The 144179-nt window shown below is 38.7% G+C and overlaps 1 protein-coding gene across 2 annotated transcripts; it reads left to right on the plus strand.

The window, feature by feature from the left end:
• The first annotated feature begins 21248 nt into the window (after positions 1 to 21248).
• shcbp1 (SHC SH2-domain binding protein 1) lies at positions 21249 to 81440 on the plus strand. 2 transcript variants are annotated; one of them, XM_028809660.2, is made up of 13 exons: positions 21249 to 21936; positions 24502 to 24681; positions 24999 to 25114; positions 25206 to 25414; positions 33396 to 33491; positions 39005 to 39238; positions 39372 to 39549; positions 41721 to 41841; positions 55814 to 55945; positions 64017 to 64135; positions 79186 to 79272; positions 79767 to 79908; positions 80208 to 81440. In XM_028809660.2, the coding sequence occupies exons 1-13, from the start codon at positions 21774 to 21776 to the stop codon at positions 80522 to 80524; spliced, it is 2094 nt and encodes a 697-aa protein (XP_028665493.1). In that variant the 5' UTR covers positions 21249 to 21773; the 3' UTR covers positions 80525 to 81440. The 2 variants fall into 2 exon arrangements, with proteins under 2 accessions (XP_028665493.1, XP_051787542.1); XM_051931582.1 differs by having other exon boundaries at positions 21788 to 21936; positions 24502 to 24676.
• Positions 81441 to 144179: the final 62739 nt, after the last annotated feature.

A 144179-nucleotide genomic window follows, 5' to 3' on the forward strand; every position in this document is an offset into this window, starting at 1 on the left:
TATATTCTTGAATAAAAGTGCACTTGTTTTGTTATACTTGTACCTTTTGTGAAAGTGTTTATTTGATATTTGGACTTTAGGCTTCACACATTATACACTTCATGTCTACATTTTGTCAATTATTACTAAAACATGAAAAATGTTTCAGTTTTAACAATGTGTTTACATAGATTGTTGTAGACACAGAATGCACATGAAATGTATGTATTCCAAATGACGATATATTATTTACCTTCTACAACTCCAAGCACTTCACTCCAAGATAAACACTGAGCACTGAGAACCTTCTTTACGAATTGAACTGTGGCGGTAGGTGGGGGGATGGAATAGCAGGCTGCTTGCTGCTTGTATTGATTGACACATTTTCAACACAAAAGACCCTGACGGAGAGGTGCAAAGGGATTTAAAGTGGGTCAGGATTACGAGTTTTTTCATAGGCTTTGGTAATTCTAGTGTTAAGGGAACTGGCATTGTTAAATTGACCCTAGTATGTGTGTGCGTTGTAACAGATAGAGGGCGCTATCACTCCCTTGAACCCTTGTTCCAGACACCAGATAAAAGTCTAATTATTATTTATTTTATAATAATAATGTGCACCAAGCACCTTCCACTCCACTATACTCATAAATAACACACAAATCACTAATCAAGAACAATCCTCCACTCCCAGACACGTTGCTACCCTTCCTCCCAGCTCAGCTCGCCGTCTGGGATTTCCCATGGTCCTTTTATAGTCCCTGACCCAGAAGTGTTTCCAACCCCCCAGTCCATGTGACTTTCCATCACTTCCGGGTCAGATAAAAAGTTCTCTTCTTCATCCCGGAATCATGTCATTCCTCTTGTCGCTGTGACTAAGACGTACTTCCAGCGCGTAGGGCATGTAATAATCCTTGGGCCCCCCTGCAGTGTCCTCTAGCGGCCCCCATGGTATCCAGCAGGGCTGTGTCCAGGATTCCCTGCTGGCCTTCGGGGCACCTCCATGCTGCAGGGAGAGCTCCACCTGGCGGCTTGGGGGTATTGGCCGGGATGAACGGCCGGCCATATTCCACAGCGTGTATGTGAGTGTGTGTTCACCATGCAATGGACAGATGCATGTATGGATGGATGGATGAAAAACTACTAAATAACAATGTTGTCAAAGCTCCAGTGGTTTAAATAAGGTGCTAAATTAACCATTTTTAAAAACTTCACATTTTTGTCTTTGAAGAGCAGTTAATAGTGGGCTTATGTACACACACAGTCAAATGCACTCTAACTTTTTCAGGTTCTAGATGGGAAAAACTTTTGTTAAAGCCCATTTTTTAAAATTATTTTTCAAATTATGGTCATGCAATTATAAAAATCTTAAACTTTTTACAATGCAGGTGATATGTTGCATGTGTCTCTGTAGTGCAATGCAACAGCTCTGTCTATTGCTTACTTACAATAGTCTCATCAAGATCTTGCAGCAGAAAATCTCAACTACTGAAGAATTACAGATTAATTTAACTTCACACGTAAGTATTTTTGGTATGTCTAATGCCCATGTAATGTTTTGTTCAAAGACCATTCTTTGATTAGCCCATTCTTTTCCAGAGGTGCTTGTACTTTAGGTATCAGAGAGTGTGAATACTAATAAGACACAAAGTACCATTCTTTTAAACTCCTTCTTCTCATTATTACTTGAAGGGAGATCATTTGAAAACATTGTTGTAGCTTTGAGAGATTTATCTCTTTCTTCTTCTTGTTTAATCAGATTTGATTTTTTTTACTTTTCCATGTCATCTAATTTTCATCTGTTTATATCAAATATGCTGAAAAAATACTCAGCTGGTGTCCATTATAACCATTAGAATACTCTCATGTCTTTTATATTTAGGGAACTGTCATCCATTTCTGTTTCAGTGCTTCAGTAAAATCTGTGATATTATCAGGCTGACAGTAGTATCCCTTTGCCTCTGCTGTTCATTACAATTGGCAGTTTAGTAGAATAGACCTAGTGTTTAAAGCCTTTTAGCAAACTCCTTAAGATTGTGTAAAAGTAGAAACAAATTACATTTTATGAAACTGTACTGAAATAGTTTACTTTTACCACAGTGCAATGCTTTATTTTACATCATTCTGATTCAGCAGTAGTATGTATCTTGTATATGTAACAACAAAGTTGATAGGGCAGTTCTGGTTTCAATAACAATGTGGGTGTCTTAATTGTGGGCATAGAAGGAAAATAAAAAATTAGGCTAATTAAATGTGAATCCTTTTTGATTTTAAGTCAAACCATGACAAAAATAATTGTAACTGATTTGTAGATGTTGTTTACAACTAATTAATTGAATCAAATAGCAACTGGCCCTGTAAAATTTCTGTGTGGCTGATTGAAGCTACGTACTGAGAAACAGTGGATTCAAAAAGTATTCAGACCCTTTCACCTTTTTCCACATTTTGTTATGCTGCAGCCCTGTGTTAAAATCATTTTGATTCTTTTTTCCCTACATCAAGCAACACTCAATACCACGGAATGACAAAGCAAAAACAGGATTTTAGAAATGTATGCAAATTTATTAAAAATACAAAACTATGATATCACATTGACACAAGTATTCAGACCATTTACACAGCACTTAGTTGAAGCACCTTTGTCAGTGTTACGACCTACTCTAGACTTTTTTTTTAAACTCTAATTTGGTGTTTAACTTAATTGAGACCTGCCCTAATTACCCACTTAAGTTGCTTATTACTGAGTCACCTGGGTTGTGGGTGGGGTGTAGGTTTATAAATGAAGGTGCTTTGGGTTTTAGGTGCATGTGTGTGTGCCAGCCAGCGGGGCTGGGCTGGGCTGGGCTGGGCTGGGCTGCCTTTGGGTTTTTGGTTGTTGTTTATTAAAGAAATGTAATTGTAAGCTAGCCATCTAAGTACTGAGAAAAGCACTATATAAATGTAATGAATTATTATCTAAGTGATAAATGTGGATAGTATGTATCTAGCTGTAAAGTTAGACAGCTATGTTAGTGTGGTCCTCCTGCCTTGTTTGTTTTGTGTAATTTTCTCCGTATTTTGTGAGGTTTTTTTTTTTTTTGTCAATAAATGGAGCCTGTTTTTATTCGGCTGGTTTAGGTTTTTTTGTGTTCTGTCTCTCTCTCACTTGAGTGCGGCCTATTTATATATCCCTAGACTTTTTAGTAGGCTGTAGCAGGCAGCAATTTGGGTCAGTAGCAAAATGTCAAAGTGAAGGGGTCTGAAAACTTTCTGAAGCCACTGTAACCCCATCATGATTCTGCGGTGAAATGTTTTGTTAGGAGGGGGCATTGTTTAGTTGGCCCCTTTCAACAGGAAGTAATTGCCTGCCAGCAAGTTTGTCAGCTCACTCCAAGTTTTCTATTTAGAATTAGATGTTTTGGTAATTCAAACGTATCCTTAGTATATACAGGTATATACTGCTCAAAAAATGAAGGGAACACTTATTCATCACAATCTGACACTAAGTCAGTTAAACTTCAGGTATATCAATCTGTCCAGTTAGGAAGCATAAACGATTGTGAATCAACATCACCTGTTTTGTTGCAAATGAAAGTGACTATGGGTGCACTGGAGAGGCAACAGCAAGACACAACAATTACTCTCTCCCTATCCTTCCTGACTGATTCTTCTCTAGTTTTGTATTTTGTTAGTGTCCTTGTCACTACTGCTACCATGAAATGGTAGCTGCAGATGATTCAGGTTGTACAGGTAAACCAGCTTCTCCAGAATGTACTGACACTAAGGTTTGCTGTGTCTCCCATGATGGGCCATTACAAGAGGAGATTTGGACAGGGACATAGAAGGGCATCAACCCAGAAGCAGGACTAGTACCTGCTCCTATATGCAAGGTGGAACAGGAGAAGCACTGCCAGAGCCCTACAAAAATGAGCTCCAGCTGGCTCCTGGTGTGTTTGTTTCTGACCAGATTGTCAGAAATAGGCACCATGAGGGTGGCATGAGGGCCTGATGTCCTCTATTGGGATATGTGGTCACAGCCTATCACTGTAAAGCTCAGTTTACGTTTGCCAGAGAATACACAATTGGCATCTCTGCCTTTGGTGACCTTTTCTCTTCACAGATGTGAACAGGTTCTCAGTTAGCACATATGACTGATGTGAAAGAGTCTAGAGATGCCTTGGTGAACGTTATGCAGCCTGCAACATCATCCAGCATGGGTGGTTTTGGAGATGGGTCAGTAGATGTCTGGGAGGCGTACCTTGGAGGATCACATTGACCTCTATGTGCCAAGCTAGTACCCTGACTGCTGTTAGGAACCAGGATGCAATACTCAGAGCTATTTTCTTACCTTATACTGGTGCTCTGGGCCCTGGGTTCCTCCTGGTGCAGGACAATGCCCAGCCTCATGTGGCCGAAGTGTGGGCAGTTTCTGGGTGACAAAGACATTGATGCCATTGACTGGCTGCACATTCCCCAGACCTGAATCCCATTGAGAACCTCTTGGATGTTATGTATTCATGCATCCAACACCCCAAGTAGAGCTAGAGATTGACCAGGAGCTCATTGATGCCCTGATGTTATTATAAATAACACACAGAGAGTGATATCACGTATACCACTAGCAGAATTTTATCATTGGTTTGATTCTTGAATGCTACGTAATCACATCAGATACATAATATGGATATAAATAACATTCTGTTCTGACTTTCAACCAAAAAGTCTAACATGAGGTAATATTATCAAACCTTAAATGAACCCATTATTCTATCACATGAAACAACATTGTGAAATTCAGTAAACAAAATCAAAAATGCAATCTCTTACAGATCATGGTGTGCAAGTCTTTCAAAGGACAAGCCAAATGAATTCACATTAAGCATCTGTGATGAGAATGCTCCAAGGTAAGCACTTTGATCTTGGTCAAAACAAAAAAGAATTATCCGGATGTTCAGTTCATTTAATTGATGAGACACTGAGTCATTTGTGATTAATATTCCACACACTGTTGGCTCACTTTACTGCAAAATGACCCTGCTGTGCCGTAGGAGTACATTCTCTGGTGCATGAAATGGATGGAACAAAACCAGTTCAGGCCTGTATAACATGTAAATATTAAATAACATCCCCACAAGCTAATGCCACGTTCTTTGCGCTTTAAATTCATCCATCAATTTTTCTGACTAAGTTGAAGTCAGTGATATGATGAGAAACCTAAGGGTGGGCTCTCCTCATAATTTTGGTACATCATACAGTCTGACTTTATACTGTAAAGGAAAGGACAACCATAAGATAAAAAAGTCTTATGTAAATTAAAAGAATGAGTCACAGATCATAGTTACAAATTATGTATTTACTGAGTTGTTTAGAGTTTGATGCTGCATCACATTGCTTAAATAGAGATATTACATACAGCAGTGTTAATACTCCCTTTAGGTGGGCTGGATACATATTTGAAAATAAGATCTCACACAGTGACCATACTGTCAGCCCTTAGCGACAACGATGACTAACCATATCATTTATGTATCCATGGCTCCCTTGACAACCAGATGCAATTTCACTTTTCCCTTGTTCTAACATTTGGTGAGATATGGAGCTGTTTAAAGGAAAAGGTGCTCTGTGATTACTCTGAATATTTAACACATCAACAAAACACACCCTCATCTTACACTTAATTTGTCTTTGTTTTTGAACTGTGAAAGAAGTTTCTTGTATAAATGCTAGAATTTACTGTGCAGGTTGATCTGCTGAGTGGTTTCTATAGCAACAAGAAAGCAGTTAACCATTGTTACAACCCAAGCACCAAGCTCCTTTCTATGGAACCAAACATTAATATCTCTAAATGCCCACATGCAGTGTTTTGTTTTAAATATATAGATGATTTTTTTAATGAAAAAACTCAAAAATGTAATTAAACAGTACTTAGTGTGTAGTACTTGGTGTTTTAGATTACTAGAGTACATTCAACATACTGTATTTTAAATATTCAGCCTGTATTTTTTAGTGCACAATATCTTGTCTGACACTATCCCTTACAATGTATTTTTCATTGCACTTATCAGATTACAATAACAGATTAGTACCACTCAAAGATATATATATATTTTGCCCAGTTTAGCGTCAAACCATTTCAAGTTTATCTCTTTTCTCTTGAAACTCCAGTTTTACCATCTGTTTCTTAAGTGAACTTGTCATTCTTGAGTGCTTTACATCATTTTTATGAAAATTTGTAGCAATATAAATACATATTGTAAGTGCTACATTCTTAGCATATTGCACTGTATTATTTTTTCTGGATATGAACTACTTTAATAATGTAGGGATCTTCAACAAGCTTCTTTCAACAAGCTTCCTACCATGAGACACTGTCTTTAATAAAAAGCAAAATTCCATTCATTCTGCTAAAGTGCTTATACCCCAGCAGCCAACCCACCAGTCGATCACAAGACCTAACTGCAATCTCTGATAGATGTACATTGTAAATTGGCCAATTAACTTGAACATCTGTCAGAAATGGAAGAAAGCTACAGGAGAAACTACAGTAGAGGAATTTCATGCTGATAGGGAGAGAATATGCAAGCTCCATGAAGACAATAAATGAGTCAGAATTTGAATCCAGGTCATTACAACTTCAGGCAGCAGTGCTAAGTACCACATCATCATGCCTTTCCTTATCTTATTGATCCTTTTGTTAAATTTTTGATAAAGAGACTTGATGCTTCTAATGTGTTAATTTAATTATCTAGTGCAGGAGTGGCCAACCCGCGACTCCCGAGCCGCATGCGGCTCTTTGCCTGGTTTCATGCGGCTCTTACGTTCATATCGAAGTTTGTGTTTGTGTTTTTTTTTTAATGTTTGTGTTCGCTTCGCTTGAGTTCAATACGGTATTTTCGTCAAATGTGCATGTGCGTGAGATGAAAATACCGCAATGTTTCCTAGTAGGGGCAAGATAATTTAAGTAAACAATTTGTGTCAAGTTCGCTCTCAAAATGGCAGGGAAAAAATGCACAGCAAAACGAAAATATGAAGATGAACACAGGACGTTTTTAACAGAGTGGGAGAGTGTATATTTTTTTGTTGAACGTAATGGCAAGCCATTCTGCCTTATATGTCAGGCGTCATTAGTGCATTCCAAAGCTTCAAATCTTCAGCGCCACTTCAGCTCACTCCATGCTAACATCGACCAGGAATTTCCAAAAGGGACTGAACTTCGCAAGCACGAGTTGGTCACTTTGAAAACTCAGGCAGAAAAGCAGATACAGTTTTTCCGAAAATTTACGAAGTGCTCAGAGACTGTAATGCTCACATCGTAACAACTGGCTTGGAACATTGCACGGGCTAAAAAGCCATACAATGAAGGGGAGTTCATTAAAAAATGCGTCAGTGACGTTGTTGAAATCTTGTCTCCTGAAAACGACAAACTAAAACGCATGGTATCAGACGTCCAACTGTCCCGCCACACAGTTGAACACAGAATATCGGACATTAACACGGCTATTGAATCACAGTTGCACTCTGACCTTCAAGCATGTGAGTATTTTAGTGTCGCATTGGATGAGAGTTGTGACATACAAGACAAGCCTCAGTTGGCAATATTTGCATGGTCTGTGTCAAACGAGTGTGTGATCAAAGAGGAACTCCTTGATATTGTGCCATTAAAAGACAGAACCCGTGGCATAGATGTGAAAGAAACAATGATGGCTGTATTTGCGAAAGCAAATCTGCCCATACCGAAACTAACTGCAGTAGCCACGGATGGAGCGCCAGCCATGATCGGATCTGTGAACGGGCTTGTGGGGCTGTGCAAAGCTGACCAAACATTTCCTGAGTTTTGGAATTTCCACTGCATCATCCACAGGGAGCAACTTTTGTCTAAATCATTGAATTTAGACAACGTCATGAAGCCTGTGATGGAAATCGTCAACTACATCCGCACACATGCGCTTAACCACAGGCATTTCAAGAATCTCATCGCTGAGCTGGACCAAGGGCTTCCAGGTGACCTGCCGCTGCACTGCACTGTGAGGTGGCTGTCAATTGGCCAAGTACTCTCTCGCTTCTTTGAGCTTTTGAATGCTGTGAAACTGTTAATGGAAGAGAAGGACAAGGACTATCCCGAGCTCTCTGACCTCAAGTGGATTATGGATCTGGCCCTTTTGGTCGACATGCTGTATCACTTGGACAGACTGAACCTGACCCTGCAGGGTAAGTTAAAAATGCTGCCTGACCTGGTGCAAAGTGTGTTTGCGTTTGTCAACAAACTGAAGCTGTTCAAGGCGCATATTCAAAAGGGAGATTTAACGCATTTTCCCACTCTTCTAAAAGCCAGTGGGCAAGTCACCAGCGCCGCCCTGAATAAGCAAAGAGCCAGATATGCAACACTGGTTGAAAACCTGCACGAAAGCTTTGTGACCAGGTTCCGTGATCTACAACTGAAAAGGCCACAGATTACGTTCCTCATCGACCCATTTAATGCGGAGACTGACTGTTTGAAAGCCCCGCTAGTCACAGATGAGGCTGCGGCTGAGTTGGAGATGATCGATCTTTGTGAGGAAGACCAACTGAAACCTGCTTTAAGGGAAGGGACCATTGAGTTCTGGAAAAGTGTGCCAATGGAAAAATACCCCAATGTCAAACGGGCTGCGCTTAAGATACTGTCAATGTTTGGGTCAACATACGTCTGCGAGTCTGTGTTTTCTACCCTGAAACACGTGAAATCAAAGCATCGATCTGTTCTGACTGACACCCATGTGAAAGAATTGCTTCGAGTAGCAACAACGGAATACAAGCCAGATTTGAAGAGGATTGTTCAAGTCAAGGAATGCCAGAAGTCCCACTAAGTAACATGCATAGTAAAAGAAAAACACTATTGTAAATTATTATATTTTTGTATGTGGACTTGGTTGAACTGAGAGTTTGTGTGTGTGAGACAGTGCACAAAATGTTCATTGTTGAAAATGACTGGCCTGTGGTTTTAGTAAATTTCTGTCATTATCATGTTGGTGTGTGACATTTACAATAAATCTGGCTGAGCAGAGGTGTGTGTGTGTGTGAGGAAGGGATGGGTGATGTTCATGTGAGCCGATGTGTATGATGTGGCTCTTTGCGGTAACACAGTAAAAAATGTGGCTCTTGGTCTCTGACTGGTTGGCCACCCCTGATCTAGTGTTTAATTCAAGACATTTAACAAAAACATATTCTAAGGTTAACATTGTAGCACAGCTGATATTCACAGCTTAATACACATGGGGCACAATTTTTCACTTGATACATTTTTACAGAAGCCATACAATAATTATTTATCCCTATTTCTCTTTTTCTTGCTTTATATTAATGTTTTACAATTGAAATAAAAAAATATCAATGTGTATAAATTATGTATAGTGTCAAAAATAAGAGCCTAGTGAGTACCTTACATGGGACACTGGGGGTTAAAAAAAAGGTCTGCATAGCCTATCCGCTAGCATGTCCAGTCCTGCTCCCCAGCAAGAAGAAGTTCTGCCTGAAGAACCATGGTGTCACATCTGTTCTTTCCAGTCTCTTTCCCTTTTCTGTCTATGGAACATAAATCTGACACAAACAGGAAGTCAGTCATCATTCTACCATAGAATACTGAAGAAAGCACAGCTCTGTTGAGTTAAGGTGCTCTTTTTCCATGAGAAAGTATCACACCTTACATTATTCAAAGATCTTTTATATTTTTCCAGCTTGTACCCCAACTCTTTTTCTTATTTTTATATGCTTCATTTTACAAAAGGAAAATTAAAGGATAGGCTAAATATATTGTGTAAAATAACTAGATGACTAATCTTTATATATAAAATCCAATATGATCAACAGCTTATGGCCTGATGAATTCTGGAAATTCAAAAATTTCAAGTAGTGTTGTTAAAATTTCAAACAGCTTCAACAAAGTGACTTGTCATCATGGATTTATAAAGGAAAAATGATCACAAAACCAAGTGACATGATGGAAAAAAAAGGAAGAATGGCAACGTCTGCTGAGTGTAAAGCAAATTTCAAAGGGCAATTACATGATGAACAAAACCATAAAAGGAAAACAAAGAACCAGAGCAGCACCATTTGCTGAGTGTCAAATTTTAGACCTATTTCTAACCTGCCTTTCTTAAGTAAAATTCTAGAGAAGGCAGTCATTATGCAGCTTAATGATCACCTCAATAAACATGCCATTAGTTTCAGAACAGGTTTCAGAACAAACCACAGTACAGAAACTGCACTTGTTAAAGTAGTAAATGACTTGCAACTGGAAGCATTAGGATTAAAAGTCAAAACGGAGGTAAAAAACAGGGGTAACTGTTGACTGTAATCTAAATTTTAAATTGCATATTAATCAGATCACTAGGACAGCATTTTTTCACTTAAGAAACATAGCAAAAGTTAGACCTCTTATATCATTGAAAGATGCTGAGAAATTAGTTCATGCGTTTGTTTTCAGTCGTCTAGATCAGGGGTCCCCAACCCCCAGTCTGCGGCCCACTACCGGTCCGCAGCCGTCTGACAGCCGGGCCGCGAGAGAACTGCCGGCAACGGCGACTCACTCAGACTTTTCAGAACACTTGGCGGGCGGGGCTTTGCAGCGGTGCAGAGAGAGGAGAGAGACCGAGGTGAGAGACTATTACAACAAAGTATTTTAATGGTCCCGACAGTTTCCCCATATGACATGAGTCTATAGAAATCACGTTACTACGAAGTACATTCAACAGATGCTTTCATTACAACGAAGTGACCTTGAAATGCTTGAACGAATCATCCACAGAGCAGTTAGATAGATAGATAGATAGATAGATAGATAGATAGATAGATAGATAGATAGATAGATAGATAGATAGATAGATAGATAGATAGATAGATAGATAGATAGATACTTTATTAATCCCAGGGGGAAATTCACAAATTCACAGTTAGATCTGTAGTCGCAGCTCAGTTGTGCATGTTTGCACAACAATCCCCAAACAGAAACATTGTAAAAAAATCTCTTTCTTCGAACTTTCCTCGTTCTGTTTTTTTTTTTTGGTTTTTTTTTTTTTGCTGTTTTTGTTTTCTGTGGTTTTCAGTGATTCCTTTTGCTTATTGCTTGTCAACATTTGAAAAACATCCATTGGAATTTAACTCATTGTCACCCTCCTATAGAAACGGCAGACACAAAAAAAAGATTGCAGTGTTAATGTTTGTGATGTGCAATCTGTTGGATTGGCAAATGTAAAGCATATGTCTTTGTTATATGCAAAAAAAAGAAGAAAAATCGCAGATTGCAAACGTATGCGAACTGCTTAATAACTTTAATAATAATAGAAATGTTATGTAAATTGTGTATAAAACTGCCCCCCCCCCAACCAACCCCTCCCCCCCCCGACCGGTCCGTGGAAAAATTTGCATCTAATAAAGTGGTCCTTGCTGTCAAAAAGGTTGGGGACCACTGGTCTAGATTACTGTAACGCACTCCACTCAGGACTACCCAAAAAAGACATAAATCGTTTGCAACTAGTGCAGAATGCAGCTGCTAGAATCCTTACCAGGAAAAGAAAATCCGAGCACATCTCTCCAGTTTTGATGTCACTACACTGGTTACCTGTGTCATTCAGGATTGACTTTAAAATTTTGCTTATGGTTTATAAAGCCTTAAATAATCTCGCCCCATCCTATATATCGGAATGTCTGACGTCTTATATTCCAAATCGTAACCTCAGATCCTCAACTGAGTGTCTCCTTAGAATTCCAAGAGCAAAACTTAAAAGAAGTGGTGAGGCGGCCTTCTGCTGTTATGCACCTAAAATCTGGAATAGCCTGCCAGTAGGAATTCGCCAGGCTAATACAGTGGAGCACTTTAAAAAACTGCTAAAAACACTCATGCAATAGCATGATAGCATTAGGTTGTTACATTTCCAAGGAGTTGGGGGTAATTCCCTTCTTGACCACTGCTTGTGTGGAGTGTGCATGTTCTGTCCTTGTTTGCATTTGCTATCTGTACATAATGCTGTTTTGTCCAACATCATCAAAGATTGTAATAAGGGGTGTAATAATGTCCTTCCTAGTTTACTCAAACAAAGTATTTTTAAGGGATGCGATACAAGGAGAAAAGTTTAGGACTCCATTCTGTATACTTTTGATATTTCCTGTCAAGCTATTTGTGAAGATGTACAAGATACTGTAGTTAACTTACAGTAGGAGAAACACAAGCTGTAAACAAGTAATGGCCAAAAAATGGGGACTTGCAGGAGAATTCAAGGAAAAAAAAGCTCCATATTGAAATTACACTTGGTGCTTTTAAAATTGGTTATTTGAATAAATAATTGGTAATCAATCGCTTACTTATTTAACCAGTTAACCTTTCAGCATGTTCAGGGTTCTTTATAAATGATACACACATTGTTGCAGTGTCTATAAATAAAGCAAGCACAACCAAATGATAAGCCTTCTGTGACTACCAACACACCTGCTTGTTAGTACATGTTTGACAAACATGTCAGTAACAAATGTATCTTATTTTCTTGACATTTCATGAAAAAAGTGTCTACTGTAAAGTTATGTCAGAATGGAAATACATATGAATGCAAATGCCATCTTTGGTCAAAGAGCACATAATTACGGCACAACGTGTCCATGTATTCATTTGATAAACAAGGTAAAAGGAAGAGCAGCTCTTAATCAAATGACAACAAGTTTCATCCTATAGAATGAACAAGCAGTTGCATCAAGAACAGGCCGTTGATAACACTGTAAATTAATATATTACTGACAGGATGTGATGCACACACAACTTAGTGCATCTGGCAATATGTATTTGAAATTACAAGGGTGCAGGTGCAAGGGGCATGGACAGTGTATTGCTGATTACTAGTAATACACAGTGCAGTTGGATGAAACATCTCCAAATGTTTTCCACAACTGTACATTTGATCACAAACACAAAAAAAGCCTACATGCCTGAGTGAGTGCATGAAGAGCTCTGGTTGTTCTGTAATTATGGGGGATGCATTTTCCTGACAGAAGTTATCTTACATTTTAATGTCAATGCCAGAAGATCTGCACAATCAAATTAATCCCATGTTCAGCATTCCTTTTCTTTGTCTTTAAGTGTGATATCTGCATGTGCAGTTTACCCAAAATTGCGATGAGCATGACAACAAAGTAATCCACATATACCATGGGCTGCTAAATCACTCTATATGGAACCAACTAATCACTTATGATTCTGTGATAATGCATTTTCTTTTTCCATGAACAGGTACCAGTTATGTGAGTTTCTTATTAAAGTAACAATTTACTTTAGTAACAAAAAACATCTGGAGAATTCCAGATCCTAATAGTTTTCATGCCATAGAACATCCACCTAGCTCTGGTTGGACATGGTGAACCAAAGCCCTGTTATGGGGCCTCATTAGAGAGGCCTCTTTAATGATGAAGTAAGACTGAGACAGCTTTGTTTTGCAGAGGTTTTAATTTGCACATTTACCACAAATCAAAGGCATTAGTTTATATTTGCTAAAAAGTGGCTAATGGAGTTCTTATTTTCTTCAGTCATTTAAACTATTATATTATCAAACTTGACAAAATAATGACTTTTAAAACTTACCAGGCTTTAGCTTTCTGAGATGTTTTTTCTTAATATTAAGCTTTTAAAATGTAATAAAGAAATAAAAACAACAGAACGTGAATGATATGGCTGCTGGGAGTGTAAGCAGATGTTCATTATGACCTTACTGTCTAAACATTTTTGTCACATTGTTTTTTTCCATCACAGATTGGTTGGTTTCTAAACCTGACATGGTTTATCAAATGTCCACAGAGACCAGATAATCACTGCAGCCTCCAGTATTGAGTCAGACGGGCATTGTTAAATATCTAATTTTACTGTTTCAGTAAAGACTGTGATTACAAATGCCTGAAGATTTCTTATTAAATTAACAATATATGTTACATGGTCTGCCAAGGTTTGCATATCAGAATATGAACAGGTTCAAATGAATACATTTCTTACTTGTTTACTTTCTATTTTGATTCATTCCAAGTCTTTCTTATTTATGTCTAACCAGATTATGTGCTCGTAATTAATGTAAACTGTTAATTACTGTAGTACTAAATATAGTGTTGACTGGATTTGTGCCACTTCCTGGATAGATCTATTCACTGAATACCTGATTGGGATGAAGTTTATTGATGGTATTGTGCTGAACAGCTGCACATGATTCACTCAGTCATATGACTTCCCTGGGAGGCTTTAGCTCAATTACAGTCATATAACAATGACATTTTTTTGGATGTAAACAAACACAAATGATTTCCGAATACTCACTTTCTGGTAAACAACTTTACACAGTTAATCACAGAATATATTATATATTATTAATAATGCCTTTAACAGACGCCATATCAAATGTGCATACACAATATATATTTCAATTCTGTGCCATAGTTTTATTTTTTTGTAAAAATATTTTTTTTCAAGTTGACAAAGTAAGAATAATATTTGTGCTCTGTCATTGAATATCTGCTACCATGCAATATAAAAATGGAATTGGTTTTTTTTTAAACACCCATTGTAAAAATTCTGTTTCAAAATGATGTGTTGCTGAAGCTTTGTGTTTGTGTCATTTGAATGCAATATGTCTAGAAGGATCAGCAATAGGGTGGCACAGTGTACAGTGGGTAGCGCTGCTGCCTCGCAGTTGGGAGACCTGGGGACCTGGGTTCGCTTCCCGGGTCCTCCCTGCGTGGAAATTGCATGTTCTCCCCGTGTCTGCGTGGGTTTCCTCCGGGCGTTCCGGTTTCCTCCCACAGTCCAAAGACATGCTGGTTAGGTGGATTGGCGATTCTAAATTGGCCTTAGTGTGTGCTTGGTGTATGGGTGTGTTTGTGTGTGTCCTGCGGTGGGTTGGCACCCTGCCCGGGATTGGTTCCTGCCTTGTGCCCTGTGTTGGCTGGGATTGGCTCCAGCAGACCACCGTGACCCTGTGTTCAGATTCAGCGGGTTGGAAAATGGATGGATGGATCAGCAATAAGTGTTTCAATATACATTTTTATTCAACTATTTTATAATTGATAAAAATGCTAATATATTCTTGAAATGTGGTGGTACTTACACAAACAAAAAATGAAAAGAACACAATGTATAGTTCAAGAAATATTAATGGCTGAAGTTTGTATCTTTATGAATGCTTTATATTTAATGTGTGAAATGTCATTTATGGTACTTGAGGGACAACAGAGTTGGCAGACTCTCACTACCCAATATCTTAAATGTTCTGTATATGATCTGCTCTTTTTGTCTTTATTACTTTGTTGCTTTGCCACAAAATTCTAACCCATTGTGGGAAGCAGCCCTGACACAGACAGGCGGACATCATTTTGTGTCCCAACACATGTTTATTTACAAACTATTTACAAATAGATAGATAGATAGATAGATAGATAGATAGATAGATAGATAGATAGATAGATAGATAGATAGATAGATAGATAGATACTTTATTAATCCCAAGGGGAAATTCACAAATATTAAACACGCACACCCCAGTGCCGCAGCACCAATCACCCCAAAGTCCAGGCATCTTTCCTCAGTGCCTCTCTTCGCCGCCTCCACTCCTCTGCTCCAAGACTCTTGTCCACTTCCACCCGACTCCAGCTCTGAATGAAGGGAGGCGGCCCCTTTTATAGCCACCCGGATGTGCTCCAGGTGCTTCCTGGCAATCTTCTACCGGCACTCCCCAGTGTGGCGGAAGTGCCGGCTGTATCCCTGGAAGCACTCCAGGTGTTCCTGCTTCTCTTCCCCCCAGCACTTCCAGGTGTGGCGGAAGTGCTGAGGTCCAGGGCTGCCAAGGCATCTGGGCACCCCCTGGTGGTGACCACGGGCCCCTACAGGGTTGAGCTTCAAAGCTCTGTACCTGTGGCCCCCAAAGCAACCGGGGCGGTCGCCCCCTCATGGTCTGGAGGAGGCACAAGCCCTCCTCTGGTCCTCCTGGGTGTCCCGGCTGGGTACCACCCCCAGCCATGTTCCACACCATGTATGTTTTACTCTTCTGGGAAAATCAACAGATGTTTCCTGGAGAGGCAAAGATTAGCACCCATCAGTTTCCAAACTCTGAGAAACTGCTGCTGAACACACGCAGGTGAAAGTGATGTCAAGTTAGCTTGACATGGTAGTAAGGAAATATAATGAGTAAGCTTGAAATGAGTTTCAAAGATAAGACCTTATGTTACTTTTGTATAAATGGAACTATGTAAATGTCACAGGCTTCAGGCCTATCGCTTTGGTCCATTTTGGTCCAGTACTTATACCCATGTCCTTTAAATAATGTTTTGACCTATGTCCAATGATATGTGCCATAAAAATTTCTTCCTACATCTGCTCTGTTTTGTTATTGGACGTGGCCTACTGATTTGAAAAAATTTTGCATGAATAGTTTTTGAGATACATAACTTATTTAAATATACATATACACACATAGGAGCATGCATACAAACTTGGGCGTACATGAACACACATACTGTACAAACACACACACACACACACACTCATACAATCATCCTAGGAGAGAATATTTACATTATGAATATTTTCAGACAGACTGCATGGTGTTTCTGTGTCTATGATTGCAGATTATGTTTTATATTTATATTGCATTTCTTTTATTACTACTATAATTATAATTAATGTATACAATGCTGGGCTCTTAAAAGGATATGAATTTAATAAACATAATAATATCCCCCACTAAAACACATTTTGTTTTTCCTAAATTTAACAAGTAATTATTATACACTTTTTTAGCTTATTAAAGCATTATAAATTACATACTTGAAGACGTATCACTTAACAGTTGACATGGTTGGCTGTCATTTGCAAGAAATGCTAATACTGTATATCACAGCTTTCTGAAACCACATTACAGTAGTTCAATTCAGGATTGAAGGGAACTGGAGTCTATCCTTAACAGTTCTCTCTACAAAGCAGGTACCAACTCTGATAGAGGTGTCAATCTGTTGCAGGGTCCACTCACACATATACTGTATTATGTTTCAAAATGACATCTTCTAATGTCACAATATATAAAAAAAATAGAACTGTTCCCAGCAATGCCCCACGAGGGATACCTATCTACTGTAACTACAGTTAAAAGCTAGGAAGTGCTGTCATTTTCCCAACAGTTTAATGAAAGTCTCAATCCTTTGTAATAGAATGCTATCAATAGTACCAAAAGTTGTGTTCAGGTAAAAAATAATAACTACAGATCAGAGGTGGGCAATTCTGGTCTTGGAGTGCTGCAATTGCTAGTCTTTTGTTCCAATCAATTTCTTAATTTAATGTCAACCCCATTGTTGAAGTCTTGTTTAAACAGATAGTTCACTTTTGATCCACATCCGTCTGATGTCTCAGAAATTAATAATAATGTGACTTTTATTTCTCTTTGAAACTCAGAAGGGTGCTTACTGCTGCCATGCCTTATAGTTCACAGAAGTCTTTTTATCTTCTACCAATTTTGCTTCATTTTAATTGACTTACTACCCGATGATTTTAAAGTTTTAACCTAGTATCATAAATAACAAGAAACAATTTCTGCAAAAATAGTGTCAATTTCAACTCAGTGTGTGTTCCTCATTAAATAGCCACTTCACCCACCCCTAGAAAAGAATTTTCTGAAGGTATTAGAATATCATTTTCCCGGTGACAAATCTGTTTCTTTATCTGTTACTTGTGTAAAAGCCTGACTGAAATCTTTCAGAAAAGATGTTTCTTCAAATAACATTTGACTACTGTCCAAAACTTTTAAATGAAGTGTAAATCAATATATACTTCTTTAGAATATTTGGATCTAAACAAATTTAAAGGTGTAACAATGATTTATGGACTGTGCCTCCCATACAGCTATCCATTTTTAACCTCACTTCATCTAATTTAGTACAGCAAAATTACAGATCCTGCCCTGGTGGGACTGGGTACAAGCCAGGAAGGTGCACCATTCCATCACAGGGCACACTCACCCATGCATTCCTAACTAACACCCTATGAGTGAAGAATTTAACTGGACAAAAATGTCTTGGAAACTGGAATGCTTTGAGAAGAATATACACAGACACAAGGAGAATGTGCAAATGCCACACAGCAAGTGACCAGGCCTGGGATATGAACCCAGGACTCTGGAGCTGGGAGGCTGTATACTGTTAACCACCAGAGAAATGTTCTATCATTCCAGTGTATTAATTTTTTCATAGAATATAAAATACAGAAATCTGCCTTTCTATAAAAGAAAATCAATTACATTTAAATCTGTATTCTTTGATATCCTAATGTTTTGATATAAATGAAATGTATTAAAAAGTGCAATATACTGATTTCCTAAATACAATCTCTGAGTTTCATCAAAGCAGAAAACTACACAAAGGCATGCTTCCTTATTTTTTGTTCATGGTTTGCTTGCTATGCTCACAGACTATAAGGGGAGTTTAATTACTTTGTTAATGTTATATTAAAGCTGTGAACTACCAATGACAAAAATAACCTTTAAGTCAGATATTTATCAAACACCAAAACATAAAATGTAGCAATACTGCCACCCTTCCTTAGAAAATGTTTTTTGTCTTACATATTATGTGTAACATATAAAGATACTAATTATAATGAAAATTTGCATTTACTGGTGAACTAAGTGGATATACTGTAGATACTGAAATATATTATTAAGCTCAACTTGAAACACAAACATAAACTTTCTTTACAAACAATAAACAATAAGATAAACATTTGTCATCAAGTGACAGCAGCCACACTACTTTGAAGCTGATCACTTGGAAGTGTTAGCACATTTCAGGTACAAATGATCAAGTACTGTAATAAGCAGCAATACATGTAAAGCATACGCTCATTTTAGATATTAGAGACATGCAAACCTAATTTTTATCAATGGGGTTTGCATCTCTTTAATGCAAAAATGTAAACTAAATTTCTTGTAACATGGATATAAACATTTTTTGCTAAGCCTCAGATGTATGCTCAGTAGTACTGAAAACTATTAATAGGATTAATTATAATTTTTATATTTATTTTTGAAAATGAATTACCACAGCTAGGAAGCATCCTTTTGATTTTCAAATTATCAATAATATTCTGGTTTACTTTCTTAAAATAACTGGATGAGCCTTTAATGCAAGAATCTGGAGTGTCTTCCTCATTTGTTTTTTTTTTTCTACTTGAAGCCCTGTATCAGCAGTACTTTTAAATATGAGATTTTTATATTCTGTATTTTCAGCACCTTAGCAAACCAAATTAATATTTAGAGGTACTGCAAAATACAATTAAGGTACTGTATCCAAAAGTGCATTTAAGGTATGTCAAAAAGAATTAAATGAAAATATATATTTATTTCAAAATATATGAAATGTATTTTAAGATATCTCAAACAGATTTCCTGATATATTGAAATGATATGTTGTATTTTTTGAGATAACTAAAAAGCATATCTGGATATATCAAATGAAATTTAAGATATTTTGAAATAAGTTACTGTGTATATCTCAAACATATTTCCAGATATCTTAAACTAAATTCTTGTACATTTCAATGTATCTCAAATACATTTCAAGATATCTTGAAATTACCTCCTGTAAAATGTATTATTATGTCAATGGAACTTGCAGTCTATTTTAAGATATCTCAAAATGAATTTCAGATATCTTGACATGCACGGGACATTATTTTGAGATATCTGGAATGTATGTTAGATATGTATATGAAAAAGACTGAAAAATATTTTAAGATATCTAGAAATGCATTTCAAATATATTGTAATGCACAGGAAGTTATTTTAAGACACCTGGAAATGTACTGTATTTGAAACAGATTAAAATGAGCTGGAAATTATTTGAAGATGTGAAATTCATTGTTGATTGGGATATCTAAAATATATTTTTAGATATATCATATCCATTTCATGACATCTTAAAATGCATTTCAAAATATTTCAAATTTCATTTCAAGTTATTTCAAATACATTTTAAGATATCTTTAAAAAAGACAAGAAATAGCATTTTCAGATATCTACAATACAATTTTAAATATCACAAATACATTTCATGATATCTCAAAATAATTTTGTGCTCATATTGAAATCTTTCAAACACATTTAGAAGGAATAGGGAATTGTATAGAAAGTGATTTTGAGATATTTCAAAATGCATTTCAGGTATCTTAAAATACATGAGAGATCAATTTGAGAATTTTAAAATGTATTTGAGACACCCTGAAATGTGTAGACAGTTATTTTGACATATCTGGAAATCAAATGCAAAGATACATATCAAATTCAACGTGCATTGCTGATATCTTAGAATGTAACGGAGCATATTTTAAGATATCTGGAGGCAAATTTCAGATATTTTCACAAGTAATCTGCATTTTAAGAAATCTTAAATTTATTTTGAGAAGTCTCTAAATGCTAATTCATTTTACCATAATAATAATAAAATGCATTCATGATACTGTGGCGTCTGCGCTACAATACCTTAAAATAGATATCTGTAATTAATTTTAAGATAATGTACCGTCGCCATAGAACTTATCTTTAAAGACTTAAACATGAATCTACAGTATATAATAAGGAATCTTCTTTTTCTGTTACTTGTTTATTTGTGTTACGTAATTGCGTATTGATTTATTCTTATCCATCCATTTATTCTTATCTATTACTTTAATTTTTCTTATTATTACTATAATTTTTTTGTATTTTTTTCTTTGCCATCATTGTAAAGCACTTTGAGCTACATACTATGTATGAAGGCGTGCTGTAGACGTAAGTGCCAATTCACCCTGCCAGTGCCACCAACAGAATGGAACTGCAGTTCGCACTCAGTGCCACACAGCTCCTGTCATCGCGCCAGTGTCACGGGTGAAGTAGATATTACAGAGCGCTGCAATGACGTCAGTTGTTTTCAGGCACAGGATACCCTAACAGAGTGTAGACCCTTCTTGAATATCCAGCGCCTGCGAGATGTCGGAGGCAATGGGAGGGGCCTGTGTAGTGGGCGCAGCGCTAAATGCTCTACACCGCTCTGTCATAAGAAAAAATAAAGGAAAAACGTTAAATTGTTCCTCTAAATGACAACACTGGTGAATATACCACTATGTGTATGTTCAAAACAGGGAACACGGTTATAATTGTGAATTAAGGTGTTTTTTACTGATAGACATTTACAAAAAAAGAACACATTGCGTACAGTATTGTCTTTAAAACATAAAAGTTAAAACAATGAATAAAGACCACACTGCACATTTTTTTTTTCGATTACTGGGCATTTGCATCTGTTTTCTGCTGCTTGCCTGTGACGTTATTATTGGTTTATTAAAATACTGTATAACTAACTGCGTCAATATTAAAGCTTTCGCATGGTGGTAGCATCTGAGTTTATATAAATGCATATTTTATCTAAACACGTTCCGTAGTTATTTTCCGTACCTGACTAGGCACTTTGACAGTCTAATATGCACTGCGCTTTATGTCGTTATTATTTTACGTAGTAATATTTTAGCAGGATTATGAATAAATAGTTTCAAATTAATCAATTTAATCCAACACTTCAGGATCTTAGAGCCAAAATGGCGACCGGATTGTGTCCGACGAATAGCGGAAGTGACGTTTTCGTCGAGTTTACCATTGGACAGAGATCGTCTAACCGGGCAATATTTGAAATCATAGTCAGCTCAAAGAGGAGGGGCGCCTATCGAGAAAAGTGCTGTAATCCTGCTTTCTTGTTTTGACACTTATTTTATTGGAGAAATACTGATATTTTTGTCGAAGCGTCTGATGGCTGAGGGTGTATTTTGTGAAGTTCTGGAGAAACCTCATGAAGAAGACACTGTCAACCCAGTCCGTGATAAGGAAACTGCATCTCCTAACTTTCAAGCAGACGCCGATGTTGAGTTGAAAGAGGAGTGGGCAGAGGAGGAATGTGATACTGTAAAACAAGGTATTTTTTACCCACATAAAGATTGTTTTTAAGATATCGTTTTCGATTGTGCCTCTTTAAAAAATTCCTTTTCAGAACTATAAGCAATACCCACGTAAAGGTAGCTTTACCTACTCCTAAAACCAAACAAACTGGATTAATTTTTAACAGTGGCTTACCTAAATCAGTCCTTCTGTGTCTGTACAGTAAGTATAGTGCAAAACGTTTGTCCTGTTTTGAAAGTTTAATTCTGATGTTTAAAATTGTGCGTGTCTATGTAATGTGGGTTCGCTTCACGGGTTGTCCCTGCACGGAGAGCAATTTGAGTAGAAATATTATTAATATAATTTCTTAGTTACCCGCAATTAAAATAGTTTCAGAGTGTTTGGCTTGAAGACTTTGCTGGATAAAATCATGATTTAACCAACATTAGTGGCTTGAAGCTTCGAGTGAATTTGTGTTATTAAGTAATAATACTGTAGTTGCTTTAAGTGTGGCATGACCAGTTAATGCGTAGCTTAGACTTGGATCACGTAGCGCATGCCTTTGGAATCATTTATTTTCTTCTTCTTCTTCTGTCAATGAATTTCTGTTACGTTAACAGGCAATAACTGGTATGGAATGTTGCAACCGTGACTTGGTCTACACCAGGTGAAATAACCAGAAGAATATTTTCCCAATATTTCTATCACCTACATTATATTTCATTTATGTGCAGGGGACTGAGCATTCAAATCTGGTAACTCATAGCAAGTGCTGAAAAAATAATCCGAGAGAAGTAAAAGACGCTTTCAAAGCTAAAATAAAAAAAAAATTCCCTCAGAGTAACATGAAAGTTGTCTGTAATGGACTGGGCATAATTACTGATTTCAAGCAATCCTGGGCTCAGGTGCTAGAAGGGGATGTGGACAAAGCTAATACCCTGAACCTTTTTTTAATAGATTTCCAATCACCAGACCCCAAACCCCCCCCCCCCCCCCCCCCCCCCATCCATATTACATCAACAAGTCCACCTTCAAGTATTAGTTTGGGCTGTCCATAACTGTAGACCAAGTGAGGAGACAACTGAGGTAACACACAGAGACATAAAAAGCCTCGGGATCAGATTGAGTCAGTCCTCGATTTCTTCAGTCCAGTGCTGACCAAATTTGTTATATATTTGTTATATTTTGTTGGGTCAGAACCTAGGGCTCCTGAAATTGCAGCTTCTGTGAAAAACATTCTGCACTGTTCTTGTTCCAATCAAGGCAGGCACCTCTTCACCTAGTGGATGCAGACAAGTGGCACTTATGTCTTGCCATCTCTTCAAGAGCGGCCCACTGAATCAACAAACTAATTGAAAGGGCAGGCTTAGTTTTGGGATGCGTTCTGGACCCCCTGGAGGTTGTAGCAAAGGTGAAAATGAAAAGTAAACTGAGTTTGGCAATGAATAATGCTGCACATCCTCTCTCTGACACAATCACTGAGTACTTTCAAACGATGAATTGTTCTGTAGAAGTGTGTCAAGATACGCTACTAGGGCTCCTTTATACCAACAGGAATAGGTTGCATAATGTCTCACTCTGCCTGTAACTGCAAAGTCAGAATTTTTTGTGTCTTTCTAATTTTCTCCATTTTTAGGCATTATGGGTGTGTGTGTCTGTCTATCTGTCTGTCTATATATATATTTAGCACGCTTCTTTAAAAAGCCATATTTACTTCCAAGGACAAATAAAGTTATCTCTATCTACCTATTGATCTTGTCAAGCTTCCTTGGTTGAAGGTTTTAGCAAAATGTGAAAATATTTTGCTTCATAGCTTTACTTTAAATTTCTCAATGTATTTTATGCTTATGTTGGTGTACATTAGTCATTATTTTTTGCAAATCACTTAATAAAAATAACAGCACTTTAAAAGTGTTAAGCACTGTTTGGGAGTTTCCTGTTATATACTGATACATTTGTGCTCAGGGTTTACAGTATTTCAGTTGAGTTAAATGTAATAAAGATTATTCGGCAAAACCCTTCTTTTACTAACTAATGTGCAGTCACATTGCCGGCTTTATTTAAGTGTAAAGTTCCCACTTGGTACCTTTTTGTCTCATTTATTTTGTGTTCCTGATAATTGTCACCACCCTGATTAGGTCTTACATTGACAAATTATATCAGTCGGATAGTTTGTTCAGTTTTTTAAAATTAATGGACTAATGACCTTGCTATATTGCCATTTTCTGATGGGATAGCTGAAGTTTCTAACAAGAAAGAATTTTTAAAAGTAGTAATTAATTGTGTAACCATTTATTGATTCATACATACTTTATATATACAGTGGTTGTAATTCTAATTCCTGCTTCATTTTCTAAAATTCTTTTCAATTTGTTCGACCATACTTTTGTTGGGTGTATTCAGGTTTTCTAACAAAAGAAATTGGCTTTGGAAAGCCCACAATATCTGTAAACTTAGGCAAGTTTTCTTCCATAATTTTTTTATTTTTGTAATTTAAAATAAAATTACGCAAATAAGGTTTAGAAAGGGCAAACACATGTTCAGGGAGGGAAACAATCCTTAATTTTTCATCTTTGATTACTTATTGGCCTTTGTTTCTTAGTTTTGTTTCAGAATGAACATGATGAAGATGATGCAAGCAGTGATTATGGCAGTCATGAAAGGCTTGGCACTGCATTGCAGAGACTTGTACCTGATGGAAATATACCCTTTCCTGACATTTTCCAGACTAACCAGCTTCTGTTTTATGAGAGATTTAAGGCGTATCAAGATTATATGTTAGGTAACTTTGTATGTACATATTAATGTGATCTACTGTGTACTTTTATAAGGCTTTGTTTGGTGAAGTGCACACTTTCTATCAGTTCATTTGTAGAACAAAATTCAGTTCCTAAATAGCATGTAAGTACTGCATTTATGATAAACAATGCCTGATTTTATATGTGTATATGTGTGCGTTTTCCTGGAAGATTTAATAACTCAGTTTTAAAAAATGTGCAGGTACTATTTCTGTTAAGCTTTTGCTACTCTATACTGTGGACCTGGCCTGAGAGTAGTTGTGGTTAAGTTTTTTTTTTTTTTTTTGTCTTTTAAAATTAGGTGATTGTAAAGCTTCAGAGGTTAAAGATTTTACTGCTGAGTATCTTGAGAAAGTTCTGGAGCCATCTGGATGGCGAGCAATATGGCGCACTGAGATTTTTAATGTATTGGTTGAGGTAAATTAATTTCTGGCAATTTCATGTTTCCTCAGTTTAATGTACAAGTTCTTATACAATAATTAAAAGTGCTTCATATATTTTTTTTCAGGTTGTAGACATGGACTGTACCATTCTGAAGGCAGTTATAAGGCTAGTGATACCTTTTCTATGCGAAATGAAATCCTGTGAACTTAATGAAGAATCGATGAATGATTTATTGGAGGCAAAGGAGCATAAAGTTCCTTTGCAAGAACTTTATGTTGTTTTTGATGAATCAGGGGAGTTTGACCAAACTGCTTTGGCAATCGAGCATTTAAGGTAAGTAATTCTTTAGTGTTTAGAACTTGGTGCATTTAAGAACCATAAAGCTACATATTTTCATATCATACTGCCTTATTTAAGTGGGCCTAATCCACAACTAAGACTGTTTAATTTTGGGATTTCTTTGTATGGGCGGCATGGTGGCGCCCCTGAGCAGCCTTGAGTCGAGGTAATTCTTGGAAGCGAGAACCAATCAGATCGCTTTCTGCTACCAAGATTCTACCAAGAATTGAAAGCTCGGGCCAATCACAGCCAGTATCGGCTACCAAGAATTGACCATTCACAACCCGTTTTTGGCTATCAAGAATTGGCCAATGATGGCTCGGTCGGCTACAAAGAATTGTTGAATCACGGCTCGTGTTGGCTACCAAAAACTCGGAAAGGGCAGACCAGCCTCTTGTCATTTAATGTATTCTGCAAAAGCTTGTTCAAGTCGGCACACAGACGCTTTGCAATTTTGCATTTCATTTTGAACTTTCTAAAAATGTTACTCACAAGTGTCGGTTTGTGCAGATATATTTACATTCACGTACACATTTTTGAATGATTTTTTTTAAACATTCTTGATGAAGTATATTTCATTTATTAAATGTGTGCAAAATGTGTAAAGACAGATATAATAATGCATAAATATAATAAACATTGAATTGTATAATTGTAGTTTCATTTTTTATACTTAACACTAATTTCACAAATCGTTCATATCAATGCTAATACAGAATAATAATTATAGTTATACTCTATTAACATTGTTATAAACTATGCTTATAAAATAGACCTACACCTTTAATACTCAGACGATTCTAATCATGCTGTAGAACAGCATATATATATATATATATATATAATATACACAGTATATACAGTACTGTGCAAAAGTTTTAGGCAGGTGTAAAAAAATGCTGTAAACAAAGAATGCTTTCAAAAATGGAAGTGTTGATCATTTATTTTCATCAATCAACAAAATGTAGTGAATGAACAAAACAGAAATCTTAATCAAATCAATATTTGGTGTGACCACCCTTTGCCTTCAAAACAGCATCAATTCTTCTAGGCACACTTGCACACAGTTTTTGAAGGAACTCGGCTGGTAGGTTGTTCCAAATATCTTGGAGAACTAACCACAGATCTTCTGTAGATGTAGGCTTCCTCACATCCTTCTGTCTCTTCATGCAATCCCAGACACACTCGATGATGTTGAGATCAGGGCTCTGTGGGGGCCATACCATCACTTCCAGGACTTCTTGTTCTTCTTTACGCTGAAGATAGTTCTTAATGACTTTGTCTGTATGTTTGGGGTCGTTGTCCTGCTGCAGAATAAATTTGGGGCCAATCGTACACCTCCCTGATGGTATTACCTGATGGATAAGTATCTGCCTATATTTCTCAGCATTGAGAACACCATTAATCCTGACCAAATCTCCAACTCCATTTACAGAAATGCAGCCCCAAACGTTCAAGGAACCTCCACCATGCTTCACTGTTGCCTGCAGACGCTCATTATTATACCGCTCTCCAGCCCTTCGACGAACAAACTGCCTTCTGCTACAGCCAAATATTTCAAATTTTGACTCGTCAGTCCAGAGCACCTGCTGCCATTTTTCTGCACCCCAGTTCCTATGTTTTCGTGCATACTTGAGTCGCTTGGCCTTGTTTCCATGTCGGAGGTATGGCTTTTTGGCTGCAACTCAACCATGAAGACCACTTCTGGCCAGACTTCTCCGGACAGTAGATGGGTGTACCTGGGTCCCACTGGTTTCTGCCAGTTCTGAGCTGATGGCACTGCTGGACATCTTCCGATTTTGAAGGGTAATAAGCTTGATGTGTCTTTCATCTGCTGCACTAAGTTTCCTTGGCCGACCACTGCATTTATGATCCTCAACGTTGCCCGTTTCTTTGTGCTTCTTCAAAAGAGCTTGAACAGCACATCTTGAAACCCCAGTCTGCTTTGAAATCTTTGTCTGGGAGAGACCTTGCTGATGCAGTATAACTACCTTGTGTCTTGTTGCTGTGCTCAATCTTGCCATGACATGAAACTGTCTTCCACAACCTCACCTTGGTAGCAGAGTATGGCTGTTCCTCACCCAGTTTTAAGCCTTCTACACAGCTGTTTCTGTTTCAGTTAATGACTGTTTCAACCTACGTGTGACATTGATGATCATTAGCACTTGTTTGGTATAATTGGTTAATCATACACCTGACTATAATCCTATAAAATCCCTGACTTTGTGCAAGTGTACCTTTTAAGAATTGATGCTGGTTTGAAGGCAAAAGGTAGTAACACCAAATATTGATTTGATTTAGATTTTTCTTTTGTTTGCTCACTTTGCATTTTGTAAATTGATAACAATAAACAATCATTATTTATATTTCTGAAATCATTCTTTGTTTACAGCATTTTTTCACACCTGCCTAAAACTTTTGCACAGTACTGTATAATATATATATATAAAATTAACTAAATGGTGTGTGTGCTGTTTACTAGTATATAAACAACTCCCTTTGCAGTATTTCCAAATATTTATTTTTACCTACTTCAAATTAATTAAATGTCAGTATCAACTAGAATATATTACTTCCCAAATTTTATAAATACATACAAACACAAGGCTGTGCACTTATTTTTTCATTCTCATTGTGCTTTCATTTTTATTGTACCCCTCTTGATTATCTGTGCAGCCGTCTCAGACGATGGTAAAGGTGCAATATAAGTAAGTGAAATGCATTATTATCCTCTTTAATAAAATCCCTTTGTGCATCCAGGTGTCCGTGTGAGTGTGTCTTCTGGTGAAGTGCACATGCACGGGGCTTCTGGTGAAATGCGCATGCGCGGGGCACGGTGCGATGCGCGATATTACTGTCAGAGAAAGTTAGAGGCGTTGTACGGAAATACAAACCAGTATTACTGCGAGAAGAAATTAAAGGTACACAATACAGTGACGCATATTACAGCCACATACAAGCCAGTTTTACTGTCAGAGGAGATTAAAGGCATATTACCGACGCACACGCCTGTATTACCGCCAGGGAAAATTAAAGGTATATTACGGACGTACAAGCCAGCGGACGTACAAGACAGTATTACTGTCACAGAAAATTAAAGACACACAATACACGGCGGCAGCCCATGAAGAACAGTCAGCTCAGCAAGTAAACATCAACAAAAGAAAGGCTGAAAGAAAGAAAAATACGACCAACAAAAAGAATGAGGTCAAAGTCCCTTGCCATTTAATATAGACTGTTCCTACTAATGTTTATGCACTACTGTTCTAGCACCCATTATTGTAATGGGCTAAATGACTAGTTTGTTATAATTATGATTCAAGTGTGATTTTAACACTGCGTGTTGTCCATGTGGACATTGCACAGCGGAGTGGTGGCTCTGGGGCTAGGGATCTGCATTGGCAATCGGAAGGTTGCCGGTTCGAATCCCGTAAAATGCCAAAAGGGACTCTGTTCTGTTGGGCCCTTGAGCAAGGCCTTTAACCTGCAATTGCTAAGCGTTTTGAGTAGTGAGAAAAGCACTATATAAATGCAAAGAATTATTAATTATTATGTGTTTCATGACAAATCATCATTCATTAAACAGTGTTTGTTTAATCAAAAAAGAAAAATAAACAACTACATCTGCAATGTAGGATTCAAACCTCCATTCAATGAAGAGAAAGTTTTTTGTTTTTTATTTATTTTAGAGATACTGTATATTCTTCCATTCAGCAATGTGCCATGAGCAGGATTCGAACCCAGATTCCTGCGATAATTTCTGGTAGATCACCTCTCAGGAATCGCAGCTATACCTCGACTAATACACGCAATCCCTGCGTGGAGTTTGCATGTGCTTCTCTTGTCTGCATGGGTTTCCTCCGGGTACTCTGGTTTACTCCCACAGTCCAAAGACATACAGGTTAGGTGCATTGGCGATTCTAAATTGTCCCAAGTGTGTGCTCTGTGTGTGTGTGTGTGTGTGTGTGTGTGTATGTATGTGTGTGTGTGTGTGTGTGTGTGTGCGCGCACCCACGCCCTACGGTGGGCTGGCACCCTGCCTGGGGTTTCTTTCCTGCCGTGTGTTGGCTGGGATTGGCTCCAGCAGACCCCTGTCACCCTGTAGTTAGGATATAGTGGGTTGGATAATGGATTTCTTTGTATAACCTCAGTTCTGTAAAATACCTCCCATAGTACTATAATCTTACTTAGATGTATTATCTGTTATTATCGTGTACCTCAATGTATTATGAAAGTAAATTACATCATAATCTCAATGAATGTATATTCATAGGTATTTATTGCTATATAGTACACCAGTAAAACATTTTTATTAGCCACTTGAAAAGTGATATTCTCAGAAAGATAATCATTCTTAAGCTGGATAACCATAAACAAAGTCAATTGATTTCTGCACAGTCCCTATGAAATCATGAGTTAGCATTTTCACCTATTCTGAATCCTGAACACTGACATTATCCTTTGCAAGTTTGTACTTTTTAACTATGCCTGTCTGGGTTTTCCTCCCACATTTCGAAAGACATACAGGTCCAAAATGTAACTTGTGTGAATGTAAATATGGGCATGGGTATTGTTGGCCTTGCAATCAATTGGTCACTCTGTCTAAGTTTGTTTTCTCCCTTGCACCCTGTGATACATGGATAGGCTCATGAATACTCTAACCAAACCAATTCTAAGCCATAATTTGTTTGGTGCTGTTCCTTAACAGCAATTTGTCAGTCCTTGTATCCATTTCTAATCTGTTAATTTATGCCTGTGTTTTGAGGATTATCTACTGTATTTGGTTTTTGTTTTTGTTTTTTTCTTCCCTTCAACATCTATATAAATAATTGTTTAATAGTGACACCTAGTGAGTTAGTAGTGTATCTAGGTTGTATTGTTGCATTTGGAGCACACAGTAGTGAATAAGAGAAGTATTTAGAATTATTAACTATTCTCCTGCTTTTGCTAAGATTTTAGAAGTTAGTTTGATTCATATCATTTATAACATCTTGATCTTTCGTAACGAAAGTATATACTATTGTATTCACAGGATTTTTACTGTTCTTGAAGAAGTTTAGGCTAATGGTTGAGACTTCACGTATGAAGGTATATGGCTGCAGATTTCATGTTTAGTGTTGGTTTATTACCTACTTTCCAAAATGTACATTATATATTTAAGCAGCCACTTTACTAGGTAAAATCATTGTGGCTACAACTAAATTGTATAGAGTGCAAACATAGTCGAGGTTTAATTCTCTGATCAAAAATTAGAATTTACAAGATGCATGACCAATATTTGATGTTAGATGAGCTATTTCCATTATCTAAGAAATGACTGCCTTGTTGTAATTTTCATATAGTATAATCTCTACAGTCCAGAGAAAATGGTGACAACCAAAAATCAGCAAGTGAGCAGCAGTCCAGTGGGCAAAAACACCATCTTGATGAGAAAGGGCAAAGGCTTAGAGAATGAACAGACTAATTCATGCTAAGTGAAAGGCCACACAAATTCAAATTACAGCTGTTTACAAACTGGTGTGCTGAAGGGTAACCTCAAATGTAAAATTTGTCAGATTTTCAAGTGGATGGACTACTGCAGGTGAAAACCATAAAAGATTCCTATTTTGTCTGGTAAGACCAAATATATGAAGATATTATGGGCACATGATCACCAAAACAGAACGAGAGAAGATTAGAAGAAATGTTTTCTGGTGTGACAAATACAGGTATGCCATGCCCTGAATCACACATCACTTCAAGCTGGTTCCATGAACATGCAGTGATTTCAGTTTACATCAGAAGCCTATGCAATCTCGTGTAACAGATTACTTTTGGGATGAGATAAATTGGGATGTCTGCATCATGAAAGCTTGTCTGAAAAAAATTGTAGGAACTAAGTGATGCAGGGACCAAAATCCCTAAAGAATGTTTCCATCACTTTGTCTGAATTTATGTAGGTTAAATATTACTGAAAACAAAAGGACTTACCACCTAGAGAAGTATACCCAAAGAAGAGGTACATATGTGTATATATGATAAGTACTATATGATTTTTCATGTTAGATTCCTTATTACAGCATAATGGTTGACTTGTTTTTATATGTCTATGGAGTTGACTAAAAAATTGTTAACCAATCAAAATCAAATTACTAGAATTATTTTTTTTCTGGAAATGTCAAATGTAGAAGTACAGTGATCCCTCGCTATATCGCGCTTCACCTTTCGCGGCTTCACTCTATCGCAGATTTTATATGTAAGCATATTTAAATATATAATTATATAAAAATATAATTTCTGAGGACAATGGGTCTTTTAATTTCTAGTACATGCTTCCTCAGTTGGTTTGCCCAGTTGATTTCATACAAGGGACGCTATTGGCAGATGGCTGAGAAGCTACCCAACTTACTTTTCTCTGTGTCTCTTGCGCTGACTTTCTCTGATCCTGACATAGGGGGTGTGAGCAGGGGGGCTGTTCGCACACCTAGACGATACGGACGCTCGTCTAAAAATGCTGAAAGATTATCTTCACGTTGCTACCTTCTGTGTGCAGCTGCTTAGTGAAGCGACATGCTGCACGGTGCTTCGCATACTTAAAAGCTCAAAGGGCACGTATTGATTCTTCACTCTTTGTTTTTATATGTCTCTCTCTCTCTCTCTCTCTCTGCTCCTGACGGAGGGGGTGTGAGCTGTCGCCTTCAACAGCTTTGTGCCGCGGTGCTTCGCATACTTAAGCCAAACAGCCCTATTGATTTGTTTGCTTTGCTCTCTGTTTCTGACAGCCTGTGTTCCTGACACGCACTCCTTTGAAGAGGAAGATATGTTTGCATTCTTTTAATTGTGAGACAGAACTGTCATCTCTGTCTTGTCATGGAGAACAGTTTAAACTTTTGAAAAAGAGACAAATGTTTGTTTGCAGTGTTTAAATAACGTTCCTGTCTCTCTACAACCTCCTGTGTTTCTGCGCAAATCTGTGACCCAAGCATGACAATATAAAAATAACCATATAAACATATGGTTTCTACTTCGCAGATTTTCTTATTTCGCGGGTGGCTCTGGAACGCAACCCCCGCGATGGAGGAGGGATTACTGTATATGTATATGTATATGTATATGTATATGTGTATATATATATATATATATATATATATATATATATATATATATATATATATATATATATATATATATATATATATATATATATATATAATATATACACACACACACACACGTAACTGGTATTGTACCTAGTTCAGAAACAAATACATTGTTATTGTTGAAACTTTGTCACATGTTTATACTGACAGAATACCAATAACAGCAAAAAGAAAACAAAATTGTAACATTATAATCTGAAATTTGTAGAGTTGTATTGTTTTCTGTCAAAAGAAGTAAAGATCCTTTAATAAACTCAGCCTACAATTTGACCTCTTCTTAGCGTATTAAAGATTCCTCCATTTGCATAGTCCCCTTATTCCAGGTTTAGGGTAACAATAAGCCCGCAGTACAGAAACCATCCCTAGGTTAGGATACAAGTTCATAACAGAGCACACAATCTAAGACTAGGAATGTTTTATATTTGGTACATCATTGCAATTTAAGAAGAATTCCATGTTAAAGATGCCAAGGTAAATTTTTAACTTTGCCTTTTGATATTTATTGGAAAATTTTATATTTTTGGCTTTTGTTCTGATACCTCTTAAAAAAGAATTGGTCCTTTCTGTATGTAATTTGATATTAAGTTCTGTGCAGTAGTTTGGTGCTCTGTCTAGGACTGCTGAAATAGGCTGTGGATTTGGGAACGTTATATTCTTAAGTGTTCTGTCATTTTTCTAGTTTTTTTTTTTTGTCATATTGGATTTTAATCTTTTAATATTGGTTTTAAAGTATTGAACAATAAAAATGTGGTATGGTTTTCTGTAAAATATGAGCAATAAAAGATCTCTTTTTTATGTTTCTTTTCTGAAGCTTCTTTACATATGTTCACTTTCAGGTTTTTCTATAAGCATATTTGGAGGATTTGGGATGAAGAAGATGAAGATGATGATTTTGACTACTTTGTTAGATGTGTTGAGCCACGACTACGACTGTAAGTATCTATTAAAATACATCTAATTACTGTTACAGTCATCGTAAATTTCCTTGAAATTAGATTTTTATAGCTCTCCCCTTACTGCCTAGGAGATCTTTGTCAAAACAACATGCTGTTGGTAAGAGTAAACAGGTTAGGTTTCTTACATTTTATTTAGTAAAGGGGTTTTTTAAACTTAATTTTTGGAGTTTGTCTCTTTTCTTCATTAATCTGTTATTTGCTTTGCACCTTATTGACTTTGCTTCGAAGTCTTTTAGTTCTGATATGTCGACTTTTATTTACTGTTCCTTTTATCCATGTTTCAGGTGTTCTGAAACATGTTTTGAATTTGTCTATAAACTGTTTTAGTTTTGGATAAGCAAGCCTTCATTGCAAAAAGGTTTACATTTAAATAACTTTAGTAGGTTTTCCCAGATTAAACCATTAAATAGTATCTTACACACACCCAAGATACCAAACAGCTGAGTAAAGCTTTTTTTCAACACAACATATCCTCAAAATATTATCTGCACAAAAGATTTTTTCAGATTTACTGACATGGAAAAATTTGTTGGTACCCCTCCACGAAAAATGAATTGTCTCAGAAATAACTTTAAACTGAATACATTGGCACCCATCATTATTTATTCTGTATTTAACAAAAATCAGACTTTGCTTTAGAGTTTTGATTCAACAGAATATTTTATGTAACAACACAAATGAAAATTGCATGGACAGAAATGATGAGATCCATAACCAAATGTTTTGTTGCCCAGCCCTTAGATGCAGTCACTGCAAACAAATGATTCCTGTAGCTCTCTGTGAAACTTCTGCACCTGTCAACCTGTAGTTTGGCCCAATCTTCCTTAGCAAACTGTTCCAGCTGTGTCAGGTTTGAAGGGTGCCTTCTCCAGACTTCATGTTTCGTCTCTTTGCAAAGATATTAGATACCTTTCAAATCAGAGTTAAAAGAGTGCAAATTCAGAATAGTCCAATATTTAGTTCTTAAATATTCTTAGTTGATTTTAGCTGTGTGTTTTTGGTCATTATCCTGTTGCAAGATCTGTGACAAAGCTTTCTGACACTGGGAAGTACATTTCTCTTCAGAATGTCTTGATAGTCTTGAGATTTCATTGTTCTGTGCCAAAGGCAGCTAAGCAGCTCCAAAACATAACCAAGCTTCCTCCATGTTTCACAGTAGGTATGGTGTTCTTCTCTTTGAAGGCATAATTTTTTTGGATGTAACTTGCCAGAAAGCACCAGTTTTGTCCTATCTGTCGAAAGAGCATTCTCCCAAAATTATTGTTTCTTGTCAACATGTATTTTAGTAAATTCAAGCCTGGCTTTTTCATATCTTTCTTTCAACAGTGAAGTCTGCCAGGGTCTTTTTCCATTGAGCCCACTGTTACTCAAAAGGTGACGGATGGTGTGATCAGACACTGAGGGACATTGTCCCTGGAGTTCAACGTTTATCTCTTTGGAAATTGTCATTATCTTCTTGTCTACCATTTTCATTATCCTTCTGCCTGTTCTGGTGTCGATTTTCCTCTTGTGACCATGTTCAGGTTGGTAGGCTACAGTTCCAGGGACCTTTAAATCTCTTTAATATTAGCAACTGTTGTCTCAAAAACCTCACTCTGCTTGGAGACGGTTTTACAACCTTTGCCTTTAACATGCTTGTCTATAATTTTATTTCTGATCTCCTCAGACATCTCTCTCCTTTCTCTGGTCCATGTTCAGTGTGGGACACACAATGGTACCAAACAGTAGAGTGACTACTTTTCTCCATTTAATTAGGCTGAATGACTGATTACACATTTGGAGACATACTGTATGTTACTAATTACAGAAAAATGCTAATTAGAAAAATCATAAACAATTGGATTAGAGTGAACTTTTTTAGGGGAACCATAAATGTGTCCAGGCCATTTTTTGAATATCTTTGTAGAATAAGCAATACTTTATCTCTCTTCACACTTGTTTTGCTTTTCAAGAGACATAGAGCACTTTTTCAATGAGCTATAATATAAGAGTACCAACAAATTTGCCTATGTCTGTACATGGATGTAAATCACTTTGCCCATTAATTGAAGAACACTTTGTAGTGGTCAGTATCCAAGGCTGAAATACAAATGTGCTCATACCCAACACACACATAACTTTTTGTAACTGTAGCAAGGCTAAAATATCCACACCATATCTTTTGTGCAATCAGTAGAAACTTAATAAACCATACCATGTTACTGTGAAGTTGATGTGCAATTTAATTATTGTCGGTATTGATTTTCTGGCCATATTTTGTATGATTCAGTATTGATATAAATAAGTTATTTTCAGCCCACAGGTACAAAGTGCAAGATGAAGACCTCTGTTGTGAATGAAAGTCTGTTGTAAGAAGCATGAGCAACATAATGCTATAGAATACTTGAAATGTATATTACATTTTTTAATATACATAGTTTTAACAAAACTATTTTTCTTACTAATTTTTTCATGATAACTGTTTTATTCTGATAGGTCAATAATCGTATTTACTATTTCAGTAGCAGACTGAAACCATATTGTGTCTGATTTATTTAACCAGTGTTGTGTGTTTGTGTGTTGTTTTTTTTTTTTGGCTTTTGCTTTAATGAAAACATGTTGGTTCTTGTGCTACATTTCAATTTCATTTTTTTTAGTTAAACCAAAGCTTCCTTTTAACAAAGATATGTATATGTGTTTAAATAGAAATGTTTTAAAATCACAACAACTTGGTTTATATATGGTATCAATATATTTTGTATTTGTATCTAAAAATATTCCCCTTTAGTTACTAACCTGATATTAAAACCCTCCTTTATAGCACATTTTTGAATTGTTCAAGAATATTGTATTGAGGCACAAGCTGATAAATTACAAATGAAGTTATGTTTACATTATTTCAGATGCTTAAAGGCCTTTTCTTCAACTTGCTTTGATGTTTTGCCCACTAGATGTCACTAGATACAAATTGATTAAGTTGTACCATTGCACTAATGCAGTGTATTGCTAGTATTCTTTTTTTGTAGCTGTCCATAAAAGGCAAAGCTTTTTTTTAATTTAATTGCAGACTTACTTACCTGATTCTCTTGCAGAGTCGGTTTAGCTGATGTAGAGGCCGTAAAGATCATAGTGCTTATAGTAAAGACTTTAACATTATATAAACACCTTATTTTTCTTTTTCTTGTACTATGTAGTAATCCTTTTTTACAAATATCACTTTTGCGTTAGACTGCAATTGTTTTAAATTTAGATATGATTTTGGTATACCTGAATTAATGACATGGACCATGCAATCTTTTTGACATAGTTATAACTGTAGTAGATATGTTTATTTTATCTTTTTGACATAGTTATAACTGTAGTAGATACATTTATTTTTTTAAACCTTTCGCTTCATTGTGATTTTGGGTATAGAGATCACTGTTGGACACAATGTTCGTAACAAGGTTTACTTTCATGCAGTCATGCCAAGTATGCTGTTTTTGTTATGACATCAAATTTACTTCTACATGTTTTATAAAATTAGGTTTTCTCTGGCATTAAAAATGTTTTTATTATAGTCTTCATCATAATCTAAAACAAAATTGGAAAATAAACCAAAGGAGACAAGGCTGCTTAGTCATGTTTGATTGAATTCTCTTTAAAACTAGAGCAGCATATCTACATGTGAATTTTATACAATGTGAATTTCCCCTTGGGATTAATAAAGTATCTATCTATCGATCTATCTATCGATCGATAGATCGATAGATATATCTATATATATATCTATCTCTCTCTCTCTATCTATCTAATATATATCTATATATAATAGATAGATAGATCTATCTATATATATATTCCATCTATCTATCTATCTATCTATCTATCTATCTATCTATCTATGTATATGTATATATATATATATATATATATATATATGTATATATATATATATATGTATATATATATGTATATATGTATATATATATGTATATATGTATGTATATATATATATATATATATGTATATGTATATATATATATATATATATGTATATATATATATATATATGTATATATGTATATATATATGTATATATGTATGTATATATATATATATATATGTATATATGTATATATATATGTATATATGTATGTATATATATATATATATATGTATATATGTATATATATATATATATATGTATATATGTATATATATATATATATATGTATATATATATATATATGTATATATATATATGTATGTATATATATATATATATATATATATATATATATATATATATATATATATATATATATATATATATACATATATATATGTATATATATATATATATATACATATATATATATGTATATATATATATGAGGAAATGTTTTTAGCCATTCCCCAAGGAGTGCTGTAGCCTTCCAGATTTCAAGTAAATACAGCAACTATTCTAGAATCTAATGAAAATCATCAAGCCATTACACATCTGGCAGTACAGAATATACTTTTGTCTACTAACTAAAAAAAAACACAAAACTCGCTTTACACAGATTTTTCTACTGGTGCTGTTTTTTGGTTGTCTATGCATGTCTGATGATCCGCTTGGTTTTCCTGACCAGAAAATTTATTCTGTAACTACCAGACACATTTGTAAATAATTGGACACAGACTTAACTGATGCTTATAACATTTCCCTAAAATACTACTAATAATAAACTATTTCTTCACACTTATATAGCACTTTTCTCACTACTCAAAGAGTTTACATAGCCTGGGGTTAGCCGCTTCAACCACCACTAATGTGCAGCATTGGCAGCAGCAGACATCTTGTGCCAGTACACTCACCACACATTAGCTGTTAGGTGGTGAAGGATGACAGATAGTTAGCAGATTAGAGATGGGAGATGATTAGGGGTTCAGAATGAACAGGCCATGATGGGCAATTTAACCAGAACATTTTGATACACCCTACTGTTCACAAAGGGAGCCCAGGGATCTTTTATGACCACAGAGTGTGGGGATCTCAATTTTACATCTCTTCTGGAAGATGGTTCCATTTCTACAGCACCGTGTCCCCATTACTGCACTGGGGCATTGGGATTCGTATGCAGACCCCAGGATAAGTGCTCCCTGCTGGCCTTTACAGTAGCAACCTAAGCTTTTCCTGGTTAGTCTCCCATCCATGTACTGGCACAGCCCAGAAATGTTTATCTTTTTTTTGGATTAACTGTTCTGAAGTGTATGTGGTGTGCTGACATTGTAAATCTATTTTTTGATGTTTTTTAAAATAGAATTTCACACTGAAGCATTCTTCAATTTACCAAAATGTTAGCTTTGTTAAAATATTGTAGTAGGGAATGCATGTGCCCTTTAAAGTAACCATTTTTATAATAACTAGAAGAAATAAGAATAGAGATTTTAAAGCTTTGTGTATAATAATAGACAGGTGATTATCTTCAAAGTGATAAACATTGTCTTACTAAGGTATGAAACTATATTTTTAATGTTTTAAGGTACTATGATATTCTTGAAGATCGGGTTCCTTCAGGCTTGGTGGCAGAGTATTACACTTTGCTTTCTCAATGTAAAGAGAAATATGAAGAATTTATGAGTTTGAGGAACAGTATGCCTACCAGTGACTCGGAGTCTGAGTTGGACAATATTTCAATGGTAGAGGGACTAAAAATGTATGAAACAATGGAAGGCTTGAAAAGGAAGCTGAAGATTATTGAGAATCCCTTGTTAAGGTATGTTTTTATAAAGAAGCTTTTTTTGTTTAGTACCATGTATTGCAGAGAAACAAGAGTGCCATGTAAGTTACAATCAAACTTATTTGGTTTTTATGTTTGTAAACATCCTTCTACTGTACTTCTTTTCTAGATATGTTTTAGGCTATCGGGTAAATTCTGGTGTGCAGACTACGGTGTCAAAAGGACCACGTCCAGCTAAGGATAAAGTTGTGCATATTGTGTCCAAGTCAATGACTGTCTGTCAGCTTCAGTGCTTGATGAGGGAGAAATTGTGCCCTGATTTTTCTGGAGAAGAGTTTGAGTTGCAGGTATGAATGATGGATTGTTGTAAATGTCTTTTAGTCATTGTTTTTGTTAAGTGGATTTACAAGAAAAAATAAAGCTTGAACTTTCAGAAGATGCTTGTTTATGTTGTTTACTGTGTATTTTAGCTGTGGATAGAATCATCCTTTGCTACTACATACATAAGTGACTACTATTTTTCTCATCCTTTTTAATGAAAAATAAATTGACAGGTTAAATTATTAGTCATCCTTGCGTTTTGATTTGGTATGGTTAAAAGGCATCTAATATTTCTAATTAGTTTAAACTCTTTGCATTTGTCAAATTTATTATCATACTAGTATGGGATAAATAAAATATTGCACATTTTTTAATTAAGTATACTGTACCGGAAAAGCATATCTAAAGTATATTTGTTTTGGGGGAATAGGAGTAAACAAAGTTATTGGTTGTTCACTCACTGATGTTTAACCTTCCTTCTAAACTTGCAAAGTACATTAAACTGCAGCAAAGGTAAGAATAACACCAATATCAAGGCTGATCTTGAACATTCTATCCAGATGACAAGCAAGGATTCATCCATCTATTTCTGCTAACCTTGACCTGTACTTTCATTATCTGAGTATCGGTCAAGGTAAGTAGAATCGATAAATAGAGGTGAATGTAAAGTCATATTGGAGAAGACAGCTTGATAGCATGAAACATTGAACTGAAGCCAATTGAGCTAACCTGCAAAAGGAGAATAGCTAAGTGAAATACATGAGCTTTTTTAGTTAAGTATTCAGCTAGGTTAGTGCTGTCATCAGGAGTGTGATAATATTTGACAGATACTAATATAATCGAATGTTGGATACAGAATAGTAGCCTATATAGAATTGTTGTATCCTATATAGAATTGTTGGGCAGGATATGGAATTATTTATCATTGCTTCAATGGGTGCAAAGCAATAACCAGCCCTTGATGGAGCACTAGTCTATTGCATATTCAGAAAGGTAGAATGGGAACACAAGTGCTAAAAAGGCTCAACAGATAACCTCAAAGAGAAACCAGTATCAAAGCTTTACAAAGCAAAGCTAATATGAGTTCTTATGAAGTCCTGGATTAGAACAAAAACAATAAACAGGAATAATATATAAGCCCTGAATGGTACTCTAGTCCAGGGGTTTCCAACTCTAGTCCTGGAGGACCACCGTGGTTACAGGTTTTCATTCTAACTTTTTTTTTTTTTTTTTAATGAGTGCCCTGTTTGTGCTGCTAATTAACTTCCTGTGAATTCATTTTAATCGACTTCTTTGTTAAGATCTGCTCCCTTTAGTTTCTTCATTGTTCCTCTGAATTGCTTCAATACTTTCTATAAATGGCACCAAAACAGAAATGAAATGTGAAGTGAGGGAGCCAATGGAAGACCAACTAAGTCAGGGCCTCAAACTCCAACCAATTTCATTCCAATCAGCTGCTTAATTAGGAGCCTATTCTTGTCGTGAAACTCGTTCTTTAATTCTGTGGCTTGTTGCTGCTCTCCTGGTGCATTAGCAGACATTTACGAAATTGATTTTGTCTTTTCTAAGAGCACCTTTCTTTATTTTCAGATATTGTATGAGGGACACCAGTTGTTTTGGCACATTTTGCATCTCATTATTGTTTGGCTGCCAATAAAGGAAAAAGAAACAATTAAGGGGTCTGAGTCTTAAAGAACAAGTCAGTTACAATTAGTTCAAAAGAAGTTAATTAGCAGCAAAAAATGGTCACTCGGGGGTTAGAATGAAAATCTGCAGCCAAAGTGGTCCTCCAGGACCGGAGTTGGCGACCCCTGCTCTAGTCCGTTGCTAGGTGCACCCATATACATACACACACACACACACACACACACACACACTCACTCTAATTTTGTTATGTAGGCACAATAAAAAGTCCTCTGTTAGCCTAATGTATGTGTCTTTGAAATGAGTGAAGAAAGTAAAAATAAACAAGTGCAGAATGTGTAAACTCCTTCAAGATGATGACTAGGCCAGAATCCCTAGACTCTGAATCTATGAGGCACCATTGTTAACCACTGCACTACTATGTCAACTGTCCTCTAGCTGTTTTGATTGAATAAGATCTTGTTTGTTTTATTCTTCTATGTACCAATAATACTGTCAACAGTGAAAAAAAAACATTGTAACTAGTATGACATTCTGTTTATTTTTTCTTTAGTTTCATAGTGATCCTCTTGCAGCAGTAAACGCATGTTATGAAGGGGATGTTGTTATCATATGCCCTGGTCATTACATTGTGAATGGTTCCTTCAGCATTCCTGATTCTGTTGAGCTGGAAGGTAAGATTTAGAATGTCTAACATTTGATGTTTATTTTAAATAATATGATTTGTTTTAATATTTAAAAGGGAATGTTAAATTACTGGATCTAGAGATAATTTACTACTCTGTAATATAGCATTGTTATAACTGAAAAGTACAGTTACAGCCAAAGTTTAGTTAATTCAGAGCATCTCAAGGTTATTTTTACACACCCTAAATCTGTTTTTTGTTTTGAGGGTAATGCAAATACTTCATGAAGTAATTAATATGTTAATTTGATTAGATCCATGTAGTTTTATAATTTGTGTTTACATTTTTTAATTAAATAATCTCAAGCTCTTAATAATGGTAATATAAAGTAGTAAAAACTTTTTTTTTCTTTTTTTTTCTTAAAAAGGATATTTTGACAATGTCAGTAATATACAACATAGCAGTGCTTTTTTTGTGTCCGATTTATTTAAGTATATTGTCATAATGTCATTATTAAGTCATCCATACAATTAATGTACTTTTTTATGTGATTGAGCATCTTTTGCTATTTGACTGCACATTTATTAATATCAGTTCTACATTTTAATAGTTGTTTTACATGAAACATCTTAATTTTAATATATCAAAAATGTTAGTACATTTTCATATTTGAAGATTATAGACCAACCAGGTTGTTTAAATTTTGCAGCTATGCATAGGAATGGCTTCCTAAAAGGCCATCATAGCTTCAGTTATATACAATTGTGTTTTATAAAGCTTAATGATTTGGCATGACCACGGTTTTTTAGTGTGTGTGTGCACTGCTTGAGACCTATGATGCAAGTTATTATAGATTGATTCAGTGACATGAAATGCCAGATGATAACATAATAGTATGGAATATGTTAATATTTTACTCTTTATTTTAATGTGGACTTTAAGTAGATTCACACATCCTTTTCTATGACCTCTTTCCGGTTGCCTGGGGATGGTGGAAGTTAGAACCCTCTTTTACTACTTGCAGTTAAAATGAGTATGATTGTTAGCCACGTTTGCCTTAAGTGTTTTTCTTTTAGCTGAAAATAACTATTTACTCATTGTGATCATTTCTGTTTTTTATAAACCTAGAACAAATAAAAGGTAGCAGGCTATCTGCTTAGCATGCCAGCTACAACAGACTAACAGCATGGCAACTGACTTCATCATGACATTTACATGTGCATCTGTGATCTTGGATTTTGCAAGTTGATAAAGCCCAAAGAAGAACTCACACTTTCATGGGAAATCCAAAGAAAACTCTTCATCATCCACTGTACTATACTCCTCCATGGGTCTAATATGAGCAAGTGCAAAATAAATCTGAAAGATATAAACACTTTGAGGCCTCAGCAGTTTCATACTAACATGCGAAACTAAGAGGACGGAAATACAATATCTTGTGCTATGAATGCAAGAACAAAACAAAAATTCCACTGCCTTTCTCAATTGAATGTCAGTCCATTTTCAAGTGAACTTTATTCATTTCAGGGTATCAGTGGTCAGATTATAATCCCGGCAAGATCACACACAAGCACCGAGCCTGGGTGAGGTGCTAACCCATCACAGGGTACACTCTCAAACACGCCCATGTGGTGTTATGGGTCCACAGCTCTTACAGCAAAGGCCGTTTGGTTTTAAATAAATAATCGCCACGCTCGCGGCTTAGCGAGGGGGCGTGGTAGCTGTAGCGAGCTGCAGGGCGATCTGCGTTGTGGGCGATTCTCACCTAAGTGCACAGGTGAGAGACTGCCCACATCCGTGATTGTTCCTGTGGCTAATGGGCTGCAGCTGCCATGTCCTCTTCGCATATATAGAGAAGCGCGAGGCGGTTGAGGAAGACAAGTACAAGAAATAAAAGAGAAGGAAATGTATGTGGCAGAAGGAAGCAGGAAGGAGAAAGCCGGTGCGGATGAGCGCGCGAGCGCTCGCAGGCAGCTGTGGGAAGCCTGGGTGTTAGGCCGACGCCCAGGAGTCGTAGTAGTGGTCACTCCCGCTGAGTGAACGAGTAGCGGAGGTGACCAGTGAAGGGCGACTGGCTGCGTAAGGCCAAGAAGGCAGCAGGAGTCGAGAGGCTTGGGTGTAGGAGTCCAAATGTGAGCGTCCTGGCCCTTGGGTATAAAGCCAAGTCTCGATCGGGAGAGCGGAACCGAAGCCAGGGATCGGGGGGCATCCAGATCAATTGTGTGGAGAGAAGGCCAGCTGCAGAAAGGGCGACTCTCCTGTTGCGTGGCCCAGATGGGAGAAGCAGGAGAGCTGCCAGGTAAAAGACAACGGGCTTTAGATTGATTTTAAAGAGACTGCCTTCAGCATTGTTTTGTTTTAACCTCGTTTTAAAGGATTATTCTATTTATTGAATTTAACCTCACGTTTCTTTAACACTAGAATTACCAGAGCCTACGAAAAAACTCGTAAATCCGTCCCACCTTAAATCGCGTCTTAAAGCCGTTTGCACATCTCCGCCAGAGTCTTTTGTCATCTAAATGTGATGATAAACAAAAGCTACTAGCAGCCAGCTATTCCATCCCCCCACCGACTTAGAATGAACTCCTAGCTCATGCCTTGCCTTGATTTGATTATTTGGGATTGAAGTGGAGTTTTACAGTGGAAATAATTCGAGCGTTATTTAGAATACACGCATTTCATGTGTGTTCCGTTTCTACAGTATAGTAGGCTGTGCAAACACATTTTTAAAACAGAAACGTTTTTCATATTCTAATAGTAAATGACAAAATGTAGGCATAAACTATATAACGTATGAAGCCTGAAGTCCATATATCAAAGAAACACTTTCACAAAAGGTACAAATAAGAGAACACGTGCGCTTTTCTTCAAAAATATAACTGCACAAAAAAAAAAGCCGCGTTAGCATGCCACATTGACACTCTTACTACTACTGCCGCGGTGGCGTAATGGTATCAGCTCCTGACTGGGGATCAGAGGGTGGTGAGTTCGATCCCGCACGGCTCCACTTCGAGAAGTAACCTGCTCTTATTCTTACAATTTTAGAATAACAACATAAATTTCATTTCAGTCTGTAACAGCCGGTGTAACTTATGATACTGGTAAAGGTTAGCTTTTTTTTTTTTAATTCACTTTTCATTCTCGCAGTCGATGCATACTAACGCCCCCCCCCCCCCAAAAGGGTTCTGACACATAAACGCTGGCGAAGCTGCCTTCCTTCGTATCTCACCGTCACTTGATTTTCTTTTTATTCAGTGTTATTGAGTGTTCCTGCCAGTCTCCACATGTTGCTGTATGCTGTTTCTTTTGTACTCCAGGACATGCAGAGGAGAGAATGATTTCACATTATTTGTGCTGTTTTCACATAAAGACTGCAGAATACTCGCGACTGCATTCTCGTACCAATGCACTTTTTCCATCACCTTTTCCTGTAAGAAGCAATGTACTCACTTCTCTCTATGCTGTGGTTTCTATTACACACCTGAAAGAGACAATATACCGGTATGTGAAAACTTCATCGCACTAATGCAATATTATTTGAAAACGAACAGCGTCAGATCAGGTGTGAAAATTTTATGTGAGCTACGAAGAAGGCAGCTTCGCCAGCGTTTATGTGTCAGAACCCTTTTTTTGGGGGGGGGGGGGGGGGGGCGTTAGTATGCATCGACTGCAAGAATGAAAAGTGAATTTAAAAAAAAAAAAAAAAAAAGCTAACCTTTACCAGTATCATAAGTTACACTGGCTGTTACAGACTGAAATGAAATTTATGTTGTTATTCTAAAATTGTAAGAATAAGAGCAGGTTACTTCTCGAAGTGGAGCCGTGCGGGATCGAACTCACCACCCTCTGATCCCCAGTCAGGAGCTGATACCATTACGCCACCGCGGCAGTAGTAGTAAGAGTGTCAATGTGGCATGCTAACGCGGCTTTTTTTTTTGTGCAGTTATATTTTTGAAGAAAAGCGCACGTGTTCTCTTATTTGTACCTTTTGTGAAAGTGTTTCTTTGATATATGGACTTCAGGCTTCATACGTTATATAGTTTATGCCTACATTTTGTCATTTACTATTAGAATATGAAAAACGTTTCTGTTTTAAAAATGTGTTTGCACAGCCTACTATACTGTAGAAACAGAACACACATGAAATGCGTGTATTCCAAATAACGCTCGAATTACTTCCACTGTAAAACTCCACTTCAATCCCAAATAATCAAATCAAGGCAAGGCATGAGCTAGGAGTTCATTCTAAGTCGGTGGGGGGATGGAATAGCTGGCTGCTAGTAGCTTTTGTTTATCATCACATTTAGATGACAAAAGACTCTGGCAGAGAGGTGCAAACGGCTTTAAGACGCGATTTAAGGTGGGACGGATTTACGAGTTTTTTCGTAGGCTCTGGTAATTCTAGTGTTAATGGGTTATTTATTTATTGGACATTGCATTACTGCACTTTACTTTGAACACTGTTGCACTTTAGATTTATTGTTTTAAATAAAAGCACTTTTGCACAATTCTACATCATCCCCTTGCTCAAGTGTTATTGCCTCACTGTCTAGCTCATCGGTGACATTACCGACGGTGTTGGGTTCAAGGGCTCCCTAATAGCCGATGGGAGCATGAAGCCGAACCTGCATCGTCACAGCCCATGCTTGCTTATTTCAGGCTAACATTAAGTAACCATTTAACCACTTCCCTGGATTGTAAGAGGGGAAAAGTCATGGAGAACATTAAACAGTAATGTAGCACTTAATCCTGAAGTACCACTGTGTAGTCAAGGAGTATATTTTAGTGAGTGGTAATTCTTTAAATAACAAGGTAATCTTGTCAAATTTAAGATATAACTTTAAAATGTATTTTTTATCTTTGTTAATAGTAAAATATTTAGTTGGCAGATGATCAATTTCTAAATTCTGCTGTCTCTTCATTAAATATTAAAAGGTTGACCCATGGCTAAGCGAACAAACTCGTTCCATCAGGCAAAACTGTAGGCGTCTAGAACGCAAATGGAGGAAAGATGGTCTTATTGTTACCTTCGACCGCATGAGAGACGCGTGGTCCCAATACCAAATAGTAGTCAGATTTGTTTTTGCGCGGATATCATTTTAAAAAACTCTGGCAATCAACGTGTCTTATATAAAACACTAAATGCTGTCCTTTCTCCAGTTGCAACTGTTTTTTCTTCTACTTCCACTGCTCTTTGTGATCAGATCGTTACATTTTTTCTGGATAAGGTCACGAACATTAGATCCCAGATCTCCATTTCTTCTTCTGGCTCTGTTGACTTAGCCGTTCCTGCACACGGCTCTTTCACCAGCTTTGAACCCATTTCGCTCTTCCATCTGGAAAAAATCGTTGCCTCAATGAAGCCTTCGGGCTCTCCGGACGATGTGGTGCCGCCCAGACTCCTGAAAGATGTGTTTCCTGCGATTCGATACGATGTCCTAAAAATCATAACTAGTAGTCTATCTTCGGCTATAGTTCCTCGTGCTTTCAAACACGCAGTTGTACATCCAATTCTGAAAAAACCTGATTTAGACCCTGCCGTTCTTTCCAACCTTCGTCCAATTTCCAAACTACCTTTCTTGTCAAAAATACTAGAAAAAGTAGTTTATGAGCAATTAACTCATCACTTACAGGACCATCAGGTAATGGACCTTTTTCAGTCAGGCTTTAAGCCCCAACATAGCACAGAAACCGTGCATTTACGTGTCCTAAATGACGTCCTTTTGGCATTGGACTCAGGACTTCATGTGATTATGGTTCTTCTCAACCTATCTGCTGCGTTTGACACAATCGATCATGGCATCATGATCTCCCGACTCGAATCCTGGGCTGGTGTATCTGGCTCAGCCCTCGACTGGTTCAGGTCATATTTCTGCAACAGGACTCTTAGAGTCACTACTTTTTTCAACCTACATTCTGCCTTTAGGGCAATTTTTAGAAAACATGCAATTTCATATCATCTATATGCTGACGACTGCCAAATTTATTTTTCCCTTAAGCCAACTGACTCCACCAAACCTCTCCTCGACTGCCTATCTGACATTAAGGATTGGCTGGCTGTAAATTTCCTTCACCTGAATGATTCAAAAACTGAGGTCATTGTTTTTAGTCCCGACTACAAACAGATTCCATCTTTTGGCCTCGACTCTCTCCCCACTCCAGTAACTTCATCTGTCTTTAATCTCGGAATCAAAATGGATTCGTTCCTGAAAATGGATGCTCAAGTCAACAGCACAGTAAAATGCTGTTTTTTCCAGCTCAGGCGTATCGCCAAACTCAAGTCTATTCTGTCTAACCATCTCCTGGAATCAGTAATCCATGCATTTATTACGTCCCGGCTTGATTACTCTAATTCCTGCCTTTATGGTATCAGCAAAGCCACTCTTTCTAGACTACAACTGGTTCAAAATGCAGCTGCAAGGCTTCTAACAGGGAGTGGCAGTGGCCAACATATTACTCCAATTTTAAAAACCTTACATTGGCTGCCGGTTAGATTCAGAATCGATTTTAAGATACTCCTCCTAACTTATAAGGCATTAAATGGTCTAGCCCCCGCCTATTTGAGTGTTTTGCTCCATCGATACAATCCCCCTCGCATTCTTAGATCCGCAGATCAACTCCTTCTAACCGTTCCCAAGGCACGTTTCAAAGCTCGTGGTGAAAGGGCCTTCTCCGTCGGTGCACCAAGGCTCTGGAACTCCCTACCCTTAGTGGTTAGGCAAGCCACTTCAGTTGCCACATTCAAATTACACTTAAAAACGCACTTCTTCACATTGGCTTTTAATTCTTAACTTGTTTCATTTTCTACTTGTTTTTCGCTATTTTCTCTATTTTATTGGATCCTCTGACCTGTTTTTAGTTCTTAGTTCAAATTCTCTCTTAATGTTTGCTTTAATATTTTGTTTTTAGTCCTGTTTGTTTTAACTGTACAGCGCTTTGGTCGGTTGTAATGCTGTGTTTTTAAGCGCTCAACAAATAAATATGGTATGGTATGGTAAATAATACAAGTTTAATATTTCCTAATTCACCCAATTTTGAAAAGCTAATTTATTCATTTGTATTACCCAGAATTTACTTTTCTGAGACTTTTCTGCAGTGGTGTTTTTGCATTAAGGTCCAGTGGGACACAGTGCAACCAGATGTTAGGCTAAGTAGGTATTAAGCCTCCCTCAGTAATTTATTATTAAATTGTTTATAACAACCATCTGGTTTTTTTTTCTTAAGCAATTTTTCTAATTTTCTGTCATATGCTTAAAGTAATTTAAAAAAATATATATATATATATTGATGCTTGTAGTATGTGAAATTGTATTCATGCCTGTTTTTCTGCAGTGCTCTATGTACACTTGGGTGTCTGTTTACTTTGCACATACACACATTCTGTTTAGTGATGGGTCTTGAAAGTTTTTTTTTTTTTTTTTTTTAAATAAATTTGCATGTTTGCACTTCTAGCTCAAGGCCAGGCAACATACACCAGAGAAAAGGTTAGAAAAACTCAGTACCATTTTCTCCTTTGAAATTACTGTGACTGCCTTTAATCAAAACAAAAGAAAAGAGATCAATAATAGAAGTGCATTGTTCTTTTCTTGACTTTAAGCTATAACTTGGATTTACACCAATCACTGTGGTTGACCATGCTAAATTTGAAAATGCCATCAGGGAGCCTACTTGAGCTCCTTTTGTCTTCATTGAGAAGAAGCCAGCAGTGTAATGCTCCTCTTTCACAGAAGCACAAAATTCTGTTGCAGAAAAAGCAGATATGTTACAAAATTGTATATATTATTTGATTGCTGGCCTCACGGTGACCAGCGATTACTTGGCTGCAAGGAAGTTAGAGCTGCTATCGGGTGTGCAGTGTGTGCAGCTGGAGTCATGCAGTGCATCTAGTCTGCATATTCCTTCAGTGTTGTTGTGGCCTTTTTATGTTTCTTTTTGGGAAGTTTATAGACGACATATTTCCCAAAGCAGCAATAATCTAAATGACTATATTTTTTTAGTTGATGACCGTGTCAGAAGATTTGACTGTAATCTGATGCCAGTCAAAACGGACCAGGTACTGACATTCCATATGCATTCATTGTTTTTTTTTGGTTTTTTTCCTTTCATTAAAACAGACATTCATTGTGTGAGTGTGGACAGTGAGCGAGCTTGTGATGTGTACAGGACTGCAGAAGAAATAGAAAAAGAACACAAAGTAGAAAATGCCCTCACTACATAAAAAATAATTGATCTATAGTGTTTATTATTATTATTATAATATATATTTTTTTCCCCACACAGTGTGAAAAGTTTATGAACTTGCATGTTTTGCTAGGTGTTAGAAAAATAGGGATTGAGGAGGTCTTCGAAGCACTCCCCCCCACTGACCCACAACATCCCGAGTCGAGGTTAGCAGCACACCATCCCCACCATATACAGTGTTGACACTGCACTGCTTCCCCCTCCTGAGACGCTGGATGGTGGACCAGAATCTCCTCGAAGGTGTCCGGAAGTCGTTCTCCATGGTCTCCCCCAACTCCTCCCACGCCCGAGTTTTTGCCTTGGCAACCACCGAAGCTGCATTCCGTTTGCCCTGCCGGTACCTATTAGCTGCCTCCAGAGTCCCACAATCACGCCTTTCCAGGTCTCACTGTCATTGCCCACGTGAGCATTGAAGTCTCCCAGCAGTACAAGGGAGTCCCCAGAAGGTATGCCGTCTAGCCCCCCCTCCAGGGACTCCAAAAAGTGTGGGTACTCCAAACTGCTGTTCGGCGTATATGCACAAACAACAGTTAGGACCCGTCCCCCCACCCGAAGGCCGAGGGAGGCTACCCTCTCGTCCACCAGGGTGAACCCCAATGAACAAGCTCCAAGTCGGGGGGCAATAAGTATGCCCACACCTGCTCGGCGGCTCTCACTGGGGGCAACTCCAGAGTGGTAGAGAGTCCAGCCCCTCTCAAGGAGATTGGTTCCAGAGTCCAAGCTGTGCGTCGAGGTGAGCCCGACTATATCTAGCCCGAACCTCTCGACCTCGTGCACTAGCTTGGGCTCCTTCCCTTTCAGAGAGGTGACATTTTCATGTCCCAAGAGCCAGCTTCTGTAGCCGAGGATTGGACTGCCAAGGTCCCCGCCTTTGGCCACCACCCAACTCACACTGCATCCGACCTCCTTGGCCCCTCCCATTGGTGGTGAGCCCATGGGAAGGGGGACCCGCGTTGCCTCTTCGGGCTGAGCCCCATGGGTACAGGCCCGGCCACCAGGCGCCCACCATCGAGCCCCCCCTCCAGGCCTGGCTCCAGAGGGGGCCCCGGTGACCCGCATCCGGGCAAGGGAAAATGGCGTCCAAGTTTTTTATTCTTCAAAGGAGGTTTTTCTTGAACCGCTCTTTGTCTCATCCCTCATCTAGGACCAGTTTGCTCTGGGTGGCCCTACCACGGGCATAAAGCCCCGGAAAAACAGAGCTCCTAGGATCACTGGGACACGCAAACCCCTCCACCACGATAAGGTGGCGGTTTGAGGCGGTTCTGCAACATCACATGGACAATCGGGGACAGTGCCTCTGGATTGGCAGACCAGGGTGGTGGTCCCCCTCTTTAAGAAGGGGGACCGGAGGGTGTGTTCCAACTACAGAGGGATCACACTCCCCAGCCTCCCTGTAAAAGTCTATTCGGGGGACCTGGAGAGGAGGGTCTGTCGGATCGTCGAACCTCGGATTCAGGAGGAACAGTGTGGTTTTCGTCCTGGTTGCGGAACAGTGGACCAGCTCTACACCCTTAACAGGGTCCTGGAGGGTGCATGGGAGTTTGCCCAACCAGTCTACATGTGTTTTGTGGACTTGGAAAAGGCGTTCAACCGTGTCCCTCGGGGAATCCTGTGGGGGGTTGCTCCAGGAGTATGGGGTACCGGACCCCCTGATAAGGGCTGTTCAGTCCCTGTACAACCGGTGTCAGAGCTTAGTCCGCATTGCCGGCAGTAAGTCGAACCTGTTTCCAGTGAGAGTTGGACTTCGTCAGGGCTGCCCTTTGTCACCGATTCTGTTCATAACTTTTATGGACAGAATTTCTAGGCGCAGCCAGGGTGTTGAGGGGGTCCGGTTTGGTGGACTCAGGATTGGGTCACTGCTTTTTGTAGATGATGTTGTCTTGTTTGATTCATCAGTCCGTGATCTTCAGCTCTCTCTGGATCGGTTTGCAGCTGAATGGGAAGCGGCTGGGATGGGAATCAGCACCTCCAAATCCGAGACCATGGTCCTCAGCCGGAAAAGGGTGGAGTGCCCTCTCAGGGTTGGGAGCGAGATCCTGCTGCAAGTGGAGGAGTTCAAGTATCTTGGGGTCTTGTTCACGAGTGAGGGAAGAATGGAGCATGAGATTGACAGGCGGATCGGTGCTGCATCCGCAGTGATGCAGGCTCTGCATCGGTCTGTCATGATGAAAAAGGAGCTGAGCCGTAAGGCAAAGCTCTCAATTTACCAGTCGGTCTATGTTCCTATCCTCACCTATGCTCATGAGCTATGGGTAGTGACCGAAAGAACGAGATCGCGAATACAAGCGGCTGAAATGAGTTTCCTCCGCAGGGTGTCTGGGCTTTCCCTTAAAGATAGGGTGAGATGCTCAGAGTAGAGCCACTGCTCCTCCGCATTGAGAGGAGTCAGATGAGGTGGCTTGGGGATCTGATCAGGATGCCTCCTGGACGCCTCCCTGGTGAGGTGTTCCAGGCACGTCCAACCTGGGAGGAGGCCCCGGGGAAGACCCAGGACACGCTGGATGAACTATGTCTCCCGGCTGGCCTGGGAATGCCTTGGGATTCCCCTGGAAGAGCTAGATGAAGTGGGCGGGGAGTGGGAAGTCTGGGCATCTCTGCTCAAGCTGCTGCCCCCATGACCCGATCTCGGATAAGTGGAAGAGGATGGATGGATGGATAGATAGAAAAAGAGGTAGCAATATTATAATTTAGTTAAGTTGTTTTTAAGTTTGTTTAGTTAATGTTTACACAAGAGAAGCATACATAAAGGAAAAGTCTGGTATAGCCCCACCAGAATTTTCATGCCAAAATGCCACACTGCTTTACTGTGAGGCAATTTTAAATTGTCTGAGTGCTGTTTTACAGTTAATTTAAAAATGACAACTAAGATGAAATGAAAATATATGTGTTGATGGCACTACTTTCACTTGTGGCGATATACAATTGGTCTCTCAAATTGTTTTGCAAAGAAAAGTGAAATTCTCTTTGAGAAATGTTTTGCTTATCACTAATTAATAGATTGTTATACTCACACTTATTAAAAGTACACATGTAAAGTTCATTATATAAGACATATTGATGTCCTGTATATGTCTATGCAGAATGCAAATGCCACAGCCTACCATAAGACAGTAAACCACCTTGTCAAAAAGGCTTATTTTGACAGTGTTGCTAATTGACTTATATTAATTATTTAGAACCTTCCTCATCAATATCAGCTATGTTTGATAAATTTAGAAAAGACTCTTTGAGCTCAGATATTGTTACTTATTCTAGTAATATTTGCTTTGCTTCTAGATTTTTGTTTAAAGGAGGCAGCTTAGTGTTCTGTAAATCTTATACTTTAAAAACATTCTGTATATATTATGTATTTCTGAGGTAAAATATGATAAAAAACAAAGTCTGGCATGAACTATTTACATGTTCAACACCATAAACAGTGATTCTAAACTTAAAAACATGCCATAATAAATTATAATATTTTTGGTTCCTCAGTATGAATCCCTTTGTACAATTTACTCTTTTTTTCAATTTGTAGTTACTGAATCAGCAGTACCTTAGTTAACGCCCTACTTTCCCCTCAGTTCTGTTATATCTGTCTTATGATGCTTTTTTCTCTTATGACCCATTGCTTTTGTACTGTAGTTCTCACAACGTGGTGTCTTGAACTTATTCACTCTCTGTTCTAGTTATTGGGAAGGGACAGCCCCAAAGATGCTGTTTGTAGCTAAACTTGGTTTCCAACATTAGTTAAAAGTGGTTTCAGGGAGAAAAAATAAAAACCGCACATTGTAACTGTGTTATTATATTCTAGAATTGGATCTGAAAATTTTCTACTGTGCTCAGACAGTGGGTATCTGTAGGTGCCCGTCCTGATGTCTCACTCTGTCTTAAGGACCATTTTAAATTACTTTCTATGCAGAATTTCCCCATAGCCTCCACACTCTTTTCCCTAAACTCTGCAATTTTTTATATTTTGTTTCTTAATCAGTATTGCTTGCCCACCTATATGACTACAATATGAATGAATGAATAGTTCTGTGGAACTTAATTCTTCCCCTATAGTACAATGAACCATCCCTGTTCTGTGGGCAGTGTTATTACATTGTAATAGATTGCATGCCTGTTAGTGGCAGGTTTATGGGAAACCAGAAGAAGTACCGTTTATACTCGCGTATAAGTCAAAAAATGTATGCCTTAAAATTCATTCAAAAAAACAGGGTCGACTTATCCACGGGGCAACACAATTGTCCATAGAATTTGGGTAATGACATTGTACACTCAATGCTTGACGCTCAAGATGTGTGGGCTAGGCGATCAGGAACAGGGCTAAGAAAATGCCCGTCACTTTTGGCGTGGGACATGTTCCGCACTCCTACATCAGAGGATATGAAGGATGAAGCCAGGAAAATTGCGACTACGTTAGCTGTTATTCCCGGCGGATTGACATCGATGCTCCAGCCATTAGATGTTTGTTTGAACAAGCCATTCAAGGACAGAGTACGCAGCATGTGCCAGCAGTGGATGTGTTTTGGAGAAGTAAAATTAACAAAAGGAGGGAATTTGATGAAACCAGACATTGATTTAGTAGCTAAATGGGTAAAGGAAGCTTGGGACTCACTTCCACCAGAAATGATGAAAAAGTCGTTCTTGAAATGCGGCATCAGTAATGCTATGGATGGATCAGAAGATGATGCCATCTATGAAGACAAAGAATCAGCAGCAGATAATTCAACAGATGGCGACAGCGAAGAGGACGATGTTTATGCTGACGACGTCACAGAAGAAGACTTCAAGTTTTATTCGGACATTCTGATGACGAAGAATCGGACTTTGAAGGATTTGAAGAAGACACTTAGGGCCACTTTATTATATGCGAGGGACTTGAATATGAATTTATTTGAAATATTCTAACTTTAAGTGAATAAATAAATAATGTTTTTGGAGTTTTAATTTTGGCTTTCTAAAATTCTTCAAAGATTAAAATGTTGAAAGTCTGGGCCCAGGTACATTGGGTATAATTTTTAAATTCAAAGAATTTGATAGCTGTCAAGTTTTACCCTCGACTTATACGCGGGTCATAACAAATTTTGTAATTTTCGGCTTAAAAATACACTCGACTTATCTGCGAGATCGACTAATACACGAGTATCTACGGTGCCTTCTTTGCGAGCAACAGAAAGAATGCCGACACAAACAAAAATACAAAGTTGTTGGGGATGGCATGTTACATCACCTGGGTGGTGTACATGTGTATTACCAATATGTTTGCAATACTTTTTAAATTTACAACGCTGTATCACTTTTGCTTTTGTCCACCATGCATGCATTATAACCACAGAGGATGGAACAATGTCAGCTGAGTGCCTGGCATTGAAACTGCGAACTACATTTTCTTTTCTTTTTATTTAAAGGGCAGATTGTCATTTGTTGTTGTTGTATTTTTTTTGTTTTTTTTTAATAACCTTTTAATGTTTATTTTTATATACTTTATTCTTTTAACTTGTTTGAATACCCGTGGTGTGAAATGGACAGTTCATAAATGAAGACATATGAAGTTTAAGGATCTGGAAAATTTCTGCATAAAGGAATAGTCTAAGATTCTTGTTAAAATATTTGATGGGAAGCATATTTTGATTATAACACACTAATATGTCATTTATTGATTATGGCAACAATACTTGTAAATATATAAGACTCATCTTAAAAAGTACTCCTGCTATCAGATGTCTGCATCCGTTGAGTACAGATCAAGCTACAGTGTGAAGATGTAAAGTAATTCTGTTTATTTTTTTATTAGGTTATGGATTAACTGATGATGTTGTAATTGAAAAGAAGGGCAAAGGTGAAACCTTTCTAGATTGCACAGGTGACAATGTAAAGATATCCAACTTGAAATTCCTTCAGCATGATGCTGTTGAAGGCATCTTATGTAAGTAAGACTCTGTTAATTTTTTTTTTTTTTTTTTTAACACTAAATCGGCACTACTGCTTACTGTATACCTTAAAAATACTTATACAGGCTGTTATTAATGTTTCTGATCAGTTTTTAAAATTATTTTATTTTGTTCAAAATGTTTATACAGTAATGTGGAAAAATCCAACCTCTTGAGCCTTAAAATGTCTATACAGTATTCATGCACAGCCTATAGTTTGTCAAAAAGGAGTGACAATATGAGACAATACTGCCTTTTTAAAAACATTTTAACAAACAAGGCAACAAATTTCAGCACACTGTGTATGGAACAGAGGTGATATCACTAATAGTGATGTGCATATGAACTATTTCTCTTAATTAGTATTTGAATAAAATTAATTAAATTATTTATTAATGTATTTATTTTTTAACCTATCACATGACTTTTCAGTGAACTGTTTTAATTACGGGGATATCATGTTGTTTATTTCTTAAACAATCCAATAATAAACATTTTAAGAAAAACTAATAAGTAGCCAATAAGAAGAAAAACCAACATGTCTAATCATGTTTCTGGACCAGTTTGAAGCCCAGCTGTAGTGAAAAAACCCATTCAGTGATGATGCATCTGGCAGGTATACAAAGCTTCTTGAATCAAACTTCATTAACTTGCCACTGCCGCAATGTATTGTGACCTGGAGGAATGTGTGACTTCCTGTTTTTCAGTGACACTGTAGTCTCTTCTGCAGAGAATAGTGAGTGCATTTGAGCTTTTGATTTTTGTTGGTAGCAGACCACCTTTTTGCTGAAATTTTCACTGCCTTGTGAATCTTTCTTTCAATTGAACTCAATGACTTGTATGACTTACTCCACAAAATGTGGCCTTGTATGTCATATGTCCTTTGCCAATACAATGACTGTAGCAAAGTGACAAAAAAATGCTGATATTTTTGCATTAGCATGTTTAGAGCAGTTGTGTTTCAGTGTCAAACATAATGTGGTTTTGTTAATATAGCTTCATTTTTTTTTTTTTTACCTCAGCCATGAGGATGCCAATTGAAACTAAATGGTGTTAGCTTCCCACTATACTTATGGGCAGGGTTTGGTCTAGTGTTTGGATCAGAACTTGAGTAGTGATATGTACTCTAATATCTGAGCCAGCCCCTAATTGCTCTGTGTCCTTGAGTAAGGCTCTTAACCTGAAAATTGCCTCAGGACTGCTGTACAAAGTAAAAAGGTATCTTAAAACAAAAAAAAAAACACACACACATGCATGCAGATGAAAATGCAGAATGTTTTGGTGTATTCATGTCTTAAAGGTACAGTGATCCCTCGCTATATCGCGCTTCGCCTTTCGCGGCTTCACTCTATCGCGGATTTTATATGTAAGCATATTTAAATATATATCGCGGATTTTTTGCTGGTTCGCGGATTTCTGAGGACAATGGGGTCTTTTAATTTCTGGTACATGCTTCCTCAGTTGGTTTGCCCAGTTGATTTCATACAAGGGACGCTATTGGCAGATGGCTGAGAAGCTACCCAACTTACTTTTCTTCTCTCTCTTGCGCTAACTTTCTCTGATCCTGACGTAGGGGGTGTGAGCAGGGGGGCTGTTCGATACGGACGCTCGTCTAAAAATGCTGAAAGATTATCTTCACGTTGCTACCTTCTGTGTGCAGCTGCTTCCTGAAGCGACATGCTGCACGGTGCTTCGCATACTTAAAAGCTCAAAGGGCACGTATTGATTTTTCACTGTTTGTTTTTCTCTGTCTCTCTCTCTCTCCCTGCTCCTGACGGAGGGGGTGTGAGCTGCCGCCTTCAACAGCTTTGTACCGGCGGTGCTTCGCGTACTTAAAAGCCAAACAGCCCTATTGATTTGTTTGCTTTCCTCTCTGTTTCTGACAAGTCTGTGCTCCTGACGCGCACTCCTTTGAAGAGGAAGATATGTTTGCATTCTTTTAATTGTGAGACAGAACTGTCATCTCTGTCTTGTCATGGAGCACAGTTTAAACTTTTGAAAAAGAGACAAATGTTTGTTTGCAGTGTTTGAATAACGTTCCTGTCTCTCTACAACCTCCTGTGTTTCTGCGCAAATCTGTGATCCAAGCATGACAATATAAAAATAAACATATGGTTTCTACTTCGCAGATTTTCTTATTTCGCGGGTGGCTCTGGAACGCAACCCCCGCGATGGAGGAGGGATTACTGTAATGTCTTTTTGTGTGGATTTGTATGTGACTTGCATGTAATATGTAAGCCTACCCCTTTAATAAAATTGCATAGATGCTAAGGAAGAAGGAGTGAAGAATCCATCCATGAGCTTATTTGGTAGCAGTGGCAGTGAAAAAGAGAGGGTCGGGGCTGAAGGGAGAAAGGAAAATTTAGTTTGAGGAAGATGGTTACCTCTTATCAAACCTGTGGGGCACAAGCTTTAGTGAATTCATGCTTCCTATCTACAAGACCTTTTTACTATTCTGGTATTCTATTTTATATCAGGGAGGTACAGTGGTGCACATTGTTAGACGTTTGCCTAGATGTTGGATACACTTAAAAGACCCTTGCACCTTTTATAATAGTAGTAGTAGTTTCCATCTGTCCATCTCTGGAAGATGACAGTTGCACCCGTGGTCAGTCTCTTTGTGCTGTTGAGTATAACATCTGGAGTGGCTCAGCAGTCTGATCCTGGCAGCGCAGCCAATATTTTTTTTTTTTAGCAGCTGAAATATGCCTGTCCTACTCACGAGGTCAAAAGTCTTGGTCAGATCAACAAATGCAATTATATAATGGCTTACTTTGTTCTCGGCGATTCTCTTGAAGCTGACTTATAGAGAAAATCATGTCGACAGTGTGAATTTATGGCTGAAAGATCTACAGTGATTCTGGATAAATGCGATCGGCAAGGACAGGCAGGTCTTCGATGATGTCTAACACAACTTGAATGGTGTTTTCTGTGGAGTACAGGTCTAGATAGCATTTGACCCATTTGTTTGTTTTTGTCTGTGATTACCTCTCCTGTCTTAGACTTCAGAAGTTCATACTTCATTTGTTTATCTATTGCTTGTTTAATGTCTTCATTCATGCTCCAGATGTTGCTAGTGTCTCATGCCAGCTGAATATTGCCTGATAGTTAAAGCTAATAGTCATTTGTGCAGTGATGGAGTTTGTTTTGCTTAGTGTCAATGACAGGTTCTAATACCAATATGCTAGCCTCAAACTAGTCTGCATTATGGCGCTCTTTCTTGTCACAAATCATGATGGCAACACTGCAGATAGTGTTTAGGAGGGAATTCCATCTTGCTTCAGAACACTGCTGTTGGTCACTAGCCAGGGACTTTTCAAGCCTCTCTATGAACTCCTTGTTTTTGTCTATGAAGGCAGTCTTACTGATGTTAATTCTTGGTTGACATTTCTTCTTTGAAAGATGGAATTTCTTTTGTTGGAGCTTTACCTTTGAGACAATCATGGAGTGGTCAGTATCAAAGTCTGTACTGTGGTAAACTCTGGTATTGAATATGCTGATGACCAAGTCCCACTGGTGCCATTGCTTTGACCTTGGATGTCTCTAGGAAGCTTTATAACATGCCTTGTTCTAAAAATAAGTATTTGTAAGACATGGACTGATAGTGCCTGAAAGTTAAAGCCAATAGTCAGAACTGAAGTAACCTCTGGCTATTCTCATTCATTTTTCCTGTGCCGTGATGACCTAACGTGCTTGGCCAGGATTCTCGATCTGTACCCACCATGAAATCTCCCAAGAGGTAAATGTGCTCTGACATTGAGATTCTGTTAACTACACTATCTAGGTGTTCATAGAACTGTTCTTTGACGTCGGAAGTGGCTTTTAGGGTGATGTATAGATGCACACAAGGTTTACAATACCTGCTGATGTGAAGAGGTGTAGGATGAGATCTATTTCTGTGCCACCCATTGGAGATTGATTCTTGTGGAGCAGGGTGTTCCTGACAACAAAACTTACTCCTTGTTTCCTGGTTTCTTCAACACCTTTCCGCTGCCAGAAGAAGGTATTATGTTCTTCCTTCAAGGATCCACTGTCTGGTAGCCTTGTTTCCTTCAATGCTGCTATGTCAACATGGTCTATGCAGCTCACAATCAAATACTGTGGTCTTTTAAGCATCCTCAGTTTCTTTCAAGTCATCAGACAGTGCAGTGTGCATTGTTCGCATGTTTCAGCTTGAAATACAAAAATTTTTTCCAGTGATATTTTCCTGGTGCATCGTTAACAATCTGCTTGTTGAGCAAAACTCTGAGCTCCAGGCACCCACTGAAGCAGAGAAACAGTGGCGGGTCAACACCTTACTGGCTGGGGGCTGCCCGGCTTAATGCGGGTGATAGTTGACCAATGGGACACAAAGATCCCTCCCACCATCGAAGACAGCCCGTGGTGCCCAGCTCAACGCCAGTTGTGCAGGGACTTACAACCCGCAGCTGCAGTCCTCCATGTTTTGCTAACACCTTGAGGTGAGATTGGAATGACCACTCCAGGGCACAGGCCTGAGCAACAGTATATGAGGGCCTTGTGCTGTCCAGGGGCACCCTTTCGGCTGTGCTGACTAAATCCAAAATGCAAAACATTACATTTGGAGCTGGCTTGACTGTAGGAGCATGGGAGCATTTTGTAGATGATGGGAGCTTGTTCCCACCACCACCCCCAGCTGTTGGATCCAAAAGGTGTTATAGCCAGAGGTGGTGGGTGAGACAAGCTCCCACCATCTACAAATGCTGCCCTGGTGTGCATCTCATTTAACCTCTGACAACTAAGTCCAGCTCCTGGTGTTCAAAGTGGCTTAGTTTCCAAGCCTGGCAGAACTGTTTCCATTAACAGGAGATGGGGTGATGGCATGTTACTGGCACCATAACCAGCTGCTTCAGGCAGATGCGGCCTGTCGGACCGGTAGGACCACTCATCGAGGAGATGAGAAACTCTGATTTTAAACATCTGCTGTCTTATGGCTATACCCAGTCATGGGATAGGCTTCAGGGGTTAAACCTGAGGAAAAATATGGAGTCGGAGTCCTGAAGGTGGTTGGATGTCAATATTGCACCATTATAATCCACTCAAAACTAGTTCAGTTTCTCCTTCTCCAATGATATCAATGCATTTCTCTGAGTTTAGTGAAGTTTCTGAATATTTCCATGATTTTGCTAACCCCAAGATAAAGCAAATTCAGCTGGGTTTGCTAATCACCAATAAAGAGATATACATGCCTAATAGACAATGCAGATTTTGAGAAAGACAACTTGTAAGGGCATTGTTATTGTGGGTCTAATGTGTGTGACTTATACCATGAAAATGGTATGTATAAATATTATGAATGATACTCAGAATGTTTGTATTTCAGTATCCTAATTTATTATAAAAAAGAATACCGAAATACATCATCCTTTCCCAGAACTTTTAACTGTTTTTGAAAGGAAAGATGTGCTGTTTACATTTATAGTGAACACTTAACTGAAAAGATATATTCAAGTGTAAATGTGATTCATTTTGTATTTTGTAAAGTAACCTATGCTTGTCTGGTACTCAGTCCATCACAGGGCACACGTACTGTTCCTTGTGCACTTATGGTCTAACTTGCAGTTGCAAATTAACTTAAATGTAAAGCTCAATTTTATTTTCAGCAACTTCATGACATGTTAAGCATCATGATACAGTACCAAATCATATGACATAGAATAATGGATATAACTGACTGAATGTTATTGTAACCACACTTGTCTTTGGCACTCCATGATTTGTTTTATCAAGCTGGGCAGATGTGGATTCATGAAGTCTCTTAACAATTTAGTGGCAATTCTACTCTCCTGCATTTGGCAGTCTTACTATGTTTTGGAATCCTCCTTGTTTTCCCTTAGAATGTATGCCTAAGCAGAATTACCAGAGTTCATGTGCTTTTTTTCTGGTTGATGGGAGGGGGCTCAGTTAAAGCTCTCCTCTTCATCAGGTTCTATCAGATTGTATCTCTCATTTTGTCAGAAAATTGCAGACTCTTACTGTCGAGCTATGTTTTAAGCACTCATAATGTACAGTATATAATGGCAGAAATCAACAATTAGGCTATGGTAATAAAACCTATTGTGTTTATAATGAGTAGCGCTGCAATAGATGAATATATTGATTGTTCAGGTGAATATTGCAATGATTAATCAGCTTAGCTAATAACTAAAGATGGAATGGTTTGAAAATGTCATATTTTTGATTATAATGACTCAATTAATCAACATGCTTGGAATGTGTGTGTATGAATGTATAAGAAGAAAAAATACAGAGCAACAAAAATATTAGAATAGGCTCACTAAAACTTGGGAACATTTTTAAGATGTTACCAGGTGAGTGTGCTGTTACTAGAAAGTATATACATTAAATAATTAAGTTTGCAGAAATGTGTTCGGGTGGTATTAGATATGTACCACACAACTTTCACACACAATGCGAAAAAGCAGAGTGAGAGATGGAGGGAGGGAGTTTACCAAATAAGACCAAACATAAGAAGCAGGCTTTGGATTTTTTTGTACTGTGTCAGCTCTACTTCTTACTGTAAAAGCAGGAGTGTCACAAAATAAGCTAATAAATATAATAACACTGAACACACCCTTAAAAGAAAGGGAAATATTGAATATTGAAGCATAGAGAAATATGTTTAAGAACAAAAACAAATATCTGTGGAATTGCAGCAATTGAAGAATAAATGCGAAGCCTCTGTTTTTGTTAGGGACTGTGAGAAAAGATTAATGTCCCCTTCATTTCATCTCCTATTACAGCTTCATAATACTGAAAGTTAAATGATTATAACTTTTATCTGAATGATCATTTCATTGGGTTCTCAAAAGCATGCACAAATCTATTTTTGAAGCAACTCCATAATGGGTGAAAAGTGTCGGTAAGAAAAAGCTGTGTGTGTGTGTTTTTCTTTCCTTTTCTTTCTTAATATTAATAAGCGTAAGCCAATGTTTCTTAACCATGAGGTTGCGACACAAGTTTTTCACCAGTGAGCTGCGGGTTGCCATTATTGATTCGTGAATGGGTAGTGTTGGACCACGTAAGTAATAAGCATTGCTGTACGATATGTTTCTAAGTGAGCTTGTTTCACCAAGGGGGACCCCTGATCGTGCTTGTTTTAACCAAGCATGTGGTTTGCATTTGCTGATAGTGGGTCGTCAATGAACTTGATATGGCAAAACTGTGCTGCAGGACCTTAAAGGTTGAGAAACACTGGATTGTATGGGAAGGTGGTGGGCTGAATGCATTAGTCACATGGAGTAGGCCAGGTGTTTGAATTCATATGTGTTCTTATTAGGGTTATGTAATTTTCCTGTTTTAAAGTAGTCCTGGATTCTTATGCTGGTTAGTCATGGAAAAGTCAGACTCCTGGAATTTAAAATGTACTGAAGTGTTTGGACTGTGTATATCAGACACTTGGCACATTTAATAGTTGATTTAGTAGAACTAAACAGAAATAAAGATGAAAATATGCACCCTAATGCTACTGTGAGGTGTAGGTCAAGTTTAGATTGGTGCTGCACCAGCAGAAAATGTCAAAATTCCACCTATGACCACAACTGTGAGTAGTCAAGCAAAAGGAAATGTATCCTTTACAACAAGAAAACAGTACCAGTAATCTGTGAAAAAAATGTATTACTTCTAGACTGATTTACTTTTATTGTCACTAGTTTACCTAGAAACATAAAAGGCATATTTTCTTAAATTGAAACCTTTACTGCTTCAAAGTGGACATATTTGAAATATTTAAAGGCTTTTGTTTTCATGTTCTGCACCCTTGAACTTTCATCTCCATTTTTTTAATAATTTATAAAAAATGCTTCACTTTGCCACATGAAATTGTGTTCTAAATTCATATATGAAATGATTGTAGAGAAAAAATTTTGACTTAAAAAAATACCATACATATCTTTGAAATTTGGAAACCTATCAGAATCCAAATAAAAAGCTGACTTTTATGTTAACCATTAATTAATAAATGTGTTTTCCTAATTCCTCTGTTCTTGTACTGTAATTGATGGTTTGTTTTTTCTCTAGCTTTATATTTGTGTGTCCTAATTTTTTAAGGTATACGTCAGGGAAAGACTACCATGGAAAATTGCGTTCTTCAGTGTGAAACTACAGGAGTTATCGTACGATCTTCAGCAGAGCTCTTTATGAACATTTGTGACTTGTATGGAGCAAAAGTAAGGATTTTTTTCAGTATGAAAGTCATTGCAATTTAAGATTCTATGAAAGTAAATTTGGCCATTTCCAACGAATCTGGAAGTAATAGGTATGTTCTTTCTTATGATGTGCATATAAAGTGGTGCTGACTTTTGAGTTTTATAATCTGAGCCAATATACTAATGTATACATTACAGTTCATATTTAAATAAATGTCAATTTGATCTGTTTCTAGTTTTTGTGTAGGGATTGCAGCAATAGATTCCACCCATATTACAAAACTGAAGCACTCCATAAATCACTATAAATCATTTTATTAAATGAAACGCATATGGTGAAATGAGTATAGAGTCAATAAAAGTATCACAATAAAGATGACACAAAAGAAATCCTATCACATAATTAGGACCCTTCTGAATTTCCTATCAGATGGGTCCACTCTAATTAGGCCTTTTAAATATATAATGTGTTCCATGCTATCTACTTGAGTGGTTTGTCATCTTGTCTACATTAAAACTTATGAAATCTATATTTAATGTGTAGTTGAACCAATGCTGTCCTGTGCCAGAAATGCCCTATCTGTTGCTACCTTTTGGCATGGATGAAAACAATCTTAACTTCTTGCCTTACCAGTTTAATTCTTCTCTTACCCTGAGTGTCCAATTTCTGCGACACCCTATCCATCTTAAACATTTACTGCTCCTGTTGACCCCTAGCATCCCATATCAACACATACTGTAGATAGAATTTGCTTTTACCATTGTTGCTTGCTTTTTCGTTTCAAGGTAACCAATCCTGTACAAACCTAGCACTCCTTCTGCTTCTGAAGTAGGGCTGTGTTTTATGCACAATTCATAAAGCTTTTAGTATTTTTTCTCTTCCAAAACTTCCTGTTGGAAAACAAATGCATTGTGTTGGGAAATACAGCCCAATAATATATAACACCCATAGCTAGGAGTGGCAAAAAAAACTACATCACCATATAATTAATAATTCATAACTGCTATAGTAGATACTACACCCTTACCTCCCATATGTAACTGTAAACATATTCCTGTATCACTAACACACAACCTTTTTTTTTTAAATTAAGTCCAGGATAACATCAATTATGAAGTTTGGCTAAAATGTTACTAGTGTTGCATGAGTTGCAAATGATTAGAAATCATCAAATTTCATAAAGAAGTAAATTGTTTTGCCCATTACACAAATGGATTAAAGTGCATCTTCTTTCTCTCTCACTCGCTTATGCAACTGCTGTTGCAGACAAAACACATTACAAAACATGGCCTTTTCCTGTACTCTCCTGCTGTTTGAAAATGCCAACTTTAAAATGTACGGTCATGCTTCACTCTTCAAGGGTTTTAGAACGCTCCCTCGGAAAGGTTGCTCCATAAAAATCAAACTAACCTATTACATATAACGTGTGTTGTAATGCAGGGCTTATTATTGCTGTTTATATCCAGTAAGCATGCTTTCAAAGAAAATAAAAAAATCTATCTTAAGGAGAAGTCATACGCACAAAAATCAAACCAACATCTTACCTGTAATCTAGTGTTCAGTATTGCTATTGGCAAAAAAAAAACATGAATATGTCTTGAACCAAAGTGACTTTTAAATAGTGTTGGTATGCAAGTCTTAGTGAAATGTGTGTGTGGGGTTTTTTTTTTATATATTGTACATCCTCTCTTCAATGATTCATTTGCAGTTCATATAGCAAAAGCATTTGATATTACTGATCTCATTGTTAAGGTTTCTATACATTTCCTTGCTGTGAAATTTCTTTATTTTACAAATACAACCTATAGGCATAGTCTGACTAGTTCCTGCGTTTGCATAACATTTTCTAGCTTGCTGTTAACCAGCGCTAAATGAAGTAGGTTCAGAAAATAATTAATTGGCATTAATATGCTTATAGGTAAAGGCATTCTAGAAATGAACCTCACCTCTGTCCATACTTTTTACAATTAGCCAAAATTAAACTTTAGGAACTTCTCATTTTTTAAAAAAGGCATACAAACAAATGATATGTGAAAACCAGAAAAATAAAACCACCACTTTTTTAAAGAAATATATCTGTTACAAACTGCCTGAGACCAATATGGAATATGTCTGATACATGTGACATTTGAAGGTGATCTACTAATGTACTATACACAATCAAATGAAAATAACAAACTGCTTAAATGAAAGTTGACTACAAGCCCCACATTCACCACTCAAGACTATCAGTGAGCCATCTGTTTCATTTAAACTCCTGGAGCAATTTACTGAATCTAGACAAGCACTCTGTTTATCTAACTCGCTAAAGATTTAAAATACATGGAAGTTACACTGCTCTCAGATTTTATTTTCTCATATTCACTGTTCTTTGCAGCTTAACACTGCTTCCACTTAAGACATGAACAAAAGGAAAGTAGAGTGCTTGTTAATTTGTGGTTTAAGATAATAAGTTGTGTTACTAAATGTCTGCTGTCAGATCACCAAATAGTGGTTTCCTCAGCCAATGGGAAGAGTACTTCATTGTCTTATAAAATTGGTAAAATATTAGCCACTTACAAGATGACCACTGATTGTTTTTGAAAAGGGGAAAAAACTGCTAATTCCAGTCTTTGACTGCTACAACTAAGCCATATAAATGTGAGTTATATTGGAAGAAATTAAAGAAAAAAACAGTGTGAGATGCTTCTGAAGCAAGACTCTTTTCAAAGATAGATTAGTGATTGGTTGGCTAATATGTATTCCATTCTAAATAAATGCAACAGGTAGAAGGGATAGCTGCCAAAAAATTGACATCGGCAAAACCGCTTCCCACTGAAAAACAAACGCATCTCCAACTTTAAATGATTGTATGTGACATTCTGTGTGTGTTAAACTGGCAGGTGTTGTTAAAGTGTGTCCAAAATCTATGAAACAAACTTAGTTTTCACTTAGTGAAATTTAATATTGCGAAACATTAAGAAAACACAGCAGTGTAAAATTTTCTAAACAGTCACCAGGGGCCAAATGCATAACACCGTGCATAGAATTCACACTAAAACATGGCGTACGGACAAAAGCGGAAATGTGCATATGTACAAATAAATCCAGATGCATAAATCTGTGCATATGCCAACTTCCACGTTCTTCCGCTCCATAAATCCCTGTCAGCATGAAAAGTAACATCATGCACACGCCTGTCACTCCACCCAGACTCCTCCTAGAATTACACCTCTTTGAATATGCAAATCGGTATAAATAGCCTCCTATGTTTTACATTCAAGGGGAAAAAGAAGAATATCTCCGAATACCAAGTAGAGGCAAGGAAAAACATATTATTTGTTGGTTTAAGCAGTGATGTAAACAACTAAAGGAAGCTGATCGAGAGACAGAGTGCCGGAGAAACTCGAAATTTCAAGTTCAGAAAGTCGCACAGTGCCTGAAATAAATAAGAACTGGTCAGATATCAAAGTCACCATGAAAAGGCGAGTCGTAGCCCACCGTCTGAGTGTCATATGGAAACGTATTAGGGTACAGAGAAAAGAAAAACAAAATGGGGACACAGTTGGAAAAAAAAGTCCAAATGTCAACTTTAATCTCGAAATTTCCACTTTAATCATGTAGTTTTATTTTGTCATTAAAGTAGAACGTCATAAACTTCTTCTTAAAATCGTTTAATTTACTACTTTCTCAAATCCCATTTTAACCACACATTAAATGCTTCGTATTGTATATGTTCTTCTATGTAGTCTATGTGTGTGAATCACTACGTGCTTCTTAAACGGACTTATTCTTCCACCAACAGGACACAGAATACATTACATTCATGATATTACAGCTCTCTGAACAATTTAAATATTAAGATGTATACTTGATATCATTTTCATGATGATAGGAATTAAAGCATGTATTAAACGTGGGAATATGGTGGCGCAGTATTAGCGATGAGCTGGTGCTGACCAGAGATTGTTCCTGCCTCCCACAAGATGCTTGCTGCGCCGTGTGCAACCTTCGATTTAAATAATTTATTGCAGCAGTACTGTCTGTTTCAAACATACTAACCCCCAATTCCTGTCCTTCCTTTTCTTGCTCCAAGTAACCAACTGCTTCATGATCAGCTCTGTAATAGATGCCATGCCACCTGTAAGCTTAGAACGGCAATTCTTCAAAACTTTTATGGAACATTGAAACATCTTCGTAGTACATGTTTAATTATTCCATCCATCTATCCATCCAGGGTCACGCCAATCCCAGCAAGCATACAGCGCGAGGCAGGAACAATACCTGAACGGGGCGCCAGCTGGCTGCTACCGCTGTCCACCGTGTCCTCATCCATCCATCCATCCTCTTCCGCTTATCCGAGGTCGGGTCGCGGGGGCAGCAGCTTGAGAAGAGATGCCCAGACTTCCCTCTCCCCGGCCACTTCTTCTAGCTCTTCCGGGAGAATCCCAAGGCGTTCCCAGGCCAACCGAGAGACATAGTCCCTCCAGCGTGTCCTGGGTCTTCCCCGGGGCCTCCTCCCGGTTAGACGTGCCCAGAACACCTCACCAGGGAGGCGTCCAGGAGGCATCCTGATCAGATGCCCAAGCCACCTCATCTGACTCCTCTCGATGCGGAGGAGCAGTGGCTCTACTCTGAGCCCCTCCCGGATGACTGAGCTTCTCACCCTATCTTTAAGCGAAAGCCCAGACACCCTGCAGAGGAAACTCATTTCAGCCGCTTGTATTCGCGATCTCGTTCTTTCGGTCACTACCCATAGCTCATGACCATAGGTGAGGGTAGGAACATAGATCGACTGGTAAATTGAGAGCTTCGCCTTGCGGCTCAGCGCCTTTTTTCACCACGGTAGACCGATGCAGAGCCCGCATTACTGCGGATGCCGCACCGATCCGCCTGTCGATCTCAAGCTCCATTCTTCCCTCACTCGGTGAACAAGACCCCTGAGATACTTGAACTCCTCCACTTGGGGCAAGATCTCGCTACCAACCCCGAGAGGGCACTCCACCCTTTTCCGGCTGAGGACCATGGTCTCGGATTTGGAGGTGCTGATTCCCATCCCAGCCGCTTCACACTCGGCTGCGAACCGATCTAGAGAGAGCTGAAGATCACGGCCTGATGAAGCAAACAGGTCAACATCATCTGCAAAAAGCAGTGACCCAATCCTAAGTCCACCAAACCGGACCCCCTCAACGCCCTGGCTGCGGCTAGAAATTCTGTCCATAAAAGTTAGTCCAACTCTCACTGGAAACGGGTTCAACTTACTGCCGGCAATGCGGACCAAGCTCAGGCACCGATCGTACAGGGACCGAACAGCCCTTATCCATATCCTTATCCACTGTGTCCTCACATGTTTAATTATTAACAATATACAATATTTTAATGAAGTTTAAAACTTATCTGTATAATGTAATAGACCTATTTTACTGCATTTCATCTTAAAAATGATATCAAGAGCTCCAAGAAGGTAGCACTTGGAAATCTAAATTCACTTAGAAGCCAGTCGCCATCATATGTAAATACACGCTTTATAAAGTGGCTCAGGTTGTGCAACATTATAATTGTAGTGCAAGTTCACAGTGAGGTGATTGTACTTATAAGTACAAACAGTTCTACCAGGAACACTTGATGGACTGATTGAGTGCATTTAGAGCTCTTGGGATGAAACTGTTTCTGAAGCACGAGGTCCCTACAGGAAAGGCTCTGAAGCATTTGCCGTACTGTATGGGAAAAGTTCAAATGGACTGAGCGCATGTCTGAGACAGTATGTGCTAGGTGGTGTATCCCAATAATCTGATTAGCTGCTGTACAGCTGTGGTTCCACACTCGGATACAGTGGGTTAAATACTCTGAGTGGTGCACTGACAGTGACAACGCTAAAGCAGCTATAGTATTTGGAATAGTTTGGCCATTCTGTGCACCATTACGGGTTACGGGTTGATTACAATCAGATGCCTTAAACTAATAAACGATATGCGGTTAATTTCGTTGTATTTCGTAAAGCCGCGTCAGGGATGTGAATCTAAAAAATAAAGGGAAACCACACAGGAACAGTAGCACTGCTTTGACGCTGGGTGCCGACAGTTTGCAAAATCTAGTGGAAAATTTGTGTATGCCAGGGATTGAGCTGGTGTGAAAATGTGCATGGCTTTACAGCAAGTTTAGTTTTTATACATCGTGATGTGAGTGTGGAAACGGGCATATGCAACATTTTTGTGCGTATGCACCGTTTATACTTGAGGCCCCAGATGTCCTTGACACTCACATAATGCATGAGAAATCCTCACAGTTAAATATTTCAGTCATCTTCTGATATAACACATTGAAATAAACACACCACAGTCATAGCCCTGCAATAATCCAGTGCTTACTTTAATCTGTATTTAAGCATCTGTATGTACATGAATTGCCCTGGGTTATACAAGGCATTAGTCTGTTCTTTCTTGTTATATTTCTACTAGGGGGCTCCGCCCCCTGCTCGCTTCGCTCGCCAACCCCTGGTGTTGGGAATGACAAAGAGCGTGATGTATGAATGAGATATAGAATAGTGTGACGGTGTAGATGATGCAAATAGAAAGCACACAATAAAGTGTGTGGCACAGTGTAAAGGTTTATTTGAAAATTTCTTTGTACACGCCGTTTAAGTGTAAAAGGTAATTCCAGCTCAGAACTTGTAAGGTCAATGAAGATGGTTATTGTTGTGATCAGAGTCAAGTTTCTCAGAGCTTAGAAAGAGTTGTGTCTCTCCAGGAAGTAATGGAATGACTTGGGTATTTATGTTTTCCACATTAATATTTTTTGGACATAATATAGTGTGTTGTGTTAAAAGGGGCATTTGGTCTAATGAGATTGCTGTTCCAAATCTCTCTGTAACTAAGTCGTCGCAGATAAAGGCTTGAGGAATTGTAATAATATGTGGCTGAAGTCCATCTGTATTGGTGAGTGTACCATCTCTCAGTTGTAATAAGCAATTGTTATGATCTGGTTCTGGACATCGTATCTTTTTTACTAACTGTATCTTTTGAAAGCAATGCCAATTGTCTGCGTATTTTAAGGTGCACTGAACAATAGCTGAGTGCATGGCATCTGGAAGAATAGCTAATCACTGTCTAAAATCTCCTCCTCATAAAAGTACCTTTCCTCCAAATCGAATATTATTATTCATAAACGTTTGTAGAAGTTTATGAATGGTGTTGAGTAAGTGACTTCATGCCATTGAACATTCATCAATAAACAACATTTTTTCAAGTCGGATGTCACGTGCAGTGCCACCGTTAATGTTCATAGTGGATACCGATTTGTAGGATCTAATGTAGTTGATAAAGATTTCACTTTCAGGTACATCGTCAGTTATAAGCTTCTGTAGATATTCAGGATATGAATGTAAAGGAGGCAGTCTAATTTGACCCTTTTAACAACAACGTGTAAATGTATTACTTGTATTGCCAGTTGTTTCTTCAGGGAAGTGAACTGAATGACAATGATTGCAAATGACATTCATTAATCCGAATGAATTTTCCTGGTGTATGTTTTGCTTGTGCCGTTTGAGAGGCGCGTTGTTGCATGTGTAGTATTTGGGACGTGTTGTTTTGGAGCTGTAATCGATTTGCCTGTGCTGTGTGAGAAGCCCGTTGTAGCCTTCCTTGCCGTTAACGTATGTCTGAGACGGAAGGTGTTTCGTTTTGAATCCGTGACTGTTGCGATGCAGCACTTTGAGTGATAGCTTGCGTCATGTGGATCTAGGATGTAGATTTGTGCATATTTGCGTTGTTGATTTGTTTCAGGGTGCACTGTTCCAATGCGATGCAGTATTTGTGCACATATGGGAAAGCAGTATGGGCCATTGCCTTTTGGTGGCCTGATATTTACTCCGGTAGATGCAAAAGCAAATGAACTATTGTAGGATCTAATGCAGTTCATAAAGTTTTTACTTTTAGGTACATCGTTAGTTAGAAGCTTTAGTTGAGCTTTGCGTTTTTGGAGTCGAGACATTTTTTCTTTTAGAAATATGGATAAGTAATAAGGAGTATTGCACTCACTGTTAATATGGAGCCTTTTCTGCGGTTGAACGGTTAATAGTGCCTTATTGTAATGAGATCCACCTATGCTGCATAGCCGTCTATTTTGTTGTTTCTTTCGTGTTCGTGTGTTTGTTCCTGTTATCCTTTCCTTTTCGTTTTGTACCCGTGACCGTGTATTCATGACTTGTTTCTTTCTCAGCATGCGAAATATGGATAAGTAATAAGGAGGATCGCAGTCACTGTTAATATGTTTCCTTTTCTGCAGTTGAACGGTTAATAGTGCTTTATTGTAAGGAGATCCACCTATGCTGACACCTATGCTGTCTAGTGTGAAGGTGTTGACGTTCACTTTAGAATATGTGGCTTTGGGTGTCACTTCTTATGGATGTGGGGGGGGGGGGGGTGAGGATTGTTGTTGCGCGAGCGTCTTCTTTCTTTTTGTGTTCCTGTGTCTTGTTGAATCCCCTCTTTGTGTGTGTCCCCGTCCCTTGCTTGTAGGGTCTGTGGGGTGGTTTTGTGTTCTTTTTTTTTGTGTTCCATGGGCTTGTTGAATCCCCCTCTTGGTGTGTGTCCCGTCTGGTGCCTGTAAGGGGGGGGGGGGGGGGTTGCCTTGCTGTTGTGTGCGAGCCTCTTTTTTTTTTTTTTTTTGGGTCTAGTTTCGTGTGCAATGTGTTTCGTGCTTTGCCTGCGTTTGACTACTTTTTTATGTGCCTTTTCCTTTTTTTGGTGCTCGTTGCTCCTCATTTCTCCTTTTTTGCCTTTTTTCTGTGCTCACTCCTTTTTTCTGTGGTCTTGTCCGCCTTTCGCGGCCCCTCATCCGCCTCTCGCGGCCTCTTTTGTCCCCCTCTCGCGGACTCTTTTTGCGCCTGCGCAGTACGTCTTTTTGCAGCTACGGCCCATGGCCGGATGTGCCTGCGTCCATCATCCGGTTTAGCATTCTCGGTTAGTAATATGGATTGCCATTTTTCCAAGGGTTTTTGAAGTTAGCTGTGATGGATCTCGATATGTAAAATGTGTGACATAATAGTTACAGATATAGTATTTTTTATAAACCTGTAGGTGAAGCTTTATTTGTCTAATACTGTATTTTACAGTCGTATGAAAAAGTTTGGGAACCCCTCTCAGCCTGCATAATAATTTACTTTCAACAAAAAAGATAACAGTGGTATGTCTCATTTCCTAGGAACATCTGAGTACTGGGGTGTTTTCCGAACAATGACTTCTTAGTGAAAGACGTATTTAGTTGTATTAAATTAAATCAAATGTGGAAAACTGGCTAGTGCACAAATTTGGGTCTCATTGTAAGTTTGCCTGATTTGAATGCATGTAACTGCTCAATACTGATTACTTGCAACACCAAATTGGTTGGATTAGCACGTTAAGCCTTGAACTTTATAGACAGGTATGTCTCAATCATGAGAAAAGGTATTTAAGGTGGTCAGTTGCAAGTCGTGCTTCCCTTTGATTCTCCTTTGAAGAGTGACTGCGTGGGATCCTCAAAGCAACTCTCAAAAGATCTGAAAGCAAAGATTGTTCAGTGTCAAGGTTATAGGGGAAGGTTACAAAAAGCTTATCTCAGAGGTTTAAACTGTCAGTTTCAACTGTAAGGAATGTAATCAGGAAATGGAAAGGCCACAGGCCAGAGTTACTGTTAAACCCAGGTTTGGCAGTCCAAGACAAATGCAGGAGCGGCTTATGCGCAGGATTGTGAGAATGGTTACAGGACAATCCACAGATCACCTCCAAGGGACCCTGCAAGAACATCTTGCTGCAGATGGTGTATCTGTACATTGGTTGTACAATTCTGTGCCAATTTGCGCAAAGGGCATCTGTATGGCAGGGTGAAGAGAAAGAATTTCCTTTCTGAACTCATGCCACAAACAGGTCGCTTGTTGTGTGCAAATACTCATTTAGTCAAGCCAGATTCATTGGCTACTACAAGGGAGGGGACGCTGGCGCACACATGCTGTTGCCACTCCTCCCTGTTAACAACACTTTTCGCAAAACTCACCTTAATTCTACACTTTCTTATGCTTGTTTTATTTCCTTTATTGTACGTATAGTTCGTGGATGCAGCTGACTCGAATTGTATGGATTTGGTTAATATTTACAGATTTTATGGACTCCACTTTGACTGGGAAAAACTGAACCTGTGGATCACGGGACGAGACCTACAAACCATTTCTTTTGTACCTGGCGATCTAGGACCTCGGGATAATCTGTCTCTTTGATTATATTTAATTATATTTGCTATTCTGGTCTGCTTCCGATTCATTTTACAGTACTGTATGACTAAGAACTGATGTGATGTTCATACCAACCTGGCTGGTGGCTCCGGTGTGATAATACCCAGCGTTACTGTTTATGGCTGTATGCTGGAACCTCCAAATCCTGCTAACTCCTCCTGCTATGCTTTCTGTTGCTTTGCTATCACTGCTCATCTATGCTACCACACCCACCTGTCCTACCGGCTCCACTGTGCTGTGCTGCACACTATCAGTATCACTCACTATCATGCTAAAATGCTCTCATGACAAACTCCTTCTTATTAATCAGTTTGTCCAGAGCAAATGGTCCTGACTCGAACATCCTAAAAGACGGCGGGGATTTTGCGGCGCCCGAAATATGTACATTGCGGGTCAGGTTGCCGCCACCGCCGGGCTGTGAATGAAAAGACCACCGGCGGCATTTGCTCAAGAATACGCCGTCCTTCCCATGGCCCTGGAAATAGAAGTGTCAGTGTGCCGAATTTACATTATGTGAAAATAAACTCCAATCACGGCTCTGTGCAAAAAGAAGCCTCATTAACTAATATTGCACTGTTTAATTCGAGATCTCTTAATGGCAAAGCATTGGTGCGTCAGAATTCATCACTGACACCAAACTTGATATACTGTGTTTATGGAGACTTGGCAAAACTGAACAAATTTACGTCTCTCACGGAGGTGACACCATCTGGATTCACTTTCCACTCAGAACCTCGCAGCTCTAGACAAGGAGGTGGACTTGCAGTAATTGTCAGAATAGATTTAAACATCAAACGAATCCCAATTGACTGTCCATGGTCTTTTGAATCCCTGGTTCTTAAACTAATAATGGAATCAGGTCCCGTCTCACTCATTGTTCTTTATCATCCTCCAAAATACAATGCATCCTTCTTATCCGATCTGATTGAACTCTTGACCCACCTAAGCTCTTACTCTCAGAGAATTATCCTTGGTGATTTCAACATCCATATTGACATTACTACATCTAAACTGAGAAATGAATTCCTATCCTTACTGGACTGTTCTGACTTGACACAACATGTTGATTTTCCCACTCACTCTGGTGGTCATATATTGGATCTGATCTGCACTTCTGGACTATTTGTTGCCAACATTTACAGCACTGATTTGGGACTCTGACCATAAAGCAGTACTTTTCACTGTCTCATTGCCTCTCCCTCCTCTAACCTGTAAATGACAAATTTCTTACAGAAACCTTAAAAATATACTGTCCCCTCTATCCTTTCTGGATCCATTTCTGATCTTTTACTGTCCTGCACCTATTCCGTCAACACGTAGATAGTCCTTGTTGACCCACTATAACACAGCCCTTCATTCAGCATTAGATAAAACAGCACCTTTAAAACATAAGGAGGTTTCCTTTAAGCGTTCTGCTCCTTGGTATAACTCAGAATTGCGATCTATGAAAGCAGCTGGCCGACGCTTTGAGAGAATGTCACGTAAGACTGGCCTCACCGTGCACATCCAGGCTTTCTCTGACCAACAAAGAGCTTACAGAGAAGCACTAACTGCTGCCAAGAACACCCATTATGGCAGAATAATAGAAAGTGGCCACAATAACCCAAGGGTTTTGTTTTCTGTAGTTAATAAACTAATCGAACCCGCATCTGGCCCAACTACCTCTTCTACTGAAGTCTGTGAGGAATTCCTCCACTTTTTCCATAACAAAATTAAAGATCTAAATAATTCAACTAACATAAATATATCGTGTTTATATCTCTCCCTGTTTTCCCACTCCATCCTGCTCCTTCTCAAAGTTCTTACCAGTCACATCTGTGTTTATTGATAACCTGCTTTCTAAGATGAGACCGACTACTTGTGTACTGGACCCCATCCCCAGCACACTACTTAAATCCTGCTTTCATGCCATAATTCCGACTGTTACAACAATAATAAACTCATCCCTTGACACAGGCTCTGTGCCGATCACTTTTAAAATCTCTTCTGTAACCCCAATGTTAAAAAAAAAAAAAAAAAAAAAAAAGTCTGGTCTTGATGCTGACAATCTTAACAATTTTCAGCCCATCTCCCACTTACCTTTTCTGTCAAAAGCTCTTGAGCGTGTTGTAGCTTCCCAACTCACTAACTACTTAACTTCTAATAATTTGATGGAACCCTTTCAGTCTGGTTTCAGGGCGCAGCACAGCTGTGAAACTGCCCTGCTACGGGTAACCATTGATTTGCTTATGGCAACAGACTCTGGACAGACCAGCATATTAATTCTATTAGACCTCAGTGCAGCATTTGACACTGTCAGACATAACATTCTACTGTCCAGAATGGAGAACATGCTGGGTATCACTGGCACTGCCCTCTAGTGGTTCAAGTCCTATCTAACTGATAGGCAAGAGTTTGTTAGTCTTGGAAATGGCAGATCCAGCTCAGTGCCAGTCACATAAGGAGTTCCTCAGGCCTCTGTCCTCAGCCCTCTTCTCTTCTGTATTTATATGTTTCCCCTTGGCCATATTATTCGTAGCTTTGGACTGGGTTATCATTTTTTTTGCAGATGATACTCAACTTTATTTCAGTGTTAAAAGTGGAACTTCATCAGAGCTCTCTCAGCTCACAGCCTGCCTCAGTGAAATTAATACCTGGATGGAGCAGAACTCTTTAAAATTAAATTGCAACAAAACTGACCTCCTGCAAATTGGAACTAAAGTGCAACTTAATAAAATGAGCTCCTTCCCAGTCCATCTTGGCGGTGATCTCATCAGACCTGCCTCTACTGCAAAGAATCTTGGTGTCATTTTTGATTCCTCCCTTTATTCTGCCCACATAAACCACATTAAGAAACTTTCTTACTTTCACCTCTGTAACATATCCCGTGTTCGCTTCTTTCTCTCCTTTTCTAATGCTGAGAAACTTGTCCATGCTTTTATCACATCCCGCATCGATTTATTGTAATTCCCTACTGGCAGGTGCCAATTCTAATTTTATATCACAGCTCCAGCTTATTCAAAACTCAACTGCAAGAGTCCTTACTTGAACCAGCAGCAGCAAGCACATAACACCCATCCTGCTCCGCCTTCACTGGCTCCCTGTGTCTTACAGAATCGAATATAAAATCCTACTAATAACCTACAAGGCCTTAAATGACCTTGCGCCAAACTACATCAGTGATCTTCTCCATCACTATGTGCCTGTCCGCCCACTAAGGTCCTCTGATTCTGGCAATCTTGTTGTGCCCCACACTAATCTACACTCCATGGGTGACAGGGCCTTCATCCGTATAGCGCCCAGACTCTGGAATGACCTACCAAAATTAATCAGGTCAGCTGACTCCATGAATTCTTTTAAAAAAAAAAAAAAAAAAATCAACTCAAAACTCATCTCTTCAGGAAGGCTTTCAGCTCTACTTGACTTTATTACCCCTCTTTCAGTTTACCTTTATGTCAAGATGCTCATGTAACCTGTATGTGTGTGTGCTAGACCATCGATTATGGTGTACAATGCTATATACTGTATACCCTGCTGTACTATCTTAAACTCTGTGAAGTGCCTTGAGCATGGGAAAGGCGCTATAAATAAAAAATATTATTTATTATTATTCTGGAACAAAATGCTTTGGACTTATGAGACAAAAATTGAGTTATTTGGTCATAACAAAAAGCGTGTTGCATGGCAGAAGAAGAACACCGCATTCCAAGAAAAACACCTGCTACCTACTGTCAAATTTGGTGGAGGTTCCATTATGCTGTGTGGCTAGTTCAGGGACTGGGGCCCTTGTTAAAGTCGACGGTTGGATGAATTCAACCCAATATCAACAAATTCTTCAGGATAATGTTCAAGCATCAGTCACAAAGTTGAAGTTGTGCAGGGGTTGGATATTCCAACAAGACGATGACCCAAAACATAGTTCGAAATCTACAAAGGCATTCATGCAGAGGGAGAAGTACAATGTTCTGGAATGGCCGTCACAGTCCCCTGACTTGAATATCATCGAAAATCTATGGGATGATTTGAAGCAGGCTGTCCATGCTCGGCAGCCATCAAATTTAACTGAATTGGAGAGATTTTGTATGGAAGAATGGTCAAAAATACCTCCATCCAGAATCCAGGCACTCATCAAAGGCTATAGGAGGCGTCTAGAGGCTGTTATATTTGAAAAAGGAGGCTCAACTAAGTATTTATGTAATATCTCTGTTGGGGTGCCAAAATTTATGCACCTGTCTAATTTTGTTATGATGCATATTGCATATTTTCTGTTAATCCAATAAACTTATTGTCACTGCTGAAATACTACTGTTTCCATAAGGCATGTCATATATTAAAAGGAAGTTGCTACTTTGAAAGCTCAGCCAATGATAAACAAAAATCCAAAGAATTAAGAAGGGTTCCCAAACTTTTTCATATAACTGTAAAGGTTACCTTTAATTATTTGAATTTTTTTTTTTTTTTTGGCAACATCTTGCAAAATGTGATAATATAGCATAAATTGGGCACAGGGCAGCACTTATTGACAGTGCTTAATGTCACTTGTAAAGTTTAGTCTTAATAAAGCACAGCATATATGCAAATAACAAAGAAACTGGAAGAAGGGGTTGATCTGTACAGCATAAAGTGGATCAAAAGAAAAAAAACAATCTCAAGGAAGAGTACTGCACAAAATGCTAACCACAGGTTGCCACATTATTTAATGTTGAGTGTCTAAGCTTTGACTTATATTCTTGCAGGATTCTTAAAATTTACTTTATCTCTAATTTATTTATCCTATTGGAATACAATATTAATTGACTTGTGTTGTTTTTTTTTTCCCCCTCCTCCTCCTCTTCCTCTAATCCAAAGGGTGCTGGTGTAGAAATTTATCCTGGTAGTACTTGTAGTTTAATTGGGACTGGAATACATCATTGCAAAGATGGAATAGTCATCAAAGTAAGCAATAATTAATTAATTTTTGTATAAAGTAATTTTTGTTTTAAGTATTTTATCAATCTTTTACAGCTAACTAACATGCTCAATGTTTTTGTAAACCTTGCATGCAAACAATTCATGAAATTTGACATAATTCAAATATTCGTTTATTTGCATTTACATTTTACATTTATTTGCTTAGCAGATGCTTTTTTCCAAAGTGACTTATAAAAGAGGTAAACAACTGAATAACATTAGGCTAGGGTGTGTTTGTTCACCAAGTATAATAGGACAGGTAACAAAAGTTGACTGGCACAAGAAAAAAAATGTAATAAGTCATACATTTTCAATCAATGAAGCAATTACACTTAAATAGCCAAGGAACCTTTCAGATCTTGCATGGTGAGACAAAGTGATTATAATCAGTGTTACAATATCTCATCATAATTGTAGTTCTATTATGTATGTAATAATTGTTTTACTATTCTTGATATGTGCATTTATATTTGTTACAGGACTTCACAGATGAGTTGTACAGCATGGCCCGAATTACCATGAAAAATAATGTAATTCATAACAACGAAGGTTATGGTGTTGTATTAGTTAAGCCTGCAAGTCTGATTCAGATAAAGAAACCTAAAAATATTGATCTTGAAGGTAGAGTATGATATACAGTAGGTGATACTTTTCAGTTGACTGTGTTGAGACTTTTTTTTTCTTTAAGTTTAATTCTAAATTGATGAGACTTAAATAGTTAAACTTGTTACTGTGTACAGTGCTAAGTAGTAGTTTTATATTTAATGTACTGTTTCAAATACAATACATTGTATTTTAACTTGCCGTATTTCAGACCATATACCGTTTTAATATTAGAGATGTAATATAATCAGTTTAGTGAAAGAAATATGTTTTGTATATAGAATTTTTGATTGTTTACAAAGAAAACTCTGTTTTAGGTAAAAATGTGGAGGATGAATGTGATGAAAAAGGAACAAGCAATATGGAGGACCCATGTGAACTTCCTGCACTGGGTAATTGCGTAACTGACAATGAACAGTTTATGGAGCATGATCCTATTGAAAGTAATAACATTATTAAAAATGAACTGATTTCCACATCTGGTAAGAAGAAACAGTTACAAAAAAAATCCTTATTGGAGCTTGGAATAACAGAGATGGATGACAACTTGATAACCGAGGAACTGTTTATTTCAATTCAGGGCAACCTTTTTAAATTAAACGGAAAAGGAAGTTTTGGGACATTTTTTTATTGAAAGCTAGAGAAAACTAAACAACATAAAATGAAAGCACACATCCACTTTACATGTTTATTTATACACTAATGGCTAAAATCGGCACTTTTATCTAAAATACTAGTTTGGCTTTATTTTACCTTCTCTGTCTGTGTTTTTAAGCATATCTCAAACGAACAGGCAGTGGGGATAGATTTGATTATTTTTACAATGTAGAATGATTTAAACCTTAAAATGATTTTACTATTAATTACAAGCTAGTTACTTTGTCATTCTCCATTTTAAAAAAAATTACATTTGTAAATTTGCATTGTCTGCATCCCAGAGTGATGTGATTTGTCAATTTTGCGGTCTTTACTTCTGCTTTATGAAAATTATGTGGAGGGTTGTTACTATGCATGTAAAAACAGCAAATGCACAATTTTCTGAGTGATACAGGTTTATGTATTAATTCATGGTTGTGAATTTTTTTTCTGGTTTGAGAAAATTTTTAACTTGAATTTGTTTTATTATGCTTCCACTGAAGCTAATGGGTTTGTTTACACCGGATTGCACAAATTTTCAGTGCCAACTTAATTGAAGAAGGCTATTGTTTTTTGATAACTGCTTTTGTCACTTTTGTTACCTATTCTTATTTTAGATAGTTAATGTTGGCGTTTAATTGCAATTGATTGTATTGCTGCAAATATAAAGTCCAGGAAAATCTAATTACATGGCCATCAGTTCAATTAATTAAATGTATAACCAACTGCTGCAGAATGGTGTACACGCAGTTACTGATGTTTATTAATAAAACTTTTGCAAAAAGCATTCTGTAACAAAATATTTTTAAGGTTTAATTTTGTAAGTTGTAATTGTTTAAACACAAATCATTGTGTTGGTGCATGTGTTATCAGAGTCCATAATGCAGACAAAATTAAATGACTATTTTGGTATTTTCTTCAGACCTTCATTGTTTTTATTTTATTCTGTACCCTGTTGTCTCTGTTTCTGAACTGTGAAACTGGAGTTTGTGTCACTTCTCTTTAAAACGATTTCTTATTGCAAAAAAAAAAAAAAGTTGAGTGGCTGTGACATGGACAGAGTTTATGTGAATATTTGCGTTATAAAAGTACGGTTAGTGCTTGAAGTTAATTTGTAACATTGGCATATTTCATTATTTCTTAAACTTCAAGAATTGGGTGGTTATTGATGTTGGATGTATAAAAGCATTTTCAGAAATAAGTTAACTGTTTCCAAATGTATTCACTACAATAAAAATACATTATTGACATTTATCATCAGAAGATTGTCTCTAGACATACAGTAATGTGAAGAATAACATTAGAATTATCAAAGCATTGTTTACCTTGGCACTTGTAAAGGACCCAGACAAGGCATAGAACAAAACAAAACTTGATTGGCACAATTGTATCTCTAAAAGTTAAAAATAAATAAATAAAAATAGCTAATGAATTAACAAATAGCCAGCTATGCTGTGTTTCATAGGAGCGGTCTGTAGTAGATGTTTTCCTGGGACAGATTTTCATTTTGCACCTGTGTCATTACATTGTGTCAGCATTAGACCCGGTGTATTCCACTATTCGAACAAAATGAATGCTCATTGACAAAGAAATTTCTTTGGAAGTATTCGGATTACCCTTATATCAGATTGGTGTGATTTGTTTTATTTAACACTGAGGTGCTTAGTCCTCTTAATCCTGTGTATTTTTGTTGGACACGTTTTTATTATCTGGCTGTACCTAGCCCACTAGTCTGAGAGCTGTTTTAAACTCGGGTGTGGGGGTGTTTTTTATCAACTCTTTATATATAGAAAATCCTAAGCCTAAAAGTGCAACGATTTTGTGCAATTATTTTATGTGGCGTTTTTTGTCATGCTTCAGATCGGGCTTATTTTAAAACCTACATATATGTGTTTGATATCATTCTTTTCAGAGTTTATGGAACTTTAATGTGATGTTGTTAGATTTTCAGATTCTTATTCCATTTTTAAATTATTAAGTAAAAAATTATGAAGAACTCGTCTCCCATGAGATGAGAATTTGTGCCAAAAGATTTAGCAATGCCCGGGGCTGGAAATTAAAGACAAAAAGTAGGACAGCTGCTGTACAAGCGTTTAAATGTTCGAAGCGGCGTGCGAGAAGCAATAGCAGCAGCAAAAAAACTATTTGTTTCTCATTGTCTCACCGTTTCGGAGGAGCAACCGCGTCTCTTTGGGTTGCATTCAGCCCCCCTCTTCACAACGCGAGCAGCAGAGACACGGCAGGCTGCCGCGTCACGTAGGCTGGGGAGGTTGGCGAGCAAACCCTCTATAAAAAATAATAATTTTTCTTTTGTACATTTACAGATTTTAGTAATATTCTGGCTGCAACTGGGTGTTGGGCACCAGGGGGGATTGCCCCCCTAGTATAATATATATATATATATATATATATATAGGTGACCCTGGCAATATGCACATTCGAAAGTGATGCTCCATTCACATGCTATTTTACATGAACGGCCTTCAAATTGGAAGCTCTGACTTGGACATTAGGATATGTAATATTTTAAAAGTTCACATTGTCATTTCAAAGCAATGGTAATGTTTGATGCTGCCGTGCTTGGAGAGATGCTTGTGAATTAAGATTCATTAGCTGCTCTATCCTTGTAGCACAGAAAGCATGTATACAGGGTGGTGGAGGAATGGTGTGTGAGCATTTTAGCTCGGGACACAGGAGATTTATATGGTTAGAAAACAAAACTGTATTTATTGTCATTAGTTTTTTTCACAACAGATTCACTTCAGTAACTTCTTAAGTTAATGTCAAATATGTAATAAACACTTTAAAAAAGGAAAATGTAACACATTATAAGAAATATTTTCACACTGTATAATTTCTGGTCAGATATTGAACACATATCCCAATGGAGAAAATGAGAGAGTCCTGAAAAACCCAGTTAGGCAAAGTTAACCAAGGTCTGAGGAGGAGTTATGATGGTAATTTTAAGATTATGGTTGTTAATAAGGCAGTTTCATCAAACAATTCTCAAGCAGCTAAAAAATATAATGTAACCAAATGCAATGTTCGAAGATGGCAAGCAGGCAAAATGACTACCTTAAAAATGCAAACCATCAGCGAAAATTCTTCTGTGGACCCAAAAGCAGCTGCTTCCAAGAGTGTGAGAGTGGAGTTTTGGAATATTTGACTGAAGACTAGCAAGGAAGGAATGCCAATTTTAGACTGAACATGTCCACAGTTGAGGTCAAAGCGAGCCTTGGCCGGTGTAAAAGAATGATGCACCCTAATGGCCTGTCACTGTGATGCAGAACGAGTCTTGCCCAGCATTTGCCTTCAGACTTTACAGAGAAGCTTTTGTCTCCTCAACATTACGTGGTTAACTAAGTTTATACTTCCTGTATCAGATAGGCAATGCAGATCAAACACCTGTATTTTTGAATGTTCCCATGTTTGTCACTGTACCTATCCATCCATCCATTTTCCAACCCGCTGAATCCAAACACAGGGTCACGGGGGTCTGCTGGAGCCAATCCCAGCCAACACAGGGCGCAAGGCAGGGAACCAATCCCGGGCAGGGCGCTAACCCACCGCAGGACACACACCAAGCACACACTAGGGACAATTTAGAATCACCAATCCACCTAACCTGCATGTCTTTTGACTGTGGGAGGAAACCGGAGTGCCCGGAGGAAACACACGCAGACACGGGGAGGACATGCAAACTCCACGCAGGGAGGACGCGGGAAGTGAACCCGGGTCTCCGTACTGCGAGGCAGCAGCGCTACCACTGCGCCACCGTGCCGCCCACTGTACCTAAGAAAAGTGAAAAATCTGTCATTGTGAAATCAACTTGTAACAAAAAGACAAAGGTGTAGTAACTTGATGTTCACACCAAAATATGATTAACTTTCATTTGTGACCCATAACTAGAGCAGTAACTAAAGCCAAATTCCATATTGTGGACTTTTTTTTCAAGTTAATTTGGCTGCTGTGAGCATTTCTTTTCTATTCAGAGCCACCAGTCAAGGGTTTTATATGCCACTTTGGCTGCAATAAACTAAAGATAATAAACTCTGTTGGGCCCATGAGCAAGGCCGTTAACCTGCAATTGCTCCGTCCTGGGTTTGACGTTAAACTGCAGCTATCCATGTAAGCAGGTCCTCCAACTTGCAGGGAAAACTTTGGGGGTTGGTGGCACGATTGACACTCCAGCCACTGTAAAAAAATACCTCACACTGTTCCAGTGTGGTGCTGTGGTGTCACCCGTTGCACAGCTGCACTTGGGTCCCAATCTGGATGGTTCATCGTGTGGTGGGTGTGGCAACACGCTATATATGCCCATGCTCCCAACCTCAACCTCATTGATCAGCAAGTGTCTCATTAGTGATCCACATTCATGAAGATGGCAGTGTCACTACATACTGTAGCGGGTGCCACATGTAGTATTGCACCTTTGTTAGTTTGCATCTCCTTACAGTAATCCCTCGCTATATCGCGCTTCGACTTTCGCGGCTTCACTCTATCGCGGATTTTATATGTAAGCATATTTAAATATATATCGCAGATTTTTTGCTGGTTCGCGGATTTCTGCGGACAATGGGTCTTTTAATTTCTGGTACATGCTTCCTCAGTTGGTTTGCACAGTTGATTTCATACAAGGGATGCTATTGGCAGATGGCTGAGAAGCTACCCAACCAGAGCGCGTATTACGTATTAAATAAAACTCCTCAAATATATTGTGAGCACGGGGGCTGTTTGCACCCCTAGAGGATACGGCCGCTCCTCAAAAAACGCTGAAAGATTACCTTCACATTGCTCTCTTCCTTGCTGGGCTTACACATGGCTCCTTTATCAAGCGATATGCTTCCCGCACTGTGCTTCGCATACTTAAAAGATCAAACAGCACGTATTGATTTTTGATTGTTTGCTTTTCTCTCTTTCTCTCTCTTGCTCTGACATTCTCTGCTCCTGACAGAGGGGGTGTGAGCAGGGGGGCTGTTCACACCCCTAGACAATACGGACGCTTGTCTAAAAATATTATCTTCACGTTGCTGCCATCTGTGCAGCTGCTTTGTCAAGCGACATGCTTCCTGCATGGTGCTTCGCATACTTAAAAGCTCGAAGGGCACGTATTGATTTTTGATTGTTTGTTTTTCTCTGTCTCTCTCTGACATTCTCTGCTCCTGACGGAGGGGGTGTGAGCAGAGGGGCTGTTCGCACACTGGCCTAGAGGATACGGACGCTCCTCTAAAAAATGCTGAAAGACTACCTTTACATTGTACATCCTTGCAGCTGCTTTGTCCGGCAGTGCTTTGCATACTTAAAAGCCAAACAGCCCTATTGATTTTTGATTGTTTGCTTTTCTCTCTCTCTCTCTCTGACATTCTCTGCTCCTGACGCGCACTCCTTTGAAAAGGAAGATATGTTTGCATTCTTTTAATTGTGAGATGGAACTGTCATCTCTGTCTTGTCATGGAGCACAGTTTAAACTTTTGAAAAAGAGACAAATGTTTGTTTGCAGTGTTTGAATAAAGTTTCTGTCTCTCTACAACCTCCTGTGTTTCTGTGCAAATCTGTGACCCAAGCATGACAATATAAAAATAACCATATAAACATATGGTTTCTACTTCGCAGATTTTCACCTTTCGTGGGGGGTTCTGGAACGCAACCCCCGTGATCGAGGAGGGATTACTGTAATGTATATCTCTGGAAATGGATTGCTTTGGGTTTGACCCAAAATGGATAACTGCACCTTTAAGGTGAAGACACAATGCAAACAAGATGGTTGGCCAGAAAGGAAGGAAGAGAGAGAGCAACATCGAGCGGTGAAACAAGGAGCAACAGGTTGTTAGCACTGAAAATCCACTATGGGAGCCACTTGGTGGAAGAAGGTTTCTTTTGACGAGGGTTACAACTGAGACGTGTTTCCAAAGACAAACTTTTTTGTAGTTGCTCTGGAACAATCGACCTGTGGACTGGTAGGACAGAGCAATTTTATGTTATTTGTAATCTGCATACTGTTGCGTTTCTGACTTTTCGTTGCCCTCTTGAACTTGACAGTAAACCAAACTCTGATAATATGGAAGGAAAACAGGATGCGATATGGTATCACTAAAGATAACCTAATTTGTGAATTTTTATGTTTATCCCTATCATGTACTTGTTGTTTGGGGGCTTATGTTTAAACTGTCTTGTCTGTTAATATGTAATTTTTTTTCCCATTTCTTTAATACTTTTCATTGTATGCTGATTTGGGACATGAGTGGGTAAAACAGGATGAGTGTTAGTCATGCAACCCAAAAGATTTCTATAAAGTAAATTAAAAACTACTGCTATTAGTATAGTGGTGTTCTGATCGGGTGGCTGCTCTGTGCTTGGTTGTTCTCCCGGGATAGCGTTACAACTGTACACACAATATTTTGAAATTCAAGTTCCATTCTGTTGGTGGAAGACACTTTAGCTTTGGTTGTACTTTTTTTGGAGTGACCTGGTAGCAAAACGTTTAGTGCTGCACCAGGGCTCCAGTGGGACTGTGATCAGATTCCTGCCTGGGTGTTTCCCAGGTGATGTTTATATGTTCTCTTCATTCCCACCATACTTTTCCTCACACACACTCTAAAGATGTGTAACTTAATGACTCTAAATTGTCCCCTACATGTGAGTATGATATCTGATGGACTGGCACCCCATCCAGGGATGCTTTCTGCCTTTAACCTAATGCTGCAATGACCCATGGCCTTTCATCTGGGTTCAGTAAATTGATTTGTGGAGTTATTTAGCAATAAATAAATACAAATAGCAATTCTATTGATTGTTTTTTTTTCTTCAGGGAAATGCAGTAGTAGTGTGGGGAGCAAAGAGGCTCGTGCATTATTCATTATGACACTGTGGTTTGTGTATTTAGTAAGTTTTACACACATCTACATAACCTGCTTATGAAACATTACTCTTACTAATACAATATATATTTTATTTGGCCTTAATAGTTACATTGCTTGCTTTCCTTTTTTCTTATGCATTCTTCCTATAGCGGTCTGTAAGAATGTGGCTGTGCTGAAAAAATGCTCAGAAAGTCCTTTGTTTCCAGAGATTTCTAGTGAAAGGCAGTGAAGCTCCAAGTTAAATACTAAGAGTGTCTTTTGACAATATAATATTATCTTAAAGTTATAAAAAGCATTATCACACCCTGACATATGAGAACCCTACAATCACTTAAGACTGCTGCACACTCTTACAGCACGTGAAGAAGATAATAGTGAGGAAAACCAGAGCTAAAAGAAATATGGAGTGCCGCCAAACCTCTCCAGCTGCATTTATACTTGGGTTTTCCTGGGAGCACTTATTAAGATTTCACACAGAATGATTATTTTATACAAGCTACACATTTTTCAGACAGTACTATTGTCATGGATTAACATGTGTTTATGTATTTTGTTTTTCATTTTTTATGTATTTTTGCTGATTATTGGTTTATTGCATAATGTCTGTTTAATTTTACTTGCATTCCTTGTGCTTTCTTGAACCTCAAGAAGGGGGGCACCCTGACATCATAACTCCAGAGCCCTGTGTAGAACAAAGTGGGCATTGCCCATTCTGCTAGGCTTTAGTGGCACACCAGGCCCATTAAGGCAGCAGATTGAACAGTCATCCAGCATTCCACAGTAAGTGGCTGAACTCATCATAGCAGGATCAGCCTGTACTTCACCTGATAACAAAGGTGTAAATCACAGTACTGACAAATTTGCAGAGACTTCTTAAGCCAGAAGGCACAAAATGGATTCAAGCAAGAGCAAGGAGCTACAAATCAGTGAATGACAACTCTAATGGACAGAAGAACACGCCTATGAGGAGACACTGATTTTGTTACTGGAAGTGACTTTAATCCAATCAGGAGAAATTATGAATTCCCTTAATACTCTCTGAACCATCCTGAAGATTCTCCTAGGACACTCTCTGCCTCTAAGTGGGCACAAGAAATCACACTCTTTCCTTCACCTCTGTCTCACCATATAAGTCTGCTGACAGAATGTCAGGGTTATTTTTCTTAAGTAGTGGCTTAACCATAGCAGGTTTTCTTGGAATCAGGAAATGTGCCTGTGCTCATTAAACAATTAAATAAGAGAACAAAAGACACCTTTTACAAGGCCTGTAGGGACTGGATCAAGGACATACTGTATGTGGAGTAAATATTCTACGAGCAGTTAGACTTATTATAGTAATGGAGTTTGATTGACTTTGTTCACTACACCGAGGATCAGCTAGGTTTGTGATCAACATCAGTGGTATGCTACTGTTTATATTATATACTGTATCTCAAAGGAACACCACAAAAGCTTCACATTTACCCCCTGTTGGCTTAAACACCCATTTCACAAACTGAACCAGATGCAAAAGATAGTCAATGGTTGAAAATAAGATTCTTGGATTTCCTGCTGTATTATTTATAATTAGGGAGAAACGGGAGTGTGTCTCTCAGACTGAACTTGGATATTACATTTGTTAATGTGAGCTTTTAGCATTTTATAGTGGATTGTTAATAAATGAATACAGAGAGGAAGATATACATTTATGATCATACCTTAACGTAACTTTCAGTGTAATGCACAGAATAACATTTGAAGTACTGTAATATAAATGGAGCTTTGTATGAACATGCTGTCCATCAAATTATAGTAATGTAAATATGTCAAATTAGTAAAAGATAGAATTACCATGCATCACTCTTTTGTTTACAGATTTCACATTGGAATAACAGCCCAAAAGAAAAACACAAAGACTGTAACGACAAGCTACTCTCTGAAGAGTAAGTGACCAAGTAGTAATAAACACATCTGAAATGTGCAATTTATAAATAACAAGACAAATCATACTGTTCATCAAGCCCTTATTGTGCAGTTGTTTTCCATGTAATTATCCAATTAACTTCCTTTTGTGGAAGAACAGTGACCCTCCTTTCTGGTGGCTGAACAACGTCCAAAACAGAAAATTTAAGTTGGTTGGAAAAATGTTGTCTATCAATAAAGTGCAGTGGAAAATGGCATCAGACTACTCTTTGGATATCCTGTAGTTCATTGGACCAAACAGGATCAAAGGAGAGATGAGACACAGACAAACATGTTGGTCAAAACAAGGGTGCTGTACCACAAAAACAAACTGGTGTCAGGTGGGCTTGGTTACTCAATCCTTCTGTACTGACACACAAGCAAAAAGTAATGGAAAAAGGACAAAGACGAAAATGGGATATGCAGTCAAAAGAGAAACTATAATGAAAAAGTACACACACACAAAATAAAGGTAGGCTTCCTTCTTTACACACAGTTTAGAAGGTTATGAATATTAACAAGAATGAAGAATATTTACAAGAAAAATAAAGTGTGTTTATACAGTAATCCCTCGCTACTTTGCGGTTCACGACTTCGCGGATTTTATATGTAAGCATATCTAAATATATAACGCGGATTTTTCGCGGGTTTCTGCGGACAATGGGTCTTTTTACTTCTGGTATTTGCTTCCTCAGTTGGTTTGCCCAGTTGATTTCATACAAGAGATGCTATTGGCGGATGGCTGAGAAGCTACCCAATCAGAGCACGCAGTTAAGTTCCTGTGTGCTGCTGATTGGCTCAGCGACGGAGTGCTGCATTAACCAGGAAGTCTCATCTCACTCATCCAGCATTAACGTGCTACTGCATTCAGGGGATTATCACCTTCATCGTCATCATTTTTACTGCGCAGCATATTCATCACCATCATCACGTCATATATAGCTACGTGTACTTCGCTATACAGTAAGTGTAAACTTATCTACCGATTTCATATTGCTTAGCAGTTGTCCCTGTTATTAATAGAGTAACGGGTGGGTTGTAAACAATACAGGGAGGGTTTAAAAACGTCCAAATACACGTTAAATAATTAAATAAATATGGTGTCCCTACTTCGTGGAAATTCAGTTATCGCGGTTGGCCTTGGAACCTATCTCCCGCGATAAGTGAGGGATTACTGTATATATATATATAATATATATACCTGTACTGTACCTGTATATAAAAGCCACAAAGCTTTTCACCACTAGAGGGCAAGCTTGTCTTCTCAGGAGGCACTACACTGGTGTGGCGGCTCTCTCTCTATTCAAACTATTGCTGAAGTGAGGTCAGATACCAACGCCTCAACCGTTTTCCTATTTATTTCAGGTTAGTAAAAAATAAACACTAATGTCAACTTTTATTTAATAACATGGTAGACATTGTTATGTGGGTAGCAGCTTACTGTAATTACGTTTTAACATATCATTCCTAAAAATTTAATTTAATATATCATTCCAAAAATATAATTCTAAATTATACTTGAATAGGTGTAAAAATATTTTGAATTTCATTATTTTTATATCATTGTTTCATATTATCTTTCTATTTGTATGTGATCAGATAATTGTTCATGTGAAATTACCTTCATCGTGTCTGGAATCCCCTTTAATGTCTATAACTTATCCATCTTAATAATAATAATAATAATTCATTACATTTATATATAATAATCATCTTATTATTATTTTTAAGATATTAAGAGCTGCACAAGGTATATGCAATTATATTTACAGCACAATTGTTTTAGAAGTGCTACTTTGTGTATATAATGATTACCATCATTTAATTTCTTTTAAGTGTCAAAAAGATTAAATCATTAAAGTCATATTTCTTGATGAAATCATTTGTTATTTTGGTGCCTTGGTTGTGTAGGAGAGTGAGACAAGAATGGAGAGTGTGGAATGTGTTTAAAGTTCAAGTTTAAAGTAAAGTTCCAGTCATAGTGAAGATAATTTCATCGAAACGATTTTCTGATCACATACACATATAAAGATAATCTGAAACAACAACATAAAAATAATGCAATTCAAAAATATTTTTGCACCTATTCAAGCATATTTTGTAATGATATTTTTGGAATGATACGTTCAATACCTTCTAGAATGGTCAGAAAATTGATTCTGGTTTGTTTAAATTTCATTCTTTTCGTTTATAAATATGAAATTAATTGATAAATAATACAGTTCATATTTGTTAGTCATATATTTCTTAATGAGGTGGATTTAAATATAGAAAAAGAAGAATTACAGATTGTGGAAGGTCTTCATAGTGAATAAAATGACCACTACTGTATCACCATATTTTAAAATGTTATAACAATAAAGAGTCCAATCAAGTCGTTGAATGAACTACAGGGGAATGGAATGGTGGAGGTGGTGGAAACTGTAGATCAACATTTTTCAACCATTGTGCCATGGACCTGTGGTGCCCCATGAGGGGCACCCAGGTGTGCCATGGAAATAATAGTGTAGCACACTTGGATCTGAACCTGAGAGGGACAAGCTCCTGTCTGAGGAGGACAGGATTACCTGGAGAAGCTGGCATAAAAGAAGCCCCACAATCACCATATTGTGGACACAGCACTCTGGACAAGTCTCCTGGCTGCTAGAATCCATCTGCCTGGGTGTGTGATTGTCAGTGAGTCTTATGTGGCTACTGGATAGCTGGCATATGAAGCAGAGTGGGGTGGACAAAGTGACAAAACAGCTGGGAGATGCCACCAAAGTGCTCACTAAGTGCTGTGTCTGCAAATACTGATCTTGGAGCTGTTTTTTTACCAGATTCTCCACTAGTCCCGTCCCATCAAACAGTACATGTATGAGATATAATGAGTTTATGGTTAGTAAAAAAGTGGTGTGCCTGGGAATGTTTTTTAGTTGCAGAAAGTGTGCCATCCCAGAAAAAAGGTTGGGAATCATTGCTGTAGAGGGACAAATAATACTACAAAAAACAAAAATACCAAGCATTCCATTTTCATTTCAGTGTAAAAAAATGTAAATTATGATGTAATAAAGACTAATTTTTGTCATGTTAAATATTGTAATTAAGTTGCGCATTAATTACTTCAGAACTACAATTATGCGCGGTCTTTGGATTTTGTGAGATGGTTTGCTGTGTAGCTCGAAGTATGTACATGAAAACATCAAAATCACGTGAATTAAACACAAAGTGGCTACATCTCTGAAGGACAAAGAATTGTGGGAAATCAAGATGCAAAGTCCTGCCCTTTTAACTATGCTAATTAAAATATTGTAATGACCCATAGGATGGTAGAAATGACAGTCACATCAACCTGAGGAAATTTGAACTGGGGGTTAATTTCAAATGAAAAAAACAGCGTTTCTCATATGACTCAAACCTTGCTGTTGTTTTTTGCTACAGGAAATGCCTCATAAGCACCTTCATCAGCCTAGATGTCCTTTGCACCTCACTCCTTCCGAAGAAACAAGCTTCCTTCCTTGCACCTGCTCCTACTTAACTTGCCGCCACCATACCCAGACTCTGTCTTTTGTCTTCCCGAAGGTTCTCCAAAGAGCCTTAGCATGCATGTCTCGCAATTCTCAGTCTCGTTCTCCTGACCCGCCTACCTGCCTCAGCAGCCAATCGGCTCCTCCAATATATGTGCATGTTGAGAACTTGAAAATGGAAATGCAAAGTGGAAAATAAAAATTCAATGAGCAGCAGGTGGTGCCAGTGCTTACTTGCATTTTACTTTTCCATTTTGTAGCTTCATTACTCTTTAGGTTGAACATGAAATTACGTTTTATTTAATTTTTGCAGCATTCTTGTGCACAGACTTTGAAAATGAATTTGCAAAAGAGAGACTGCATTTTTATTTTATAATTTTCATTTTTTGCAGAAAATACCTCCCACATAAAGTTACAGGATCACTTTCACATTAAGTGAAATAATTAATGACGCCAGCTCTCCTTTTCTTCAGTGTTCTGCACCTTTTTCTGTCAACGCTGGTCAGCCACAATGATGCCTGGCGTGTGAACAGGAGTGTCACAGAAGCCCTCACAAATACTTCAGACACGCTGCACTGACCAGAAGGCGATACTCACTCTTGGCAGAACTTTAAAACAGTAAGTGCCTTTTTCCTTCATTATTTCCGTTAATATTAATCTGAACTTTCCAAGTTATTTTATTTGACTAAATGATAACGGCCATGCATCTGGAATTACAACAAGTGTCTAGAAACTGTAAGCTGCAGTGACAGCGACCTCATAGTACTTTTATTTTCGGTATTTCTAGTTCTAACAGATCTTGAGTTTTTGCAGGATGTGGTCAAATAAATCCACATATTTAGTAAAACCTTGATTATCTGTCACTCGATTCATTGTCAGTCTCTGTGCCAAAGGAAGAAAAAGCGCCTACCTGTTACTGTACTACTACTGCCGTGTGGTCCGCTGTGAACTATGCACATTGGAACAACTCTCCCAATGGCGAAAGTGCTTTAAGTATTGATTCATTTTATGGAGTAGGAAAAACAACAGTGAATGATATTAATCATGATGCTGACAAAATTTTAAAAATGTATCAAAAATGGAAACCACTAACGGTAATGTTATTCTGTGTTAATGTTAAGGTATTAATGTTAATGTTCTTCTGTACTGTAATTTTCTTTGTAAATTTTGTTAATATATTGTGATGTGCAGGGAGCTTGTGATGCGCAGTTGGGGAGCAGAAAGGGAGGAATGCTGTGTAAGTGATGGAACTGGGTGAAGAACTCTGTTCTGGAAGGGGCAGACATGTCTATTACGAGATGAGTGGCAGGAGAAGTTGGGAGAAAAAGGAAGGTACAGTGGAAGGAAGTTTTGAGTTAGGAGTCAGGAGACAATAAGCAGGAGTGTTTGTGATTTAGAGAAAGACAGAACTTGAGGGGCAGGAGATAAACTGACTGGTAGGGAAAGCTTTCTTTTATTGGTTTGGAGGTGTGCTCCGTAACCCAGACAATGGAGTATAAGACAGGGAACCGTTTGTTAAGGAACAAAGACTCCAAGTAAAACATAGTAAACTCCAGTGCCTCTGAATTGTGTTTGCGTATTACTCTGGTTGTTGCAATATTATGTGAATTAATTAATTTTGTTAATACTATATTTTATTTTGTTAATATAGTTTTGTTTTGTAAATAAATACGACTATTCACTAATCTACTGCATATCATTTTTAAAGTAGCTGTTCTGTCATCCATCCTTTCTCTTATCCATCACCACCTTGGTCCCGACCCCTGATGGATAATCGAGATTTTACAGTGCATATTAATGATTAAATTATCACCTTTACACCCATTAGCACAACAACTGCAACACAGGCAAGGAAAATTACAATTTTATATTTGTGAAATAAACATCAGGTGTAGAATAGTACTTATAGGTAAATAAAGTTTGACAGGTAAAGCCTTATTTGTTAAGATTGCATGTGAAAGTAAACAGAGGGGGTTAAATTGTTAAATATGTCAATGCTTTTTAAAAATTCTGTCATTTTGGTCAGAATTAATAGAATACTTAAGTTTACAATCGGGTCTATTTATGGCAATCTTTTGACTGGACACAATGAGAATGTCTTAGTCCACATATAGTGCTCTTTTATATGCTTTTCTGTAATGCCCTGCACCCATCACACACCTTGTAACTGAGGATTAACTGGAGTGAGTGAGAGACACAGATAGGCAGGAGGCCACCTGCATTAGGGGTATATGTTGACAATCCTCAACTAAGAAATGTACAGAAGCAAATAAAAAGGCAAATGAAATGTTAGGTTATATCATAAAAGCTGCTGAATATATGTCAAAGGACATTATGCTCAGACTATATTATTTACTAGTGAGACTGCATGTGGGGTACTGAGTGCAGTTCTGGTCACTGCGATAAAAGAAAGACATAGCAGCACTTGAAGCCGTGCAGAGGAGAAAAACCAACTGCATCCCAGGTCTAAAGGACATGTCCTACCGTGACAGACTCGGAGAATTAAACCTGCTGCGTTGGGACTTAATCCAGGTATTTAAAATCCTCAAAGGCATTGATCAAGTAGATCCAGCAACATTCTTTCATCTTAAGGGTGAATCATGTACTCAAGGAAATCAGTGGAAATTAAGGGGAAGTGCATTTAGGACTGAAGCCAGGAAACACTTCTCTACTCAAAGAGTTGTGGGACTCTGGAACAAGATACCGAGACAGGAAGTTGAAGCAGAAACCGTGACAACCTTTAAGAAGAATCTGGATGAGATATTTGGGTAGCTTAGCTATTAGCTAAAGAGACAGTCTTGATGTACTGAATGGTCTCCTCTTGTTTGTCAAATTTCTTATCTTCTGAAAAGAGACAGTCCTTTATTAAAAACATCAGAAAGGTGGCTTTATGGCCTTATCATATACCAGTCATTCTTCTCAGAATGCTCTACGTTAGGTATTGGATGCTCCTGGGACTTGACAAGTTGTTATCCTACCCTCCTGACCTTTTCTTTTGTGACCTTCATCACCTTCGGATTAAACGCTCGACACTTATCTCTTCCCTTTGTAATGTTGAACTTGTGGGCTTTGAGCTGGACTTCTTTTTGAGTTGTCCATGTGTAGTTTGACATACAGCTTACAGTCCTTAAAAGCACTAGTACTGGGTTTGCTTCATTTCCTTTCTATTCAAATGGACATCATATTTCAGATTCCTTTACCCCTTTTAAACAGATTTTTCTTTCAATCAGCAGTTGACATCCCTTATTTCCAACTACATTTTATGTCTGTGTAGAAATGAAACTCATCTTAAGGTAAATCCCTCCAAATCTGAGATCTTGTGCCTATCTTCTGTATCTCATACCTTTTTCATAACATCACTGTCTCACCACTGGCAACACTCAGGAACCTCAGTGTTCTCCTTTATCATTTACTCAAGACTTATCTTAAATGATTCAGTCCTTAAGTTTCTTTGCACTCCATATTCACATAGTTGTCCTGCTCTTGTTCTTTTTTGGCTGAACGACTGCAGACCTTAGAACCCAGAAGGCACTAACAAACCTCTAACACTCATCTAGAACTCTGCTAACAGTGTAGTCTACGACTCCAACAATTTTCTTTCATTCTGCTCTTGACTGGCTTCCTTTACTGGTAAGGATCCAGTGTAAACGTCTTGTCCTGACCCACACGCTCTTGGACTCTTCTGCTACTTACTGCCTCCAGTCTCTCATCTGAGTACCTGAAGGAGACCAGAGTGATGGCTTGAGCGATAGTAAAAGCGCATTACGTATGTCACTATTAATGCTTCATGTCATAGTCTTTTATATCTGAATGTCATACACAATCCTGTCTGTCTTCGGTTGCCTTGATAATCAGCAGATCTGTGATGATGGCAGTGACCCGGTATATTCTACATGGTCATACTCATGAACAAAATACTCTATACGCCTCTTTTCAGTGACTTCACTGAGTCCTGTTTTTAAGCCTCTTTTTATATTTTTGTCAAGAGGTAACTACTTTCAGTTCCTCCCACACACTTGTGGCTCCAATGAAACGGAGCAATTTGGTGAGATGCTGTCTGTGTGTGCTTGTCAGAAGAAGACGTGGGTATCGGTGATCTGTGCAAATCTCTTGTTGTGCAAACTGAGCTCTGACTTGGCTGTATGAATGGAAGGTCTCTTCAGTCCTACTGTGGTTAGGGTTAGTTACCATAGCAAAGATCAGTGGCGACAGCATAAAAATATAAAAAGCTGAGGACATTGTAATCTGGCTTGCTGTCCTTCCATGTGAAATTTTAATTAAATTATTCCGGATTTCCAAAGCCCAACCTTGCAAAGTATTTTGAGAGATTCAGTAGATGTGGGCTTCTTGATTCTGTAACCTGTTTCGTAGTTCTAGGATCAACCTGTCAACCTTTGAAATATTTATCAGGCAATTTTAATGGTTAATAAGATTTCAACTTAACTATGTCGTAATTCTTGATGTGTGATGCTTTGTGTTATTTGCCCCTCTTGCTAATTTTGAAAAATGGTTTCCTTTTTATATTTGTTATTGTTATTTACAGTAGCTGGTAAATGGTAATCCCTTAATTTATAGTCCGTTTGAGTCCAATATAATATTTTTCCAGGAGTCATAAACTATATTTAAAAATAAACTCTACAGCAAGGTGGTGGTTCAATGAAAAATAAGGACAAATTTGGCATTTAGCTTACATTAATACAATTCATGTTTAGAATAACTAATAGCATAACAAACGTGATTTGTTAATTTTAAGGTAGTAGGAGGCACTGGAGTGATTGTTACTTGCAGCTCCATCTCTCTCTCTCTCACACACACACGCACACAGGGCCAAATGAAAGTCACCATTTAAATTTACACACAGATGTTTGGGATGAGAAAATTCCACAGGAAGACACTGACTGGACGTAGGATTTGAACCCAGGACACGTGAGGCAATGTAGAACTCCTGAGAGTGGAGATGACAAACAAGACGTTCAAACCTCATTAGTAACTATGTGAATGAGGCACACAGCATAAACATGCGCCACATAGCTCATCCTTGTAGGCATGAAAAATCAATGGTGCTGCAGAAATGGACTTTATAGGCTGTACACATCCATAACAGACCTGATGTTGTAAGTCAAAGAAGACCTTGCACAAAGGCTCTCAGCACTTTTCTTAGCTAAACTGATTTTAGTAGTTGTTTTTTTTGTTATTGTTACAACACAACTCCCCCTCCCAGACATGGAGGGATCACCACTTAACCCCATCACAAATTATTCAAGCAACCAACTGGACCACAACCATACAATATGAACTCCAACCCAGTGTCGGTAGTGGTGTTTACCACTGAACCACCATGCCACCCAATTTAAAGGATATTTCAACTTAATAGTTGCTTTATTTTGGTGTGTTTGTAGGACAACAATTAAAAATCTTCAGGACCATAGAGAGTGGAGGGAAACAATTTGAAGGGCCACCGGCTAACTCAGGAGAATGGCCATTAAACTGGTAATGATGATGGTGTTTGCTCAAGGTAGCTAAAATATTACAAAACATTAATGAAGAGTTGAATTTCCATGTGCATTTAGTTGTTAAAATTAAAGCAGAGCTTTCAAAGAAACTGCTGTACAGTATTAATTTAGCATCTGTTAAATGATTAGCAAAATGATTACAGGCAGTGTAAAATTACAACTTTCCACCATTTACAAGACGAATATGAAAAAACAATGTGAATAAGTTATCAGTAGTTGCACATAAGTGATGTTATGTCAGTTATGCAGTGAAATAGTATAAATAAGATAAAGAGGACAAAATGAAATGTTAGGGCACCATCCAGGTGAAACTCCTTTTAATAACAAAACATGTTAAAGTATGTAAAAGAACTAAACGCAATGAGACCACAGCCACACTCAGATGCCATCCTGATCAGCTGAAGTTGCGTTCTAATTAGGAGGTCCCGTTCCTTCAGTTGCGGGTTCCGTAAATGAATGGCCACTTCCTTTTGTTGTCTGGTTTATATGCTGCGTACCCTGGAAGGGGTGGGACATCCCAAGATGGGGGAGAGAGGGGAGGTGTCAGTCAGTTTTCAGGCTGTGGTGTTGAATGCATTAACAATCATGACACACGGTGTGGAGTGGTATTGCTTACCTTGTTTGAACCCTGAAGGTCCCCCAACTGCTCATGTCTGGCAATATTTTTGGTCGGACACCTCAGTACAATTTAATTCAATTCAATTTTTTCATCCTCAGTTTCAGATGCTGTACAGTATATAAAATAAATAGATACATGTAGATAGATAGATCTTTATTGTCATTGTCACTTTTACAAAGGAAATACTAAATGACTGGCAAACACAGGATAAAACAAATTACATATCACTCTTTTAAAGAATTAAATGGTATAATTAGAAAAGTAGGTTTTCCGATATTTGGAATTCATACCAGGTCACTGAAGAACATGGCCAGGATTCCAGTGCTTCATATATCAACAAATAAAGGACATGGAAGCCTGAGATGAGTGAGCTCATCTCCAATTAACTTAATGGCAACTCCCTTGCAATTGGGTTTTATGGCTAAGGCTTTAGAGCTGTTTGGTCAGTTGCTGCATGAACTTTACACACTTCACCATCATCAGTCAGACAGTCACATGAGCACATACAAATGTTAAAAAGATACTCCACATTAGGAAAGCCCATTTAAAAGAGGATCGTCGGGACTAGCGACAACACGGCTTGCAGCAGCTGCAGGTTGTGCTTCTGTTGAGACCTCAGATTGTGAGATGTTCTGGACATTTTCGGAATAATGCATGCTGAATTTTAAAACAGTTATGCTTTTCAGGCCCAGTTATCTCGTACTCCTTCTTTGTTCGAACCCATTTATTCCCCTTCATGGTAGTGGTGCATGGCCCTGCCTGTCTCATGGACACCACCTCGATTGCAGAGCCCACTCCCATACATGCCCATACACACTCATTGGGTGGAGTGTCCTAAATTAGCCTAACGAGCATGGCTTTATATGTAACCTAACACGCCATTGTCATACCCACTTAGTCCAATCAATGTCACAGAGGCTATAGCCCGCCCCAGCAGCACTTGGTGCTACAGAGGACACAGATGTGGACAGGCCAGTCCATCCAAATTTGGAGCTGCCATTTAACCTAATATATCCAATATCGGTGACTAGTATCGATTGGCTATATTTTCCCAAGCGTTTTTCACAGCGAATATGCCATATTTTGCCAATGGTCTTGTTCACCAAATATTTTCCTGAAATATTCGCTTTGCGGCCTACTTAGAAGAATTTTTTCCCCAGCGCCCCATTATGGTTTGCAAGGCCAGAGTGACTTCACAGACTGGTAGCAGCCAATACTGGATAGGACAGCCCCTCAAGTATATAACTCTGATCGTATTAGTGGATCAACCTCTGTACCAGATCAAATTCTTCTTGTGGTATGGATTTAATAAGAACTGCTTTACTGGTATGCTTAAAAGTGAGCCGAAAACTTGCTAATACATTTAAATGCAAAACTTACACAGAGAAGGAAACTAGAAATGTATGATTATATCCATCCATCCATCCTCTTCCGCTTATCCGAGGTCGGGTCGCGGGGGCAGCAGCTTCAGCAGAGATGCCCAGACTTCCATCTCCCCGGCCACTTCTTCTAGCTCTTCCGGGAGAACCCCAAGGAGTTCCCAGGCCAGCCGAAAGACATAGTCCCTCCAGCGTGTCCTGGGTCTTCCCCGGGGCCTCCTCCCGGTTAGACGTGCCCGGAACACCTCACCAGGGAGGCGTCCAGGAGGCATCCTGATCAGATGCCCGAGCCACCTCATCTGACTCCTCTCGATGCGGAGGAGCAGCGGCTCTACTCTGAGCCCCTCCCGGATGACTGAGCTTCTCACCCTATCTTTAAGGGAAAGCCCAGATACCCTGCGGAGGAAACTCATTTCAGCTGCTTGTATTCGCGATCTCGTTCTTTCGGTCACTACCCATAGCTCATGACCATAGATGAGGGTAGGAGCGTAGATCGACTGGTAAATTGAGAGCTTCGCCTTGCAGCTCAGCTCCTTTTTCACCACAACAGACCGATGCAGAGCCCGCATCACTGCTGATGCCGCACCGATCCGCCTGGCGATTTCACGCTCCATTCTTCCCTCACTCGTAAACAAGACCCCGAGATACTTGAACTCCTCCACTTGGGGCAAGATCTCGCTACCAACCCTGAGAGGGCACTCCACCCTTTTCCGGCTGAGGACCATGTTCTCGGATTTGGAGGTGCTGATTCTCATCCCAGCCGCTTCACACTCGGCTGCGAACCGATCTAGAGAGAGCTGAAGATGACGGCCTGATGAAGCAAACAGGACAACATCATCTGCAAAAAGCAGTGATTATATTAATCTCTCAAAGGTAATGACTTGTATGTGACACCTGTGTAATGTGTGTGTCCATCCCTTTAATAGTATTACCCAGAGTCCTGTGCAGTTTATGCAAACACAAAGGAGTGAAGCATCCATGTGCTTAGGTGTTGTGCTAATTTGGTAGCAGTGGCAGAAAACGACCAAAAGCACCAAGGAAAACAAAAAAAAACAAACTGTCCTTTTGGTTTTGAAAGTGGTGAATAACTGCTGTCACGTCTGTTGGGGGCAAGCCTTAGTCTACAAAAACTTTTACTTTTCTGATGTTTAATTTTATTAATTTTATTTCAGTGAGGCACAATAGCACAGTTGCCTTGCACTGCTGCCCCACAGCTCATGTCACATTTTTGGCCACAATAATTGGTCCAGCAGACGCTTTCACTTGCCCTCAGGGAGACTTAAAAGACCTTCACACCATTGTAATCCACTCATACCTTGTCCAGTTTGTCCTTCCCCATTGACATCAAGGCATTTCGCTGAGTTTAATGAGGTTCCTGAACATTTCTGCAGTGTTTCTGAATTCTTTTGTTCATCACTATTGGTGACATGGGAGGAAAAGCATTGCAGACTCAAGTTAGGATGGGCAAAGTTCAAATGGACAATAACCTTGCACAGGGTTCAAACCCAGGATGATGGCCTTGTGCAGCATCAATACAAACTACTGTATTACCGCGTTATGTCTTTGGGGTAGGGTGGGAAATAAATATGGACATTAGTAGAACATGCATCCTCCACATGGGCAGTGACCAGGCCAGGATTTGATACCGAGACGCTGTGTCTATGAAGCAGCAGCACTAAAATTTTGTCACCATGCTGTGGCCAGTTTTGTTTATTTATGATACCCTTTTCCATTAAAACTGCACTTGTGAATTTTTTTTAATTTATAATTTATAATTAGAAGTTTATAAAGTCACTAGGGTGTTCCACCCTGCTCGCTTCACTCGCCAACCCCCCTTTTCTGCGCTACGTGCCAGCCACTTTGCATCTCTGCCACTCGTGTTGTGAAGAGGGGAGCTGAACGCACCCCAAGGAGACGCGGTCGCTCTTCCCAAACCCCCTCTTAAACAGAGATACAATGGGAGACAAATACAGTTTTTTTTTACCTCCTCTTTGCTCGATCAGCTGCTGGCTTGCTGCTGCTGCTGCCGTGCCGCGTGATCTGCATCTTGCGTGGCGCTTTGAACAATTGAAACCCTTTACAGCAGCTGTCTTTGTTATCTACTCTTTGTCTTTTATTTCCGGCCCCAGGCTTGCTTAAACCTCTTGCCACAAATTCTCGTCTTGCGGGATGTGAGTTCTTGATATTTTTTAGTTTATAATTTAAAAACAGAATAAGAATCTGAAAATCTAACAAAATCACATTAAAGATCAATTTTGAAAAGAACGATACCAAACATACAGTATAGTATGTAGGTTGTAAAATAAGCCCGATTTAAAGCGTGACATAAAAAGTCACATTAAATTCGTTGCACAAAATTGTTGCACTTTTAGGCTTAGGATTTTATATATAGAGAGTAGATTATTGTTACTTAAACAGTGAAATTCTTACTTGTATATGCTAATCAACACGTAACAGGTCACCACTCCTGTGCCATGATTAGCAAGTATAACTCCTTTACTTTGAAACAGCTGTCTTCTTTACCAGCAAAATCACTAGTCTAGTGGTATAATTAACAATATAATAAAAAAACCATCAGAATTATGCTTAACCAGCTCCAAATTAATAAAGATACTATGTTAACAGCACGTTCATTTTTCAATAACATTTATAGTTCACCCAATCTCTATTACACAAGTAGTTTTCTTAACTATAAATACAATTTTTTTTAATATCATAACTTGAGCACACAGGCTTCTAACTTTATTCTTGAGCAAAAGGCTTCCAACATGTTAAACTTATTCATAAAAATATAACAGGGCAGGTAAACAGCCCTTAATTATAAGTAACACAGTCCAGAGGGTCACCAAAGCCGTAAGTATCCAGGATTTGAATTTCTAACAATGAATATTCATAGTGTAGTCCATCAGGCCGACACATTCCTTGACTCTACCCCTTCATCAGAGCCGGACAAACTGGAACCTAAAATAATTTAATAAATAATTAATAATTTAATAAATAATTTTCACATCTCCAGACACTATACAGTATAAATACAGTACATACACAGAAAGGGGTATTCACAAAAAAACCTACCAGAAATACAAGATTTTGGATCACTTTTCAGGCAAGGTGTCTACAATTTAAAATGATGGACATCTCCACTATTTAAATTAGATTCTGGGGTGCCCATTAGCCCAATGCATACATTAATTTCAATTAGGAGCTTGTTTAAGACCATATTAGCGCGATGAGCAGAATACAATGTAATAGATTGAAACAACCCCCAAAGTTACACAACAATATATGAACTCAATCCCTCTATGTTGATCTCAAAAGGTGATGGAACCAGTCAAAAGAATGAATAATCAATGAATAAAAAAAATCAGAATTATACTAAACCAGCTGAAAATTAATAGAGATACTATTAATAAAGAACATCCATCCATCCATCCATTTTCCAACCCGCTGAATCCGAACACAGGGTCACGGGGGTCTGCTGGAGCCAATCCCAGCCAACACAGGGCACAAGGCAGGAACCAATCCCGGGCAGGACGCCAACCCACCGCAGGGCACACACACACACTCCAAGCACACACTAGGGCCAATTTAGAATCGCCAATCCACCTAACCTGCATGTCTTTGGACTGTGGGAGGTAATAAAGAACAGCAAGGTCATTTTTCAACACTTATAGTTCACCCAACCTCTATTACACAAGTAGTTTTCTTAAATATAAGTACAAAAGTTGTTAACTTGAGCATACAGGCTTCAACTTCATACTTGGTACGTAGTATAACAAACAATATGACTTCAGTGACATTTGGCCCTCTTGTCTATTTTGATCTTGCTTTTGTGATAGAATAATTATATAAAGACTATTTTTCTTTACTAAAATATCTAATTTAACCCAATAGTTACTGAAACTGCTTAATCCAAATTACAGGGTCAAGGAGAGTCAGAGTCTGTTTGGAGCGTCAGGTTCAAGGCGCCAGCCAGCCCTGGATGGGATGCCCGTCCACAACTGCTATACTAACATGCAGAGGGGTAACTGAGCGTCACCAATTAACCAAACCTACATCTTTGGGGTGTGTATTGGGAAAACTGGGGTATCTAGAAGAAGACCCACCCAGACCCGGGGAGAACATGCATACCCCTCATAGACTGTGACCAGCTGAGATGCAAAAGCACTAGCAACTGGTCCACCATGATTTCACCATTAAAATATTGCACCAGTTATTAGGAGCATTTATGAGAATTCCATGAAGTGTATTGTAGATTTAGCACTGCTATACAGTACATAGTATTAAAGGTGCTACAGTTTTTGTGGTGTTTTAACTGTCAGTCTGACTTTCATAGTTCTTACAACAGACTTTGTATGTTCATTTGTGAAATTTTGATCCCCAGTTACATTTAATGTTTCTAAAGATAATTCCATAAAACCTAATTTGTATTAATAAAGAAACACTAAAACCAGACGGGTAAGAGGCGGTATGAAACTAATCTCCCAATTTGCTTAACAAGGACAAACAATCTGCCGATTTCTGTAATAGCTTTTTTTTTATTGTCTTCTTGTGAACAGAAAAGCTGACAGAATTCTGTAGCTGGAAAAGCCATTTCTTAAGTGATAGAGACAATATGAAAGGAGACATGTTTGTTCATTCCAATGATTAATTCCATCCATACTCATTGCACTCCACTGAGGGGAAATCATTTTAATGTAATCTCTTTTGGAAATACTGTGCTGGATGGCATTCAGGATTCATTTTGATTTTTCTTTGATACTGCAGACATCTGTAGCCATGCTTTTTTTGTTCTAATATTTATTTATTTTTTTTCAAAAAAGGATCAAAGTTCAGCTGATGTGGACTGATTGCAAATCATTTTTATAATCTTTTTGAAACACCAGTGTTTTTAATTTATTTGGTTAAATGAACACAATCCAGTGGTGTCCAGTTTAGGGGAATTCAGCCATTTACCCTACAATTTCAGTTACAGTGGTCTCAGACTCCATTCTTGCAGGACTGCTGTAGCTGCCTGTTTCTGTCCATCAAGTGTCTTAATGACAAGTGAGTCCCTCAAATATTAAAAACCCGTCTCGGCTCTCCTCTTCTCTGCAGTTTCAATACTTATAAGATCAATGTCTCTGTGAATTCCAGAACAATACTTACTTCAGCTTCACGTGCCTCATTTTAGTTTTATGATAGTTATGGCCTTTTTTTTAATAGAATAAGATCTAAATAACAAGGGAGGGAGCAGTGGAGCAACCGTATCATTATTATTTATGTTTTGCCTAGGATGAAATGGCAGAGCTGAGTAAAACAAGGCAAGGATAGGGAAATGAAACCCAAAATCCTTAGTGAAAATGAGCAGTAAATAAGAAAATAGTGGGAATTAGGCAGCACATATATTGGAGTGCCACCATCGCAAGAAAAACAAATGAAAGGTCACAACAATGGTACAAAATAATGCTCTCTGCAAAATGATGGCATCTACAAAAGCTTTTAAAGAAAACAGCGTTTCTGAGTAGGAGCTGAGTCACTATCACTCAAAGATCTGAACTGAACACTCACTTCCAGTAGTCGTCTTGGGTTTATAGGGGCTTCGTAGACTGGTGAGGAAGTGATGTCACTCATCTTCCAACTTCGAATAAAAAAGAAGATTGAGTTAGCAACATCGCCCCCTCTCAACTTAGGGTGGCAGTGCTGACCTAACGTGAGCTTTGAAGATGTCTCCTACTCGCATGTATGGGATATCTCTCATCAAAACCCGTGGCAAGAACTTGAACACACTAAGAGGAACGGACAAGACACAAGAGAAACACACTTTGAAGGTTTCATTTTGGTTTTTTTTTGAGAAACCCAGATGGTGTGGTTGATACACTACCATCTTAAATGGCAGTGGTGCAATGACGACTTCTGATAACCACACAGTATGAATGGCTTACAGTTTGTAACCAATACAAAGGCAGTGGCTGCTTGAAAATACACAAAATGATGGTAGCCTGTGATGAAGCCGGTTGGCTCCAATCTCCCATATCCTCAACGAGAGGGTCTTGAACCCACATCCGTCGATAGTCATAACTGAGTATTGAGCCCTGGCAAGTGAGGATGAACATAAAGAGTGTTTTATTCCATAAGTGCTTTACAAAAAATCCAAAGAGCAAAACAGTCAAACAGTGCAGTGCATCTTCCCAATAACAAATAATCCACAAATAAATTCCTGTGTTCCAGTTTGTTTTAAAAACAATGGTGTTGTACCGTGTTAGCCATTATGGATGTAATGAGAAGTCAAGCGAAATGATACCTTTTTCTTTGTACTTATCCAATAAAAAGTGTCTGCGGTGGGTTGGCACCCTGCCCAGGATTGGTTCCTGCTTTGTGCCCTGTGTTGGCTGGGATTGGCTCCAGCAGACCCCCGTGACCCTGTGTTCGGATTCAGTGGGTTGGAAAATGGATGGATGGATGGAATAAAAAGTGTCATTTGTCTTGACTTCTCATTTTAAAAACAATGTAATAAATAAGTTAAAAACCCTAAGGTAAAACAAATTCAGGATTTGCTCCTTGTAAAATCCCCAGATGTGAGGCATCCATGTGGCATCTCTCTCTCTCTCTCTGCTCTGCCACTGCAGCAACCATCCTTCTGCCCATCACCTCTCTTGCCCTGCTTTACCTCCATCCTCTCTCTTCTTTTCTCCTTCAGCCCAACACAAATTCCTTTCTTCTCTCGCCGATTCACCCTTACAGATCTTGCAGTTGGCAAAGACATCAGCAACCGTGGCCCCTTCCTCACACAGCACGACTGCCTCCTCCAGCACATCTGCCATGTCTCTACTAACTGGCTTCTCCTGTATTCCTCACACCAAAATTGGCACCTACTAGAACCCTAGGGAGAACTTTGATCGTTCCCTGCTACCCCCTATCTATTCAGTGGGGAACCGATCTGCTCCAAGAACATGAAGAACTCAAGGCAGACCATACCATGTCAACCCTATCTTGATCACTCCACCAACTCCATGCAGTCACACAGGCCCGCGCACCCACAGAGATCGAGCCGGCCACTTAATTATCTGTTTATTAGGCTAAACGACACTTGCTACTTAGCCGTGTACCCACCAATCCACACAGCCACGGTTGAAAACATCAAACAAAATGGCAGAGCAATGACATCAAAAAAGTGATGTTAAAAAATAACAATTAACCCTAAACATTGAGCTCAGAATTGGAATATGCATCTTACAAATCTCCCACATCATGAGAATGTGCAATTTTATGTGTTCATCACAAAATAATTAAATGTAAAAGCTAGACAGAAACAGCAGTGGACTGTTGCCTGGTCTGATGGATCTGATACCATCAGGAGGACAGAACTGTATGTTCAAAGGCACACAATTTCATATTCAGTGTTATGCAGTTAAAAACTGCTGGCTTGAAGATTACATATGGTGGCAGATTTTTTTCATTGCACACATTTACTTCAAATGAATTGCATGCTTTTGGTGCATGGGTATTATGTTATCATCACTTGACGGCTGACTGACTGACGTCATGGACCTTAAATTCCACACCTACCTCTTGTCTTGTCTCTTTGCAGTCTGTGTGCCCTTCCTGTATCTGCGTCAGCTTTCCTTGTGTTACTCTAGTTGTACTCCCATATTCTAAAGGTGTGTGTGTGTTAGTGTATTTGGCAATTATAAAGTGTCCCAAAGTGAGTCTGGGAGTGTGTTTTAGTGGGCCCTCTGAAGGACTGCACCCCATTCCAGAATGTTCCCTGCCATGCACCAGATAAGCAGGACAGATTGTAGTGATCCTGACTTTAATTAAGCTGCCCTAAGATGGTTGTGTGAAACACTTAGGAAACTTACACCTGTCCCTTTTCAAAAATGCTTCTTTCCTTGATTGTCTGTTTGAAAACATATGCAGTATTTCATCAGAGGAATGAGCTGTCATTGGAGGTGTAACAAGCATCACAACTTGATGCACATTTTGTTCCGAAGTTCTGAACTAATATTTCTCTGCCCTTACAATTTTCAAGAGTTAAACTTTAACAGTGAATGCTGGCTGAGGTACTTTTTCGGATTCAGGGAACATCTCAAAAAGGCAGTGCTTAGATGTGTCGTAAGCTTGTTCCTACTGTGGGAGAGATCAATAGCTTCTAAATTCTTCATAGGTTATTCTCCACAGTTTGCCGGTTTAATGACTGCAGTACCTCACACCATCTGTCATAGTGTCGGCACACAGCAGGAGGCCTGTTCAATTGGGCTGGATTAAAAACTCTGTAACAGTTAACTTCTGGATTACATTCGATTGCCTTTTTTTTCCCATTTGGTATTTGACGGGGCTTTTTTGGAGCTGGTATTTCAGAAGACAGTAGAAAATTGTGGAAGATACTTCATCCTAGCATTAATCTCTTTCATCTCTGGCAAGGTCGATGTCCTTCAGCTTATATATTCTAAATTTTGTTATTTTCTGTTGAATTTTACTTCTTTTAAAGCCACTGTGATGAAATTCTTTCCACGTCCATTTTTTCTTTGTACCGATTAAGGTAAAGGATAGAGCTCCCAGTGACTATCCATATAGATCTAAAGACAGGTTTGAAACTGTTATTTGAAAATGGATAAGCAGTGTTAAGGATGGCATGGAGACCAGGGTTCGCATCTCGGGTCCTCCCTGAATGGTGTTTGTTCTCCCTGTGTCTGTGTGGGTTTTCTCTGGGTACTCTGGCTTCCTCCCACAGTCCGAAGACATGCAGGTTAGGTGGATGGACATTTCCGAAATTGCCCCTACTGTGTGGTTGTGCTGTGTGAATGTGTGTGGGTGTGTTCGCCCTGCGATGGACTGGCAGCTTGTCCAAGGTTTGTCCTGCCTTGTGCCCTATGCTTGCTGGGATAGGCACTAGCAGACCCTCACGACCCTCATGACTGACTGACTGACTGACTGACTAAACACTTTCAAATTATTGGAATACACAGTTATGTTTCCTTCTCAAACACTTTACAGCTTCCATTTTATGTGCTTCACTAATGATATCCTTGATTATGCCACAGGCACATTGCGCAGTTTCTAGTTAGAGGGGATGTCGAACATAATGACTGAAGTTTCTGATCTCGTTGCCTGAGAATCTCAAGTTACATGACTGTAAATTGCAGAGTATGACAAATTTAATAAGTTTCTGACTTTCCAGCATAGTTTCAAGTTTCAAACCGTCCCCTTTTTTCTGACAGCAAACATCATGCTATCTGACCACACCGGTTTTGTACAAATTCTTTCCAGTTATAGCAAATTCAGCTGCACTCTCCATCCTTTTTCTCATTTTTTCATTCTGTTATGGTACTTAAAACATAAGACGTCAGATACAAAACACTCTCTTCACCCAGGCAACGTATTCCTATAGCTGGCTCATTGGTTCTCAGCTCTTACCCACACCGAGTCTGCCCCATGGCTCAAGGCTGTATTGCTCCTCCAGACCATTCATCCTGCCCTGAGACGTCACGATTATAATATGAGCTACCGATCCCCAGCGTGACAGCAAAAATACAAAATGAATGAATGACCTGGAGTGCGAGTGACTATAGTACTTTCCTACTAGCCGCAACAGCAAGTACAAAGCATCCCAACAAAAGCAAACATAAGAATACAATAAAGGTTTGTTATTATATGTGTTGAAAATGGACACAACAACATAATCATCTATTTACAGCAACCCTGCCACATGAATTACGATACAAGACACTAAACAAATAAGTCACTAAAACACAAATAACAATTATACTAATTATTTAACAGTACGAAAAAAAAATTCCTTTAAATGTCTATCAAATGCCAGAATGTTTTTTTTTTCCTTAATGTTCTTTAGTGTAGTGGCACGGTGGCGCAGTGGGTAGCGCTGCTGCCTCACAGTTGGGAGATCTGGGGACCTGGGTTCGCTTCCCGGGTCCTCCCTGCGTGGAGTTTGCATGTTCTCCCCATGTCTGCATGGGTTTCCTCCGGGCGCTCCGGTTTCCGTCCAAAGACATGCAGGTTAGGCAGATTGGCGATTCTAAATTGGCCCTAGTGTGTGTGGGTGTGTTTGTGTGTGTCCTGCGGTGGGTTGGTGCCCTGTGTTGGCTGGGATTGGCTCCAGCAGACCCCCGTGACCCTGTGTTCGGATTCAGCGGGTTGGAAAATGGATGGATGTTCTTTAGTGTGAGAGTTTTGCTGAGCCATACATCAAGTCTATGGAAAATCATTACACAATGTCACTTTACACAAGACCACCAGGACCTCCACACATTCAAATTCAAAAGAAAAGAGATCATCAGTCTGTTCAGTGTCTCCTTCCTTCTATAAACATTAACCTGGGTTCATCTGATGGCTTTGTGTAGGCAGTGTAGTTTTCAACTGAATGCAAGCGATTTCCGCCATTTTGTCTGGTGTTTTGTTTTGTTTTTTTCTTTCTCTTTTGCTACTGCTCTTTAACCCTTTACGGTATGGTCAGAGATTCTCCCTTTCAGTTCTTATTGGGGCTTCCAATGCCAGTTCAGACCATCTTTACTATATGACACCAAGTACAAATAACTGTCACAAGACAAAATCAGAAAGTCTCATGTGATGATCATTAATGGATTGGAGTGAATACGACTGATTTCTGAAGCCATTCTTTATTTTATTTTGCACCATATGTTAGTAACCATTATCAAAATGCATTATACTGTACCAGCACATGACTAACAAAGATCCCAATGCAAAGTAATAAACACAGCTTACTTAACACATCTGGGAAAGAACTGAAGTATGGACAGCCAGCAGATGCAAAGGTATTTGTAGCAGTAGATGGGGTCAAAATTAGATGCCACTGGTGTCTTTTGGAGTAATTTTCTTAAATTAAACAGTGACAAAACTGAGGTTCTCCTCATTGGTTCAAAATCATCATTATCCAAAACCAACAATCTTTCTCTTATTATTGATAACTCTGTTGTTTCCCCATCATCTCAGGTCAAGAGTCTGGGTGTCATCCTCAACAGTACTGTATCTTTCCAATGTCACATTAATAACATCACCCGGTCTGCTTACTTCCACCTACGTAATATTAATCGCATTTGCCCCTCCCTCACTCTTCATACCACGCCATTCTTGTTCATAGTCTTGTTACTTCTCGGCTGGACTACTGCAATTCACTCCTCTTTGGTGTCCCTAATAAATCTCTTCATAAGCTTCAGTTAGTCCAGAATTCTGCAGCACGTATCATCACTCGAACCCCATCTATTCACCATATTACTCCGGTCTTGCAGCAGCTTCATTGGCTCCCGATCAAGTTTCGGACTGATTTTAAGATTCTGCTATTAACATTTAAGGCCATTCATAACCTCACCCCTCCATATCTGTCTGACCTTCTTCATGTTGCCATTCCATCCCGTAACCTTAGATCCTCTTCCTCCACCCATCTGACCGTCCCTCCCGCCCATCTAACCACCATGGGGAGCAGAGCTTTCAGCCGTTCTGCTCCCAAGCTCTGGAATTCATCACCTGCGGAGCTTCGAAACATCAAATCATATTCATTTTTCAAATGCAAACTTAAAACGCATCTGATTAAAATGGCTTTTTCTTTTTCCTTCTGATTATAGTGGTTTTGTTTGGTTTTAATTTTTAGATTTTCTGATGTTTTAAGTTGTTTATAATTGTGTCTTTTATTTATTTATTTATTGTTTGTTTGTTCAGTGTCCTTGAGTTCTCTGAAAGGCGCCTTGTATAAATAAAATGTATTATTATTATTATTATTATTATTAATTGATAGAGCCCAAACTTCTGTTTATGGTACTGACGAGAAGGTCATAGGAGTCGTAGTGGACTTTACGCTATCAACTTCCAGACTGTGTTCAGAAGCCATTAAGAGGGCTAGAAGAATGTTGAGTTATATGGCACGATGTGTGGAGTACAAGTCCAAGGAGGTTATGCTCAAGCTTTATAATGTACTGGTGAGGCCTCATCTGGAGTACTTTATGCAGCTTTGGTCTTAAAGGGTACAAAAAGGACATAGCAGCACTAGAAAAGGTCCAGAGAAGAAAAAACTAGACTGGCTCCAGGTATACGCTAGGAGGAAAGACTGAAGGAGTCCAACTTTTTCAGTTTAAGCAAAGAGAGCTTAAGAGGTGACTTGATCTACGTGTATAAAATTATAAAACAAATTACTATGGTGGATCCAGGTTATGACTTCAAAATGACTTCAACAAGAGCTTGGAAACCTGCTAATGGTAAATTTCACAGAAACAATATACAGTAAAACCTTGGATTGCAAGTAACTTGGTCTGCGAGTGTTTTGCAAGACGAGCTAAAATTTTTAATAAATTTCACTTGATAAACGAGCAAGGTCTTGCAATACGAGTAGTACGTATACACTTTGTCTGCTGAGCGTTATGTGATCACAACTGAGCTGATGGTTTCTCTCCTTCTGCGAGATTGTGGGTTATTGTCTCCCATGCTTGGTTTCAGTCGGCATGCCTCACTCGTATAATCAACATCCATACGAGTGTATACTGTTTACTATAGCATTGTGACCACGTGTGTGTGTGTGTGTGTGTTATAACATGTAAGTCCCTGTCTTGCACCCCAAAACACGAGGCTGAGTCTCAGTACTTTAGCTTTAATCAGCTTGAAACAGGAACAGCGCGGTTATTTATTGTAGCGGGATCTGCCGCTCTCCTATACACAGGCACAGAAGTCAGGCAGGGTCGTGGCCAGGTTAGTGGCCAAGTAATACTGTACCCTGCATTTATAATGTTCCTTGCATCACCCATCGACGGCAGGCGCTTATAGCTTGACCACAATCTTTTCGGATTCACTTTTGCGGCGAACTGCTACAGCGCTGGGAGCCTGCGGTTGCTTTGGGACACTCTTCTGCGTGTCATCCTGTTGGGAGGGAATCCCAAAAGAGTTTAGAAACCTTACAGTGCGTAAAGCATTTTTTTTTTGTTATGTGTCCAAGTGTAGTGACTCTTCAGACAAAAGTAACTGTCATTGGAAAGGTTTCCTTGTTAAAAGTCGCAAACAAAGAAAAAGATTCCAGTGAGCCAACAGATAGCAGTGATTCCGTTAGTTAGAGTGAAAGTCGTCCTGCACAATAATCCTCCTCTTCCTCTTCTCTCTCTCCTCTCTTTCGTCTCCCTCACTCCAGCCACGATTCTTTTCAAAGGTAAAGTGCAGGTTAATTTGTTTGATGTATTTTTACTTTATATTTTATATTAATAATTTTTATTTGAATAGTTTTAGGTTGTGGAATGAATCATCTGAGTTTCCATTATTTGTTATGGGGAAATTCGCTTTGATATACAAGTGCTTCGGATTACAAGCACGTTTCCGGAAAGAATTACACTCGCAAACCGAGGCACCACTGTAGATAGTTTTTCTTCACAGGGAATAAATGGCCAAGTTATTATGGTGTAGAGTAGGACTTTAGAGACATTCAGAGCTCGACTTAATGTTATTTTGGAAAATTAGGTGGATAGGATTGACAAGTTTTGTTGGGCTGAATGGCCGCTTCTCAAATTTGTCAAAAATTTCAAACTTTTTTCTAATTTCCTAATGAAGCCGTATTAGTAGCTGTTACTGCAGTGCTTTGTGATGGCTCTCACTGTGAAATGTGCTTTAGAAAATAAAGAATGAGTTTTTTTCTTTTTTTCTGGACTAAAGACTACCCTGAGCAAGATTTCATAGTGCATGAACTATAAATTGGAGAATATCTAGGTAAGCAATTACGCTGCTGTATGGCATTTTGGGTTTATGGCTCATCATTTTGAGATGCTATAATGAGGGATAACTGACAGATTATTTTAAGTCATAAATATGCAGGCTTAATTACTAATATTTTTTCAAACTTGAGTTGATACTTTAATGCAACGTTTAGTTCTGTGGTTCCTTTAATCGTGTCAAATAATTTGTTATTTTGCTCCCTAATCAACACTGTACATATTTTAGTTTTAAAGGACAAAATCGTGACCTCCAGATGATACCACAGTGATTAACATTAAAAAGTTGGAAAAAAAAAACGTTAGACAGCACAAATATTTCATTCTTAATTTGAAGTGTTCTGTGATCCTGCATTGGGAATCTGGGAGCACAGATGTCTAACTGCTCTTTATAACCTGACAGAGCATTTTGCTTTTATTAAAAATGCAGCTCAGTTTGGCTTTCTGGCCAGCTAAAGCATGTCTCATCAAAGTGTCTATAGTGGACTACCAAAGTTAGAAAGTGGAGGCTTGACAAACTTCCCTCAGCCTTTTTTTCTCATTTTATCATCTGGGAAATTGCAGAAATCACTTTGAGGAAATGGTGAATTAGTAACATGACAGAAGCTAACAAAAAGGCCCCACAGAGCCTTCACAATCAATTGCAGTATAATGCAGTATTTCTAGTGCTGCTGATAAGACCGTGAAGGATTCAAATAAGAAAAAGCAAGTAAGCAATCAAGAAGCTTTCTCCTGCTAACACACAGATCACTGCAGGCCAGTGTCTAGTTGTCATTCCAGGGAGTCGCTGGATTAACTTTCTTGTCAGTCGCTGTACTTTTGCAGGCCAAAAATGCTTAACTTGAAATCAGCTTGAGGAGAAACACCCAGAATTCTAGCCACAGATTGTTTGCGTCTGATTTTTCCTCTCATTTTTATCTTTTATTTTATCATCTAGGTTTACATTGATGTGATCCCCTATAAATATTTGAAAACTTCCAATTATTAATTTTTGGTTTCATTTTTTATGTACTGTACATTTGGGACTTATTGATTAACATAAGGGTTTGGTTCCTAGCAGTTCTGAAGCCATGAAAGCACACTGCATAATTCTCTTTCAGTTAAGTCCCTAAGTATTTGGACAGTAACACTGTTTTCATAATTTTGGCTTTGTGAGCCACCAGAATGGATTTGAAATGAAGCAATCAAGATGTGATTAACAAAAACATTGTATGAGCCATTTAGATAGCCTTTATTATACACAGTCCCCCCATTTTCTAGGGCTCAAAAGTATTTAGATAAACTAATGTAATCATGAATATAATGATCATTTTCAATACTTGGTTGACAATCCTTTGCAGTCAATGACTGCATGAAGTCTGGAACCCATGATCTTCTCGCAGTGTGGGGTTCCCACCCTACTGATACGTTGCCAGGCTTTTACTGCAGTTGTCTTCAGTTGCTGCTATCAGTTTTGTCTTCAGCAAGTGAAATGGATGTCCGATTTGGTTGAGGTCAGTTGATTGACTTGGCCATCGAAGAATATTCCACTGCTTGGCGTTGAAAAGCACTTGGTTTGCTGTCACAGTATGCTTTGGGTCCTTGTCCATCTGTACTGTGAAGCATTGTCCTATCAGTTTTGCAGCATTTGGATGAATCTGAGCAGACAGTATAGCCATTGTGACAACTGGTTCGGACACAGACAGGCAGACACGTTCATTTCACCCAACACACATTTATTTAACTCACTATTTACAATGTCCATGTGCCCACACACCCCAAAGTCCTGGCCACACAACAATGCCTTCTCTCTCTTCAGGCCGCCTCCTTGGCGTCCTCCCGACATCATCTTCCTTCCTCCTGACTCTTGTCAATGACTGGAGGGAGGCAGCCCCTTTTATACAAACCCGGATGTGCTCCCCGGCAATCTTCCACCGGCACTCCCCAGTGTGGCGGAAGTGTCGGCTGTGTACCCGGAAGCACTCCGGGTGTCCCTTCTTCTCTTCCCCCCAGCACTTCCAGGTGTGGCGGAAGCGCTGGGTTCCAGGGTCCCCAAGGCATCAGGGTGCCCCCTAGCGGTGGCCACGGGCCCCTACAGGGTAGAGCTTCCAAGCTCTGTACCCATGGCCCCCAATACAACCAGGGCGGATGCCCCCTCGTGTTCTGGAGGAGCAATGAGCCCTCCTCCTGTCCTCCTGGGCGTCCCGGACGGGCATGAGCCCCGTCTGGGTGCCACACCATTTACACTTTAGAAGTCATCCTTCAGCTTTTGTCAGTAATCATATCATCAATAAACACCAGTGACCCACTCCCATTGGCAGTCACTAATGCCCATGCCATTACACCATAACACCATGTTTCACAGATGATGCGGTATGCTACATACAGATCATAAGAAGTTCCTTCTCTTCTCTATCATATCATTCTAGTATATAATGACCTTAATTTCACTTGTCCAAAGAAAATTGTTCCAAAACTGGACTGTTTTTTAATAATATTTTCTGGCAAAGTCTAATCTGTCTTTCTATGCTGGAGGAATACCAATGGTTTGCACCTTTTGGTTAATCCTCTGTATTTAGTTTTGTGAAGTCTTCTCTTGATTGTAGACTTCAACAATGATAGGCCTACCTCCCGGAGAGTGTTCATGGGTTGGTTAAATATCATAAAGGGGGTTTTCTTCTCTAAGGAAAGAATTCTACCATCATCTATCACTGTTGTCTTCCATTGTTGTCCAGACCTACTGATGTTACTGAGCTCACCAGTGCATGCCTTCTCTTTAAGAATATACCAGATGGTTGATCTGACCACTCCTGGTTTTTCTGCTATCTCTCGGATGGTTTTGTTTTGTTTTCTCTGTCTAATAATGGCCTGTTTTTACTTGCACGGACAGCTCTTTGGACTTCATATTGAGAGTTCACAGCGACTTGCTCACATCTGGCTATGGAATAGCTTTCAGTCAATTGTCCAAATATTAAAAAAAAATGAAAATATATACATGAATAAAAATTTTCATTCTTTTAAAAATGAAATCACTGCTCAAGTAGACAAGTGTTCTGGTACTGTACTGATCCTGCTGAGACATTCATTCAAGAACATTAACTGAAACAGCACATTGGCTCCAGCATTGTTTGAATTGAAAAAAAAAGATTGAAATGGATGGCTGTGGAGCTGAACGCTTGAATGTCACAGATATGGCCCCCTGAATCTTACACATTACAATTCATATTCTGCCTTGAGGTTGATGGAGTGTTATTATAGAAATCACCAAGCCACATTCTTGCTAGGAAGTGCTAAACTGAACTTATGATGTTATTTTTTTATTTTGATCTATTTTTATATATATAGTACACTTACGATTGCCAGGCTCAGGCATGAGCAGAATCATATTTGAAACAATGTCAGATACAGAAACTAACAGAGCAAACGGGTCTGCAGCCTGCATTTTAGTGCTGGAACTGAAGGAGTGTCTCTTATTGTGAATGAGATTCAGCAGAGAGTAATGAAGTAAAGCTTTGGAGCAGAAAGATGACAAAATGAACATCTTCTGGGGGAACCATTGTCTTCTGCCTATACAGTGTGTTGGAGGAAAACTAATGAAGGTATTAATTTATAGTGGAAATTGTCTGTTAAGGACTCAGAATCCTTTTCCTGTAACTGTAGCCTTTTTTATGGTATTAACAGTTCTGTCATCACTACATTAGAATTCAATTGTTACTTATGTTGAGAAACTAGTTCAGACCTCACTAATGATTGACTATCCTTCAGTTTATATTTATGTTAGACTAGAACTGGAATATATTCAACTTACTTCTCACATAATGCAGATATAAAATAATATATAAAGCACCCAAGTCATTGCACAAATGTTGAATTCCAGCTTTAATTTGATTGAGGTCCATATCTTGATGCATCATCATAGACCTGATATCCTAATGGCAAATGTAATATTTCTTCACATTTGTGGCTCTCCAGCCAGCCCTTGATTTCTACAAGCTCACTTTAAGGCTTGATCAATGCTGCTTTAAAAAAAATGTCAAGTAGCCAGTGGATTTGGTGCACTTCAATATTTCTTCTGATAGAAGACCTCAAGTCAATGGCTGCTAACATGAAACACAAATTGGTTTAAATATGGTGAGGAGATTAGTCTTTGGGTGTTGTCATGTCTGCAGCGTGAATTATGTTAACCAAAACAGGATGCTAGTAGAAGTTAAGCAGGTTAAGCACTCATCTCTTCTTCTCTTTTTATCCCCTCTTCAAGCAAAAATAAAAATAAAAAAATACGTTTCGAATAACACATTGTCGACCAAGTGAATAAACTAGTCACGGAGGAAGTATTGGGACATCAACAGTCCTTAAACACAAACAGGCTCTCGATGGCATGTCCAATAAATGAAATGAAAAAGCAGGTTGACTAAAAATTAAACAACAGGCTCCTTCAGTGTTTTCTTGGGTGCTTCAATTTCAGGTGGGATCTTCGGTCATCACTCTACTCTCTCTAGAGAGAGACACGCCATGCCAGGAGCATTTCATTTTATAGTGGAGGGACCACAGGGTGTGAAGATCGTTTCCCACCGTGAGAGGTTTCTCAGGTCTGTGGGAGAAAAAAGGAATAGGTTACCATCTGTGACCACACCCACTTGTGTCCCGGAGTGGTAGTACTTACCTTAGATGACTCTGGAAGGCAGATCTCAGATGCACATGCATGACAATGTAGGCTGAAATCTCTAGCAGAGTACATGAAACACAATACAGCTGCTGCAGTTATTAAATCATTAAATTGACTACTGAAAAGCTAGCCGTCACCACCACTCTCCATTCAAAAGTGCAGGAAAATGTTACACATGGAAATGTTGCATGTATATGCAAAATCAAAACATAATAAAATCTTAAATAACAGTAACATAAGAATAAGAAACAAATGTAAACACAGCCTGATCGATCCATTGGGCATGTATGTCACCGCATCAGACGTAACAATGTGAATATATTTCAAACTGAAGATGTAGTAATGGCCATGTTGCCTGCAACTGGCATCATCACCTCCTTGCAGCCAGGCATCAATATTTATGACACTTATGATGGCTAGACCAGTGAGAACACGTAACAACAGAGGCTGTTGCTTAATGATTTTTTTTCCAAACATCAGAACAATGTCCAAATATATAAAGTACAGTGCAGTTTCTTCTTACAATGAATAAATATATAATCCAATAAGAACAAGTGCATCTTCTCAGTGAGAGTTAAAATCAGTCTGCAATACATAATCAATAAATAATCCCAAAGACTAAAACCAGGCAATTAAATTTGGGTGCTTCTCTCTCTATTCTCAAAGATTTCATGCCTCTCTGATTTATTTCTGCCCCCACTTACCCGCCAGGTCTGCTCAGAGGGAGCAGAGTCGCTGACAAAGGTGGTCAACTCTTTAAACTGGATCATGTCCTAGCCACCTCAAACAGTCTCTGCTGAGATGTTCAAGACCAGCTCCATCATCCCACCACCTTCATACTGGCATCAGTAGAATGATCTCTGTAGGAGCAACTCTTCCCCATAAGCACCACACCTCTTACTCACTTCAGGGCCAACACCCAACCACAAAGCCTCCTGTCCATTACACCAGCTTGCTCGCCCGATTGTCCTCTCTCTTTCTCTTTTCAAGCAAAACTGTTATCTTTGATTTTTCTCATTTGTTTCTTTTCTGAACTTGCTCAGGCTCGGTTATTATTCTTGTGGGTGAAAGGGCCTTTATTATGACCTGCAGAGTGGCAATGAGGAAACAAACTGAACTAATTGTGTACTGACGATAAGCCAATTTCCTCATTAACACTAGAATTCCTGAAGCCTACGAAAAAACTTGTAATCCCAGCCCACCTTAAATAACTTCGCACCTCTCCATTAGCGTCTTTTGTTTTGTAAATGTGTTGGTCAGTACAAGCAGCAAGCAGTCTGCTGTCCCCTTGACGGAGTTCAACTCAGGCAAAAAGTTCTCCCAGCTCAAGCCAAGGCTCCTTATCTGCATGTGAGGTGAGGTGCCTGGAGTTGTAGAGGGTAAATAATACAGTATATTGTTATTTGGAACACATGCATTTCATGTGTGTTCGGTGTCTACAAAGATCTGGGTAAGTGTGGGATGAAAGGAAATGCGAGGCAAGAAATGCTGAACACATACATAAACTTTTTCCATATTATACTAATAATGACGTGAAGTGTATAATGTGTATAGTGTATATATATATATATATGTGTGTATGTATGTGTGTATATATATATATATATATATATGTATGTGTATGAATGTGTATATCTATATATGTATATGTGTGTGTATGTACTGTATGTGTGTATATATATGTTGATATGTGTATATATATATATATGTATATATATGTGGATGTGTATATGTATATATATATATATGTATATGTATGTATATGTATATATGTGTATATGTATATATGTATATATGTATATGTATATTTATGTTTATGTGTGTGTATATTATATATATATATAAGACAGCAACACTCATAACAATAACAACACAATTACATTGACAATCATGTTACGTTATTTTTAAAATGTTTCCTTTTCTTTTTCATAACCTCTTTAACACACTACTTCTCCGCTGCGAAGCACGGGTATTTTGCTAGTAATTAATAAACAAACAATATTAATAAAGGACAAAAATAATATGCATGATAATTTAACTAACTAACAACAAAAAGAAAACAATAAACAAAATTTTATTTAAGTCAGAGTTGAGACCTTGGCTGAAACATGACTGGAATACCCCAATTTGATGATAATGAAAGGGACAACAACAGGGTTCAGCACTGTGCAGATATACTGTAGCGTCATCATGACTACCATGCAAGTTCTTGACAATGCATGTTTCTCTGAAATAATCCTTTATCCATGCCATAGTGGAGAAGAATAAACTTAATATTTAGCAGATATAGTGATAAACATATTTTAGATTGTCTTTTTGTAAAATTATCTTTATACTTTTAATTCAAATTTTAATAACATTTAAGCCAATCTATTTATTAGATAGGACTTATGCATACAGATAGCCCCTAGTGGAAATTCTAAAGCAGGAACTGACTGTCCATCCAGCCTGCGGGAGTACAGGTGGCTGAGATGAAATGAACTGGAATGGGGGCGGAGTCTGCCTGTGCAGAATCACTGGGAACTACACGCCCACTAGTCCAAGAGGCGTGTCAAAGATGACAGAGAAACAAAACATCTCTCAGCTGCTCTATTCATACAGAAGCTAATGTTTAGTGGAGAATGGAGATATATGTATGGTGGTTGCTTTGCAGTTTGTAAGCATCATTCAGTGTTAGCATCAATAATTCTTGTCTGGCATATTTCAGGATCTCTGAACATTGGTCTATTTTAGCTTGTCCCTGGTGTCATACACATTCCACAGTCCATCCACTTCCCTCTGCAACTTCTCAAATAGACAAATGCCATCCTGAAATATGACAATGATCTAAGCCTTCTCAAAATGGATTAGAGAGTTTTTCTTCACCCAGAGAGCCTTAGACACATGGAATAAATTACCAAGTAGTGTGGAAGAGAGTAGGACTTTAGGGGCCTTTGAATTTCAACTTGATGTTATTTTGGATCATTTAGTTGCATGTTCATTGTGTGGAAAATATGAACCATGTCACATTTTTTTTAAAATGCTCTGCATTACCACAAAGATGTGAATGAGAGGCATAAATAGAATTGGTTTTATTGGTGTGCGCCTGCACTTCACAGCTGTGGAAAAAAACAGAGAAAAGCACAGAAATGTGCACAAGGGAGCAATATTCTGTGTGTTCTTTAACCAAAAATCTCTTTTTAGTGAGTTTCTTATTTCCCCCTTTAGCCCTGCTGTTTTGAAAAAAAGGTGGGTGTTATTAAAGAGTCACCCAAACATCAGTTAAAGGTTAGGTTTGGTGTTTTTCAGGTCAAAGTTATTTCTTCACAATCATAGTATATACGTATGTACTGTATAAATTTGCCACATAAAGCGTTTTTTATAAGTTTTAAAAGTTCTTTGTCTATTCTAGCATGTTACAAATGCAATTCTGTGGAACCAAACTGGTTGTGTTATAAAAAGCCTTAATCCTAATAAATAGTTCCACTTTGAAACAGAAAAGATTTTGATTTAAGAAAAAAAATACCTTCCAGGTTCATGAGTCATCCTTGTGATAATGGAAGGAAACTAGAAGTCATTTGATCGCAGATTCTTGGTCCTCTGTACTCAAGGTAAGGATATGTTACTTACTCGTTTGTGGTTGCAGCAGCTGTGGAGTTATGACAATGCAATGCCGAATCCCCCCCCCCCACATTACAATCTACATTGCTACTCCACATAACGCACGGAGCGGGATGCACGGCAAGTGGCAGCCTAGTGAAAGGAGCACAATGGAGGTCCAGTGTACTTTGGTCACATAACAATACATCTGAACCTTACTGATTTCACTGCATTGTATTTTTAATAACAGCCATAGGTTTTTTAAAGAGGTGTGATGGTGCGGGTTGGCTCCTCGCTCCTTCTTCTATAATGGGAGACTCTTGAACCCGACACCATCAGTACCATAACCGAGATGAGCTTGGCAGATGAGGACAAACACACATGAAGCAAGGGGAGGGTGAAAAGTGCAAGTGCTTTTATTAAAAAGATTCACAAAATAAATGTCCCAAAATGCAGTGCTCAAAAAAAGCTCAATAAATAATCTATAAAACTGAAGTGTTCATGCGGAGGTTAAAATGATCACATGAATAAGTCTATTAAAACAAGGTTAAAATCAACTAGCAGGAAACTGTCTTTACTAAAAAAGCCTGGTGCCTTCTTTCTTCATGGTGGCTCTGCTCCTTTTGCCATGTCATGTCTTGAAAAAAAGTAAAATACAGAGTGGACGTAAAGCAGGCTGAAGCATCACAAACCCATTGGTTGTTCTTGCTGATGATATAGTAATAAAAGATCTGAGCAAAATGTTTTTGAGAGACCCTAATACAAATCAATCTTTATATACATGTTGTGGAGAACAGCTGGGGCCCATGAAGGACCGGGGGAGCAAGCATGGCCAGAATGTTACCTCCCCTGGAACACTAGATGGTAGCCCCCCTGGGTTGCAGCAGTGTCTCAGATTCCCGCAGGACTTCACGGGAGTGGGAGTTTGGTACTGCCCTGTTGGGATCTGTGGGCGCCGCCAGGGAGTGCTGCAGCTGAAATAGAAGGTGCTGAGCCTTGGAGAGCAGCTCTTCCAAAACACCCAGAAGTGCTGCCAGAAGTGGGTGACCTACTGTATATAAGGGGCCAGCAAGCAGTATTCCAGGAGCCAAAGTCGGGAGGAGGAGGAGGACGACGACGACAACAAAGAAGACGATGACGAAGAAGCTTGCTGAGAAGGAGTGGAGGAGAAATGAAAAGGACTGAGAGACAAAGATAAAGAAAATAAAGTGTTTGTTTGGGCTGTTGAGGACACTGTATATAGAAATAAATCACGTGTGATTTTTGGACTTGTGCCTCTAGTGTCTGTTTGTGTTGGGTTAGCGTGTTATAGCGCCTTCTATCTTCCACAATGTACACTCTTCCGATCCTGGTGCTTTGAGGCAGGACTGACAGCCCACTCTATGTGAAAACATCTGTACTGAACGTCGTCCTCATTAAACTAAACTGGCCGTATATTGTGTATGTGAATGAGCATTTGTGTGTTTGCTCTGCTATGGACTGACGCCCTTTTCCGGGATTGTCCTTGCCTTGTGTCTGATGCTTGCTGGGAGAGGCTCCAGCTGGATCACAACCCTGCTCTGGATGAGTGCGTTAGGAAGATGGATGGGTTTGTGTTTGGATGTATGCAGGGCCTGAATCGTGGCAGTACACACTGAAACACCATACCAGCTTTCCCCCATTCGAACTCTGGATGTATGCATGTCATTTCTGTTCAGTTCTTGTCAGTTTGTTCCATGCTACATGAGCTCAATATGCTCTCTCAGTGATCAGTCCAGCCAGAGCAGGCAGTATCTTCCCTCTAGTGACGGAATATATGCGACCATAAGTGTGATTTTTTTTTCTGTTATTATTGATTGGCTGTTTATAGATGGGTTCTATTCAATAAGGACGCGCACAAAAAGGTGAGCTTCAAAAGGGCGACCTCAATTGGGCGCAGCGGATAAAGGCAAACGCAACAAAATTATTACAGAAAATTTATTAGATAAAGGCAATGATTGAACGTATAAAAAGGCGACAGCAACAATATTAAAACATTCGCTCAATTGAGGTTGCCCTTTTGAAGCTCACCTTTTTGTGCGTGCCCTTATTGAAGGATACCCTATAGATGAAAGAAGAGGTCTGTGATAACATGATGCTCACAGTCGGTCTCTTTTTCAGATGGCTGAGTCTCAAAACATTGGTTTGGATTTTTGCTTTTGTTCATCTTAAAATTACTTGGATATGCTGTTTTGCAATGTTTGTGTTATCTCAAGATGTGGATCAATACTTGATAATATTTTTGTCTTCAAAAGTGAATGGATTTGGTAAGTGTTGAGACTTTTCTATCATGTATGGAAATGGTTCCATAGATCCCTTTGGTAAGCTGCAAGAGCAAAGTATTTTTTTAAACTTGTAAGAAATGCTTCACTTTAGACCACATTTTTATGTGGGAAATTAATACTGTATATACAGTACCATGATTGTGAAGAAATAACTTTGGTATGAAAACTTATCCTATAAACTTGTTTTTTTTTTAAATTAAACAATAGCTAATTCCTCCATTGTGGATTAAATTTGATTTTAAATTAGAGCTCAAGTAGCTCTAATTTGGTGGCCATTTGGTGGTTGTGTTGTTGCAGTTTCCAGTACTGCCAGTGGATTTATCAATGATCCCACAGCCAGGATTGGGGAAAGCAGAACAAAAGCCTGGTAGCAATGGGCTCAAGGCTGAAAGACAACCAAGGCGAGACCCCATTCCATCCATCATGTTGTGAATTTGTAGACTCAAAGTTAAGGGTCACCCAGAGGGGAAGCCATCCTGGACACATAGGGCCTAAGAGTGTACCAGAAAAAAACACCATACCATTTTAAACAAGCGAAATAACAACCAGACAAAGACAGCACAGTCATACCAAGTGAATTACAGTGAATAAAACAAAACTTAATAAAAACTGTCCTAAGTGGACAAGGACTGTGTCCTGGTGTGCTGGTTATGAAGACAACGTCAGCCGCATTTGTGTCAATAAGATCAAACTGTGGTTCAAATCGGTTAGCTCATCTGTGCTTGTGCTGCTTTCAGGTTGCTTTTATTCACAGCAGGAGAGGTCCCTAGTGTGAGTCAGAGATCTTTAAAGAGTTGGGAATATTAAAATATTTTTTTCAAATAAGGTCTGCTTTTATTGCACTATGCATAGTATTCTAATTGCATCCACTTCATTAACCATGAAGAATTGAATGGCCCGGGTTTGGGAATGGGAGACTCCCTAAAGAACCATGCAGTTTAAATGTTTTATGACTGTTCTTTGCCCTTTAATGCCAAAATATTATAAATTTATGATTGTTTCCCCAGCTCTCCTAAATGTGGAAAGTAATTAGTGCCCACAGTGGATCATGTGAATGATGCCTTTGTCGTGTTCACTATTTTCTGATAATTATGTGTACTTAGAAGAAGGACTTTCAACAGGCTCAGCGAGTGTCCTTCCTTCATGTCTCATTATTGTTGACAAAGCAAAAATATGTGCATTCGCAAACCACAGGTGGTAAATTATAGAGCAGGGGTCTTGAAAAATCTTGCATTAAGCCATTACCAAAATGCACCACTATTAGTACTCCTCACACTGGGCTAAACAATGGCTGACTTTAATGAAGACTTTCCTTATTGCAAAAGCTGCCGTGTGATATTTTATCTTATTAAACTCTTTTTTTGTGTTGGTTTTCTAAGGCACATGCAATGAATGCACAGCTGTGTGGCTCTGGCAGCTAAGGAGCTCAATTTTTAAAAGAGATTTTTTTTTTATGTCTGATGTTTGCAATATTACGTTGTCCTTAAACAAAGTAGTGTTTTATTTTTGTAAAGGGGACCCATTTTTATTTTTTTTAAATCCTTAGCAGAAGCCATAGCATAAGTGGAGAGATGAGGCAGCGGTTTAGCTCACCGGGCAGGCAGCGTGGTGTTGGGAAGCACGACCGCATTTTAAACGAAAGACTTCGAGTTCAGTTTCCATCTCCAATTCACCCTGACCAAGTCACTTAACCTGCCAGTGCTACCTACAGTTGTAAAAAAAATAATTTAAGCAACTGCACCTTATCTTGATAAAGCTGTCAGATATGCGGTAATAATATCAGTAACCTGGAAGATTACAGGGGAGCACAGAAAAAACTGTTTTACTCTTTACAAAGAATCAAATGTCATGGTGAGTACCATCAAAAACCACTTTTGAGCACTCAAGATGCATCTTAATAAAAGCGGAGCCCGCGCACGGAAAATGACTTGCTCAGGGCCAGACAATGAGCCAGAGGTGAGCGTTGAATGGCACACCCTGTGGTTTCCAGCACTATATATAGTAAAAATTAAATACCAGCTATTACACTTGAAAGCTTTGGGTCTTTATCCTTTTTAAATTGTAATCGACAGCAGCAATGTAAAAAACAACATCTTCTGCTGCTTTGTACTACACTTACCCCTCTTGTCACAGTCTTCTGCCACCTCATCATTATCAAAAAAGGAAGAAATGCCACCAGAATCTCTCTAGGGGTCTTCCCGCTCAGACCGCCTTACATTCAATTAATCATGCCTGCTGCGTTTCCCTTTATATGTATAACATTAGCTCCATAATTCCCCATTTACTCCTTGCACAGTTCTCATTTCCTACCCTCAGCCACAGCAACCCCAGATTCTGTCACGTCTGGCTGGCTTCATATTCCCACATAAGAAATGGAACTTTTCCCTTATTTGCTTTTCTTGAATTCTCTCCTCTTCCTGTATGCATTTGCACGGCAGTTGTCTCATTACACTCGGGTGAATTTCTTTTTCAGAAAAAGCTTGCAATTGTTTCTTGCTGTTTGCTCATTTTATTCCCTTCAGCTTTAAATGTTGAATTTGCAATTCATTGGGACACAAAAGAAACCTAACATGTCAGCTTCAATTATGGAAACAAGCCACTTGAAGAGGAAGATAATATAAAAGAAAGGATATCGTATTGACAGGCGGGCCGCTCAGAAGCAACATTTGACTATTAGATGGTGCTCGACAGCACTGGCAGCTAAAGCAGTCTGCTGTTCTGTGCAGTACAATTACAGGGCGTCATTTCCTCATCCACAAATCAAATACTGCAATGTGCTTCAATTTTTTTTCAATTCTTCACTCTGTTTTTGTTTATCTGCAAATTAATGCTAAATATGCAAAAATATATTATTGAATTAGAACTCATTAAAATCAGAGCCGAGTGTGTACAGTCCAATTTCTAATATTTGTTTGTGAAAATCTTGCTGAGGAACTTTATTGAGCGTTCTTCTCCGAACAAACTAGTTCACGGAAAATATAATAACTTAGTATGCATCTGTGAAAGGTGTGGGTGCTCTTCCCCCAAAACATGATCCCCTTTTTGTGCAACAAGGTTCACCATCTCTACGCCACTTACCAGCTTCGGTTCGACTCTGTTGCTCTGCCCTGTTCCTCTGAAGTACAGCCTACAGCCTCACAGATCCTCAACTTGCACCTGTTAGTGTGCCTCCCGAGTAGGATGGCTCCACATCAGTCAGTCCTAAGGCTGCTACTCTGATCCTTTCCTCTTGCTACTATAATTCCTTCACTGTGGCAGGGTATGACCTGATCTCACAGTAGTGGTACCCCCTACTTCTGGGACTACACACTTGCACCGTAATCAAATGACCCTGCACTTTTAGGAAATGTCTCTCCACAAGCACTTTTAACCTGATGGCTAATGCAATAAGCAAGACAGCAGAGAAAGTGTTATCAATGTATTTATCCATTAACATATCATTTACCATACCAAAGCAGAAGCAAATCGGTGCAACAAATTACATTATACAACCCGAATTCCAGCAACACTTAAATGTTAGCAGCATCAGTTTGTCTTAATAGGTGATTTCAGTCTCTCTCCTCAGGTAGTCAGCCCTAGCAGTAACAGCAGTTACATCTTAGCTTACAGCTGTCTCTCTCATTCTCCCCTCCCAGGGGTCTGTGTCACACCCTCTGCAGCCCTCTCTTGTCTGCCTTCACTTTTTGCCTGTATAGGTTGGCTCCCAGCGGTTTTTGCGCAACCATTCCTTCGGCAGCTGTTTGGCAACAGCCAGCATCTCTATTAACATCCTTGCAAGGCGAAGGGCCCAGATGGTGACTTTTTGGAGGAGTTGTGTTTGAGAGTCCAGACAGCATGCCCAGAGCCCAGTGTGTGATTCATGTATGCCCTTCATTTAAACTTATTTAAAAATGCCTTAGCTTTTAATACTTAGATAATACAAACTTAACAATAACTACAAGATAATGCATCACTAGTCTAACACAAAAATATGCCATTGTCATGAAACTATTGAAATGGGCCTGCTTAGGCAAACTTCTTATAGCCTCCTCACCTGTCACCTCCAGCTATTCTGGCATTCAAACAACAGACACAAAGAGTTTACAACATGACCTGAAAATGTGAAAAAATAGGCCTGTGCACAGGCAAGCTTCTAAAAATGTAACAAGTAATATGACAGCAAAAAGTAGTTAACCCTTTGACTCTGGGCTTGTTGGTATACCCACTGTAACCAGGGAGCCGTCCCTTTTCATGGCATAGGAAGTACAGAAGCAGGGATCTCTGACTGCTTAGCTTTCTCATTTCACCCTCTTGCCCTGCTTATGCCATGCTCATTGGTTTAGTCTTTTTTGGAGAAAGGTATTTTTTTTTAAATAACTCAACCAAACATCAATTAAGTTTGTTTTTAAAGTGAACAATGGGTAATTTGTTTTACATCTCTAAAAGTGTCTGTGTGTCTCACTTACTCCTGGTTTTCATGTTGGTATATGAGCTACTAGATACCCAAAAATTAAGGTCTAGGTTTAAGAGTGCAATGCATAAATATTCATTCAGGTTTTATAGCTGTCTTTTTCATGCAGATGGAGTGTATAAATACAGTCTTATATGACTTTCTCATTCCACTATTCTAATTAACAGTTAATAGCCACACAATTCCTCCATCTCCATCATCTAGCATTGCACACTAACAATTATTCAGTCTGAGGAGCCAAGAATATTTTTCCATCCCTGAAAGAAAAACTGAGAAGTATGAAATAGCAGTAGTAACAGTAGTAGTAGTGTTACTATTACATGTCAGTGAAATTCTTACTTGTAATAATTGTTATTTGTGCTTGTTAAGAGCTAGTTGAAACAGGCAGACTCTTACTTAAGTTTTTGTAGGGTCAGATGAACAAAATGATCTTCATTGCAGCTTCTTCATTAAAGGCTTAGATCTGGCATGTGCAGGTTTATTGTCTTTGCCCTGCTAAAACCCTAGCAAACCAGTGGCACATTTTGTGTCTCTCATATCATTTTTTTTTGTCATGTGGAAGATATTGTTTCCTTCATCTAATTTTATGTTGTAACAACCATTATATCAATTAGGAAGAGTGAACATATAATGTATGCATGGCTTCCTTTTATTGAACATACAGTAAAATCCTCACTATGTGCAGATTCCGTTCCCAAGGATTCACTTACCAACTATTATGAAAGTGTAACCCATTTTGTGACACCTGTGTTTTCCTCGCAACAATCACAACCAGCACAGAGGTCTAAGGAGCACCAACAGAATGTGAGATTGAGTAATAACAGGTCAGTGATGCCTTTAAGGGTCCCGGGCTGCATGCACACTACAACGAATGGATCTGTGAGGTGTGGGTAAACCATTGAAACCCATTCATGATGGGGACCAGGGTTTGAAATTATAAAATAAGTAAGATACAGTAATGATAATTCATCTTTTTTGACAGCTCAAGCATTAACTATCAGGTGTCTTTGCTTAAGGATCCACAGATCAGACATGTGTTTGTTTTTGCCACCATTTGTCACTGTGTAGGGTGCTAATGTTACCGGCCTCACAGTCTAGAGGAACCTGGGCCAGGTACAAGCCACTGTTGCTACAGCGTGTAGCCACAGTGATATGGTGAAAAGCATAAAAGAAACAGACAGCACTCCCGAGTCTCAGACCATACTTCTCTGTTCTGGTTTATTCTCCTTTTACCAGAAATATACACTGTATATGCTTCAGTTTCTGCATAGATCAACATGGCAATCAGTGAAACAATGGTGCAAGCCAGTGTGGTCTTATGGGTCCACAGCTCTTCCAGCATTGTTAAATGAATAATCACCGTGCTCGCGGCTTAGCGAGGGGGCGTGGTGGCCGTAGTGAGCCGCAGGGCGATCTGCGGTGTGGGCGTTTCTAATAATAATAATAATTCATTACATTTATATAGCGCTTTTCTCAGTACTCAAAGCGCTATCCACACAGGGATGAACCAGGAAGTGAACCCACAATCTTCCACAGTCTCCTTACTGCAAAGCAGCAGCACTACCACTGCGCCACCTGTGAGGACAAGTGCACAGGTGAGGGACTGCCCACATCCGTGATTGTTCCTGTGGCTAATACGCTGCAGCTGCCATGTCCTCTCTGCATATATAGAGAAGCCCGAGACGGTTAGGAGGGGTTGTATAAGAAAAGAAAGGAAAGAGAATGGGAGGTTGTAGAAGAAAGAAGGAAGCAAGAGAAAGAGAGAGAGTGCGGCGGTGCGAGTGAGTGAGCGAGCATGAACAGGTTCGCAGCAGCTGAATAGGCAACCTGGGTGTTAGACCGACATCCCAGGCGTAGTAGTTGTTGTCGCTCCCGCAGAGTTGTATGAAGGACAGGAGTGACTGGAAGGTGGATGATTCTCCACGGATGGCTGCGGGAGTCAGGACTTGGGAACGTGGTATCCTCCACGTGAGAGCCTTGGCCGTTGGAAGGATTTCCCAGGTCACTGTCAGGGGGAGCCGACCGGAACCAAGGATCGGAAAGGCGACTGACAGTAGTAGCAGAAATAGATAGAAGGTCAGCTGCAATGAGAGCGCCTCTCCTGTTGAGCAGCCCGGATGGGAGTAGCAGGGGAGCCGCCAGGGTAACCGAAGAAGCACCGGGCTTGTTATTTGTTTTTAAAGACTGCGTCCTGTTGAACGTTTTAACCTCGTTTTAAAGGATTGTTGTTTTGTATATTTTAACCTCCACACGTTTCATTTTATGGATTATTTATTTATTGAACATTGCACTACTGCACTTGATTTGCACAGCTGCACTTTGTTTGAACATTTGATTGTCTTTTAATAAAAGCACTTTGCACTTTTGAACCATCCCCTTGCTCAATTGTTATTGGCTCACTGTCTAGCTCATTGGTGACATTACCAACGGAGTTGGGTTCAAGGGCTCCCTAACAGAAAATTGGAGCATGGAGCCGAACCCGCATCATCACAGCCAGTTTCCTCCTCTAGAACAACTAGTGTAAACACATTTACTTTGGTTCAACAATGGTATTGTGGCCAGCTATCAAAAAGTACTTGATTAGAAATCAATGTCCCCAAAACTCGTTAATTTTCAAAGGAAGAAGACAGTTCTGTTATCACCACATTGTGTGTGGATGAGATACTTAATCAAAGCAGGTGATAGATAACCTTCAACAATAACCTGTAGCAGAATTTTCTGCCTTTGCTTTAAAACACTGGTTTATAGCCCATTACACTAAACAACACACAGAAATGTCATTTTCTTTAGAATACTGAATTCTAGCCCATTACACTAACATCACGCAACAAATCAACATTGGCTCATATTGATAGCACGGGGTGTTGTTGTTGTTAACAGTATAAAACAATAAGCAAAATGTGACAAATTCATGGAAACCTTAACTGAGATTGTACCATAAAAACAGTACTTTTGAAACATTAGATATAGTTAAACATCCATATTTGTTCAATTTCTGAATGTATGTAAGATTTCTTTGGGATCTTTTATTTCTATTGCAGTAATGAGACACTGTTAATTTTCACAGAGAGATTAGTTTTCTAATTATTATATTACTCAGGTGTTGGCATACAGCTGTAATTACTTTGGGGAAAGTTTTAGTGTGTAGTATATGGTCCCAATGCATATTTGCTGCTTGTAAACATTAAGATAGTTTAATTCTTTATAGGTGAAATAATTATTCTTAAGAGTATAGGAACACTAATTAAGATAGGTTCTTCTAAGACTTGTTATAAGCCTTCATTTTTTTTTCTGGCAGTATTCATTACAGTAGCTTTCATGCAAGTATACAAAAATGTTTGATTTTATAGAAAGAGGTTAGGAGTGTGCCCTGACACAGTGCGTTGCCGCAGCCATCACATGACAAGCCACCTCAGGACCCCAAATTAAGACCCAAGTGCAGCGGGTGACACCTCAGCACCACACTAGTTCGAATGAAGTGGAACATTGTGAGATTTTTTACAGCGGCTGGAGTGCCAATCCTGCCAACAACATCTGAATTTAGAGGACCTGCTTGCAGGGCTGGATGCAGGTTAACATCATACTCAGGACAGGATTTTATAGAGGCAGAACTTAAAATATATTTAATAACATATAATAATATAACAAATATAATTAATAATGACAGTCATGATTGGCAGTTACTGGAAAACAGGGATACTAATTTTTTATTTAAATCTTAATAAAAGATTTCTCAGAAATAACTTGCCTGTAGGTTCATGAACTACAGCAAAACTAAGAACACATCACTGATATCATGTATCATCATTAAAATAACACTGTTTTCTGAACCTCTTAAAACAAATCTTGCTAAACTAATGTTGACCCTGATAAAATCACTTTCACTGTCCAATGTCTGTCATTTGTGCAGCAGTAAAACTAAATTCATTATCTGAGAAAACCTCACTTGGCACAGTTCCTTAAAATGTTTTACTTTTGTTTCTATGGGGGCTCCTAGGACATCTAAAACCAGAACTCACTGGCAAAAAAAACAAAATTCTTAACTTAAGGATTACAAATAGTTATACACAAAACAGCCAAGTTCCCATTATAAGAACTTGTTTTTATTTATTTATTTATTGAAGAGTTCTTGCACTGCACTTATTTATTGGACATTTTTGGTTTGAATAAACTGCACATTTTGATGTACCAATCTTGTTGGTTTTTGTCCTTGTTGCACTTGTTCATCCCAATCATAACTATTGATAACCCAGTTCTAAGGAGGTGCCAAGGCTGCGGGCAACACAGGCATCACAGCAAAACAAACTGATTTTCAGAACAAAGAGCTCATCCATCCTGCACACTCACTTTTCTCACGCCTCTGGTCTATGGAGCAATTAGATTCAGGACATTTTGTATCCACAGACAATAAGGCTACTCAACAGCACATACTTGAAAGTGTTGCTGCTTTGCTGACTTTTTAGATAGTTCTGTTTAACGTATTTAAAGTTAAAGCTGAAATATTAAGAGAAATGTGGGAAAAATCTAAATTAAGGACATGTGGCTTCCGAAAATATACTTAGTTTATTTCTTTGTAGGTAAAAAATACAAATATCACATCTCCAACCTATAATTGTGTCACAAAAGCCACAGCATAAAAGTGGCATGTATGCTTAGTTTAACAATTCAGCTGAAAATTAATAGTGACTAACAGTAAAAGTACAAGCACATAAACTACAAAGAAAAATTCTAGTTGCCCCAACTACACAAACTACAAGTACAGATTTTTCAGCTCCTGTATTGTTTGGGATGGCTTGTCCACGTACCATTCAAGAAGAACCAAATTATTACAACAGGAACAACATTTATTTAAATACAGTAATCCCTCGCTACTTCGCGGTTCACTTTTCGCGGATTCACGACTTCGCGGATTTTATATGTAAGCATATCTAAATACATAACGCGGATTTTTCGCTACTTCGCGGGTTTCTGCGTACAATGGGTCTTTTTACTTGCTTCCTCAGTTGGTTTGCCCAGTTGATTTCATACAAGAGATGCTATTGGCAGATGGCTGAGAAGCTACCCAATCAGAGCACGCAGTTAAGTTCCTGTGTGCTGCTGATTGGCTCAGCGACGGAGTGTTGCATTAACCAGGAAGTCTCATCTCACTCATTCATCATTAACGTGCTAATGCTTCAGGGGCCGTGTCCAAGCACCAACAGAAGATGCAAATGATTGCAGAAAAGGTAAACATTTTGGATATGTTGAAGGAAGGGAACAGCTACACCGCTGCAGGACATCGATTCTTTTTATTTAAAAATGAGGAAAAGCATATAAGATCTATGGCCGCAGTGTCCTTTAACCAGGGTGCAAAACGAGTTGCAAGTGGACGTGATAAGGCAGTAGTCTGGATGGAATCTGCTTTAGGAATCTTTGCAACAAGTTCGACGACGTCATGACTGCCTACAAGCTGCTACGTGTACTTCACTATACAGTAAGTGTAAACTTATGTACTGATTTCATATTGCTTAGCAGTTGTCCCTGTTTTTAATAGAGTAAATGGTGGGTTGTAAACAATACAGGGAGGGTTTAAAAACGTCCAAATACACGTTAAATAATTAAATAAATATAGTGTCCCTACTTCGCGGAAATTCAGTTATTATAAGTGAGGGATTACTGTACTACATTTTCATACTAAAATTGTAGCCTAAAGTGTTATAAAAAGGAAAAACAAAGAATTACAATTGCAAGGAAAATTGATGAATGAGTAAATTAATGACAATACAAATGAAGAACAAATAAGAATGCAAGAGTCTCTTATAGACATAACTTAATTACTCTTAACTACAGTATGCACAGTTTTTAAGTCTGTAATCGTTAAAATAATAGTAAATATCAGAGTCCAATTCTATGCTCAGAGAAGAGGAAAGCAAAAACTCCAGCAGGCAGGATGCTAAAGAAAATGAATGTTTATTCCAAGAATCTGCCCATCTGCTTGTAGGCATTTAACAAGACATAAATGTGATAAAGTTAGTTGTTACTGTTTTGGTGCAACTGCTCTAGCAGATATGAAGTAGCAAATTTCATCAGAAGTTGGAGCCTCCACATCCCTCCAAAATCTAAGGTGGCTGCTGAGTACTTTGATCGGGGAGAAGAAAACCAGGCATTGAAAACAGAGATAAATAGCGATTAGCGACTAGTGCAAAGCTTTAAGTATATGATACTACAGTACTAATCACAACTAGTGCAAAGTAGGAATTATACGAAGGTCAAATAAAAGAAATGGGATTTTACACATTTTTGAAATCTACACTATTAGCCCAGTGCACCTCTATTCATTAAGCATTACTGATTTTTGCATGTAAGAGGGAAATGTAGTTCTTTTAAGTGTTGACAATAAACAACAAGGAAATCAGCATTAGAGGATCTTAGAAATTCTGGGAAAAAGACATTCTAAAGTACAAGATGGAACAAGATTGTTCAGAATCTCCTTTCTTGACCAACACTTAACCCTTTTGTCTTTTTCTCACCAACGAGCCACACTGTGAAACTTTACACATCCAATCAAAGTTCACTCACTTTAATCCAACTGTGTAAAAAGGGAATAAAAATCCAAGAGTAGGTGAATTAAAGCTTAGTTTGAACAAAATTGGAGGATCCAGATCAAATAGGGGACTGAGATTTGACAAGCAGAGAACTGAATTTGTTTATTTTTAATATTCTAGATGTTATTATATATCATATAATAACACAAGCTGTGTTACCTGGGAAATTTCCAAAGACAATGAACCTGATTCTGCATATGATATTTATTTATTTATTAATTACCAGGGACTAATATTATTAGTTCAATGGAACTGCTAACTCTGGAATATGCTAGATACAATTTACTATGAGTGAAAAATTCCTACCGCAGAACAATTCCTACTTTTCCTAATGATAGACCTTGGCTTTTGTTTATGGTCTTTGCAAAGCACCAATTTTTCAGGAAACTGTATTGTTTTAAATTGAAACAGGAAATTAGTAGGAATAGTAGGAATTTTGGGTAGAAAATTAATTCTACCCTATAGTAGATCCTGTAAAAGTGGTAGCTTCAATCCAATTTGAATGTAATGGTCTCATCTGTAATGTTGTACTGTTACAAACGTTTGGAGGATTTAGATCAAAAGCAATAGTATATGCACTGAATTGTGGTTTACTTTAAGTTATTACATACAGCATTGCCTTTTACAGGCCTCACGTTTACTTGGCACATGTACTGAATTGAATGTTTTAATAGGGGTGTACAATTATGACAAAGTTAATAACTGTTGATTATTGCCTTTCATGTTATACAGTAATTTCAATTAACAGTACAATAAATAATGCACCTTGCCTTTGCCAAATGCATACCCTGTATTGTCTTTATGCACAGTACAGTATAACCCATTAGCCCTATGATGTGAGTGCATCTGCATATGAAAAGCAGTACTTGAAGTGGAAATACATAAGAGACGATATCCTATGTGTTAAACCAATGTGAAGAGCAAGAAGCATGGAGCAGTAAATTCAATCATTTTGACACAAGTTCTGTGGCTTCTCCATTAGAAATTTGACTGACTGACATTTCATCTCTTTGATTTTGCAGCTCAGCGATCACCCATGCCAAGTGGTGGGCAGGTGTGTGGTGCGGTAAAAAGTGGAGGGGGGCACCTAACCATGAACTCTGCCATGTCTGACTCATTCTCTTAGTTCATGGTGGACAGCTGACCCAACACTACACTTCAACAGCACAGCAGTACACAGCATGGACCAGGTAAGTAATGTTAAGCTCTGGGTATGTTGTTTGGCTGTTCAGATGTTTTACTTGCTCTGAGCCTGTAGGTGACAGTGGTGTGCAAACTGTAGCGCACAGAGGGGACAAAAAAAACCAATGGGACCCCCAGGTCCAAAATTGTGGGTTACAAAGTAGGCTGTATTGTCTTATGGTCGAGATAGCAACTATGGCAGATGTGGTCCACATCGGTTAAGGGGTATAGGGTGATATTGGGACCATACAGTACCTGCCAAATAATACAAACATTACACAACATGTGTTTCTCTTAAATTGGGGCTCATCAGGTCTAAGCACCTTTGCTTCCCCTTACAGGGATCGAAACTCGGACATCAGTGCCTGAGGCGAAGCCTCTGACGTTGTACCACAGCGGCTGGTTCACTTACTTGACAGGGTGAAGGTCGGAGTATTACATTCATAGGTCTGAATCGCAGCCTGATTATATGGATGATTACCTACCAGGTAACACGTGTGGTTGGTCAGCCTGGGAGGTAACCATCCATATAACCAGATTGCGATTCAGACCTATGAATACAGATTATTATACTGACTCATTTGTTGATTCTTCACATTTTAACTGCCTTCCTGTCGATTTTAATTCTTACTAGCATTTCTTTAAAGTCTAATCCATTTTTGCATCAGAATGTCTTCCATCCATCCATGCATTTTCCAACCTGCTGAATCTGAACACAGGGTCACGGGAGTCTGCTGGAGCCAATCCCAGCCAACACAGGGCACAAGGCAGGAACCAATCCCGGGCAGGGTGCCAACCCACCGTGGGACACACCCAAACACACCAAGCACACACTAGGGCCAATTTAGAATCGCCAATCCACCTAACCAGCATGTCTTTGGACTGTGGGAGGAAACCCACGCAGACACGTGGAGAACATGCAAACTCCACGCAGGGAGGACCCGGGAAGCGAACCCAGGTCCCCAGGTCTCCTAACTGTGAGGCAGCAGAGCTACCCACTGCGCCACCATGCCGCCCCAGAATGTCTTTCACCCTCTAAATGTTTCAAAGCTTTACTTTTGGATGTTTTCCTTTGCCATATTAGAAGTGGAGGCCGCTTCAGACCCACGCTGTCGGATGACCTTGGAGACTGCATTAGCACTGCCAGCAACTAATTACGTTATTAAAATGAATCTCTGCTTCCTCGGCTTGTCATTTATAAACACTCATAAAATAGCTCTGTTAAAGATGTGAGTTTTGAAGTTTGGAATTTTCTTTAAATATCAAGATTAAAAAACCTATGAGAATCCAACAAACAAGTAAACACTTTTTTGTACACGAGGAGGAAATGGAGAAAGTCAACAGGTGTCTGCCAGGTAATGCAATTTTCCAAGCTAAAGACCTGACCAAAACACGTTTCAGATATTTTCATTTTTCATCTGTACTGCTTATTATGAATGTACAAGGATCAAATTATTAGCACACGTGAACTAAATTAGAATATGGTTGCATTTTTCTTTAACTACAAGGAAAGGCTGTCTGTACCCATCTGAAATGTTTATACACATATGCACTTTTTACTTCACATTTGTTAAGTAAGGCTTGGAAAATATTGTGTTTTGTAGCAGAAGTTTGATAATTGGATGGATTTGATGGGGCTAAAAAATCCATTTTAACTTTCCCTTACAAGTAATAGTACTAGTGTGTTGTACCGTGTTAGCCATTATGAATGTAGAGAAAAGCCAAGCAAAATGACACCTTTTATTGGCTAACTAAAAAGATTACAATATGCAAGCTTTCGAGGCAACTCAGGCCCCTTCTCAATATTGTAACCTTACAATTAATTAAATGTTAAAAAAATGTACTTGCATTCTTATCCTTTGCCTTCACTAACTACAATTGTACAACATACAAGACCCTCCACGCATACAAGATTGTAAATTGAATAATTAAATAGCCACTCTGTTCTTCATTTTTTCTTAAACTTATATAAAGAAGTGATGTAAAAGCCTTTTTCTTTTTTTTAAACAAATGATGGGCAAAGACTTAATGTGTCTGAAATGTAATACCAATGCTGGGAATTTTTCTCTTTATGGTTCTCTAAGCATAAGCAATCATTTGGGGGGCAATACAGTCCGACTGTGTGGTGCATACATTTGATGACCAGATCCTTCTAGAAATAATATGGGATGGCCCCTCTGGGGAAGCGGTGGGGGGTTATTGGTGAGTGAGGACTGGGGGTATGGTGACTTTACATGGCCGTACACAAACACGTTTGCACTGCTCATACACACGACAACTCCTAACAGTAAAACCAAAGAGATGGAAAGCCAGTCATATAGTCAGGTACTTTATTATCTGTGTACTTTAAACAACACACTATGCACTTGCAGGGGCAGTATTGCTATCTACAGTCACTTTCACGCTGCTTGCATACACAATCTTCTTCTTTCTGCTGCTCCTGCTAGGGGTTGCCATAGCAGATCATCTTCTTCCATCTCTTTCTGTCCTCTGCATCTTGTTCTGTTACACCCATCACCTGCATGTCCTCTCTCACCTCTTAGGCCTTCCTCTTTTCCTCTTCCCTGGCAGCTCTATCCTTAGCATCCTTCTCCCAATATACCCAGCATCTCTCCTCTGCACATGTCCAAACCAACGCAATCTCGCCTCTCTGACTTTGTCTCCCAACCGTCCAACTTGAGTTGACCCCCTAATGTACTCATTTCTAATCCTATCCATCCTCGTCACACCCAGTGCAAATCTTAGCATCTTTAACTCTGCTACCTCCAGCTCTGTGTCCTGCTTTCTGGTCAGTGCCACCGTCTCCAACCCATATAACATAGCTGGTCTCACTACCGTCCTGTAGACCTTCCCTTTCACTCTTGCTGATACCCGTCTGTCACAAATAACTCCTGACACTCTTCTCCACCCATGATTTCTCATTTTTAATGCATTGAAGGTTGTGCCTTCCAAAGTGCTCTTTCTACATTGACTTGAATCTGTCGATGAACTGAGAAATGAGTCATGTTTAAAATACGGGACCAATGAGGGTTTTTAAGACATAAATTTGGTCACCCAAATTGGAAAAGGAATAGGTGACTACTCTGGGAAATATGGCATGTCTGGTAACTATGCTTACAGTCAGTAAAAGCTTGCTTAAGCACAATTTTTTAGTTAGGTGGTCTCCTGCTTGATTGGAACAAATCTCAAGAAAACAATAAAAAGTGCTGACAAAGCCAGTGAAAAACCAGAACAGCAATCTGGTCTACACAATTCATGTGTAACCACTGTCTCAAATGCCATTTTATCAGGTATTCCTGCCCTTTGCATTCACTTGAGTCACACTGTAGTGCAGACAATGCTATTTAAAATAAGTAAACAGGTGTTACAGGGTTATGTCGTATTTGTGTGTGTGTCTGTTTGTAATTCAGAGGAGAAATACGCAAGGCACAACATTGTATTTCATTGAACGGGGCATGGTAGTTTAACACTGGCTTTTTATGCACTGTGGAGTTCTTGTGGTTATAAACTGCCTGTTAATGAAACGGCTAATTGAGAGTGACACAACTTTTATAGAATAACAGATTGGCAGGCAGCTAACAGCTGAGAACAGCTTTATATATGGCAGCCAAAAGCCCAAAAAGTTCCCATTAGCAAAAAATGTGAAGTTGCCTGTGTAATGAGCTATGAAATGCAAAGACAAGACCCTGGATTATTGAATGTTACTAATGGAAGGACCAGGATATGGTGAATACTCCAAGAGTCAATGGATCTATCTCACAGCGTGTTAACAATGCAGGATGTGGTAGTGGAAGTGTAATTGCTTGGTGTCTGCTTTCATGGCTAATAATGCATCCCTTGGTATGAATACCTCAACATTTGAATGGCACTGTATATCTGTTCACCATTTACAATCAGCTGCATTTCATTTCATTTAGTAGAGTCGTGTACCCGTTTGTGAACAGTTTTGTTCAAAAGGATATACAATAGTCTGTCTCACATGGATGGGAAAATCTTAGAATGAAAGTTCTGCCACAGATAAGTCAGGACTTGATTTTATCATATAATTTCTGGTATTTTACAATGTCGGTCATATAAATCAAATGTGGAAAACTCTATTGGTACAAGGGATTATGATATGCTAACACCCACCTGAGAGAGTAACCATGCAGCACACTGCCTTTCTTTCTATGTGGGTGCGGCAATGTGCTGTATCAGCGTGTGCTCCTAACATCTCCATCTTCATCTCTCCATCTCTCTCTATCTCTCTCTCTCTCTCTCCCCCTCCCTCTCTCTCTCTGTCTATTGTACCTACGTGACCACACAGTAATACCCCAACTATTCTGATGCAATGTTTGCACTGATTTGTGTTTTTTGTATCTCACACCCTCATACACCTTTATCGTAAGAGCATCCCTTATCTACGATGGAGCATTCGATCAGAAGAAAATATGATGCTGGTTTTAAATTAAACGTCGTTGAAGTAGCGAAAGAAATTGGCAACTGCGCTGCTGCAAAAAAATTCGATGCGTCTGAGAAACTGATGCGAGATTGGAGGAGGCAAGAAGGTGTAAAAAAAAAAGAAATTAAGTGTTGCATTTTTGAACAGGCGTATAAGTCGGGGTCTGATTTTATGATCAATTTTTCAGGTTTCAAGACCCGACTTATACGTGAGTATATACAGTAAATCTCATTCCTGTTCTCCATCGAATCAGCAAGCTGATTAAGAAGGCAGGCTCTGTTATGGGATGGACTCTCCCCAAATTATAGTAAAGAATCAAAATTAAACTGCTTCTTATCCATCTCCCTGCCTCTCGATCATTAGGTACTTTTAGCCAACCAATTATTCAGTAGAAGTGTGTCAAGAAAGCCCACTTGGGCTCCTTCATACCCCCACAAATACACCTTTAGAATGCATTACTGTGACTGGTATCTCATCATTAATACTTTTTTTTTCTTCTTTTTTAAATGAGTTTTTGTCTTTGAGGGGGTTGTTTTTGTTGTTATAATAAAAGGTGTAAAAACAAGGGTAAAAAAATAAAAAATGACAGTAAAAATATCAAATAAGGGTCTAAAAATTAAAAAGTCAGTCTTACCAGCATTATACACCAGCAACAGCAGCATGGTAGCAACGTTTTTGCACCTACTCAGGTCAAATGAATGATGGAAAACCAAGACCCCCAGTACAATTAGGCTACAGTCACTCATCTTGGCCAATGTAGTAACAACCACCGCCACATTTTCCCAGCAAAACACTTTGACTACAAGAGTAGTCAGTTTAATGAGCGATGCCAAGAGGATGCAGCCAGATGGGTGGCTCTATCCAAATAGGAAAATGCCACCATGAGGGAAAGGGGTTGGGGTGCGCATTATTATATTGGACCAAATGGGCAACCCATGTATCAAATAAAAACATGAGATCTACATTCATTACTTAGACTTCAACCCAACTTAGATGAGTAGCACAGTTAGTATTTAATTATTTCTTAAGCTTCTGTAAAGAACTACGGTACATTTCCCCTTAGGACAAATACAATAGCATTTGTCTATCTACCTATATGTGGGATGTGACGGAAAAAGCTATCAAGAACATAATTCCTCTATAACAACTAAATGACGCATTAGGTCAGCATCCTTTTGTTGCACTTTTTACAATTTACTGAGATCAAGCTCTGAAGGAATGAGGCTGTTCAGTCTCAAAAGAGGAGAGTGGCTTGCCATTTAAGAACACTTTAATGAGAAAAGTATTCAGTGGAGTTTAGAAAAATAATACCCGGGAGATAAAATAGAGTTTTCACAATCGACCAGAGTAATTGGACATGGAAGTCAGACTGATTTAGCATCAAAAATAAATAAAGTCAAGTCCAGAAATCAGTAGTATAAAGAAATAACAAATAGGCCAAACCAAACTAGCAGTCACAAAGGTTTTGAGAGTTTACCCAAAGCTTGAAAACCAATCTTACCTTGCCTCCATTTTAAATAATCCGTCTTATGTGATGTAGATAGCAGCAGGTGCAATTGTTATAAAAATATGGCTATGATCAAGGAGTATAAGTGCAAAATGGGGCAAAGCACTTGTGAGAAACAAATCACTCCAAAATATGTCAGAGTGACATTACCATTGTGATAATTAAATGAACAGAAATAATTTATGAAAAAATGTGCAAAAACAAATCATAGAGGATTAAACTAAAATCATAATACTCAGTAGATTGACAGGCCATTTAGCATAGTAGCAATATGTGGGCCACTGAGTGCTGCAAAATAAATAGCCAGGAGGCAGCTGTGCAGAAAAAACTTGCCATGGTGTTGTGTTTGGAAGTAGTGCCGATTGCATTTCATCTTATTTAAATGAATACTCGCTTCCTGGCTCGTTTGCTTTGCCGTGGAACTTACAGGGACAGCCTGACTGACTTGACCTTTATCTTATGAATAGAAATGTCACCAGTATGTTGTCTCTGCCACTCTTCTGTTTCTGAGGTCGTAGGCGTCCTTTTCTTCTGGTGGTTTTGACGCCCTTTACTTTATTGTATGTATTCCCTTTGTTATGCCACACTCTGAACAGTGCCTGCAATACTGTCTTATCACGTGCGTTATATTATACATTAAAAAACTATCCAGAGAGAAACTGCAAAGCATGAATTGTCAGGGGATGTGATACTGAAGATGTTAAATCTCTATGTGCAAACAGAAAGCAAAAGACGACTTGAAATGATCAAAAATGCAAGCCTTGTAAATGAAGCTGATATATTGCTTTAAAATAAAATCCTTGTAATGATTTACAGAGAAGCATTTGGAAGCTATCAGCAGGACATTTAGCAAAATTAAATATTTGAAAGCGTTTTTTTTTCTAGCCAGTGCTAATATATTGAAACAGCTCCCTAATGATGTGGATTAAAGTGTACTGTATGATATCTTTTTAGTCCAGACTTTATACTGAATCAGAAACAATGGTTGAATAGAAATAGATTGTCTACAGTATGTTCTGTTTTACAGAAAATTTAGAATGATGCATCCTTTTTTTAACCCTCTTAATCCAACTCAGCATCACAAGGAAACCAGAGACGGCCACAGTAGCACCACACACAAGACCCGAAACAACCACACTGTTAGTTGGCCAATTTATAGTCACTGATCAAACTTCTTAGGATATATGAATGAAAATGAGAGGAGCTAAACAAAGATCCATGCAGACATGAGAAGATGGTGGAGAATAAGCATACATTCAGCTGACATGCAAACCCACTCTCCTCTGGGCAGCACTAACCACTGTGCCAATGTGCCACCCTCCTAGTTACATGGGAAGCAAATGCAGAGCTAAAGTTAAACTGTAACCCGTGTTCTGAAGTAAACAAAACTAACTAAACTCTTGTTTTACTTTCCATTAGCTAAGCAATTAGCTATCAGCACAAACAA

This window comes from Erpetoichthys calabaricus, chromosome 9 (genome assembly GCF_900747795.2).
Source record: "Erpetoichthys calabaricus chromosome 9, fErpCal1.3, whole genome shotgun sequence".
NCBI classification, from domain to species: domain Eukaryota; kingdom Metazoa; phylum Chordata; class Cladistia; order Polypteriformes; family Polypteridae; genus Erpetoichthys; species Erpetoichthys calabaricus.

Excerpts from the sequence above, each read along its gene's own strand:
- shcbp1 (XM_028809660.2), top strand. The coding sequence starts at position 21,774 with ATGGCTGAGGGTGTATTTTGTGAAGTTCTGGAGAAACCTCATGAAGAA. Across the intron at positions 21,937-24,501 it reads ATGTGATACTGTAAAACAAG|TTTTGTTTCAGAATGAACAT; the intron begins GTATTTTTTACC and ends TTTGTTTCTTAG. Across the intron at positions 55,946-64,016 it reads TGCTGTTGAAGGCATCTTAT|GTATACGTCAGGGAAAGACT; the intron begins GTAAGTAAGACT and ends TAATTTTTTAAG.